The sequence below is a fragment of the Odontesthes bonariensis genome, chromosome 18 (assembly GCF_027942865.1).
Source record: "Odontesthes bonariensis isolate fOdoBon6 chromosome 18, fOdoBon6.hap1, whole genome shotgun sequence".
Lineage (NCBI taxonomy): Eukaryota > Metazoa > Chordata > Actinopteri > Atheriniformes > Atherinopsidae > Odontesthes > Odontesthes bonariensis.
In genome coordinates, this window is record NC_134523.1 from 20593260 (window position 1) to 20734897 (window position 141638).

At 39.6% G+C, this 141638-nt stretch overlaps 10 protein-coding genes across 12 annotated transcripts; 4 read left to right on the forward strand and 6 right to left on the reverse strand.

Moving 5' to 3' along the window:
- The first annotated feature begins 35947 nt into the window (after nucleotides 1-35947).
- LOC142367859 (E3 ubiquitin-protein ligase RING2-A-like) lies at nucleotides 35948-44871 on the forward strand. 2 transcript variants are annotated; one of them, XM_075449875.1, is made up of 7 exons: nucleotides 35948-36242; nucleotides 38110-38211; nucleotides 40072-40232; nucleotides 40309-40533; nucleotides 41571-41888; nucleotides 42407-42662; nucleotides 43246-44871. In XM_075449875.1, exons 2-7 carry the CDS (start codon nucleotides 38134-38136, stop codon nucleotides 43411-43413), a joined length of 1206 nt encoding a protein of 401 aa, XP_075305990.1. In that variant the 5' UTR covers nucleotides 35948-36242; nucleotides 38110-38133; the 3' UTR covers nucleotides 43414-44871. The 2 variants fall into 2 exon arrangements, with proteins under 2 accessions (XP_075305990.1, XP_075305991.1); XM_075449876.1 differs by having other exon boundaries at nucleotides 40309-40524.
- Nucleotides 44872-46479: 1608 nt separating this feature from the next.
- Nucleotides 46480-50573, reverse strand: rps18 (ribosomal protein S18). The gene is made up of 6 exons (XM_075449861.1): nucleotides 50496-50573; nucleotides 49612-49710; nucleotides 48842-48928; nucleotides 47901-48002; nucleotides 47569-47660; nucleotides 46480-46603 (listed from the first exon to the last, which is right to left on the reverse strand). The coding sequence occupies exons 1-6, from the start codon at nucleotides 50496-50498 to the stop codon at nucleotides 46528-46530; spliced, it is 459 nt and encodes a 152-aa protein (XP_075305976.1). The 5' UTR covers nucleotides 50499-50573; the 3' UTR covers nucleotides 46480-46527.
- A 38-nt stretch (nucleotides 50574-50611) lies between these two features.
- Nucleotides 50612-64424, forward strand: vps52 (VPS52 subunit of GARP complex). The gene is made up of 20 exons (XM_075450464.1): nucleotides 50612-50919; nucleotides 51375-51456; nucleotides 52703-52755; nucleotides 53472-53547; nucleotides 53763-53830; nucleotides 54360-54535; nucleotides 55036-55186; nucleotides 55623-55723; nucleotides 55928-56060; nucleotides 56265-56320; nucleotides 56966-57101; nucleotides 57569-57724; nucleotides 58059-58177; nucleotides 58423-58546; nucleotides 58659-58754; nucleotides 59082-59189; nucleotides 59432-59497; nucleotides 59981-60092; nucleotides 61463-61581; nucleotides 62985-64424. Exons 1-20 carry the CDS (start codon nucleotides 50824-50826, stop codon nucleotides 63129-63131), a joined length of 2175 nt encoding a protein of 724 aa, XP_075306579.1. The 5' UTR covers nucleotides 50612-50823; the 3' UTR covers nucleotides 63132-64424.
- A 5-nt stretch (nucleotides 64425-64429) lies between these two features.
- On the reverse strand, nucleotides 64430-71387 carry igldcp (Ig-like domain-containing protein). The gene is made up of 7 exons (XM_075450465.1): nucleotides 71285-71387; nucleotides 70612-70655; nucleotides 69242-69607; nucleotides 68808-68898; nucleotides 66882-67060; nucleotides 66337-66387; nucleotides 64430-66136 (listed from the first exon to the last, which is right to left on the reverse strand). The coding sequence occupies exons 1-7, from the start codon at nucleotides 71344-71346 to the stop codon at nucleotides 66054-66056; spliced, it is 876 nt and encodes a 291-aa protein (XP_075306580.1). The 5' UTR covers nucleotides 71347-71387; the 3' UTR covers nucleotides 64430-66053.
- Nucleotides 71388-72267: 880 nt separating this feature from the next.
- Nucleotides 72268-82559, forward strand: LOC142368010 (uncharacterized). Its single transcript, XM_075450048.1, has 5 exons — nucleotides 72268-72501; nucleotides 73813-74175; nucleotides 75623-75745; nucleotides 80156-80217; nucleotides 80542-82559. Exons 1-5 carry the CDS (start codon nucleotides 72468-72470, stop codon nucleotides 80674-80676), a joined length of 717 nt encoding a protein of 238 aa, XP_075306163.1. The 5' UTR covers nucleotides 72268-72467; the 3' UTR covers nucleotides 80677-82559.
- LOC142367423 (uncharacterized) lies at nucleotides 76681-79007 on the reverse strand. The gene is made up of 2 exons (XM_075449394.1): nucleotides 78495-79007; nucleotides 76681-77946 (listed from the first exon to the last, which is right to left on the reverse strand). Exons 1-2 carry the CDS (start codon nucleotides 78828-78830, stop codon nucleotides 77437-77439), a joined length of 846 nt encoding a protein of 281 aa, XP_075305509.1. The 5' UTR covers nucleotides 78831-79007; the 3' UTR covers nucleotides 76681-77436.
- Nucleotides 81422-94981, reverse strand: LOC142368009 (uncharacterized). Its single transcript, XM_075450047.1, has 8 exons — nucleotides 94900-94981; nucleotides 93347-93652; nucleotides 84661-84930; nucleotides 84207-84275; nucleotides 83892-83936; nucleotides 83673-83786; nucleotides 83503-83562; nucleotides 81422-83419 (listed from the first exon to the last, which is right to left on the reverse strand). Exons 1-8 carry the CDS (start codon nucleotides 94973-94975, stop codon nucleotides 83247-83249), a joined length of 1113 nt encoding a protein of 370 aa, XP_075306162.1. The 5' UTR covers nucleotides 94976-94981; the 3' UTR covers nucleotides 81422-83246.
- Nucleotides 86608-88017, reverse strand: LOC142367861 (RNA-binding protein 3-like). The gene has a single exon (XM_075449877.1). The coding sequence runs from the start codon at nucleotides 87908-87910 to the stop codon at nucleotides 87431-87433; it is 480 nt and encodes a 159-aa protein (XP_075305992.1). The 5' UTR covers nucleotides 87911-88017; the 3' UTR covers nucleotides 86608-87430.
- A 1995-nt stretch (nucleotides 94982-96976) lies between the features above and the next one.
- atf6b (activating transcription factor 6 beta) lies at nucleotides 96977-119729 on the forward strand. Of its 2 annotated transcripts, none has more exons than XM_075449193.1 (17): nucleotides 96977-97287; nucleotides 102115-102194; nucleotides 105547-105628; nucleotides 106783-106842; nucleotides 106941-107020; nucleotides 107267-107477; nucleotides 108797-108961; nucleotides 109454-109623; nucleotides 110137-110316; nucleotides 111109-111191; nucleotides 112171-112377; nucleotides 113515-113622; nucleotides 114750-114849; nucleotides 115063-115133; nucleotides 115725-115824; nucleotides 115929-116013; nucleotides 116187-119729. In XM_075449193.1, the coding sequence occupies exons 1-17, from the start codon at nucleotides 97215-97217 to the stop codon at nucleotides 116483-116485; spliced, it is 2154 nt and encodes a 717-aa protein (XP_075305308.1). In that variant the 5' UTR covers nucleotides 96977-97214; the 3' UTR covers nucleotides 116486-119729. The 2 variants fall into 2 exon arrangements, with proteins under 2 accessions (XP_075305308.1, XP_075305309.1); XM_075449194.1 differs by having other exon boundaries at nucleotides 115066-115133.
- A 7442-nt stretch (nucleotides 119730-127171) lies between these two features.
- Nucleotides 127172-130633, reverse strand: LOC142367426 (uncharacterized). Its single transcript, XM_075449396.1, has 4 exons — nucleotides 130067-130633; nucleotides 128797-129015; nucleotides 128413-128675; nucleotides 127172-128313 (listed from the first exon to the last, which is right to left on the reverse strand). The coding sequence occupies exons 1-4, from the start codon at nucleotides 130425-130427 to the stop codon at nucleotides 127255-127257; spliced, it is 1902 nt and encodes a 633-aa protein (XP_075305511.1). The 5' UTR covers nucleotides 130428-130633; the 3' UTR covers nucleotides 127172-127254.
- Between the last annotated feature and the right edge of the window lie 11005 nt (nucleotides 130634-141638).

Sequence of the window (141638 nt, forward strand, 5' to 3'; positions counted from 1 at the left end):
CTTTGTATCCCCTGTAAGATCTGTGTGAAGCGACAAGCAAGTCTGCATGATGACTGCAGAGGAATGCACTGCAGAGAATCTGACGCACAGCACTGAACTGTGACATCAAGAGAGACATGTTTCACATTTATATATACACAGTCATACATGTCATATGGATCTGTTCTTTTCCATAATATTTCATTCTGTGACGCAGTAAGGTTGAACTATAAATGAGAGAGAGTTATATTGTAGCGGCATAAGATACTGGGGGTAAAAAAAGAAAATAAATCAAAAGACAAATCAGTTAACAGTCGGATGGAAAGTTAGAAGTGTAACAGAGAAGGAGACGTGGCATCATCAGTGGCAAAGATCAATATCAAATTTATTTATATAGCACATTTCAAGTACAAACAATTCAAAGTGCTTTACATAAAATAAAAGATTTGCAGCAGGGAGTGTAAGAAGCATTAAAAATACATAAAAGAATATAAAGAGAAACAAATAAAATAATTTAAATGAATTTAAAAACAAGAAACAGTCTAGATAAGTTAAAAAGATATTTCATGCATAGACACATGAGAACAGAAATGTTTTTAACCTGGATTTAAAAATGTCTACATTTGGTGAAAGTTTAATCTCCACTGGCAGTTTGTTCCACTTGTTTGCAGCATAACAGCTAAATGCTGCTTCTCCATGTTTAGTCTGGACTCTGGACTGGACCAGCTGACTCCTTTAAGTAACATGCCACAGATCACATCATATGTTGTTATCAAGCACTCCTTTAATCTTGCCACCCTTTTTGCATGCAATCTTAAAACCAGATGCAGAGTCTTTTAAGTCTCCAAGTCACAAAGAAACACATTATACATCATTATTGATATTTATATGTCCTGGTAATACTGATCTTACAAAATGCCCTCATGGGTGGTTTGTTTATGCATGCAGCAATAATTTATGATTACGTCTAAAGACTACCCACCAACCCTTGCCATAACCCTCACCTACCTCAATGAGGGCAACCCAATGGGAAGTGTAAGCAAATTATCTATTTATAAAACAATAATGTAGTATAAAAAATATATTTAAGTCTTAACCAGGATTATTTTTTCTTTTTTTTTTCTAATGGATTTATGCATGTATTTTATACATCAACAATACACAAGCAAAAACATATTTCAGAATTAATGTATTTTTAGCCCTAAACTTGATTGTTTTCTATCCCTAACCAAAGTAATCTTATAGTCTTAACACAACCAGGATGTTGCAAAAGTTTTTAGTAAAGTGTAAAGTAAATGTAGAAGTAGTAAAGTAAATTTATTTCTGGTGTGGTTGACGTTCGGCCTCTTGGTTGGAGAAACAAATATTGTGAATGTGTTTCCTTATGAAACTAAACTCATGAACAATCTAGAACATGATCAGCCAAATAATCAGGATATTACTATTTTCCTAAAATAGTCATTCTACTCCACTACAGCTTTTAATGTTTTCTTTACTTTTTTGTGAATCAAATTTCACAGATTAAAAAGTACAACCAATAGTACAAAAGAAACTTTTGATTTCTAGTCATCACAACCTTTCAGGACAAACTATGGACAAATATTACAGTCCATTTATTTGATGTCCTAAGCCCTGTTAACTCTTAAAAGTTATAGTAGTAAACCTAAAATATCATTTTCTTAACCTTTTCTTCTATTGCGTCTTCATTTGATCATTTTTTGGAGGCAGCAGTTACACCTTAAAGGAAAGAGAGAAATATCTTGACTCCTGTTTTATGTCTTACTCATAAAGTGTTTGACAGCCCATGCTAAAAATACTAAAATAAACAAATACCCCCAAATATTGCAGATATCACTATATTGATATTCTCTTTCTTTGCTCCTGGCAGCACATCAGATTTAGAATGAAACAATGATGTTAAGAGTTGCCTTTTCAAACTTGAGGCTAATCAAGGGTTCACAAAGGAGGTGAGTATTTTAAGGTCATGTAAGGCATAGCGCAGAAAAAATATCAAGTTGTATGTGGGGTACGGGGGCACTTTCAAAAGAGTGCTATTCAATTCCAATTCAAAGAAGAAACGCTGCTTCAACATGTTAAGCATGTGTAAATTATACTTTTAATTTCAAAATATTAATAAATGTTCATGTGCTTTAGTGATACCAGTATTCAAAAATAAAAATATTTAATTTGTATTTTGTCCATGGCTGCCTAAATTAATTAATGTCACACTTAGAGAACGGAGGACGCAGATGCAGGAGATGTAATTCCAAAGCTTTATTAGGAGGGCAGCAGAATCAACAAGTTCCTCTTCAGAGAAGCTAAACAGGCTATGAAATATTATTCTAATAATATACTTTTCCAAAATGGAAAAGTATATCTATATAAATTATCAAACTCAAAATCACTCCTCTAACGGAAGAAAAAACAAAGGACTATGAAACTTTAAGATTAACTAAGGATCACTCCTGCTGCGGAGGAAAAAACAAAAAGCCTCTCCTAAAAATCGGAGGAAATACACTATGATAAATTTACAAACAAAAACCACTCCAACTAGGAGGGAAAACAAGAAGGCTATAAACAAAACTAACACTGTAACTCTTACAGCATCTAATTTATTAAAATTCACTAGGAGAAACAAAAAACGCTCTTTCGAGGATAAATACCACTTGGTAAACTTGGAAACAGGGCTTGGATATCAGGCTTGGGAAAAAGAGGAGGATGATGCACTTCATTCGGACAGATACCACACACTGGCACAAGACAGGGGGAGACGCAGACTCTTAAGCACACCGGGGTAATGGGGTAATCTAGTCATCACAACCTTTCAGGACAAACTATGGACAAATATTACAGTACATTTATTTGATGTCCTAAGTCCTGTTAACTCTTAAAAGTTATACAAGTAAACCTAAAATATCATTTCCTTAACCTTTTCTTCTATTGCGTCTTCATTTGATCATTTTTTTGCCTTTCATACTTTTCGATGCCTGCATCTTCTGCATCTTTCTATATCCTGTCTTTTGACCTTTCGAATTACACCTCCTGTATTTGACTCTTGCCAATTCCTGTATGCATATATATCCTTTAACTGTAATTGTCAGAAGTGACCAGGAAATACCACAATTGTTTGTGTTATTAAAGATGCCCCTTAATACAACAACTTTGCTTATTGTTCCTTTCCCATAGCATGCCTCTGTAAATGTCAGGTCAAATTGTTACTGGGATCCTTCCAAAACCAACAGGTGTGTCTTCTCTTCTATTGTTTCCTGAGGTTCTATTAATGTCATTAACTGTGCTGTGAGAGTTAGTTGATTATCTGTAATCAGTCAGTTGGTTTGAGAACATCATGACACACTCACTCTGTAAAGATATGCTGTTTGGGAAGTTAAACTAATTTAAACTGTGGGGTTTATTATTTTTATTATTTTCCTTTTTTTTTAAATAAATGAGTTGTGTAGGTGAGGTTGTTTTGGTACGTTTTCTGACAAACAGGTTGGCCTGAAGAGCTGGGTGTGGTTGTGGAGGCAGCAGTTACACCTTAATGGAAAGACAGAGAAATATCTTGAGTCCTGTGTTTTATGTCTTACTCATAAAGTGTTTCTGACAGCCCATGCTAAAAGTACTAAAATAAACAAATACCCCCAAATATTGCAGATATCACTATATTGATATTCTCTTTCTTTGCTCCTGGCAGCACATCAGATTTAGAACGAAACAATGATGTTAAGAGTTGCCTTTTCAAACTTGAGGCTAATCAAAGGTTCACAAAGGAGGTGAGTATTTAAAGGTCATGTAAGGCATAGCGCAGAAAAAATATCAAGTTGTATGTGGGGTACGGGGGCACTTTCAAAAGAGTGCTATTCAATTCCAATTCAAAGAAGAAAGGCTGCTTCAACATGTTAAGCATGTGTTAATTATACATTTAATTTCAAAATATATATCTTTTAACTGTAATTGTCAGAAGTGACCAGGAAATAAATGTTCATGTGCTTTAGTGATACTAGTATTCAAAAATAAAAATATTTAATTTGTATTTTGTCCATGGCTGCTTAAATTAATGAACAACTCAGACAACTGAGTGTGTTTCATGATGCACTGATATTCATTTTCTTTTCTCTTTTTTTGTGTTTTTTCAGTCTTGATATTCATGTTATTGAGCATATCATTTTCCTTCATCATCCACTGTAATTTTTCATTATTCTTTTTTATAGGGCTGTCCCAACAATTCTGAAAAGCTGCCAGCTGATCCAAAATGTCTCTGTGAGACTGTGAGAGGAAGTGGAAAATCCTCATAAAAGGTGGTCAAGTAGATTTTTTACAGTTACATTCAGTCTTGTAAGGTTGCATAACTGACTGCAAGTATCTACTTGCCAGATAACCTAACTGAAATAAAACGTACATGTCACATTAAAATACATTACCTAGAAGTTTGTTTTTTTTCAATTTATTTGTTTTCTTTTAATTTTCTTTTACCATTATTAAGCCACTTAGATTCCATTGAGATATGTGATTCCTTCTTCAAGGACATGTGAGGGTACAAGAATTACAAAAAAGCAGGGCAAATAAAAACAAAAAGAGGCATGAAGTCCATACCAGCAATATTCAGAATACAGCTGAATTAAAGTCATGAATCATTAATAATTTACTTTGTGTGATTTAATAAGTTTAAGACCAGTAAGATGGTAGGTTTGAGACTATGTAAGATGATACCAAAGTTAACATAATGTGATACTGTAATAACATATACTCTAGTTGTGACAAAAATAATATTTTTTATCTTTTTGTTTTTCTATTTGTGTTGTTTTAAATGTTTGCTATTTGTAAATTGCTTGCTACACTTTGAAAATAGTTTAATGTGTCCTTGACATCCCCCATCCAATATGTTTCTACCTTATATTAACAGATGATGCATGTTGTTTCATCATATTAAAACAAACTCAGACTTAGTCAGGTTAGCTTCCTTTTATACTTTAATGCAATGAAAACTTCAAAAGGTTTTCAACATTTACATCCAAGTAAAGGTTGTAGAACAATCACCACTGTGAAATGCACAGTCAATTGCTTGCCTAATTTACCAACTTTTAAAAATATATATTCATTATATATGTCCTGATGCATTGGTTAGATAGCAGAGCTGATTATGTTTTGTGTATTATCACTGTATGTGGCTCATTTGATTCTGTGTGAATGTTTTAAGCATTTCAACAAGCATTTCCTGAATAATTCATTAAATTCAATGAATTACTAACTTTCTCAGTTACATTTCATATAAGTGCCAAAAAATATATAACACAATTGCACAGTATAAGTCATAATAAATAGGAATTCCTTCATTAAATCCAAGAGTCATTTTGTGTTAACAAAAGCTTGAAAAACAGGCTAGTCCAGTTCTTAATTCCAAAAAGCAATTGTAATAACTGCTGTGAGCAATACGAAGCTTGTTTCCTGAATGACTGCTGAGGAGGAGGCTGTGGTTGTTTGCTGGGATCCTGCTGTTGATGTTGCTCCTTGAGCTGTTGTGGTTGTTGTTGAGGCAGCTGTGGTAGTTGTTGGGGCAACTGTTTTTGTCGGTGAAGTTGTAGTTGCTGTTTGCAAAGTTGTTGTTGCTCCAGTTGTGGTAGTTGTTTTGGCAGCTGCAGTTGTTGTTGAGGAAATTGTAATTGGAGAAGAAGTAGTTGATGCAACTGTACTCGTTATTGCTCCAGCTGTGGTAGTTGTTTGAACCGTTGTTGTTGCTGTTGTTCCAGCTGTTGATGTTGCTGTAGAAACTATGGTTGATGTTGCTCCAGCTGTAATAGTTGTTGGGGCAACGGTGGTTGATGTTCCTACTGTGGTTGTTGATGAAGGAGAGGTTGCTGTTAGGGAATATGTTGTTTGGGGAGCTGTGGTTGATGTTACTCCAGCTGTGGTAGTTTCTGAAGTAGGGGCTGTTGTTGAAGAAGATGTAGTTGTTGATTGGGGAACTGTGTTTGATGTTGCTCCAGCTGTGGTAGTTGCTGAAGTAGGGGCTGTTGTTGAAGAAGATGTAGTTGTTGATTGGGGAACTGTGGTTGATATTGCTCCAGCTGTGGTAGTTGCTGAAGTAGGGGCTGTTGTTGAAGAAGATGTAGTTGTTGATTGGGGAACTGTGTTTGATGTTGCTCCAGCTGTGGTAGTTGCTGAAGTAGGGGCTGTTGATGAAGAAGATGTAGTTGTTGATTGGGGAACTGTGGTTGATGTTGCTCCAGCTGTGGTAGTTGCTGAAGTAGGGGCTGTTGTTGAAGAAGAAGTAGTTGTTGATTGGGGAACTGTGGTTGGTGTTGCTCCAGCTGCGGTAGTTAATGAATTAGGGGCTGTTGTTGAAGAAGATGTAGTTGTTGATTGGGGAACTGTGGTTGATGTTGCTTGTGCTGTGGTAGTTGTTGGGATAGCTGTGGTTGATGTTGCTCCAGCTGTGGTAGTTTCTGAAGTAGGGGCTGTTGTTGAAGAAGATATAGTTGTTGATTGGGGAACTGTGGTTGATGTTGCTCCAGCTGTGGTAGTTGCTGAAGTAGGGGCTGTTGTTGAAGAAGAAGTAGTTGTTGATTGGGGAACTGTGGTTGGTGTTCCTCCAGCTGTGGTAGTTGCTGAATTAGGGGCTGTTGTTGAAGAAGATGTAGTTGTTGATTGGGGAACTGTGTTTGATGTTGCTCCAGCTGTGGTAGTTGCTGAATAAGGAGTTATTGTTGAAGAAGATGTAGTTGTTGAATGGGGAACTGTTGTTGATGTTGCTCCAGCTGTGGTAGTTGCTGAAGTAGTGGCTGTTGTTGAAGAAGAGGAAGTTGTTGATTGAAGAACTGTGGTTGATGTTGCTCCAGCTGTGGTAGTTGCCGAAGTAGGGGCTGTTGTTGACGAAGATGTAGTTGTTGATTGGGGAGCTGTGGTTGATGTTGCTCCAGCTGTGGTAGTTGCTGAAGTAGAGGCTGTTGATGAAGAAGATGTAGTTGTTGATTGAGGAACTGTGGTTGATGTTGCTCCAGCTGTGGTAGTTGTTGGGATAGCTGTGGTTGATGTTGCTCCAGCTGTGGTAGTTTCTGAAGTAGGGGCTGTTGTTGAAGTAGATGTAGTTGTTGATTGAGGAACTGTGGTTGATGTTGCTCCAGCTGTGGTAGTTGTTGGGATAGCTGTGGTTAATGTTGCTCCAGCTGTGGTAGTTTTTGAAGTAGGGGCTGTTGTTGAAGAAGATATAGTTGTTGATTGGGGAACTGTGGTTGATGTTGCTCCAGCTGTGGTAGTTGCTGAAGTAGGGGCTGTTGATGAAGAAGATATAGTGGTTGATTGAGGAACTGTGGTTGATGTTGCTCCAGCTGTGGTAGTTGTTGGGATAGCTGTGGTCGATGTTGCTCCAACTTTGGTAGTTTCTGAAGTAGGGGCTGTTGTTGAAGAAGATATAGTTGTTGATTGGGGAACTGTGGTTGATGTTGCTCCAGCTGTGGTAGTTGCTGAAGTAGGGGCTGTTGTTGAAGAAGATGTAGTTGTTGATTGGGGAACTGTGGTTGATGTTGCTCCAGCTGTGGTAGTTGCCGATGTAGGGGCTGTTGTTGACGAAGATGTAGTTGTTGATTGGGGAGCTGTGGTTGATGTTGCTCCAGCTGTGGTAGTTGTTGGGATTGCTGTGGTTGATGTTGCTCCAGCTGTGCTAGTTGCTGAAGTAGGGGCTGTTGATGAAGAAGATGTAGTTGTTGATTGAGGAACTGTGGTTGATGTTGCTCCAGCTGTGGTAGTTGTTGGGATAGCTGTGGTTAATGTTGCTCCAGCTGTGGTCGTTTCTGAAGTAGGGGCTGTTGTTGAAGAAGATATAGTTGTTGATTGGGGAACTGTGGTTGATGTTGCTCCAGCTGTGGTAGTTGCTGAAGTAGGGGCTGTTGATGAAGAAGATGTAGTGGTTGATTGAGGAACTGTGGTTGATGTTGCTCCAGCTGCGGTAGTTGTTGGGATAGCTGTGGTTGATGTTGCTCCAGCTGTGGTAGTTTCTGAAGTTGGGGCTTTTGTTGAAGAAGAAGTAGTTGTTGATTGGGGAACTGTGGTTGGTATTGCTCCAGCTGTGGTAGTTGCTGAATTAGGGGCTGTTTTTGAAGAAGATGTAGTTGTTGATTGGGGAACTGTGTTTGATGTTGCTCCAGCTGTGGTAGTTGCTGAAGTAGGAGTTGTTGTTGAAGAAGATGTAGTTGTTGAATGGGGAACTGTTGTTGATGTTGCTCCAGCTGTGGTGGTTGTTGGGACAGCTGTAGTTGATGTTGCTCCAGCTGTGGTTGTTGCTGAAGTAGTGGCTGTTGTTGAAGAAGAGGAAGTTGTTGATTGAAGAACTGTGGTTGATGTTGCTCCAGATGTGGTAGTTGTTGGGATAGCTGTGGTTGATGTTGCTCCAGCTGTGGTAGTTGTTGGGATAGCTGTGGTTAATGTTGCTCCAGCTGTGGTAGTTTCTGAAGTAGGGGCTGTTGATGAAGAAGATGTAGTGGTTGATTGAGGAACTGTGGTTGATGTTGCTCCAGCTGTGGTAGTTGTTGGGATAGCTGTGGTTGATGTTGCTCCAACTTTGGTAGTTTCTGACGTAGGGGCTGTTGTTGAAGAAGATATAGTTGTTGATTGGGGAACTGTGGTTGATGTTGCTCCAGCTGTGGTAGTTGTTGGGATAGCTGTGGTTGATGTTGCTCCAGCTGTGGTAGTTTCTGAAGTTGGGGCTGTTGTTGAAGAAGATGTAGTTGTTGATTGAGTAACTTTGGTTGATGTTGCTCCAGCTGTGGTAGTTGTTGGGATAGCTGTGTTTGATGTTGCTCCAACGTTGGTAGTTTCTGAAGTAGGGGCTGTTGTTGAAGAATATATAGTTGTTGATTGGGGAACTGTGGTTGATGTTGCTCCAGCTGTGGTAGTTGCTGAAGTAGGGGCTGTTGTTGAAGAAGATGTAGTTGTTGATTGGGGAACTGTGGTTGATGTTGCTCCAGCTGTGGTAGTTGCCGAAGTAGGGGCTGTTGTTGACGAAGATGTAGTTGTTGATTGGGGAGCTGTGGTTGATGTTGCTCCAGCTGTGGTAGTTGTTGGGATTGCTGTGGTTGATGTTGCTCCAGCTGTGGTAGTTGCTGAAGTAGGGGCTGTTGTTGAAGAAGATGTAGTTGTTGATTGGGGAACTGTGGTTGATGTTGCTCCAGCTGTGGTAGTTGCCGATGTAGGGGCTGTTGTTGACGAAGATGTAGTTGTTGATTGGGGAGCTGTGGTTGATGTTGCTCCAGCTGTGGTAGTTGTTGGGATTGCTGTGGTTGATGTTGCTCCAGCTGTGCTAGTTGCTGAAGTAGGGGCTGTTGATGAAGAAGATGTAGTTGTTGATTGAGGAACTGTGGTTGATGTTGCTCCAGCTGTGGTAGTTGTTGGGATAGCTGTGGTTAATGTTGCTCCAGCTGTGGTCGTTTCTGAAGTAGGGGCTGTTGTTGAAGAAGATATAGTTGTTGATTGGGGAACTGTGGTTGATGTTGCTCCAGCTGTGGTAGTTGCTGAAGTAGGGGCTGTTGATGAAGAAGATGTAGTGGTTGATTGAGGAACTGTGGTTGATGTTGCTCCAGCTGTGGTAGTTGTTGGGATAGCTGTGGTTGATGTTGCTCCAGCTGTGGTAGTTTCTGAAGTTGGGGCTGTTGTTGAAGAAGAAGTAGTTGTTGATTGGGGAACTGTGGTTGGTATTGCTCCAGCTGTGGTAGTTGCTGAATTAGGGGCTGTTTTTGAAGAAGATGTAGTTGTTGATTGGGGAACTGTGTTTGATGTTGCTCCAGCTGTGGTAGTTGCTGAAGTAGGAGTTGTTGTTGAAGAAGATGTAGTTGTTGAATGGGGAACTGTTGTTGATGTTGCTCCAGCTGTGGTGGTTGTTGGGACAGCTGTAGTTGATGTTGCTCCAGCTGTGGTTGTTGCTGAAGTAGTGGCTGTTGTTGAAGAAGAGGAAGTTGTTGATTGAAGAACTGTGGTTGATGTTGCTCCAGATGTGGTAGTTGTTGGGATAGCTGTGGTTGATGTTGCTCCAGCTGTGGTAGTTGTTGGGATAGCTGTGGTTAATGTTGCTCCAGCTGTGGTAGTTTCTGAAGTAGGGGCTGTTGATGAAGAAGATGTAGTGGTTGATTGAGGAACTGTGGTTGATGTTGCTCCAGCTGTGGTAGTTGTTGGGATAGCTGTGGTTGATGTTGCTCCAACTTTGGTAGTTTCTGACGTAGGGGCTGTTGTTGAAGAAGATATAGTTGTTGATTGGGGAACTGTGGTTGATGTTGCTCCAGCTGTGGTAGTTGTTGGGATAGCTGTGGTTGATGTTGCTCCAGCTGTGGTAGTTTCTGAAGTTGGGGCTGTTGTTGAAGAAGATGTAGTTGTTGATTGAGTGACTTTGGTTGATGTTGCTCCAGCTGTGGTAGTTGTTGGGATAGCTGTGTTTGATGTTGCTCCAACGTTGGTAGTTTCTGAAGTAGGGGCTGTTGTTGAAGAATATATAGTTGTTGATTGGGGAACTGTGGTTGATGTTGCTCCAGCTGTGGTAGTTGCTGAAGTAGGGGCTGTTGTTGAAGAAGATGTAGTTGTTGATTGGGGAACTGTGGTTGATGTTGCTCCAGCTGTGGTAGTTGCCGAAGTAGGGGCTGTTGTTGACGAAGATGTAGTTGTTGATTGGGGAGCTGTGGTTGATGTTGCTCCAGCTGTGGTAGTTGTTGGGATTGCTGTGGTTGATGTTGCTCCAGCTGTGGTAGTTTCTGAAGTTGGAGGTGTTGTTGAAGAAGAATTAGTATTTGATTGGGGAACTGTGGTAGATGTTGCTTCAGCTGTGGTAGTTGTTGGGCCAGCTGTAGTTGATGTTACTCCAGCTGTGGTAGTTTCTGAAGTAGGGGCTGTTGTTGAAGAAGATGAAGTTGTTGATTGGAGAACTGTGGTTGATTGTGCTCCAGCTGTGGTAGTTGTTGGGATAGCTGTGGTTAATGTTGCTCCAGCTGTGGTAGTTTCTGAAGTAGGGGCTGTTGTTGAAGAAGATATAGTTGTTGATTGGGGAACTGTGGTTGATGTTGCTCCAGCTGTGGTAGTTGCTGAGGTAGGGGCTGTTGATGAAGAAGATGTAGTGGTTGATTGAGGAACTGTGGTTGATGTTAATCCAGCTGTGGTAGTTTCTGAAGTTGGGGCTGTTGTTGAAGAAGATGTAGTTGTTGATTGAGGAACTGTTGTTGATGTTGCTCCAGCTGTGGTAGTTGTTGGGATAGCTGTGGTTGATGTTGCTCCAGCTGTGGTAGTTGCTGAAGTTGGAGGTGTTGTTGAAGAAGATGTAGTATTTGATTGGGGAACTGTTGTAGATGTTGCTTCAGCTGTGGTAGTTGTTGGGCCAGCTGTAGTTGATGTTACTCCAGCTGTGGTAGTTGCTGAAGTAGGGGCTGTTGTTGAAGAAGATGAAGTTGTTGATTGGAGAACTGTGGTTGATGTTGCTCCAGCTGTGGTAGTTGTTGGGATAGCTGTGGTTAATGTTGCTCCAGCTGTGGTAGTTTCTGAAGTAGGGGCTGTTGTTGAAGAAGATATAGTTGTTGATTGGGGAACTGTGGTTGATGTTGCTCCAGCTGTGGTAGTTGCTGAAGTAGGGGCTGTTGATGAAGAAGATGTAGTGGTTGATTGAGGAAATGTGGTTGATGTTAATCCAGCTGTGGTAGTTTCTGAAGTAGGGGCTGTTGTTGAAGAAGATGTAGTTGTTGATTGAGGAACTGTTGTTGATGTTGCTCCAGCTGTGGTAGTTGTTGGGATAGCTGTGGTTGATGTTGCTCCAACTTTGGTAGTTTCTGAAGTAGGGGCTGTTGTTGAAGAAGATATAGTTGTTGATTGGGGAACTGTGGTTGATGTTGCTCCAGCTGTGGTAGTTGCTGAAGTAGGGGCTGTTGTTGAAGAAGATGTAGTTGTTAATTGGGGAACTGTGGTTGATGTTGCTCCAGCTGTGGTAGTTGCTGAAGTAGGGGCTGTTGATGAAGAAGATGTAGTTGTTGATTGAGAAACTGTGGTTGATGTTGCTCCAGCTGTGGTAGTTGTTGGTATAGCTGTGGTTGATGTTGCTCCAGCTGTGGTAGTTTCTGAAGTTAGGGCTGTTGTTGAAGAAGATGTAGTTGTTGATTGGGGAACTGTGGTTGATGTTGCTCCAGCTGTGGTAGTTGCTGAAGTAGGGGCTGTTGATGAAGAAGATGTAGTGGTTGATTGAGGAACTGTGGTTGATGTTGCTCCAGCTGTGGTAGTTGTTAGGATAGCTGTGGTTGATGTTGCTCCAGCTGTGGTAGTTTCTGAAGTTGGGGCTGTTGTTGAAGAAGATGTAGTTGTTGATTGAGGAACTGTGGTTGATGTTGCTCCAGCTGTGGTAGTTGTTGGGATAGCTGTGGTTGATGTTGCTCCAACTTTGGTAGTTTCTGAAGTAGGGGCTGTTGTTGAAGAAGATATAGTTATTGATTGGGGAACTGTGGTTGATGTTGCTCCAGCTGTGGTAGTTGCTGAATTAGGGGCTGTTGTTGAAGAAGACGTAGTTGTTAATTGGGGAACTGTGGTTGATGTTGCTCCAGCTGTGGTAGTTGCTGAAGTAGGGGCTGTTGATGAAGAAGATGTAGTTGTTGATTGAGGAACTGTGGTTGATGTTGCTCCAGCTGTGGTAGTTGTTGTGATAGCTGTGGTTGATGTTGCTCCAGCTGTGGTAGTTTCTGAAGTTAGGGGTGTTGTTGAAGAAGATGTAGTTGTTGATTGAGGAACTGTGGTTGATGTTGCTCCAGCTGTGGTAGTTGCTGAAGTAGGGGCTGCTGATGAAGAAGATGTAGTGGTTGATTGAGGAACTGTGGTTGATGTTGCTCCAGCTGTGGTAGTTTCTGAAGTAGGGGCTGTTGTTGAAGAAGATATAGTTGTTAATTGGGGAACTGTGGTTGATGTTGCTCCAGCTGTGGTAGTTGCTGAAGTAGGGGCTGTTGATGAAGAAGATGTAGTTGTTGATTGAGGAACTGTGGTTGATGTTGCTCCAGCTGTGGTAGTTTCTGAAGTTAGGGCTGTTGTTGAAGAAGATGTAGTTGTTGATTGGGGAACTGTGGTTGATGTTGCTCCAGCTGTGGTAGTTGCTGAAGTAGGGGCTGTTGATGAAGAAGATGTAGTGGTTGATTGAGGAACTGTGGTTGATGTTGCTCCAGCTGTGGTAGTTGTTAGGATAGCTGTGGTTGATGTTGCTCCAGCTGTGGTAGTTTCTGAAGTTGGGGCTGTTGTTGAAGAAGATGTAGTTGTTGATTGAGGAACTGTGTTTGATGTTGCTCCAGCTGTTGTAGTTGTTGGGATAGCTGTGGTTGATGTTGCTCCAACTTTGGTAGTTTCTGAAGTAGGGGCTGTTGTTGAAGAAGATATAGTTGTTGATTGGGGAACTGTGGTTAATGTTGCTCCAGCTGTGGTAGTTGCTGAAGTAGGGGCTGTTGTTGACGAAGATGTAGTTGTTAATTGGGAAACTGTGGTTGATGTTGCTCCAGCTGTGTTAGTTGCTGAAGTAGGGGCTGTTGATGAAGAAGATGTAGTTGTTGATTGAGGAACTGTGGTTGATGTTGCTTCAGCTGTGGTAGTTGTTGTGATAGCTGTGGTTGATGTTGCTCCAGCTGTGGTAGTGTCTGAAGTTAGGGCTGTTGTTGAAGAAGATGTAGTTGTTGATTGAGGAACTGTGGTTGATGTTGCTCCAGCTGTGGTAGTTGTTGGGCCAGCTGTAGTTGATGTTGCTCCAGCTGTGGTAGTTTCTGAAGTAGGGGCTGTTGTTGAAGAAGATATAGTTGTTGATTGGGGAACTGTGGTTGATGTTGCTCCAGCTATGGTAGTTGCTGAAGTAGGGGCTGTTGATGAAGAAGATGTAGTTGTTGATTGAGGAACTGTGGTTGATGTTGCTCCAGCTGTGGTAGTTGTTGGGATAGCTGTGGTTGATGTTGCTCCAGCTGTGGTAGTTTCTGAAGTTAGGGCTGTTGTTGAAGAAGATGTAGTTGTTGATTGGGGAACTGTGGTTGATGTTGCTCCAGCTGTGGTATTTGCTGAAGTAGGGGCTGTTGATGAAGAAGATGTAGTGGTTGATTGAGGAACTGTGGTTGATGTTGCTCCAGCTGTGGTAGTTGTTAGGATAGCTGTGGTTGATGTTGCTCCAGCTGTGGTAGTTTCTGAAGTTGGGGCTGTTGTTGAAGAAGATGTAGTTGTTGATTGAGGAACTGTGGTTGATGTTGCTCCAGCTGTTGTAGTTGTTGGGATAGCTGTGGTTGATGTTGCTCCAACTTTGGTAGTTTCTGAAGTAGGGGCTGTTGTTGAAGAAGATATAGTTGTTGATTGGGGAACTGTGGTTAATGTTGCTCCAGCTGTGGTAGTTGCTGAAGTAGGGGCTGTTGTTGACGAAGATGTAGTTGTTAATTTGGAAACTGTGGTTGATGTTGCTCCAGCTGTGTTAGTTGCTGAAGTAGGGGCTGTTGATGAAGAAGATGTAGTTGTTGATTGAGGAACTGTGGTTGATGTTGCTCCAGCTGTGGTAGTTGTTGTGATAGCTGTGGTTGATGTTGCTCCAGCTGTGGTAGTTTCTGAAGTTAGGGCTGTTGTTGAAGAAGATGTAGTTGTTGATTGAGGAACTGTGGTTGATGTTGCTCCAGCTGTGGTAGTTGTTGGGCCAGCTGTAGTTGATGTTGCTCCAGCTGTGGTAGTTTCTGAAGTAGGGGTTGTTGTTGAAGAATATATAGTTGTTGATTGGGGAACTGTGGTTGATGTTGCTCCAGCTGTGGTAGTTGCTGAAGTAGGGGCTGTTGATGAAGAAGATGTAGTGGTTGATTGAGGAACTGTGGTTGATGTTGCTCCAGCTGTGGTAGTTGTTGTGATAGCTGTGGTTGATGTTGCTCCAGCTGTGGTAGTTTCAGAAGTTGGGGCTGTTGTTGAAGAAGATGTAGTTGTTGATTGAGGAACTGTGGTTGATGTTGCTCCAGCTGTTGTAGTTGTTGGGATAGCTGTGGTTAATGTTGCTCCAACTTTGGTAGTTTCTGAAGTAGGGGCTGTTGTTGAAGAAGATATAGTTGTTGATTGGGGAACTGTGGTTAATGTTGCTCCAGCTGTGGTAGTTGCTGAAGTAGGGGCTGTTGATGAAGAAGATGTAGTTGTTGATTGAGGAACTGTGGTTGATGTTGTTCCAGCTGTGGTAGTTGTTGTGATAGCTGTGGTTGATGTTGCTCCAGCTGTGGTAGTTTCTGAAGTTAGGGCTGTTGTTGAAGAAGATGTAGTTGTTGATTGAGGAACTGTGGTTGATGTTGCTCCAGCTGTGGTAGTTGTTGGGATAGTTGTGGTTAATGTTGCTCCAGCTGTGGTAATTTCTGAAGTAGGGGCTGTTGTTGAAGAAGATATAGTTGTTGATTGGGGAACTGTGGTTGATGTTGCTCCAGCTGTGGTAGTTGCTGAAGTAGGGGCTGTTGATGAAGAAGATGTAGTGGTTGATTGAGGAACTGTGGTTGATGTTGCTCCAGCTGTGGTAGTTGTTAGGATAGCTGTGGTTGATGTTGCTCCAGCTGTGGTAGTTTCTGAAGTTGGGGCTGTTGTTGAAGAAGATGTAGTTGTTGATTGAGGAACTGTGGTTGATGTTGCTCCAGCTGTGGTAGTTGTTGGGATAGCTGTGGTTGATGTTGCTCCAACTTTGGTAGTTTCTGAAGTAGGGGCTGTTGTTGAAGAAGATATAGTTGTTGATTGGGGAACTGTGGTTAATGTTGCTCCAGCTGTGGTAGTTGCTGAAGTAGGGGCTGTTGTTGACGAAGATGTAGTTGTTAATTGGGAAACTGTGGTTGATGTTGGTCCAGCTGTATTAGTTGCTGAAGTAGGGGCTGTTGTTGAAGAAGATATAGTTGTTGATTGGGGAACTTTGGTTGATGTTTCTCCAGCTGTGGTGGTTTCTGAAGTTAGGGCTGTTGTTGAAGAAGATATAGTTGTTGATTGGGGAACTGTGGTTAATGTTGCTCCAGCTGTGGTAGTTGCTGAAGTAGGGGCTGTTGATGAAGAAGATGTAGTTGTTGATTGAGGAACTGTGGTTGATGTTGTTCCAGCTGTGGTAGTTGTTGTGATAGCTGTGGTTGATGTTGCTCCAGCTGTGGTAGTTTCTGAAGTTAGGGCTGTTGTTGAAGAAGATGTAGTTGTTGATTGAGGAACTGTGGTTGATGTTGCTCCAGCTGTGGTAGTTGTTGGGATAGTTGTGGTTAATGTTGCTCCAGCTGTGGTAGTTTCTGAAGTAGGGGCTGTTGTTGAAGAAGATATAGTTGTTGATTGGGGAACTGTGGTTGATGTGTCTCCAGCTGTGGTAGTTGCTGATGTAGGAGCTGTTGATGAAGAAGATGTAGTGGTTGATTGAGGAACTGTGGTTGATGTTGCTCCAGCTGTGGTAGTTGTTGGTATAGCTGTGGTTGATGTTGCTCCAGCTGTGGTAGTTTCTGAAGTTGGGGCTGTTGTTGAAGAAGATGTAGTTGTTGATTGAGGAACTGTGGTTGATGTTGCTCCAGCTGTGGTAGTTGTTGGGATAGCTGTGGTTGATGTTGCTCCAACTTTGGTAGTTTCTGAAGTAGGGGCTGTTGTTGAAGAAGATGAAGTTGTTGATTGGAGAACTGTGGTTGATGTTGCTCCAGCTGTGGTAGTTGCCGAAGTAGGGGCTGTTGTTGACGAAGATGTAGATGTTGATTGGGGAACTGTGGTTGATGTTGCTCCAGCTATGGTAGTTTCTGAAGTAGGGGCTGTTGTTGAAGAAGATATAGTTGTTGGTTGGGGAACTGTGGTTGATGTTGCTCCAGCTGTGGTAGTTGCTGAAGTAGGGGCTGTTGTTGAAGAAGCTGTATTTGTTGATTGAGGAACTGTGGTTGATATTGCTCCAGCTGTGGTAGTTGTTGGGATAGCTGTGGTTGATGTTTCTCCAGCTGTGGTAGTTGCTGAAGTAGGGGCTGTTGTTGACGAAGATATAGTTGTTGATTGGGGAACTGTGGTTGATGTTGCTCCAGCTGTGGTAGTTGCAGAAGTAGGAGTTGTTGTTGACGAATATGTAGTTGTTGATTGGGGAACTGTGTTTGATGTTGCTCCAGTTGTTGTAGTTGTTGGGACAGCTGTAGTTGATGTTGTTCCAGCTGTGGTAGTTGCTAAAGTTTGAGTTGTTGATTGGGGAACTGTGGTTGATGTTGCCCCAGCTGTGGTAGTCGTTGTGGAAGCTGCAGTTGATGTTGTTCCAGCTGTGGTAGTTGCTGAAGTCAGGGCTGTTGTTGAAGAAGATGTAGTCGTTGACTGGGAAACTGTGGTTAACATTGTCCCAGGTGTGGTAGTTGTTTGGGCAGCTGTAGTTGATGTTGTGCCAGTTATGGTATTTGCTGAAGCAGTGGTTGATGACTCTGCTATGCCTAAAGTTGTTTTGCAAATATTATAAAGAGTTATTGTAAATTTAAACTTTGATTCCATTTAACATATCATTTTCAAGTAAAGCTTGTTTTCATAATACATGTTTAAACTTACCAGCATGCAGAAGTAATACGGCAAAAATCTTGATCATCGTCGTGGGATATCTCTTCCTGTTTTAAAAATACAATCATTCATTTGAATTAATCCATTGTCCATGTTGATAACCAAATAGTCACATATTTACCAGTCTTCAAATTAACGGTTTAATTAATTTTAATTACCAAACTATATAACTTTTGCAGCATATTTTTAAATTGAGTACTTTTTTCTAACTTAAATTACTGCATCATTAAGACAAAAAATTGCTGCTTATCTCTGAATATTTTCACCATGTACTTAGGTTATATTTCATTCTTAGATTGTTTGCCATTCCGAATGTAACACAGGTGTATTTTTTTAATTAATAAACATTTTATGATGAAACAAATCTCGATATTCTTTGACCTCTGTTTTTTAGATTTAAAAACAGAAGAATACTTATCTAAACCTATATAATCATTTACGTTTTGGAATATTGGGTGAGGATAACAAAAACAAGTTATATTGTCTAATCACTGACAGAGAAACAAAGAAAAAAAACACAAACAACAACAAGTTCCAATGACTGATACCAGTCAGTTAAGCAGTACTTACAGATTTTGTCTGGCCATCATATGTCTTCGATGCAGTTACTGAAATTCTTATGAAGACTGATGCTCTGTTCGCTGTTTGATTGGAACTGTTGTCCAGTGTCTGAAAGAAGCTTTTATAGCCACACAGTGCCGGTGTGATGACGTCAGGTTTGAACAAGCATGTTATTTTTAATGAATGACTAATATTGTCAGTACATATTCATTTTAGGTGTGGTCACCTCTTTCAAAGTTTTTTCATTTCATCCTTTTTAAATTGGTGCGTGCTTTGTGAGTCAAACAGGTTTTGATGCATTTCTTATATTGTTTCAAATAAATACATGACGTTTGATTTGTGATGTTTTTGCAATTGCATGGGACCAAGTTTTGGTTGAGCTTTTTTATGTATTTATCTTAATCTTTCAGTTCATTAAGATTCTAAGTATTATACTTATTATCATAAAAGGTTAGGGTTAGAGTTAACCCTAACTGAAGACTGCTCAAGAAAGCAAGAACTTGAAAAAAAATCTTAATGCTTATCTGGAGATTTAACCTGTTACATTATTTGACAGTTTATCTTTTATACAATTCTTATTCATTCCTGAACCAAAACACATTCTAAGTCTGCTACTGGGTTATGTTTTCACAGGAAGCGTTCATACTGTATGCCTCTGAGACTTTAAACCCTGCACATGACAGTACCAAGTCACGGTTTGCATCCAAGTTTCCTGGGAAGACTTCACAAAGTCTTTGACAGATGACAGTCATCGTGTGATGCTCACATTATGAGTTGCATATGTGGAGGTAGCTGTGAGGATTTTTATCAGCTGCATGTTCAGGCATCATCACAATTTCTCTCTTTCTAACCATATCCCTTTGTTTTCCAGAGATAAAATGCCTATTTTCGCTTCAGGGTGAATGACTAGTAGATATCATTTTAAAATTGAGGTGTTGGTGGCGATTTTGACGGTTAAGTGATCTCTGCATGTTGATCCTGAAAAACTTAATCTCTGTCCAAGTGGGGGTGGGACCTAATGAAGAAATGAGATTTTCACTTTTTTCACAACTTTTTTCACTGGTTTACATCAAAATTTTAAAGGTGTGTAAATATTCTAATCATGTGTGAGATGTAAGAGTTGCACTGAATGTGAACTTAGTTGAACAGTAATTTGTTAAAGGGGATAGAGAATCAAAATCATCTTTTTCACGTTTTTGGTGTTAGTTCTGAATGTCCCCGCTGTGGGGAGTACACACGAAGTGCCAGCAAGTGTCAGAACCTCTGTTTCAAGTACTCCCCTTTTTTGAATATCCCCCAGAAAAAGTGCCAATCCGTTTTTGTGAAAAAGTGATGTCACTTTTTCAGCAATTGCCCCCCCCACACCCAAATCCACAGCCACCCCGTTTCAGACACGCCCCTTCGGCAAGAAACAGGAACTGGTGTGCCTTCCAAGGCTGTGAAAGTGGACTACGATCATTACATATTCTTCCCCCGGAAAGCAATGTTCGCGATCAATGGCTTTTATTTATTTTAAACAGCATCCCCAGTACATACAACCGCCGACTTTTCCTTTGCTCTGCGCATTTCACGAAGTACAGTTTCACAAACCTTGCACGATTCCGAGCAGGCTTCAGTCGGAATTTTGCTCAGTACAGGGTCAGTGCCGACAGGGACAGACACAGACTGCAGCGAGCTGTGCGCTCCGCTGAGAAGGTGATCGGCTGCACGTCTCCAGGACTATGGGGCGAGCAGGTCGGATCACAGCTGACCCTTCTCTATTTGCACCACTCCCCTCGGGCAGGAGGCTTCGGTCCATTCGGACCCTAACCTCCTGTCACAACAACAGTTTTTTCCCCCTTGCAGTTAGCCTGGCTGACGCGTCCACATCTCGATGAGATGGTGGTCTGGGAACTAGGTGTGCATTTTCTCGTATTTGAGGCGTGGTTTACGAATGCCTAGAGCCGTTTATTGGGCGCTACGAATGTCTACCAAATGGTGTCTGGTTCTTCCCATGCTGCTTTGCGCGCGATTCATAGCTAATTGTATCACTTATACCAGATGACGACAGAAATTTGACGAGGAAGAAGAAGAAAAAAAAGTAAAATAAAAGTAAACTTGCGCTCTAAGCTACTTAAAGTGATGGTTCGGAGTAGATTCACCCTAGGGTCATTTGAACCGTGACATCCAGCCAAGTTTTTCCGATATTGGCTGAACATCAACCGAGTTACTGAGTTATTCCGAATAGCTTAGTACAAGCGCTAATGGAACCTGGCAGTATCTCCAAAATTACCACACTAAAATCACATGCCATGACACCAAACTTCTACAGTAGTACAAATATGGTCTGTACTCACAAAACGATGCATTTGGAAGTTTGTACATAGTCCAGGAGTTTATTATTATCAACACAAGCCTAATAGCTTCTCTGCTGCTAAAGCTGCGTCAACGTCACTTCCTCGATCTGGGAGCTTCATTCAGCAATGTAAGATGTTGAGCAGCCTTGCTTTGTTGTCTACAGTCTGGATGTCACGGTTCAAATGACCCTAGGGTGAATCTACTCCGAAACGCTGCCATGTTGGATTAACACTCTACAAGCTTCGGTGTAGCGCATAGACGTCATCATCGTCTTGCTGCCCCCCCCCTTTATATTCATATATTTTTATTCTTTATTTTTTATTATTATATCTAAAGGGAATGAGCTTTCTTTTCAGTCAGTGTATTACTCTATAATTCTGATTTCAGTGAGAGCAAGGGGCAGCCAATCAAGCAACGGCAACCGAATAGCGCCAACACCTACCTGCATTTCATAATGAGGTTGCCAGATAAGCTCTGAAACGACGCCAATAAGGGCAAACGACGCATTCTAAACCCAGCATAGTAACAGCTGTTTCAGAGAGCCTTTTAGGGAGGTTCTGAGCCATTACAGACCCAACCGATTTTTTTTGGGCTACATATCACATCACAGAACAAGGATTAATGCCCCATTCAACCATTCTCTATCACCTTTAATCTCCAAAGGGAGAGTTATATTGTAGCAGCATAAGATACTGGGGGGAAAAATCAGATAACAGTCGGATGGAAAGTTAAAAGTGTAGCAGAGAAGGAGACGTGGCTGAAATCTCCAGAGATTACCTTAAATCATCCAGGTGTTGTGTTTGTAGCCTGGCAACAACTGTGATAGCACATACAGCATCATCAGTAGCAAAGAGCAATATAAACAAACAGCTTCCAAAATAACACAAAAGAGCTAACACTGAAGATAATATGGGTGGAAACTCTCAGTCACCAATTACGTATCTGTGGCAGAGAGGCACTCCTTTAAGTAACATGCCACAGATCACATCATATGTTGTTATCAAGCATTCCTTTAATCTTGCCACCCTTTTTGCATGCAATCTGAAAACCAGATGCAGAGTCTTTTAAGTCTCCAAGTCACAAAGAAACACATTATACAGCATTATTGATATTTATATGTCCTGGTAATACTGATCTTACAAAATGCCCTCATGGGTGGTTTGTTTATGCATGCAGCAATGATTTATGATTACGTTTAAAGACTACCCACCAACCCTTGCCGTAACCCTCACCTACCTCAATGAGGGAAACCCAATGGGAAGTGTAAGAAAAGTATCTATTTATAAAACAATAATGTAGTATAAAAAATATATGTAAGTCTTAACCAGGATTATTTTTTCTTTTTTTTTTCTAATGGATTTATGCATGTATTTTATACATCAACAATACACGAGCAAAAACACATTTTAGAATTAATGTATTTTTAGCCCTAAACTTGATTGTTTTCTATCCCTAACCAAAGTAATCTTATAGTCTAAACCCAACCAGGATGTTGCAAAAGTTTTTAGTAAAGTGTAAAGTAAATGTAGAAGTAGTAAAGTAAATTTATTTCTGGTGTGGTTGACGTTCGGCCTCTTGGTTGGAGAAACAAATATTGTGAATGTGTTTCCTTATGAAACTAAACTCATGAACAATCTAGAACATGATCAGCCAAATGATCAGGATGTTACTATTTTCCTAAAATAGTCATTCTACTCCACTACAGTTTTTAATGTTTTCTTTACTTTTTTGTGAATCAAATTTCACAGATTAAAAGTACAACCAATAGTACAAAAGAAAATTTTGATTTCTAGTCATCACAACCTTTCAGGACAAACTGTGGACAAATATTACAGTACATTTATTTGATGATCTAAGTCCTCTTAACTCTTAAGTTATAGATGTAAACCTAAAATATCATTTTCATAATCTTTTCTTCTATTGCGTCTTTCCTCCTTATGTCTTCATTTGATCATTTTTTTTATTTCTTGAACTTTGATTAATGCTTATTGTTCCTTTCCCATAGCATGCCTCTGTAAATGTCAGGTCAAAGTGTTACTGGGATCCTTCCAAAACCAACAGGTGTGTCTTCTCTTCTATTGTTTCCTGAGGTTCTATTAATGTCATTAACTGTGCTGTGAGAGTTAGTTGATTATCTGTAATCAGTCAGTTGGTTTGAGAACATCATGACACACTCACTCTGTAAAGATATGCTGTTTGGGAAGTTAAACTAATTTAAATTGTGGGGTTTATTATTTATATTATTATTATTATTTTTAAATGAGTTGTGTAGGTGAGGTTGTTTTGGTACGTTTTCTGACAAACAGGTTGGCCTGAAGAGCTGGGTGTGGTTGTGGAGGCAGCAGTTACACCTTAAAGGAAAGAGAGAAATATCTTGACTCCTGTTTTATGTCTTACTCATAAAGTGTTTGACAGCCCATGCTAAAAATACTAAAATAAACAAATACCCCCAAATATTGCAGATATTACTATATTGATATTCTCTTTCTTTGCTCCTGGCAGCACATCAGATTTAGAATGAAACATTGATGTTAAGAGTTGCCTTTTCAAACTTGAGGCTAATCAAGGGTTCACAAAGGAGGTGAGTATTTAAAGGTCATGTAAGGCATAGCGCAGAAAAAATATCAAGTTGTATGTGGGGTACGGGGGCACTTTCAAAAGAGTGCTATTCAATTCCAATTCAAAGAAGAAAGGCTGCTTCAACATGTTAAGCATGTGTTAATTATACATTTAATTTCAAAATATTTAAAAAAAATTTCATGTGCTTTAGTCATACCAGTATTCAAAAATAAAAATCTTTAATTTGTATTTTGTCCATTAATTAACTGAGACAACTGAGTGTGTTTCACGATGCACTGCTATTAGTTTTCTTTCTCTTTTTTTGTGTTTTTTCAGTCTTGATATTCATGTTATTGAGCATATCATTTTCCTTCATCATCCACTGTAATTTTTCATTATTCTTTTTTATAGGGCTGTCCCAACAATTCTGAAAAGCTGCCAGCTGATCCAAAATGTCTCTGTGAGACTTATAGTGAAAATTAGCACAAGGGTTCATATTTCTCTAGTTTTATATTCTCTTCATTGGATCCCTGTTAAATCCAGAGTAGAATTTAAAATTCTTCTCCTGACATCAAATCTTAAAGATCTGATAGTTCAGTATTTTCCCAAAAGAGCACTTTGGTCTCACACTGCATTCTTACTTGAGGTGGTTCCTAGAGTTTCTAAAAGTAGATTTGGAAGCAGAGCAAATCAGAGGCAGTAGAAAATCCTCATAAAAGCTGGTCAAATAGATTTTTTACAGTTACATTCAGTCTTGTAAGGTTGCATAACTGACTGCAAGTATCTACTTGCCAGATAACCTAACTGAAATCAAACGTACACTTGTCACATTAAAATACATTACCTAGCAGTTTGTTTTTTTCTATTTATTTATTTTGTTTTCATTTTCTTTTACCGTTATTAAGCCACTTAGATTGAGATATGTGATTCCTTCTTGAAGGGAGTCCAGTTAAGCTTGCACCACAAGCAGTTTCAGATAAAACGAAATTTAAAAAACTTTTTACATGTGAGGGTACAAGAACTACAAAAAAGCAGGGCAAATAAAAACAAAAAGAGGCATGAAGTCCATACCAGCAATATTCAGAACACAGCTGAATTAAAGTCATGAATCATTAATAATTTACTTTGTGTGATTTAATAAGTGCATACTGAAAGCTGTAAGTTTAAGACCAGTAAGATGGTAAGTTTGAGACTATGTAAGATGATACTAAAGTTTACATAATGTGATACTGTAATAACATATACTCTAGTTGTGACAAAATAACATTATTTATCTTTTTATTTTTCTATTTGTGTTGTTTTAAATGTTTGCTATTTGTAAATTTCTTGCTATACTTTGAAAATAGTTTAATGTGTCCTTGACATCCCCCATCCAATATGTTTTATTAACAGATGATGCATGTTGTTTCATCATATTAAAACAAACTCAGACTTAGTCAGGTTAGCTTCCTTTTATTCTTTAATGCAATGAAAACTTAAAAAAGGTTTTCAACATACACATCCAAGTAAAGGTTGTAGAACAATCACCACTGTGAAATGCACAGTCAATTGCTTGCCTAATTTACCAAATTTTTAAAATATATATTCATTATATATGTCCTGATGCATTGGTTAGATAGCAGAGCTGATTATGTTTTGTGTATTATCACTGTATGTGGCTCATTTGATTCTGTGTGAATGTTTTAAGCATTTCAACAAGCATTTCCTAAATAATTCATTAAATTCAATAAATTACTAACTTTCTCAGTCACATTTCATATAAGTACCAAAAAATATATAACACAATTGCACAGTATGAGTCATAATAAATAGGAATTTCTTCATTAAATCCAAGAGTCATTTTGTGTTAACAAAAGCTTGAAAAACACGCTAGTCCAGTTCTTAATTCCAAAAAGCAATTGTAATAACTGCTGTGAGCAATACGAAGCTTGTTTCCTGAATGACTGCTGAGGAGGAGGCTGTGGTTGTTGCTGTTGCTCCAGCTGTTGATGTTGCTGTGGAAACTGTGGTTTATATTGCTCCAGCTGTAATAGTTGTTGGGGCAACGGTGGGTGATGTTCCTACTGTTGTTGTTGATGAAGGAGAGGTTGCTGTTAGGGAATATGTAGTTGTTGTTTGGGGAGCTGTAGTTGATGTTTCTGCATCACTGGTAGTTGTCTGAGAAGCTGTGGTTGATGTTCCGGCAATGGTTGTTGATTCAGGAGAGGTTATTGGGGAATATGTAGTTGTTGTTTGGGGAACTGACGTTGATGTTCCAGGAGTGGTTGTTGCTGAAGGGGACGTTGTTGTTGGAGAAGATGTAATTGTTGTTAAGGTAACTGTACTTGATATTGCTCCAGCTGTGGCAATTGTTTGGGCTGTTGTGCTTGCTGTTGCTCCAGCTATGGTAGTTGTTGGGGCAGCTGTAGTTGATGTTCCTGCTGCAGTTGTTGCTGTAGGAGAACTTGCTGGAAAATATGTAGTACTTGTTGAGGGAAATATACTTGATATTTCTCCAGCTGTGGTAGTTGTTTTGGGTGCTGCGGTTGCTGTTGGTCCAGTTGTGGTAGTTGCAGTGGAAACTGTGGTTGTTGTTGTTCCTGCTGTAGTTGTTACTGTAGGATATGTTGTTGTTGGAGAAGATGTAGTTGTTGTTTGGGCAGCTGTAGTTGCTGTTTCTCCGGGTGTGGTGGATGTTGGGAAAACTGTGGTTGATGTTAGTGTTGTAGTTATTGCTGAAGGAGAGGTTGTTGTTGATGAAGATAAAGTTGATGTTTCTGCTTCACTGGTAGTTGTCTGGGATGCTGTGGTTGATGTTCCAGCAGTGGTTGTTGATGAAGAAGAGGTGGTTGTTGGGGAAGATGTAGTTGTTGTTGTTGAGGGAACTGTACTTGATATTGCTCCAGCGGTGGTAGTTGTTTGGGCTAATGCGGTTGCTCCAGCTGTGGTAGTTGCTGTGGAAACTGTAGTTGATGTTCCTGCTGCAGTTGTTGCTGTCGGAGAAGTTGTTGTTGTAGAAGATGTAGTTGTTGTTTTGGCAGTTGTAGTTGCTGTTGCTCCAGGTGTGGTGAATGTCGGGGCAACTGTGGTTGATGTTAGTGTTGTAGTTGTTGCTGAAGGAGAAGTTGTTGAAGATAAAGTTGATGTTTCTGAATCACTGATAGTTGTTTGGGAAGCTGTGGTTGATGTTTTTTTAGTGGTTGTTGCTGAAGGAGAGGTTGTTGTTGGTGAAGATGTAGTTGATGTTTGGGTAACTGTAGTTGATGTTTCTGCATCACTGGTAGTTGTCTGGGAAGATGTGGTTGATGTTCCGGTTGTAGTTATTGCTGAAGAGGAGGTTGTTGTTGGAGAAGATGTAGTTGTTGTTGAGGGAACTGTACTTGATATTGCTCCAGCTGTGGTAGTTGTTTGGGCTGCTGCGGTCGCTGTTGCTCCATCTGTGGTAGTTGCTGTGGAAACTGTGGTGGATGTTCCTGCTGTGGTTGTTGCTGTAGGAGAAGTTGTAGTTGTTGTTTGGGCAGCTATAGTTGATGTTTCTGCATTACCGGTAGTTGTCTGAGAAGCTGTGGTTGATTTTCCTGCAGTGGTTGTTGATTCGTGAGAGGTTATTGGGGAAGATGTGGTTGTTGTTTGGAGAGCTGTAGTTGATGTTTCTGCATCACTGGTAATTGTCTGGGAAAGTGTGATTGATGTTCCGACAGTGGTTGTTGCTGAAGCGGACGTTGTTGTTGGAGATGATGTAATTGTTGTTGAGGTAACTGTACTCGATATTTCTCCAACTGTGTTAGTTGTTTGGGCTGCTGTAGTTGTTGTTGCTCCAGGTGTGGTGGATGTTGGGTCAACTGTGGTTGATGTTAGTATTGTAGTTGTTGCTGAAGGAAAGGTTGTTGTTGATGAAGATAAAGTTGATGTTTCTGCATCACTGATAGTTGTCTGGGATGCTGTGGTTGTTGATGAAGGAGAGGTTGTTGGAGAAAATGTAGTTGTTGTTTGGGCAACTGAAGTTGTTGTTGTTCCAGGTGTGGTGGTTGTTGGAGAAACTGTTGTTGTTAGTATTGTAGTTTTTGCTGAAGGAGAGGTTGTTGTTGGTGAAGATGTAGTTGATGTTTGGGTAACTGTAGTTGATGTTTCTGCATCACTGGTAGTTGTCTGGAAAACTGTGGTTGATGTTCCGGCAGTAGTTATTGCTGAAGAGGAGGTTGTTGTTGGAGAAGATGTAGTTGTTGTTGAGGGAACTGTACTTGATATTGCTCCAGCTGTGGTAGTTGTTTGGGCTGCTGCGGTCGCTGTTGCTCCATCTGTGGTAGTTGCTGTGGAAACTGTGGTGGATGTTCCTGCTGTGGTTGTTGCTGTAGGAGAAGTTGTTGTTGGAGAAGTTGTAGTTGTTGTTTGGGCAGCTGTAGTTGATGTTTCTGCATTACCGGTAGTTGTCTGAGAAGCTGTGGTTGATTTTCCTGCAGTGGTTGTTGATTCGTGATAGGTTACTGGGGAAGATGTGGTTGTTGTTTGGAGAGCTGTAGTTGATGTTTCTGCATCACTGGTAATTGTCTGGGAAAGTGTGATTGATGTTCCGGCAGTGGTTGTTGCTGAAGGGGACGTTGTTGTTGGAGAAGATATAATTGTTGTTGAGGTAACTGTACTCGATATTGCTCCAGCTGTGGTAGCTGTTTGGGCTGTTGTGGTTGCTGTTGCTCCAGCTGTGGCAGTTGTTGGGGCAGCTGTAGTTGATGTTCCTGCTGTAGTTGTCGCTGTAGGAGAAGTAGTTGTTGGAAAAAATGTAGTTGTTGTTGTGGGAAATGTACTTGATATTTCTCCAACTGTGGTAGTTGTTTGGGCTGCTGTAGTTGTTGTTGCTCCAGATGTGGTGGATGTTGGGGCAACTGTGGTTGATGTTAGTATTATAGTTGTTGCTGAAGGAAAGGTTGTTGTTGATGTAGATAAAGTTGATGTTTCTGCATCACTGATAGTTGTCCGGGATGCTGTGGTTGATGTTCCAGCTGTGGTTGTTGATGAAGGAGAGGTTGTTGGAGAAAATGTAGTATTTGTTTGGGCAGCTGAAATTGTTGTTGTTCCAGGTGTGGTGGTTGTTGGAGAAACTGTTGTTGTTAGTGTTGTAGTTGTTGCTGAAGGAGAGGTTGTTTTTGATGAAGATGTAGTTGATGTGTCTGGATCACTGGTAGTTGTCTGGGAAGCTGTGGTTGATGTTCTGGCAGTAGTTATTGCTGAAGAGGAGCTTGTTGTTGGAGAAGATGTAGTTGTTGTTGAAGAAACTGTACTTGATATTGCTCCAGCGGTGGTAGTTACTGTCGTTCCAGATGTGGTCGATGCTGTGGAAACTGTGGTTGTTAAGGCAGCTGTGATTGATGTTCCTGCTGCGGTTGTTGCTGTAGGAGAAGTTGTTATTGGAGAAGATTTAGTTGTGTTTGAGGGAACTGTACTTAATATTGCTCCAGTCGTGGTAGTTGTTTGGGCTGCTGCGGTTGATGTTGCTTCAGCTGTGGTTGTTGTTGAGGCAGCTGTGGTTGATGTTCCTGCTGTAGTTGATGTTGATGTTAGTGATGTGGTTGCTGCTGAAGTAGGGGTTGTTGTTTGGGAAGCAGTAGTTGTTGACAGGGGAACTGTTGTTGATGTTGCATCACTGGTAGTTGTCTCAGAAGGTGTGGTTAATATTCCAGCAGTTGTATTTACTGAAGCAGTCGTTGATGCTAAAATTGTTTCACCAATATTTCTTAGAGTTAGTGTCATACTTCAAGTTCAGTTCCATTATACTATCTTATTTTAGTAAAGCAAATTTTAAACTTACCTGCAAATAGAAGGAATATGGCATAAATCTTCACCATCTTTGTAGGATTTATGTCCCTGTTTTAAAGATAAAATCATTCATTTTAATCATATTTTACTTTGATAACAAAATGATAACTTCAAAATTACCTGCTAATCCTTATACGATCTTACACCCAATGACAAAAATTCAACAATTACTTTTTATCTTGCATATGTTTTCATTAAATAATTTTTCTAACTTTGTTTCCATTAAGAACTCCATCACTAACACACAAGTACTGTACTTTTTTAACATAATTATAAGTGTATTTTGGTATGATTTTACATTAAGCCACTGAATTGTTTTACACCTATATATCATACGCTAACTTTATACTTATCTAAACCTATAAAATCGGCACCTTGTTTGTATTCTATTTAAGGAACAAAATACATAAACATCAAATAGCTTAAAAAATAAGACTAAAAAGTTGTAAGAATGAACAAAAAACTATTTAGTTTTCTCAGCAAAATTCTAAAAGCAAAAACAAGAACGAGACTCTCTTGCGAATCTGAAATTAGTCATTCAAATCGTACTTACAGATTTCCTCCTGCCAGTTGCTGTTTGTTTGCTGTTTAACTGTACCAGTTTCAGGCAGAAGCTTTTATATCCACACAATCCGCGCCTGTTGATATCAGGTCTGAGCAAATACATTAAATATCTGAATGGGTAATATCGTAAGCAGTGCTTCAGGTGTGGTCGTCTCTTTCCATCCTTTTATTACATGTACAGGCTTTGTGTGTGAAACAGGTTTAGATGTATTTTGTTATATTTATTATGTTGTTGGAACTGCAATGTATTCATGAATAGATGAAAGCAAGTTTTTATTTATTTAGTAATTCATTTATTCATCCATCCATTTATTTAATGATTTATTCTATCATGTTTGCAAGTTTGATTTCAGTTTAGAATAAAAAACTGCAAGTACAATACTTGGAGGAAAATGTCACACAGATGTTATGCAAGCATTTCCTTTCTTTGGTCTAAGCTAGACCAGAACTAAATCAATTTTACTCTTCACCAAGTTAGTTTTGGGGTTTTGCAGCTATTAAAAGGCAGAGCTGTCGTCAGACAGGCAGATGTGGATTGCATACTAATTTTTAGAAAGTTTACTTAATTTAGTCACTCATATTGACAATCAAAACCTTGATTTTGCTTACTGAGGCAGAATTTTCAACTGAAAAATGTCCATGCATTTCTACTGTTTTGTCTCTGTAATTTATATATATATATATATATGTATTTCTTATTTAGAACAAGGTGTGTTTCTTCATCACTGAGTTAGTGGTAGCTGCGTGTTAACTGCAACAAAAGCGAAATTTTAGACATCACTCACATAACATCATTGCTTTTGATCATTTGAGTGATTGTCACCCTTTTCTACACTATTAATTTCAGCAATTTGTTCCATCAACTTTGACAGACATCCTTTTACACTGTGTAGTGTGGTGTCAAAAACTGCTCAAGATATTTGCTGCGACCAGTAGATTCAAAGATAAAACTACCTTCACTTGAAAAGAGAAAGGGAAGTAATTTTTTTTCAAATATTCTAAAGGCTGACGGAAAAGTACTTTCATTCTTTTTTTCTTTGTTTTTTTAATCATCCTGTTACTTAACTGAGGGTAAATTATTTTGAAAGCAAAAGAAAAACAGCCACTGAAGAACGATGAGCAGTATTTCAAGCACATAGAAATGAGCATGAACAGGAGTGTCTTTTTTTATATATATATTGAGAACAATAGTCTCATCTTGTTTTGGCTTTGTTTTAATAGCACAGTCTGTACTTTGACTGAAGTCAGTTCACTTCTTCCTTTTACAATTCCAAAAACACTGCTGCTTTGTCCAGCTGTTAAGAGCTCAGTGTTGACTGATCTGCTCCTGTGTTCTCACCAGCAGTATACCCAGAACTATATTTGATTTACACCTGTCTTTCCTTTTGTTTACACAAAGTTACGTAATTAACATTTGCTGTCCTCCTCTTGGGTGTCATAATGACGCACATATTTTCTTACATAAAAATAAAAACTGTTATGATTGAAATCATCTTCCCACCTACACACAGGTGGCTATGGTGTTTCAGGTATGGGGTGTGTCCGGAATGCGTAATACAACACAATGCAACAGTTTAGTCTTTTGACCCAAAAATAAAACTACAGAAAGGAGATAGCGAGGAATTCATTTCTGACTGCGCTGACCTGTTAGGAGGTTCATAGGACCAAGCTGGCATTTTTTCTAACTTAAGCTGCCTAATATTCTGCTCTATGCCGACTGCTTTTGCGGCCTGTCGTTCAATGTGGGCTGTTTTTTTAATCTGTCCTTTCTCTAAGTTCCAAATAGTCTGACCTCTCAAACCAACAAGATGTTCCCATCTGCAGTACTGCTTTGAGTTGGTTTGTTTGTGTTGATCAGTAGTATGAAAGAGCACAAGAGACGGTTTATAAAACCAGAGGAAACACCCAAACAAACCCAAACTAGCCTGTCAAACTGAAACCATCATTCTGCTGTTTGATATGAACAATACTTCAAGCTCCTGAGTTGTAAATGCATTGCAGTGCTTCTGTATTATAAGCTGCTTGCGTTAATGAGCACTAAAATTCAGGCATTTTCAATAAGTGCTTATTGAGCGTTCAGAAGCTAAGGAAATGCTAATTAGTGATATAAATATGTTTACTGAAGAAAAATTGCTTTATTTCTAAGAGATGTATTTAAATATTCAGCCAAAATTAAAAGTTTACTTCATTTTTATTTCCAAAACTGTGTGGAATCACAACCAAACAACAAAAACAACAACAAGACAATGAAAAATGATCTTGGGACTCTTTGGGAGGGACGTTGTTTTCCAAGCAACAGGTTTAAATTATACATACTGTAATTAGAAGGGCTGTCTGTTGGAAAGCTAAACTAAAATACTAAAACTATAGCTATAACTATACAATATCTATCACTAAAAAACTGTATTTACTGACCTCAGCTCTAACAGTCTAATATTGTCATAAAGTACCTTTTCTTTCGTTCAGTTTGCAAATATCCCTAATTTGGCATTAATATGTTTACTGAAGCAGAGGAGAAAAGCGTTTCTTCCACCACTATCTGATGTAACTTTTGGCAATTCTTCTGCTCCTCTTGTCAATACATGTTTCTTATTAAACTTTTTAGTTTTAGGATGGTCATTTTTGTGAAATATCAGACCATCTGTAGAGAAAATATTTTGTATTTCGACTTTTGTTGGATATGACCTGTGAATGTAAGAGGACTGGGCAGCAATCACCTGAAATAACCCACACAGCAACTGATCAAACATTGGTTTTAAAAACCTCCCATCTACGTTTGAGGAGGCAGGTGACGCCCATGACGTCTGATGACAACTCATATGACAACCCCTGATGATTCATGACCAAAGAACTCATTTACATACCAGCAGAGTTAATTAATGATTGGAACATATGAATCATATATGTTTTCTTAATATCTTATATTGCATTATTTATATTATCTATCATTATTTATGTAGCATATATTGCATTTAGTTGTGTATTTTCTACATTTTTTCTATATAACATATTTAATCTTATTGTTTCTCAACTTCATGAAAGTTTTATCCTCCCTATTTTTTAATTCAGTTAATGTCTTTTTATTTTATTTGGCATGCTGCCACTGTAGGCACATGCCATGTGTCGATGTTTTCTTTCAGCAATCAAACTTTCATGAATACAAACTATCAAGATGCTTGATTAACTCATCCAAATACAACTGTGACTGCTTGAAGTGTGCAAACAGAGGCCACAATAAAATCTTTATCTGATTTCTTTCTTTTTTTCTTTCATTTTTTTCTCATTTTTTTTATTTTCAGTTTCACGATCAGTGGTGCATTTTCTGCAGTCATTAGTCCATGAGATATACTGTTGTTTGTGTCATTTATATTTAAAGGTACATTACTTATCGGTCCTGTCTGTGATTTGTAAAACAAAGACAACTGAAATATTTTGATTTCAGTTTATCAGATGAGAGGACTTGCTACTTTTCGTGTATCAGTTCAAATTTTACATTAACATTTCAAGGATTTTTACTTCTCGTTGGACAAAATGAGGTATTTAAAACACCACTTTAGCTCAGCAAAGTTGTCAAGAGTAATGACAGGAGATGGACTTGTCCTTCAGCAAGATAATCAGGCCAAACATATCTAAGACACTTAAGGAAGTATGAGTTTTGGGCAGCTGTGGCTCAGTGGTTAGAGTCAGTCATCCAATAACCAGAAGGTTGGCGATTCAATTCCCACTCTCGCCACTCAAAAAAGATTGGTGGAACTGATAGCTGGAGGGATATCAGTCCACCTCCTTGTCACAGCTGAGCTGCCCTTGAGCAAGGCACCGTACCCCCATGCTCCCCAGGCACTGAATGGCTGCCCACCGCTCCAGGTTGGCATCTGTCTCTGAGTGTGTGTGCATGTGTGTGTCAACAGGTGCCAACCTGGATGGGTTAAAAGCAGAGGACAAATTTTGTGTGTATGCATGACCAATAAATCAGATCTTAATCTTGACCAAAAACAAGCAGCACAAGTTACTTATTTTTCTACAGACAAATGTGATGAATTTCTTCTATTACTGACTGCATGGATTTTCCCAGGTGGAAGTCCTGAGGGGAATCTGTGGGATTATCAAAATTAATACAATTCACAGGGGAAAAAAATTAAACAATAATGATAACAAAGTAATAATAATAAAAACAATCAAGTTGCTGTGTTGATGTTACTCACACTCTGGTTGTTCATGAGAGACCTTTAAGGGTCTGTCTCAGACTAACCATTCTAATCTCACAACAAATAAAAAGTAGACTCAAAGCCAATCCTTATGAAAACCAGTTCAATACTGTATTTTGAGAGGCTTTCTCTGCAAACAGGACAGCCTGAACATCAAGCTCTCTCCATATTTCAGTACAAGAAACAGAACAACAGAATAAGAGTTGGAGCTCTATTTGACAAAAAAAAAAAAATGACTGTAAAAACAAAAGTCCGCCTGATTACTAACACTCTCCATGAAATATTTGGCCCGTATATTCTGGCTTTTTGACGCAGTTTGTTGAAGTTGTATTTGTTGCTGATTCGTATGTCTGAGTTTATTAAACGGCTACAGTTTTCACACAGTATCACGATCAGCTCACACATCTGAATGGCAAAATAATTTCAAGCAGTCACACACAGAGGGCACACCAGGTCATTGCAATTATTCCAGTCATGGAAAACAGGATCATCAAGTTGCAAATGACATTGTGTAGCCTATGTTTGTTTTTTCAGCCAGTGGAGCTGTCACACCGGGAGCCACAATTACACAATCGCACTGTGAAATAAGTTTCCTTCATAGCAGTCTCAAACCACGACGGATCACTACTTTCGAGATTAGTAGTAAACGTCAGCCTTTTTTTTTTAATCATGTCTTTTTTTAATCATTATTATCATTGAGATTTTTTCCATCTCACAGTCAGACAGCAGATATTCACAGTAGTGATATCAATATGCAGATACTTGTGTTCTCATAACTAGAAAAAGACTCTGACCTCTCTAGTCATCACCCAAATATGGCAACTGTCAGCTCAGTAACAATCAGACCATATTTTATTGCAGTCATTTAGAAGCATTTGCTAAAAGAAGTAATTTGCTATAAGGGAGCATGTCAAGAATGCTATGTTGACAGACGCATATGAAATTTTCAAACAAAGGAGAATCTGTACAGGTTACATAGCTGTTAAACCTGAATGCCTGCATTTGTTTTCTAAGCCATGCTCTTGTGATTTTCACCCACACCCTGCAGACTGAATGAGGAGCAGCTGACGTAGATGGACTGAAGGGTTTTGTTAGTTTTTTTTTGTTGTTGTTTTAGCATTGTATTTGATCTTATGCTCCATTAACCAACCCATCCATTTTCTATACCCGTTTAATCCGTCGGTCGTGTCGTGGTGGGGCTGGAGCCCCTGGACAGGTCGCCAGTCCATCACAAAGCCACACAGAGACAAACGAGACAAAGGATCATTTTAGAGACACCAATTAACCTAACAAGCATGTTTTTGGACAGTGGGAGGAAGCCGGAGTACCCAGAGAGAACCCACGCATAGACAGGGAGAAAATGCAAACTCCACACAGAAAGGCTTAGAGTTGAACCTGGAACCCTCTCGCTGTGAAGCGACGGTGCTAACCACCACACCACCGTGCAGCCTGCTCCATCAACCCATTTTCTTAATTTATTTTAAACTTAAAATAATAACTTCCTCTGAGCTCTGTTGTGTCTCATATATTTAAAAAAATTAATGTTAAGCACTTTGTTGTTTGAAGTTGCTGGACAAATAAACTTGTGTTTTATTGCATTAATTAATCACTTTCAATTTTGCCCCTGGTCTTACAGATGATCTTGTTTACAGCCAAAGGGGAAAGAAAAACTTTTTTTAATGACTATGCGGCTCTTTCAAATTTAACAGCAACTGCAATTAGCATTTTGTGACTATACTATATGTTCTTTTGTAAAATTCTGTCTGGCATTCCCTGCAGTCTGTCTTCTAAAAGTGGAAATAGAAGATAGAAGTAAATAGAACAATATTTCCCTGTGAAACATTAAGTACCATATACCATACTCTCATTAGTGCTTCTTACAACAGCATGAGAACAAGTTTCCCTTTCCTTTTCCAAATTCTGGTTGAAATAATCCCAACTGATAATAATCTGCGGAGTCATGCAGATAAAAGTAATTTTTGAAGGAAAACACTGGACTGTATGTATTAATTGTATTCATACATTTTTATGTGAATATCTTCAACAACATGTCAATAAACAAAAGGTTTAACAGGTAGGGATTGGATTTGTTTCTATGACTTACAAAGTTTGGTGACTTACAGACAAACTGCTGTCTGTAATTAAAGGAGTAACCCTCTGCATCTGGATAGCTAAAAGCATCACAGGCACTAGCAACCAGATATTTTATATCCAGTTCTCCACCAATTGTTGCACTGTTGTTATGCTAAATATATAAATGTATCAAGCATAATGCACAAGTAATTTAAGGCATTACTAACAGAAGGAAATTAACTTTTAAAAGGGCCCGTTTTAAAACATTTAAGTCATGTATGATCTATTGCAATACATCAGTTGTCCGCCGGGGGTCAGTGGTGCTTAGAGGGGTTACGCAGCAGCCGGGGTGGCGGAGAGTTGTTCCGGGGAGAAGAAGAACAGAACGAAGTAAGATGGCTACAGCTAGTGCTAGCTAACCGTTGATGATCGGAAAATGTTACGCTCTTGATCAGTTTGGTGTGCATAGTCTCCAAATAGAACTTAGACAGAGATAAAGAAAAAAAATCCGCTACCGACTCTTTTTAGTACCGGGCTAGAAATAAGCACTGGAGTGTGCTGTTGGAGTAATTTAGTGAGTAGTTTTTCAGAAGCCTGTGTGTGTTTGTGGAGCGGGAGGGGTTCGTGTCTCCTCCGGTCAGCTGTCCGTCAGATAAACGTCAGGTGAGTCTTTACCTAGATCCACTGCTCAAACTCCTCCCTAGGTTTATGTTTACATGGATGAATGAATTATTGTTTACACTTAATTTGCAAAATCTACGGTGGAGAAAAGTTTGCAAACTTATTAAATGGTGTAAATCGTGATGAAGTCTCAGCTTTGTCTTTGCTGGAAGTTGAATCCTCCCCCGTCCGTAAGTCTCCTATTATAATATGACTTGAATAGTTTATTGGGTTGCTGTAATGGTGAGTAAGTTCTCCTCTAAGCTGTATTCAAGCTGTGAGTAAGTGCTTGCATTAAATATAATAAGTTTACATACCCCACAGAGCACATTTAAAATCAACAAAAGCTATGCAGTGAGCTGAAAGGCTTGGATTGTTATCAAGGCCAAATAGTTTAAATAGAAGTATTAGGGAGATCTAAATGGGACAGGCGGGTATTTCCACAGTTTTAAGAAAATGACTTGTTATTTTAGAGTGTGAAATAAGGAACAAGATCAGAAGAGGAGAACCTTACTGATAATGGACATCTGGGTGATTGTACATTGATGGTTTAGCCTACAGAGACTTTGAATTTCTGACATTGCCATTCAGACTAATCCACGTACAAGTAATATATATATATATATGTGTATGCGTGTGTGTGTATATATTCTTTGAGAGTCAAACTGTTTGCTGACCATGTCATTGAGTTGATATGTCTCTCCTGAAGACACATTTGAAAACCCTTTGCTTTGTGATAAGACGCTTTATCACCCTGAAAAATGTCACCAAACCCCCTTTTGATTGATGGAATTAGAAAAGGGTCCAAGTTTTAAATGTACACCATTGCATTTACTACAGAGTTAATGGCTGCCACCTTCCCTGGTCCTTTACCTAACATCAGCCTCATATCATCAATGATTATGAAAGTTTGCTTGTTGACTTCAGGCTGTCATCTTTATCTGTTTCATTGGACCTGCTCCAAACAAATGTTCCAGCATCATCTCCTTGTCTGATACAGATTGGTGATCCAGCTCTGAATATCACTTTCATCCAATCATCCACAGTCCATGACTGCTTCTCTTTAGCCCACCGTAACCTTGATTTCTTCCATTTCTGGATGGAAGTCTTATTTTCTGTGGTCGGTTTCTTTTTGGTTTGATGACCAACATTAGATCCTGTTTGGAGGTGTAACCTAGTAGTGATAGTTTATGCAATATTCTAAGTTTTTTTTAATCAGCAGTCAGAGTAGCTTTTATCTCACTGAAACTTATTAACAAATGGGGCGTGTCCATCATCACTTTAAAACACTTAACTTCTTGGATTTGAGTGTGATTTTAAAACATTTCTAGTAAGACAACATTAAGACGCGTCCACATAAAAAGTGCATCTCAAACTACCCTGTCGAGATGTATTTATTCAGTCTGGTTTCTTACTCAGATTCTAGAAGTAATAACTTCTTGTACAACATTTTGATTTCGATAAAGCATAATAAAAAGTGTGATTTTCAGCTTTTATTGTGTTTGGTAAAGATCCTATGACAGGGCAAAAAAAAACAAAAAACGTGTCCAAATATAGTTTCTACTGATGCAGTCGCTGTCAAAATTTTCAGAGGTTGAATAAGTTTGCTTGCTACTACATGGCTTTATGATTTTAATAAGATACAGCTTATAGATACAGCCACTGATTTAGGAGGCAATTATGAAATTGTAACAGAGGATATGAATGGGAAGAAAATTGACTTGTACATAGATAGAGAAGCATATATGTATGCTGTATGTTTTTTTTTTTTTTTTAAAGTGAAAAATACATTCAATTGGTCTAAATGTGTATATTTTTATTACTAAGAAATCTGAATAGTTTGTCTGTGTTTTTATCTCTCTTGGTCCAGTGAGGATTGTGGGAAACGGCAGCCATGGCAGCTCCTGTAAACGTCCAGACTCCCAGTAAAACCTGGGAGCTGAGTCTCTATGAGCTACACAGGAGCCCTCAGGTAAATCTGTGTGCATACCTGTCTTTAAAATGTCTGGAGCATTGTTTGACAGTCGTAAGACCTGGGGTTTTCCAGCTAAATTTAACAGAATTGTAACAAGGCACGAAAATCTCTGAAAAACAAGAAACGTGGGTGGAAGAAAGCAGTCATTGGAAGGGGTAAACCTTTATATTGTTCTCTTTTTGAATTATAGAAGTCTGAAAAGGGAGATGCGGGTATGAGAGGCAGATTCGTGCATATGTTATCTCCAGTTAAAGGGTTCATATGTGGTTTTTGAGTTCCAGTTACAGAACTGGGGAAGACATGTCAGGTCCTCACAAATATTCTGTTAGGAGGGCAAACATTTGTGTGTGGCCACAGGACTTAACTGCAGATTATTTACATATTGACAGCAATTTTAAAATGGACAACAGGGATGTAACTATTGGTAATGGAAGATTGAGATATTTCAAAACTGTGAATATGTGTGTGTATATATTTTGTGATGTGGTATTTAGCTGTTAATCCAGTTTTTCTAAACAAGTTCCACATAGTTTGGTGCTAATTCTAAGGAATGGTCAAGATTTAGAGAAAAATAAAAGGAAATTAAGTATTGGATAACTTAAAACTTGTTTAAGTAATAACCTAAGTTATTACTTTGAAATCATGAAACGGGAAAAAAAATCATTCAAATTGTTACATTTTGCCCAGTGTTCAGTCGTTGCTGGAGAATAGTGGTGCAACGGATCATAATTGATCCGTGATCCAAACGGATTTCTCTCTACGGTTCAGTACATACGTGGTCCGCGGATTGGTTGACGAAATAAATAAATAAATAAGGACGCGTGTTTATGTATCATAAAGTTGCATGTATGGGCACATTTTGGCTTCCCTGTCACATACAATGATGATGGACGAAGGGTGGTGGATAAAACAATTACGGTATGTCGGCATTGTGGCACGAGAAAGCCATATGAGAGTGGAAATACATCCAGCATGGCAGCGCATTTGAAGCGCCATCATCCTGGCATGTTAGCTCCTGCGTCAGGCTCCAAGACGAGTGCTGCGCATCAACCACTAATCGCAGCAACATTTAAACACCCTTTAGCAGCAGAATCTGACAGGGCCAAAGCTATAACAAATGCTATCGGAGTGTTTATAGCTGCAGACATGAGGCCATACTCTGTTGCGCAAAACAAGGTGTTTAAACATCTGCTCAATGTGCTTGAGCCACGTTATGAAATTCCCTCGCGCACCCACTTCAGTGAAAAGATCGTGCCAAGTCTGTATGAGCAGGAAAAGTTACAAATTGTTATGGAATTGTCCCAGGCTACTTCTGTTGTGCTAACCACAGACGGGTGGACCTCCAGAACAACAGAAAGCTATGTAACTGTGACCGCTCACTATATCACAGCGAACTGGGAGATGCGAAGCCCTGTGCTACAGACACTATGAGAGTCACACAAGCTCCAATCTAGCGCAGGGACTGGTGAAAGTGTCATGTCTTGTATTGTACTTTAATTTGTATTCATATTATTAATTTCATTTAAGCATTGAATCGACATCTTGGGTTACATGTTTTATTTAGTGAACAAAAAAGGTTGCAGTTCTACTAAATAAATGTAAAGCAAAGTTATATTTTTGTCTAGTTTTTCTGCTGATCCGAAAAATGATCCGATCCGTGACTCAAAACCGTGATACGATCCGAACCGTCAGTTTTTTGATCCGTTGCACCACTACTGGAGAACCTCTGAATGTTGACTTACTCCAGGTTTTGTCTAATGACCAAAAATAAAATATGTTATTGAACCTGTGCTAAATGTTTTCAGTTGTCATTTGTAGTCGCAGTTTCATATTGTGGATGATTTTGTGTGTGTCCAGGAGGCCATTGTGGATGGGACGGAGGTGGCGGTGTCCCCTCGCTCGCTGCACAGTGAGCTGATGTGCCCCATCTGTCTGGACATGCTGAAGAACACGATGACCACCAAAGAGTGTCTGCACCGCTTCTGCTCTGAATGCATCGTCACTGCGCTGCGATCTGGGTGAGCATCGTTTCTTAAAAGTACGATGCAGCACACTGAAAAAGATGCAAGTTGGGAATGATTTCTCCCTCCTCAGGAACAAGGAGTGTCCGACTTGCAGGAAGAAACTGGTCTCCAGACGTTCACTTCGCAGAGATTCGAACTTTGACGCCTTGATCTCAAAGATTTACCCGAGTCGCGACGAGTACGAGGCCCATCAGCGCAGCGTCCTCGAGCGGCTCAACAGGCTGCACAACAAGGAAGCCCTGAGCTCCAGCATTGAGGAGGGGCTCCGCCAGCAGGCTCGCTACAGGTCCGAGAGGTTGGATGGGGAGGGCATGCTGCTGGGGCTTTTATCACAGATCTGTTTTTAATCTCACACGTCTAACTATTGAGACTAATATGTCAACACTTTTTATTCTGACTTCATCTACGTTTAATATCTATTATTGAATAATTTCAGGCAGTGTAGCAAATTCGTGACTAATTCCTGGCAGAGTTGTTTTATTATTCTTATTATTAATGATACCCTGGTCAGTAATGTCAATAAAGTCCTGAATTAATGTGAATAATTCCTCGTTCCCAATTCTAATAAGTACAGGCTTGATTATCTCATGTTATTAAGATAACTAACTACTTCCGATGTACTTTAAATCAAATCCAGATCCATGGTCATGTTCTTTTTTTAGGTAATTAGACAAATGAAAGAGGGTAACTGATATGATGACAGAAAAGTAAAGCCATCCAGAGGGCAATTTGGCCTGAGATAGCCAACGCAGGAATAGCCAATCAAAGTGAGCTCTTGTCATTTCAGCCCAAAACAGGTTCAGCTTTTTTTGTTATGCGTTTGTCAAACTGTCACCATTAAAGGCAGCAGAATGATCTAATATAAGCCCCTGTCAGTATCACACTTATGGGGGCACAGACTCTCAATCTCTTGATTACTTTGACAGTCAAGAAAACATAGAAATCTGGACATTCTCTGGCAGGTTCTACATCTTCTCTCTGGTACTTCCATGTGGGTTTAAAGAGGTTTTATTATTGATCCATGTATCTTTTGTCTCCTCAACAGCTCTCCGACACGTCCTTTTTGGGTTTTTTTGTCCTGCTGTCGGTTTCTGTTTCAGACAGTCTCCCGTAATTTCACCATAATTATGGGTGCAGACTAAATTCTTCTGTTTCCCCCTCAAATGTCCGAGGTTGTTGTATAGTAAAACCTGAAGTACAGAACAGTTTGAGACAAAACGTGCTTTTCGTCAGTCACAGAAGCATCAGACACACACAGCAAGTGAATAATGAATATAGTGATAGAAAAAAAAGTAAGACTCTGGTACGTGTGTGTTTACCACCTCTTTGTAGGAACCACCGGGTGAAGAAGCCCACTCAGGAAAGTGACAACACCACCTTCAGTGGCGGGGAGGATAATGGCGACTCCCGCTCACACCTGTCTCATGACTCGGGACAGGTGACCCCCCATCCCCGCGATCAAACTCCCCCAGAGGCCGGACCGAGCCGCAAGCGGCGGCGTGTCTCTGATGACGGCTCTGGGCCCGAGGCGGACAGTGAGAGCCCGACTCCTCCTCTGAGGCGCCATAAGGAGGGGCCGGCCTCAGAAATCGAGCTGGTTTTCAGACCACACCCACAGCTCGTCCAGGCCCAGGACTACAACCAGACCAGGTGATTTGACCTCCTCTTACTTTGAACAGGGGCCCTTTTCATGTGCATGTTTCAAAACATCTTTAGTACTTTGGCAGGTAAAATGCTCCTTTGACCCCATCTGAGACTGAATTATAATGGTCACCTCTATGATCCAGGCTTGGTAGTAATACAGCTTTAAATTTTACAGCCAAAGAGACAAATATTTCAGTGGAGACCAAAAGCAGAGGTAAAACAAACTTATTATTGGACTCAGATTCTGCAGATGAAGGATTATGTGTCAGTACTACATCTGCAAGTTTATGCATAATTTCCCATATATTCCTTGCACATTACCATGAGTTACAAAAAACAAAGATGGCTGCCAAATTACAAACTCAAGGCTTCAAAACAGGCAGTGACATCAGCAGTGGCAGTGTATATCTTTTTATAAATAACTCATCTTTATGTCTCTGCTGCCCCCAAGTGACCAAAAGGAGAAAAAACAATCATAAATATCATCGATCTTCATGTTTCATAAATTTTCTTTCTTCTTTTAGATATGTGAAGACGACGGCCAATGCCACAGTGGACCATCTCTCAAAATACCTTGCTCTGCGCATTGCCCTTGAGGACAGACGGACTGACGGAGAGGTGGAGGACAGAGGGAGAGAGGAGGCAGGAAAAGAAGAGAGAGGAGCTGAGGGAGGAGGTGATAGTGGAGGAACATCAAGGGGCGGAGAGGGGACAACCCTGACCAACATCAGTGAGAAGCAGTACACCATTTACATCACAACAAGGGGAGGACAGTTCTCTGTGAGTAATAAAACCCCGTTACGATGTGCCTCATATCCTGGATTTACTGTCGAATAGGACAAAACTATTCAAGTTAATCTGCTTGTTTTTCTTGAACCTGAAGAAGTTAGTGTTTTGTAGTTTTGAGCATTTATGCCATTCAACTGTATTTATTGGTGGTTCATTTTTGGTTTAACAGTTTACTGTTAATTCATTTAACAATCCTACCACTTACCCAGTAATTCAGTACATTTTTTCTCTTGGTTTTTATTTAAATTTGAACTATTTATCCATTACCTGTATCCAACTGGTTACACACATGTGTGACGTCACACATTGGTTTATTTGCTCACATTTTGTTTTGGCTGTTGCAGTGTTGGGTCTTTTGAAAGCTGAGATTATGTGAGAGTAGTGGATCTGTAAATTGAGAGCCTTGACAGTTAACGTGTGGCACCACCCTCTGGCATACTCCTTAATTCTTTCATTCACTTTTCTTTAAGAAGGGCCGTGTTTGATCTGAAACCCCATCAAGCCTGTGTGTTGCTGGCATTTTTAGCACCTCCTGTTGTTAATCCACCCACAACTGTTTTGCCCCATCTCTCAGACGCTCAATGGCTCTTTGACGCTGGAGTTGGTCAACGAGAAATACTGGAAGGTCAGGAAGCCCTTAGAGCTTTACTATGCTCCAACCAAGGAGCAGCAGCAACCACAACCACCACAGCAACAGCAGCAGCCCCAGCAGAAGTCCCCACCCTCACAGAAGGAGGCATGAGGAAGAGCAGTGGGCTGCTTTTTTTCCCCTCCACCTCACCTCACCCCACCTGTTTATAACCACATCCTCTATCAGCCACAACAAGATTATTATCAGCATCTTTTTTTCTTTTCTTAAAAAACTAGCATTAAGCTGAAATGATCAAACTTCATTTATAGACTGAACTTCTAATTATGTTTTTTTTGTGGAACAAATTTGACCTGAATTGATGGACGATTTATCAACAAAGAAAAAAGTAAAACCAACAAATCACAGACTAACAGCTCGTGACCCCCCTCTGATGGTTAGTTGGTTATACATTCGGATCACCCATTTTACTCCTATGGCTGCTGGACAAAAAGATGGAAAAGTGGAGTTCTTTTGTTTTCCATCAGCTGCATTCTTTTCGTGGTGAAAACAACACTGCAAAGCATCTGCATGTACTAACAACTTTCTTTAAACTGCTGGCGATAAAATAGCAAGTTTTCTCTCTCAATTGGTCACTCTTTCCAAACACATTGATTTCATTTCTTTTTGCATTTTATCATTAACAAGTTACCAGTAAATGTGGAAATGAGTGGAAAGTTTTGACAGATGTCACACTTTCTACAAAAGGTCGATTTTAAAAAATCTGGAGTTTGTAAGATTTGTTATAACTTGCTTTCATCATGGTCGCGATTAGTCAGAAGCATCTTTTGAGCTGTCCTTATTTTTAGAAACTGCCGTGTCAAATAGCTTTTTTTAAACCTCTCCTTTGTTTCCTTTTTTTTTTTTTTCTCAGATTCACTAGTGACTTGAGAGTCCTTCTGTTTTTGGTTCCGAGCATATTTATTTTGTGGAAATGCATTCGTTGTGACTTTTGATTTAGATTCACTTTCATAATGACAGAATTTAAGCATAAGCTTTCCTATTTCATCATTTCTTGGCACAAATAAGTTTGGATAAGTGACTGCAGGTATCTGACCAGCTACACTTACATGAAAATCACTGGTATTTTTTTTTTTTTTTGCTTCCATCATTTTAAGTTTGACTTTAAACCCTTTCTTGCAATATCTTACAAATACTGATCAAACTAATCAGAGCAAGACATGTCCGTCTGAGATCTATTCATGAAATCATTTTTAATTCTTCTTAACGTGCGACTTTCAGGATTACTGTGAGATAGCTTCTCACTACATGCACTCAGCTTGTGGTCTTACTTAAGGAGAACTATTTAACTAATACTATTTAACAGAAACCGATGTGACTGTTACGGTTCAAATAAGTGAACAAGAGCTGATCATTGTCTGACAGCGTTTCAGAACACAGGTGACTGCACGTATGAGGAGCAATATTTTATTTTTCTCCTAAAGATCATGTGGTTTTGTTTTCTGTTCCACTTTACATGCATATGATATCCATTGCCAATTTTGCTTGTACATTCTTTGTAATTCAATTAGACATAAGCAGGAAATTAAAACTTACCGGTGAAATGTTTATTTCCAGTCTTTGAATATGTGAGTCCCATTTTCCACCTTAACGTGGAGCAGATTTGGTGTTTTCCAGCTTTGTTCTCACTAATTCCGAAGTTTTTATTTGCATGAAAAACTTTTCCTCCAACAAAGTGTAGCCTTCAAGGTATTTAATCTTAGTAGAGTCAACCATTCTCTCCTCCTGCAGCCATAATTCTTCCTACTTCAGTTTATACGACATTTGTATAAGCAACATTTATTTTCCTCTTGGATATGAAATTGGACCTTTTGTCAGCAATGCAAAATAAATCGTAAAATTGAAATTGTACTAAAATTGAAGTGTTTTAAAAGATGCTTTTAATGTCAATACTTTATGCCAAATCTCCCTCTCTACTTAATTCTTCCAACACATTAGGGCACTTTCCCCCTGGCGCCGTTTGGTTCGGACCAGGTCTGCTTTGGGCAGGTGTGGAAGCTCATCCGTATTCTGGTCGGACCAAAAAAAAAAAAAACCTGGGTCTTGGTTCACTTGCAAATTAAGCCTACAGACTATCTGTCAAACCAAAGAGATGAAGTGACATGGAGTAAAGTCCATTCTGGATAGAGAAAAACAAAGATAACAGCACGAAGCAGAAGTAACCAAAGAGAGTGGAGTAGTTGGTGAAAGGACTATACATATATATATACACATATATATATATATATATATATATACACACACACCTGTTGCATGTGACTAGGGTTATTGTTTGTTGTGAACAATTCGGCTGAAGGGGATGGATTTCCGCTTTTGGTCCTGGTCAACTCTAGCCTGGCGGACGTGTCCGCATCTCGATGAGATGGTGGTCTGGGAACTAGGTGTGCATTTTCTCGTATGAGGCGTGGTTTACGAATGCCTAGAGCCGTTTATTGGGCGCTACAAATGTCTATCAAATGGCGTCTGGTTCTTCCCATGCTGCTTTGCACGAGATTCATAGCCAATTGTATCACTTATACCAGATGACGTATGTAGAGTGACAGAAATTCGACGAAAAAGACGCTTTGCTCTTTTTTTAAAAGTAAACTTGCGTTCTAAGCTACTTAAAACACTTTCTAAGGCTGCATCGAACGGTAACGTTGTGTCCGCTGCCATGTTGGATTAACACTCTACAAGCTTCGGTGTCGCGCATAGATGTCGTCATCGTCTCCCCCCCCCCCCCGGTTCTGTGATTGGTTCCCTAACTCAGGCAAAAATAAGGGCGGTGGTTTCCAGGCTGCCTTTGCAGTGCGAATGAAATTGCGCGCAAAGCAGCATGGGAATTCCCAGGCTACGTCAACCCATAAGCTGGGTTCTTCTTCCTCGTGCTTTTATTCAGCTTACCTTTCGGCGCCACAAACAAGCCGCTGTTGTAACTGCGTCACGTTGTCCAGGCGGTTTGGGCCCCTTTCAAAATTGTGAAAGTAAACCAAACGAAATAAAGGTGTGAAATTTTGGGGCATTCCTCGGACTGTCCGGGTGTGAAAACAACCATTGTTTGTGCAAAATTCGCCATTATTCGAAGCCTCCATAAAATACCGTAACAAACTGAACGTAGCAACTCCGCACCTAAGATATACCCCATTGTTTTACAGGAAGAATGAAAGCCAGACAAGTGGATTTCTGTGAACTGTGGTGTTTTATTGAAACAAAGGAAAGCAGAGGGGTTTACTTCTTCTTGGACACACCGACAGTGCGACCACGACGACCGGTGGTCTTGGTGTGCTGACCACGCACACGCAGACTGCAGGGGCAAAAGCGGAATAAAGCAAATGTTAAGACAAATTTGATACAAACTAGTATGATTACTTAAGCTAGAAGAAAGACAAATGATCTCCTGTACCAAATGCAGAAGCCACTTTCACTTTTAACACATTCTGATTTGTGCATGTTCTTGTGAGAAAAAAAAAAGAAAAAAAAACTTCAGCTCAGCTCTGCTAAAGGCTCCACACACATGAAAGAGACTCAGGATGTTACAGAACAGGACAAACAAGAATGACGGTATACATTTCATAACTAAATAAAATCTTAAACTAAGTTATGTCAAATAAATGCTTTAACAGTGAAATTAGCGTAATCATATTCTTACAACAATCTTTCTATCAAACAGATATAACTATTAAAAACAAATAGTTTTTTCTGAAATTTGACTGAAAGCAATTTTCCATGCTGGGTGAATCAGAGATGAACTAGTTTCAGTGCACGTTCACACTCATGCACTTCCATAAATTCCAGAGAAGCCCAGTTTTCAAGTGAGAAAAATGTTTGTGTGTGAATATAAAGGTTTAACAAAACATTTATAATCAGCCGGCTCAGTGTGGACCGAGCACTCACAGTCCAAACAGTCTGTAAGCAAACATTCACAGATAAACAATTCAAGTTTTTCCAGGACAGGCTGTCTCTGCACCACATTTCCTCTGTTTATCCTGAAGTGTGACTGTCATCTTAGTCCTATGAAGCAGGAAGAACTGTTCTTCAAGGCCTCAAACCCCCACAGAAACACCACAGCCAGCAGAGGTATTTGAATACCAATAGTTGCAACAGCATCCCAAAACTTTTGCTTTGTCATTCAATACCAACTCTAACATGCCCGATATGTGGCTTTCAAATAGTTCAAGTTCCGGTAAACAAGAGGATCTTTTGGTGCAGAGCTGATGGTTCATTTCACTGAACAAACTCATTCAAACTGAGAATTTGATCAGATCTTACCCCCAGAAGTGCCTGAGACCACGGTGAGCCCTGATCTTCTTCAGCCTCTCCAGATCTTCTCTCAGCTTGTTGTCCAGACCGTTGGCAAGGACCTGAATCAAGACAAAGTGACAGAATTTTATGAGATTTGCCTCAGACAAGCTTATTCCCTCAAATACTTTGGCATTAATACAGAGCTGAACCATCTACTCGGCGTGGAAGCTCAGTTTCATATCCATGAGACATTACAACAGTTTGTTTTGTACTGTGTGACATTCATGATTATGGATTCACCTACAGTCAAACTGAATAAACAGAAGGCAAACACATGCACATCACATGTGGTCACCTACCTGGCTGTATTTGCCATCCTTGACATCTTTCTGCCTGTTGAGGAACCAGTCTGGAATTTTGTACTGCCGAGGGTTCTGCATGATGGTTATAACACGCTCAACCTGAAAAACAAAAATAATAGTTTAATACATGAAAAAGAAATGTACCAAAATAAAAATGTGTAAATACAATTGATCTAAAGAGAAGGGAAACACTGAATGGAAAGAAGCCGGTCAGGAAAACATACATGTCGAAATATCAGTAAACATTTGCTGCCTGTTATAGTCAAAGTTAGGATGAGGTAATTATATCTTTATAGGACGAACAATATGGACTTGTGATAGACTTGCAAAAATGACAAAGTTTTACAGGAAAACTGTTTTGATGGTACAATTAGTAAAATACATTAACTTTCTTGAGTCAGGAGTCAGCAAATACTTAAAATTGCTCTCTGTTCAGGTCTTTTATATAATTTATCTTTGGAATCAATACCCCCCTGCATTTTTTTTTAAATAAGATACTTAGTATCATACAACATGGGTTATAAATGTAGCCAATAACTTGAGTTGGATTTTGAATCTAAATGCTACTGAACACCATCCTGCTGCTCAGGCAGAAGCACTGTTGTTGAAACAGTTTTTGTCAAAGACCACAGTGCAAAAAGAAAGTTTGTCTTCTTCGTATTCAAAAATTGTTTTGATTACTCTGCAGTCCAATGTCTATACCAACAGTAATAATTTCAAACTGCAGTTGGTTGCTCTATGCAGCTCACAGGGCTGCATTCACAGGTGCAAACTGAAATACCCTTTAGAGACGGTCTTTGTTTACAACGTTTGCAGCCATTTTTATATGCAGTTTTTTTGCAACAACATTTGGACTGATGATCGCATTCATTTTAAAATTTCTAACTTATTCCAAGCATCGACCAATAAAACACACCGTTAGATCCAAGCTCGCTTACCTCTTCCTCAGTCAGCTCTCCAGCCCTCTTGCTGAGGTCAATGTCAGCCTTTCTCAAGACGACATGGGCGTAACGTCTGCCAACACCCTTTGACCAGAAAGTGACATTCATGTTAATATTGGACACAGAATCAAGAATGTCAAAACAGATCTCCGGGGAAGAAATTTCTTCTAAAAAGGGTCCTGGTATGAAGGCAACGGCCCTTTTAAGTTGTACCACAGGTATAGTTGTTAACCATTACACACTGACACTATAGACTCCAACCAGCTGTGGGCATGTGAGCTTCAGGACACTGCTCACAAGAAATCAAAGCAATAAAGTATTAATCTCTGACCTTTTCACAGCACTTAACTACTACAACAAAAATAAAAAAAAATAAACACTCAAACCCTACAGAAATGTGTGACATGGAGAGATTTAGTGTTAATATACCTGAAGCAGTTTCCTGGTTTGACTGTAAACTCAGCATGACAATGCCAAGGGTTCGGCAGGCACTGACTGAATGGAGCGACCCTCTTCAGTAGATTTAATTAACCTAATCTGCCCTGAACCTTAGAGCTCAGTGGGAACGTAGCAGACCTGGGTCTGAAATAATATTTTAGCTTGTGGAAAAACAGCTTCAGGTCATAAAGTTCTGGGTGGTCAAAAGGCACCTTCAAGTAACCAACAAACCCATATTAAGATTCAATACAAGAATGTGATACATTCGGTTGCCCTTTAATGTTAAACAGTCAAAAATAAATGCATAACTACCGTGACAACAAGATTACCTTGATGGCAGTGATGGCGAAGGCGATCTTCCGCCTTCCATCAATGTTCGTGTTGAGAACACGAAGGATGTGCTGGAACTTCTCAGGGATAACCAGAGACTAAAAGCATCAAACAAAACACATCAACGGATATGCAATGGTCTCCTACCAGAGTTGAAAGACAATTACAAAAAGTATTTAGTTGAATACTTTACTAGCCACTCTCAAAACAGAAAGCTCAGAGTACAAAGTTAAAGTGGTGCATACAGGTTGCACTAAATTCGCCAAGCACGGACTGTGTGGTGCTCATGTCTGTTCAGACTACAGACTCTATTGACAATTGTAAAACAACAAACATTCAGTATATTCAACATTTACACTGTTTACTGTACAAGTAACACGAAATAGGATCGGTATATGTTTAAAAGTTAACGTTGGAAAGTTGGCATAGCCAAATGAACGTTATATCTTTAGACAAGCCGCCAACCCGGTGACACCAATATGTAGCCTCAACACTGGGGGATGTCTGAGCTAGGTTAGCGTTCACAATCCACCGCGTTTTTCATGAACACCTAATTGAAATGTAGACACTGCCAATACAAAAGCCCCTGCATGGTTAAACCTATACTTTTATCGTTCTTATTAAACACGTGCACATAAGAAGAAAATAACCAGAGCATTCACGGTGATTAGCTTTAGCAGTCACCATCGTTTAGTTCAGCGGTAACATCCAAGTTGCATTAATATTTCAATTATTATCCCCATTATATCAACAATTCCACATAATTCTGCTTACACATAAAGTATAAAGTTTAGTCTATGTCTAAGAACTACATACAAACGAGATTAAACCTGGATGATTATAGATTTTAAAACTACTCCAGGATGGCAAAAAAGACACTCACCATCTTGGAAGCGAGTTCCTTGCGAAGAGGAAGTCACAACGTTCTCGCGAGAGTTTCCGCTGTTTCTGAACGGAAGTAGGTCCTTCATTTTTAATCTGTCCGACAAAAAAAGACCAAATCCGTTTTTAATACAAAAAATTACATGACCAAATTAACGTAAAACACTATATCAATTCTACAAAGAATTGTATCACATACTTATCACATACCACTGGTATCGGTATCAGCCCCTTGATCGATTTAAAAACAATTAATTTTTCGTTTGCACCGGAGGACAAGGTGGAACTTTAGTTTCCCTTTTTCCTGACTGAAGAGTATATTCGCCGCAATGGCGGAGGGAGCAGCAGGTACAGTTGGAGCTGGTTCCGATGTAAACACTGCTGGAAACCCAACAGAAATCGCCATGGCATATCTACAAGACGAGGTGACGTTTTATTACTTGAGTTTATTGTCTTTGTGGGGGGAAAAGTCTAATGTTTCTGTGCTCTATAATTCCAGCATCCTGTTAGCATTCAGAAATATGAAAAGACTTATCAACAGTCTGTCAGTTATCAAGTCACGTCAGATTATCTTACTGAAATATATTTAGTTTCATGGTAAAGAACAAGTCATCTGATGAAGTCATGCCGAACTTTCCTTTTTGACAAGGTGTGTTAATGTAGTTTTAGACGAATGTTTCTTTTAGCATTCTGGGAAAATGTCTATTTCCTCAATGGGACACAGGACGCATTTATAAGGTCTGTCACATTAGCAACCCGAGCACTTGTTAGAAAACAGTTTCCTTACCAGATAAATTAGTTTTGTAAAGTATAAACAATCAACTGATTTAGATTACCCGTTAAAGTTTTTAGAAATTGTCATTTGTGTGTTTTTCTCCAGAAGCCAGATGGTGACATTGCCAACCTTAACCTAGGGGAGCTGGACCTCACCACTGATGAGTTTATCTTAGATAAAGTTGACAGTAAGCCAACATTTAACTATTATAATGTATCTTACATTTTCTTAAAGCTCTACCCGGGAGTTATGCCACCTTTTGGATGGCAACAATACGGTTACTCTGTCAAAGATTTTGCAGAGTTAAAGCCAGACATCCCAAGTTCCAAAAACTCATTTCAGGGAGATGCTAATCGAACCCCCCCGCGCCCCATACAGACACACTTAAGGCCAGCAACTTTTCACCAACTGTTTATTCACTAACGGTAATTAATATAATATAATAATTAGGCCTATCATTTCTACATATTTTCTTTAATTAATTTACGCTTTATTTATTTTGCCTATTTATCAACATATTAAATTGGGGATTTTTTAAAAGGCTTAGACAGGCTGGATATAGATAGTTAGATACTGTAGCTGGCTATTTAGATATAGGCCTACACAATTTAGTAACTAAATGTGTAATGATACTTTAAATAAGTCTTTGATACGTTTTGCTTTATTTTATAACAGCATTTAACCTACAGAAATAAAATGCAGATGATGGTGCGTTCAACTTAGCCTACCTCCACATGTTTTTACAGTCATTAAGTCCGCTGTGGGCAATACTGAAGTCACTGCTGCATACAGTGCACCTCGTCACGGTGTCATCATTCTTCACCTTCACTAGACATGGATATACTTTAGTATATTCTGCTGTAAAATGAGTCTTATATTTTCGTTTCTTACTCGAGGATTCACCCTCTGCCATTTGGCAGGATGCACAGTTTTGAGTGGTAACTTAGGTGACTGTCAGAGAGTAAATGGAAGCCCTCCCACACCGAACGTTATTGGCTTATTTTGCTGACTAAACCAATCAGCGCTCCTTCTGACAAGCAGTTGACTTGAACGTTTGTTGAACAGAGCATCGCTTTGGACAAATACGCACAGGTTTCACAAGCAACCCCTCCCTACACCCCTCTCTCTCTCTCGTGCCCGCGCAGTCGAAACGCGCATGGTGCACGAGTTATTGTGTCGCCTGCACGCTCTCACTCGCATTGAAAAAAAAAACAAAAAAAACACTCCCTCGCATAGTCTAAAATCCGGGATATTTTATCCGACTCGCGGGCATCCGTGATTAACTATCAATATCAGGGAGACTCCCGGAACTTCCGGGAGACTTGGGATGTCTGGTTAAAGCTAAGCTCCAGCCTGTTCAAGGCCATCTGGGTTTGAGAGCTTCTTCAAGAATTATTTTGCCATTAACTTCCTTTTTTTTTTTACCTCCGCAGTTCATATACAGGCCAATCTTGAAGATGATCTAGTGAAGGAGGCACTCAAAACGGTAAAGACATAACACAAACCTGCTGTTATACTAAACTATTATATAGTTTTTCTATATAATGTGAAAATACCAGTAAAAAGTTTAGACACACCTCCATATTTTTTGCTATAGCCTACATTAGACCAAGGTTTCATCAGATATTTACAGGTCTAATATCCAGTCCATGTGCTTCTTTATCCAAAGAGCTCTGCTATTCCTTTTGGTCTTTCTCAGTGATGGTTTATTTATAAGACTTTATTCATTCTTCATATTTAATGGGTTTCTCCTCCACAGAAATGGGAACTTTTGGTCTACCTTCTCATGAGAGCTAGTTTCATCACAGTCTTTGATGGATTAGGCTGTTAAAATTGCGTGAAGCTTTCTTGACTGTCTTGTTTTCCAAGAAATGGAAGACGGTGTTAAAGTTGGTCAACAAGCAAACGATGGCTACATGAAGGATACTGTTACTTTTTGCCTCATTATATCATTTTGATTGCGTCATTTTTATTCCACACTGTTGTAAAAAAGCAAAAAAATTGGAAAACCTCTTAAAGAAGGTGTGTTTAAACTTTACCTTAAAAAACTAGCAGCTGTAACTGAAATGATGAAATTAAATTTTTCGATACATGTGAAACTTTGCTGGATGAAGCCAACACGAAGCATGTTTTCCACTGATTTCCACCGAGTATTATTACCTCTGTTAGGATGACCGTGGTCTCATCCTGTCTTTTTTTCAGGGAGTAGATCTCCGTCAGTACTCCAAACAGGTGGAGGCAGAGCTACAGAGGATTGAACAGGCCTCTATCAAAGACTGTATCTTTAATGGCCCACAGTTTAAATTCCATAGTTTGCTAGTTGTTCATCTTTTTAGGTTCCTATAACAGTGCTTAATTTTCAGCGCAAACTGATGCCGGTAAATCTGTTCTTTTGCTTGTTGTCTTCAACTTTTATTTTTGTCACTTGAGGGGCAAAAGCTTGTCCACACGAATCTGCAATACATGTAGTTTTCCTTAACACTCATCTGCCAGACATTAAGGAGAGTCAGAACATCGCTCTTCTGCACAATCAGATCACCGCCTGTGACTCCATACTGGAGGTAAGACATCTTCGCCCTCAGTTCACTACAGGACATTTTACAATTATCTAACCACTTATAACCAGGTAATTCTTGTTAAAAGGTAAACCTCTGGTTTGAGTCAGAGGAGAGGTCTGGCCAAGGAAACCGCACGAGTTATTGTTCCGAAACAAATAAAGGGATTACGAGCACCGACATCATAAAAATGTCAAACATCATATCTCATTAAGATGGATTTCTCTGATTTACATGATAAGTGTTGTTCTGCTAAAAGGAGTTACAGACAGAGTGACTAGCATATGTAAATCCTTATTTTTTTCAAACTCAGTTCTCTCTTGAGAAACAATATGCTGGATAAAATGGCTCAGTTGCAAGCCACACGTGTTCTGCAGAGAAGATCGATTTTTACATGTGAGAGATTTATGTGTGAAAACTGAGAAGTCTTCACTCAAATCCTCATTTATTTGAAAACAAGAAATGATGACGATATAAGTTACATTAAGGAAGGGAATTTTTTTGTGAGTATTTCAAAACTATTACTGTATCTCAGCGTATGGAGGGCATGCTGAGCGGTTTCCAGAGCGATCTGTCCTCCATCAGCAGCGAAATCCAGACCCTGCAGCAGCAGTCGGTCAGCATGAACATCCGGCTGAAGAACAGGCAGGCCGTTCGCAGCCACCTGAGCCAGCTGGTGGATGAGCTGGTGGTCCCCGAAGCCATGATCTCGTAAGTTTAGGAGCTGCAGATGGAGTAACTGAAACTGTGCTGAATAACTTAGAAAACTTAACCAGTGATATGTGTAAAAATGCATTTCTTTTGGGGGGTGGTTCTAAAATTCTGAGATACTTGTTTATCTGGATCAAGGAACATTTCAATGCTACATGCCAAAATTTCTTTAACCAACCTTTTGTATCTGTTTACAAGTAAAACGTTATTATTCAAATCTATTTCGACTGATATATGATCCATTGTTGATATGTGGTTAATATTTGCTATTTTTTAAAATATAATCTGTTAAATAAATCCACAAAGTAACTACTAAATGGCCGTTTCAAAAACCTGACAGTAGCGTTTTATGATGTTTGTCCTCAGTGAGTAAAAAATATGTAGACCCCACAAAATACGCACCAGCAGAGACAGAATGTGATCAGACAGAAGCTCTTGATAAACCTCTGTGCAGGAAAGAGTTAACGTTTTGTGCTTGATATTTTCTTGTCTAATTCCAGCACCATCCTAGACAGTCCGGTGACGGAGCAGGACTTTTTGGAGCAGCTCCACGAGCTCAGCAACAAGATCAATTTCGCCAAAGAGCTGTGCTTCAGAGAGACGCTGGCCTGCTCCGACATCCAGGACATCGTCGACCGCCTCAAACTCAAGGTGACTCACTGAGAAATGGACGGGAGCTTGTTCTTACCTGGTTTTCTTAGTTTCAGAACATATTTAGAATTAAGTGACGTGTTTAGATCGGTTGAAAACTGTAGATTAACTGCTATGGCGGTCGCATATTATTGATTCAATTCTTTTCCTCTTGTTTGACTTTCTTTTCCACGTAGAGAAATCAGTAGAATTATATTGATTTTCTTTTTACTTTCATGAAATCTTTCTCGGCTTTTAACAATAAAACCAGGACATTGTGGTAGACCTCACTCAGCTGTTTATCATGTTGCCCATCCCATTCTATAAACGGGAATTAAAACAACAACACAAGAATCATATGTTTGATGAGTTTCTCTGTCTTTAGATTGCCAGGCTGTGCAGATTTGGGTTTACCTTCATCAAATCTAAAATGATTTTGTTATGATTTCCACCTCAGGCAGTTTCAAAGATCAGAGAGTTCATTCTTCAGAAGATCTACTCCTTTAGGAAACCCATGACAAACTACCAGATCCCACAGAACACTTTGCTGAAATACAGGTGAGCACAGCCGTGTTTTTACTGATGATTTGAATAATAAATGCATATATTAAATGTCAGTCCGAGTTTAATCATTTCGGACTTCTGGTATTCAATTTTTTTTGTAATCGCACTCTGTTTGAAAATATAATCGAGGTTTGGGTGTCTTTCTTTTTCCGGAAATAAAAACATCCCAGGTGACTGTTTCTGTTTGTCTTGCTGTAGATTTTTCTATCAGTTCCTTTTGGCCAACGAGAGAACGGTTGCCAAGGAGATCAGAGACGAGTATGTGGACACTATGAGCAAGATTTACTACAGTTACTTTAAGTCCTACAGCGGCAGGCTGCTGAAAGTGCAGGTCAGTGGATCGACATTAAAGATGGCCGGATCCTGAGCTCCGTGAGCTCCTTACCGTTTCATCATATTTTACGTTGCTCACACCACGTGGTCGGTCTGAGGCTGTAGGAACCTCCGTGGGAGAGTTTTTATGAGCTTCTTTTTTTTAATTAAGATGATTTCATCACTGTTGCGTGTGAACTGATGTTTCTCTGCCCCGCTGCAGTATGAAGAGGTGGCAGACAAAGATGACCTGATGGGAGTAGAAGATACAGCCAAGAAAGATATCCTTTAAATACTGTTTGTGACATCATACAGGGAAAATTAATATTTGAAATCATATATCAAGACAGAACAACAAAAAAAAGGAACAAAAATTACACAAGTATTCAGCCTTTGCTTAAAAAAAGCTACAGCATGCAGTATATAGTTGATATTTTTTTCGATAGTTCACGTCACAGTTTGAGTTGAGGAGAGTTTCATTTTATGAATGATATGCTGTTGAAGTGTGACTGATTTTCACACAATTGTTTAGGCCTTTGTGCTATATCCATGTTTGTATAAAAGGACAATTGAAGATATCTGAAGGCAAACTAAGAAATCTGCAGTACCCTTTTACACATGTGTTGGGTGTGTGGCAGACTTTATTCTTTGTCCTGTGATGTTTACATGTTATCAAGAGTAAAACTGAGGAGTGAAATATGTTCCAAACAGACGCTGCAGAAAGAGGTGAAAGAGGACACATTTAAGTAGCTGCTGCTTAAACTCCAAAGACGAGCTGACTATGAGTGTTTGAGAGGACCCGCTTTTAAAATACGGTGTTCTGTATCATCCTGTTGCTTTTCATCTCATTTATGTGAAAACATTTTTCTACCTGAGTGACCGAACGAGAAACTCGAAGTTTGAGGCTCCTTGACGCGCCGCTGCAGGTTTCTTCTCCAAACCGTCTTTGAAGAGCAGAAACACGATCTTCACTCTGGGCCAGAGGGGGACCATTCTGAGCCCCGCTGAGCTGGAGGGGCCCATCCTGGTTCCTCACACGGCTCAGAGAGGAGACAGCAGGGTGAGAGGAACAGCAAAGAGTTTTACCCAGTGACTGGGGCTGGTAGTGGCTCGGTGGACTGATTTATGGAAGAGAATAAGAAACGAGGATCCGTCATACTAGCAGCAGTATAAGCAGCAGTAGTACTTCATGCACATGCATTTCTTTCCTTACCTACAGATTATTTAGTATCCTCTATTGGTTTTATATAAGCTGTTGCCTTACACGTACTGGAACATAAAGATCTCTAATAACTGCGTTATTTAACTCATGCCTTTAAGGCGAAGAAGTAATAGTGTCTCGCCACCTTAAAGGAGCGAAGAGATTTACTCCGGAAGTTAAACTTAAATGCAAATTTCGAATGATTTTTTTCATTATTAGATAGTTTAAATGTCTACTCCTTGAGCAGTTGAAACTTTGGGAATAATCAGTGTCAGAAAAGGACCTAATTGTTACTCTGAGCGCTCGTAATTGTCTGTGTCCTCCAGTATCCCTACGAGATGCTGTTTCGCAGTCAGCACTACGCTCTGCTGGACAACGGCTGCAGAGAATACCTCTTCCTGTCTGACTTCTTCATGGTGACAGGAAACTCTGCCCTCGACCTCTTCAACAGCATCATGGGAAAAACTCTCAGCATGTTCCTGGTATAAACGCATTCTCCTCTAAATGCTGTAGTTTCTCTTCCGTTTATCTATGTAGCACAATGTCATGTTTATCTAGAAAATAAATTAGAACTTCATCAATCAAGACTGACAGATTTAACTGGCACTGCGAAAAACAGTCAACAAACTGAAGTTAAAAATAACTATTTTACGAAGTTGATGTGACATTTTCTGTTGAATGAATACTCACAGGTGCTCTCAATATAATGTAATTACTAAACTTATATTTGGACTGTTTCAGCAGTAATTAAGTAAGCTTACTGCGAAACATTAGCAGGATGAATGAACAGTTGTGAATTATTTCTGATTCCTGCAGAAGAGCATGTCCACCTACGTGTCAGACTGCTACGACAGCATCGCCGTCTTCCTGTGTATCCACATCATCCTCAGGTTCAGAGCCATCACAGCAAAGAGGACCATCCCCGCCCTCGACAAGTCAGTTTCTCACTGGAAAAAAAAGTTGGATACTGTTCATGAAACATTACGTTTTTTTTCTAATATCCCGTGAAGTCACTGCTGCGTGAACAGCTTGGCAAAGTTCTCTTATCAATAGTTTGTTTCTCACATTCCTGCAGCGCAGGCCCAGTTTCGCTCTTCACAGCTGTCAGTATTTAGTTAATATTGGCAGTAATTTATGTTAGGAATTCCCCAAATGGAAGATATAAATGTGTGCTTCTCAGGTACTGGGAGGCTGTGTTGGAGCTGCTGTGGCCCAGATTTGAACTGATCCTGGAGATGAACACCCACAGCATCAGAAACACAGACCCTCAGAAACTGGGAGTGCTGGACACCAGACCACACTATGTACGTGCACACACACACAGACAACATCATTCACGCTGTCGGTTTGTCACGCATGCTTCATCTTATCACATGCAGTGTCCATCAGAGAGATGAGTGTGTTTGCTGGTTTCAGATCACTCGCCGTTACGCTGAGTTTTCGTCAGCCATGGTCAGCATCAACCAGACGTTCACCAACGAGCGGACAAACGCTCTGCTGGGTCAGCTGCAGGTAACACAATATTTACCCACTTCTCCTTATGGTTTGCTGCCAAAAAGATAGTTTCAGTTTTATGTTCTCAAGTCTTTATATAACTGACCTTAGCAGTGAAATCTGTAATCTAAATTCTGTAAGAAACTCGTGGTGTCTTCATCTTTAAGCCCCGACACGACAGCGGATCAAATTACATTTTTTTTTTTATATATATCTTTGAATGCTGGACATTTCACACGTCTTTCCACAAGGAATTAAATCAAAATGCCCCCTTTTTTTTTTTTTAACCGTTATAATAATCTCTCATTAACTGAGTTTGATGCAGAATGTCATATTTGTTTCCAGATTGAGGTCGAAAACTTTGTACTGAAGATGGCTGCAGAGTTCCCCTCCAGAAGAGACCAGCTCATCTTCCTCATTAACAACTACGACATGCTGCTTAGCGTCCTCATGGTGAGCGGCACACATCTGTCTGAGCGTGTGTGAATGTGATGTTTACTGTGTTGCGTTATTTTCAAGTTAAACAGGACTAGAAAGGTACTGTACAGACACAGCCCACACTGTGATTATTTGTTCTTATCTGGAAAAATGCCACAAACCTCAGGAAAATGATTTAAATTTGTGTTTGGTTTTTATATGTTGGTTCCTTTTCTTGCTGATCTTGTGAGCTGGTTGTTCATCTCTTGTTTGTCCAGGAGAGGGCAGCAGATGACAGTAAAGAGGTGGAAGGTTTCCAACATCTGCTCCTGGCCAGAACACAGGTAAATAAGATCATGATAATTATCTTTTTTATATAGTTTTCAATTTTAAATCAATATTTTTCTTACATTTAAAAAAAACTGTTTTAAAGCATATTTATGTATTTATTCAAATATTTTCAAACCGGGAAGCATTTCACATTTTTGGACATTTAGGCATAATAGTAATATTAGCTGTTCTTTTATGTGCCTTTACAGATTTTTTTTTTAAATATTAGATTTCTGTTTACTTTGGATAAACACATTTATTTTCAGACATATCAAGACTTCTTTGACATTTTATAATGGATGCAACACATTACAACACATTACTTTCATATTAACACAAAAACATTTATAGTATCCTAAGAAATATGTCATTGGAAAATGTTTAATAACAGAATATAAAAAGTACCAAAGAGGTTAAAGTAGTTTGACATGTAAGTTCTGAACAGATGAGTTTAAACAACTGAGGTTTCAAGGTTTTCTTTGATCTCGTCCCTCTAGGAGTTTATCGAGGAGATTCTGTCTCCCCCTTTTGGAGGGATGATTGCCTTCGTGAAGGAGGCCGAGGCATTGACGGAGAAAGGGCAGCTTGATCGACTGAAGAACGAGGAAGGTGAGAAAAATGGTTTGCATCAGATGACTTAAAGGGATACGCCACCCCCAGGCCAAATTAAGTGTATCCCCGCATTCCCGAGACATAAATAAGTGTGTGGGAGCGTTTTCCTGGCGACCCAGGCATTGTCCGAATCTCACGGCACTGACCACTGCTTGGTTGCGCGTAATACATACATGCTAGCGTCGCCAATCGAAATATTTCGCCCAACGTGAATTAATTTACTTGATTTACCTTCTAATTACTGTGTGAGTGGTGTACTTTCACATCGAGTGCAAATGACTGTGTAAATCTACACAGAAGGCTTGCTTTGCTCATGTCGGTTTGGGAACTAGTTTCCAGTGCGGAAAACACAGCCGAAGCACACTCCCCGCTACGTCATTGGGAATCCCCACCCCCGACTTCCTCAAACAAACCAGCGTGAAGCAGCCGGGGGGGGGGGGGGGTGCACACACTTATTTAAGTCTCGGGAATGCGGGGATACACTTAATTTGGCCTGGGGGTGGCGTATCCCTTTAAGAGCCAATGACAGAAGACTTGAATAGTCAACGATGCAAAGAGCTGTAAGTCACACCTCACAAGTTTCTGTGCTGTCAGAGAGGTCACTTCCCTACGTGTTGCCTTTCTGCATGTTGCATCAGGAGAAAGATTTTTCTTTAAATCCGAATTAGCAGACTTCAGAACAGAGATCTTATTTTCTGTCTTTATGAACACTAAAAGTATCCGATTCAGTGAAAAAATCCTTCAAGATATTTTCGAAAGCTTACTCATTGTACATAAAGTGGATGGCCAGAAACCTTTCCTTTAATAATCAGGTGTGCTTTACATCATTGAGTCTCCTGGAAATAGCCATAATATCTCAGGTCCATCACTCTGTGGAAACACACTGCAGCAGTTTGCTCAAATTATCAAAATTTTTTCATATCAGAATTTCTGTTTCGATATGTATACCGTCTCCAGGCTATATATTTTGTGTTACTGATGCTACTAAAAAATTGGCAGATTCTTATTTATCTTCTCTGCAAATATCCTCATATGAAACTAGAAGGTGAGGATACCTTGTAGTTTCACCCTATTCAACAGAAATTTCACATGTAGATTTCTTTCTCTTCATGGTTTAGTTTTGTTTTACAAAGCAATGAGCAGCTTCTTTTCATAAGCTTCCATCCACTCCTTCAGTTTCATTTCTCCACTGTCTGTCCAGTGCTGCAGAATCAACGCCTCGGCTTCACACATCCTTTTTCTTTTGTCTTGTCGCCCTGATTGTTTCCTCTCACATTTACCACAATTTTTTTTTTGTTTGTTTCACTCTCGCAAAAGGAAATGGCCAAAAGTTTGAGATGAACTCTGAGTTGTGTTTGTGTGTGCAGCTCGCATCACTCAGTTGGTTCGGGGGTTTTCCAGCACGTGGAAACAGTCTGTTGAGTCGATGAGTCAAGATGTCATGAGGTCTTTCACAAACTTCAAAAATGGAACCAGCATCATACAGGTGAGCCAGCCAGCAGGTGTGCCACACAAACGTACACTACAGCCTGCCACCTCTGGTGCTCCTTTAACTTAGCTGTGTATTACTGCTGCACCAGCAGTGTGGAAGGATCCATAGACTGATTGAGAGCTTCTGTGTTAAAGCTTCTCCATAAAGTGAGTCATAATAGTTCTTGCAGGAAAGGGAAATAACTGAAACGCATAGATGCTGATGAAGGTATAAAATTCCCACAAAAAAAGAAAAAAAAAACATTTACAGAGACACAAACACAGATAGTTTCACAGAAAAAGGTGCAAAGTGACCAAAAGGAGATCCAAAATAACTACAAATGACCACAAAATGACTGAATTCGACATTAAAGTGATGCTGACAACCAACCGAGCAAAGGCAACGAGGCACAACATGCTTGGAAATGGGCACAAAGGGTCAAAGGGACACAAAATAACTACAAAGGAAAGTAAGACGACCACGAAGAGGCAATTGATAAGGAGGTGACAAAAAAATATTACAAAGCAACAACAAAAAAAACTACAAAGAATGTGAAATGGCCAAAAAGAGCCAAAAATCAAGCTTATAGACAAAATTGTGGTTCATCTACTGAAAATCTCTTTTTCAAGTTGAGTAAAAAGCAGTCCAAACAATTAGTTCCATCTGTGATGAACCACATTACCTGTTTCATATGTCATACCAACTGAATTTGTGACCATATACCAGTTGATGATATTTTTTTTTTATCACACAAAAGCTACAGTATCGTCAGTGGAAGGAATAGGTAACTTACTAAGTTTCCTGTAGTAAACGGCATCCTAAAGTTCTGTTTTGAGGAGTGATCTCTGAGAAAGCCCGATTACACAAAGACTTGACTTTTTAGAGGAAATCTCTTATTGTTTAGTGCAGTTTAGATTTAGTTTATCCCCTGATAATCATTAATTAACTGTGAATCTGACATCATTTATCTACGATTTGTTTAGTCATTATCAGATAATCCTCCAGTCAAAGAGAAGTAATCTGTTGTTTCGGAGCATCAAGAACATTTTGGTTAAATATGACTAGATGTCAAACATAATTTCCACTTTTTTTTAGTCTCCTGACAACCTGTAATATTTTATGTTCATATGTTAATATTATTTATTAAATTCGTGTTTTTGCATCTGATCTAAAAACACGGTTTAATTAATCTGTTTCCACCTATCTAGAATTGATCATAGATAGGTTTTTTCAATAAATGTGCACCCGCCACCTTGTTTTGACATCCTGTCATCTGTGCGGCTTTGATGCAAGCGATGGGGAGAAATGGAAACCTTAAAAATCAGCCAAATCTGAACCACCCACCGTCCTCATGTAGGAGGAAGTGACTGATACACGGAGTCATGTTGCAACTCTTGCTCTTATTCCCCGTCCTGCAGGGCGCCCTGACCCAGCTCATCCAGTACTATCATGGTTTCCACAAGGTCCTCAACCAGCCGACATTCCGCAGCCTGGCCGTCCGCTCCGAGCTCATCAACATACACCATCTCATGGTCGAGGTCAAGAAGCACAAACCCAACTTCTAACGGGGCGGCTTGTTCGGCGGGGAGATCAGCGAGACGCTTAACTGAAACCTGGAGGGGATGATTCCCCTCACCTCGCTCCTCATCACACTTTCCGAGTCATTTATATTTGGAAGGCATTAACGAGACGGACATCTTTTACCCTCAGCTCCTGAATAAGCCCCATGATAGATTAGTGAGGAGGTGATTTCCTCTTAAAATAAACCGCAATACGCACCTCATTATTGGTGACATTTAGCCTCTCTGACCCTAATCGGGTATGAATCACAAAAATATATGACCAAACTATCACTAAAGAAGAGGGTACAAGTGTGTGCTGGAAACTTCGATATCTGTACAGGATACAGGAGTGTACACGGGGTTCTGGTGCATGAAGATAACCTGTTAATGACCTGATAATTCTGCCATTTCGTGGTCTTAAATTATTGATTAGATTTAGACAGTGAGAAAAATATATAATCTAAACAGTTATTAAAAGCAACAAAAACGGCGCAATCATGAAACACTGAACTGAAAGGACTTGTCTCCCGTCTTTGTTGTGCATTTAAACTGTTTTTTTTTTGTTGTTGAACAGCAACTGTGGAATTTCTGCTTTTCATTTGTACGTGGGCGAAAGTCTGTCTTCTTTATAAAACAAAAAGTGCGTAGTTTTGCTGTTTTTGTTCAGCTAAAGGAAACAGTTGTATTCATTCATGTAATTTATAACACTGCACTTTGCTCTTGCAATGCTGTTACTTTAATAACTGAGCACTCAGCTCAGCAGCAGAGGTGACACTGACCATTAAAGATGTTTTTTTCCCATGTCAACAAATCCCATATTTAATGTCAAACCAACAATAAGTAAGACTCTTGCCACATCCGATTGGCCTGCTTTTTTTTGTCTGGGGGTCTCCACTCTGAACTTATTTCCTGCTTAAAGCATTAATCTCTAAAAAATGCTGCTCACTGTAGTTTTTGTTAAACTGGAGGGAAGTGTGGACCCTCCATTTTTAGCGCTATAATGAAAATCGGGGTCAGCGGGAGTGAGTTTTAACCATATCTGAACAGCAGAGCTTTTTTAGCACAGATAACAGATGATACAAATGTTTTTGAATTGGGATTTGTTGACAAGAGAAGATGAACCCCCAGAAGATGCACTCCTCCAGTGTGAAAGAAGGAATTGTTGTGTGACTTTGCTCTTTTGTCCAGCTGTACAGAGCACATTGTGTTGCACTTATTTGTGTGAATCTGTATCCGAACTCATTCCCATATGAACTAACACTCTGTGGAGTTTAACAATGAATAATGGAAATACCACATGGTTGCTTGCTTTTTTTTTTTATTATTTTCCTGTTTTTATTACATTTAGTAGATCATTAAATAATAAATGTCAGTATCACTTCACATTGTCACACTTAACAAATCACAGCATTCGGTACATAAAGTGACCAGAAATTTTCCCACACATTCAGTGTTTAGCCACTTTTTATTTCTTTGATATGAAAAATAATATGTTTTAACTATTTATTCATGTGTCTTAAGACGAATTACATAAATGTCAATTGTAGTCATAAGTAAGTCATATATATATATATATATATGCTTGTTTTTGTTTTTCTCAACTATTTTTAACAACTGTCTCCAACAGAGCAGCGGTGATGAATGCAGTTCAGGTTGAATAATTTTAAATCAGTTTATATCAAACCTAAAATAAACACTTTTCAGCCAGATGATATTATAAAGAGGCTCAAATGAATTTCAAAATGTCCAATTTCAGGCCATCTTTAAACACACCTTGTAGTTGCTACGTGACTGAATGTAACCTTGATCAATTATCTTAACCACTTTTTAATAGATACTGATTTGCATTTAACAGGTTAGGAAGAAACAAAAACACCACGTTAATTGCTATATGTAGGGTAGAGTAAGATTAGATATACAGCCACAAAGTGCTCCTTCTGTTTCCCACTACCATCCAAACTAACTAGCTAACAGATAACCAACCAGTTGCACTCGTGTGTTAAAACTTTTTCAATCTCTGAACTTTTAAAATGGAGACTGAAAGAATTTAAGAACTCAGTATTTCAGGGATCACCTATCTTTTAAGCTGCATAGAATTTATTAATGGTCAATAAAACATTTACTAATGCTTCAGATATCAGTTAGAAGCCATCAACAAGAACAACTTTTGGATTGCTAGATTGTGAAAAAACCTCCTTCATAGTGACGCTTGGTCTTTCAGTCATTGTAGAAGCACCTCGGAGGACTTCCATCATTGATCCTTTGGAAAAATAGATGTGCTTATGAACCTTTACAGCTGCAAACTTACTGTGTTATAGGCCTATAGTTTGGACCAAACATGTCTAATTCGATGCAGTGACTAGAAGTGACTGTTTTTATGGTTTTAATGGCCTTTTTCTTTTTTTAAATGAAAAATATGCCCATTCTACCAGTGAGGACTCCTACTGACCAAGTCCTCATCTGTGTACACTGTTTGGCAAACAGTAAGTGTTAATCAGCAGCTCCCACAAGTATTTCTGCCTTGCTGCTTTTTAATGTGGTCAAACAGATCGTTGGAGGGCTTTCTATAATGAATTAAAGAGCGACAAAGACTATGTCGCTATGAAGGAGTATTTTCCACATTATTTGAATGACTTATACCGGATCTATAAAGGATTAGTAAACAATATATTTAACATACATGGAATAAGTTGTTGCAGCTGATAAATGCTCTAGCAGAAATATAAAACCACTGTCAAACCATTAACTTTAGAAGTGACAGATAAAGCTTCCAGGACTTCCCCACTAACACAAACGTCAACAAAATTACAATCTTTCCCCCTCTGCTAAAACAGCACATGCACATCAAATCCCCATCGGTTGCTGGTCTTAGTGTGCGAGGTTCATGTCTGCTTTATGTACAGTTACTTTGCAGTGGAAACTGTCTCAGAGAAGATGAAGAATTTGGAATCTCGAGACAAGAACAGACAAGAGGAGAAGAGCCGAGTGGCTGCTTTTGGCAGCAGCACCTGAAAAGACACCAGCATGGAGACGGAAGGTTATTCCAGTTCAAGTGTTCCAAACAGCTTTTTTCCTTCACCTGAATCCTCTTTAGTTCAGTTTCGATGACAAGCAAATACAGAACCCTCCAAAAAGGAGTTCAACCAATGTTCTATAAAACAGGCTGAGAAGCATAACCGCCACTTTCACTCAGGTAAATAATTCTCACCTGTTGGAACATATTCCAGCCTCTGATGGAATCTGAAAGCCAAGGAATTTTCTGTGGAGTAGATGAATTACATGCTGTGACGATGCAAATCAAAGACAATAATCAAAACAGCTTTTTAACACATTATGTACAAAAATACGCTTGTCACAATGAAGTAAAATGTGATTAATAATTTCCTGTTTATTCTCTTGGCTCCTTTAACAAAATGTACAACCTTCTAGAAATATAAAGCTTTACTAAATTAAATTGAAAACTAAAAATAAAACAGGAAATTTAATAAACAGGCAAGTTACCTGGAGGTCTAAGATTAATTGGTGAATTGGCATTTATCAGAACTACAGACTAATATAGACAAATGCAAGATCTGTTCATGTACGTGGATCAACACTCCGAGGATCTATAGATACTCAATTAGCATTTAGACAAAATCCAAAGAATTCTGCAATTTATTTATTTTTTCTTATTTTCATGTAAAGGCTCAACTGGAGCTAAATAAATAGATGAACTATTTGCCTGAGAATCAGCGGGTGAGGCTGGTCTCTCACCTTCTACATAGAGCTGCACGGTGCTGACAGCGAGGCCTTGTTCATCTAAAACTTTGTAGGTTCCCTCATCTGAGCTTTTTAGCTTCTTTATTGTTAACTTTTCCTGCAGTGGATGCTTCTCCAGACGCTGACTGTTTTTGTCCCCCCTCATCCACAGGAGCGACCACTCAGAGCTGTTTCTGTGGAGCATAAATAAGTAAGTGTTAGACAGAAGCCGACTCTGTAAAAGGATAAGATTCCATTGACCAAAATGAGCAATGTTTACTACAGTCCCAATACAGAAAGTGCGAGGAACCGAAGCATCTGTGTGTACCAAAGGAAGGATGGAAATTAATGTTTCCCACTCCTTGCTTAAACATCCTTTTCAGAAATAAGCTGCATCCTCATGAGCACAATCCTCCAGCCTGAAATAAGTGCTGCAAACAATCACACTTTTCATTACTCTTCATTTCTTCACAAAACGAAGATGGACACAAAGTCAGCGCTATTTGTTTTCCTCTTAGTTAGTGTGTGCGCTGCATGAAAACAATACGTCCTAACAATGATGAATTGTGCTGCCTAAACTGACTAATTAAAGCCACAGCTGATCAGACTCACTGTTGTCCAATGTGCTGTGGCAGAGATACCAAGCTTTGAAGTGTGTTTTATCCAGGTTCATGCTGATATAACTTACCATGTCAGTAATCCCTCAGGAGCAGATTTACAGATTAAGAAAAACGTATTTTCCTTCATTCCTCTGAACACTACAGCTGTTAGTGCCAAAGTCTTCTGCTCTGCATATATGGCACCCGCTACTAAACATTACATTTATCTTATAATAGAAACGGTGAGTGTAAAATAATAACCACAATGCTCAGATCAACAGTTTTTACAGACATACTTTATACCATTTCAGAATTAACCACTAATTTACTGAAAAACAAACAAAGAAAAAAGATGAAACTCATGAACGAGTGCATTGTAATCAATGCACCGAATGTTCAGAGCTAGAGTTGAACTGACATGCATCACCATGGCAACTTCAACTGCCACTTAGAACTCACAACTGATGGACATTTGATCATCAACAGCTTCTCTCATCTCTGCTCTTTTAACAAACACTTACAAGTCGGCTTACACTTTTTTATCAATATAAAGAAGACTAGATTGGAAAGATTCAGCAATCCTACAGCTATTTTTTTTTTTTAGATATTTCATTGGCAATTTAATATATGTATTTGGTATGATTCTGCGCCTGTGACTGATTTGTGGTAGATTACATTAAAGCTGAGCAAGAACAATGTGTGGACTTGCTACAAAAGAGCTTCCTGTGGGGCAAGTATGGACAAGCAATCAAAGTACCAGGTAAATAAAGACAAGACATCTCCGATCAGTGTGAAGAAAGCTGTTTGAGCTGCAAATAATGCAGTCGCATCACCGTGTCTACTGCGCAGCTTAAAACCAAAGGAAACTAACAAATTCCAACAAAAGTAATTACAGGATATGTTGCAACAACAGACTGATTGTTCTCCCTTATGATTATGAACTCTGATATCAGTTTAACTCTAAAATAAGTTCTACCTACTATTGGAAAGTTCTGTTGTCTTTCAGTAGTTTTCCCCCCAAAAGCCCACATTCTGCCTTTTTAATGTGAACTTTTACTGGGCTGAGTCATAACTTCACCAGCAGCCTGTGATATGCTTTGTTTCGCTGCAAGAATGAATTTTATAGACAAGAAAAGAAGGCATGCTTTAATTAAATTTTGTCTTTTGGCAGGAGAAATCGGTGCAGATAAGTGGGCGTGAGGGTTGGAGCAGAGACGATGCTAGCAAAGCAATCATGACGAGAACGTACAAATCCCACACGTCTGCATTTGGAATCAGTTTGTGTAGGCACTGGCATGTTTTTTTAGCATTGTGTGGGATTGTTTGTAGATAAGCTGCTCACCTGCCCTGGAAGACCACTCGAAGTGCGTGCGGGCTGTGGAGCTCCAAAACCAAGTCTTCACCTGTCTGACGAGAAAACTCGGATTTGTGATCTGAGAAGGAAAATAAAACCAATGTCATGAATACAAACGGAGGAGATCACATTGTATGTCAAAGAAATAAAATGAAAGAGTGAATGAGTTGTCAAACAGAAGCAGAAGTGAAATTTGAGATGAGACAGAATTTAAAATCGAGAGCAAAACGATGAGAGGAAGGTGTTAAGGACCGAAATATCAGAAAGATGCTGACATTTAAAAGCGAGAGTGATGTAGCAAACAGGAAAAAAGTCAAATTAAGAAGGGGGGGTGTAAGACGGAGGTCTAGAAATCTTAAATATTGCATTAAATATTCAAAAAGGTGGAATGAGAAAATTAAAGGTTTTTATAAGTTACTTACCAATCACAAAAAGCTTGACACTCTGAATGAAGACCCGTTCTTTTCTGGACATTGCTCCATCCACAACTATGAAGCTCTCGTATCTCCCCGTGTCTCCAATTTGGACATCTTTCATGATCAAAGAACAGTCCCCCGACTCAAGTTTCTCCTCAGGCACTTCCAGCCGCCCCATGAACTCCCCGGCCACTGCCAATTCTTTGCCACGCTGTTCGAATATGGTTTTGGGCGGAGCCACCCACTGGATATGGCAGGCAGAAGGGGCCACCTCTCCCGAGCCTGACTTCCAGCTGCAGGGAAGGACCACCTGTTTTCCAACTGTGGACATGATGGACTTCGGGCGGGTGGCGGAGGACAGAGAAGAGGAGTCTGAAAGAAGGAAGGAATTGCAGGAGATGTTGCCGTATATAGCCGTCATTCTATCTACAATCATTTTTGTAAAGCAGAAAAATACTGTTTGTCAAGCTGGAACCACTGAATAGTTTCTGTTTTGCCTAAAAAAGATTTAATGAAGAATGGTTCAGTTTTACTTGTGTTTAAAGTTGGTGTTTTTTCCTTTTTAAAAAAAATCCGATTTTTTTTGGGGTTAATTTTTTTTTATAAACTCTGACTTCTTTTTACAGACTGTCCAAGCTGAAAAAAGACTATGATGACTAACATGCTCGCTGACATCGTAACTGCTTATGTTTCAACTATTGTACCTATGCATGAGAAAATCAGCTGCACACTATCTGCTCCCACAGCCTTGGTGGCATCAGCGGCACTATCTGCTCCCACAGCCTTGGTGGGAGTAACAACCACTCCTCTTTCAATATTGATGAAGTCCATTTCCAAAGGGCCTTTGATAATGGCTAAAGGAGTGTAATTTAATCAAATGAAATTATATATGTCTGGTTAACCACTCCATTTTCAAGTGGGTTTGTATCTAAACAATGTAGACAATATTAGTTTAAACCTTTAAATACTAACAAAAAAAACCAGAATCTTCCATTCAGGAACAGTTCTGAGCTATTGGCGCTGAGAAATCTCCTAATTTTCTTCCTAAACTGTAGCCAAACCAAAAGAGAAGTTTCAAGTATGGTCTTGTTTTTAAGTGAAGAGAGTTCACCTGTGGAGTGGAGCATGCCAGGAGAGCAGGGGGTGAGGACACTTTACTAAAAGAGGTTTCTAAAGTCTAACCCCAAGGGTTTGTGGCGGTCAGGCTTGGAACATTTTAAGGTTTACTTTGATGTTTCAGTTGACCATCTTTACATGCAGTCTAATAACACCCAACACAGACCAGCTTCAGATAATTGACAGTGCTGCCTGATGTTTTTGTACAGACTTAAAAATGAATCATTTAGTCCAGCTGCATGTCACAAGCATATACTCACCAACTGTATTGCCAGTAAGGAAACACTGTAGTAGTATGAAAAACCTGAAAGAACGAAGAAAAAACACCACATTAGATAATAACTGATGCTAAAGCACAATATGTGCTTATTGCCAAGGTATCATTCGTGGGACGAAACCGTGACCTCAAAGGTTATCTTTGTCAAAGATACAAAATAGGCAGATTATATATTATATTATATATATATATATATATAATATATATTATATATATATATATCTGCCTATTTTGATTCCCAAGATTTCCTTACTTTCAATTCCACCTAACTTTAAATAAATGATCAGTGTTTTAATTTACAGGTTTTTTTTATATTGTCATTGCAATTAGATTCCAATCAGGAGAAGTGAAACTTAACGGCATATGGTGCGTATCATTTCTGGTGCGAGGGTTTCCGCTAAAATGAAACTGCTTTGTCTGAGAATGCAGATCTGCAGCAGAAACACAAACTGAGAGCTTTCTGTTTAAACTGCAAATATCTTTCTCCCTGCAGCTCGCATGTTAATTCCTGCCATATTTACTGAAAAAAAACAAAAGATGTATGATTATTATGTTTTGTCACGTGAAAGATGCCTAAATCACACAAACAGACGTAAACATTAACAACACCTGGTGGATGCAGCTGTTAGCTTTGGAAATGAAGTGTCGTTTCTTACCAAAATCGCATTTTAGCCTTTTTCATTGTGGTAACTTCTTGGAAACTCAGTTCAGTCTTCATCCCTGTCCAGGGCTGTGGTGTAACGCGTGTGTTTACTATCAGCCGATACCACAGTTTAAAAGGTAAATCCAGTGAGTTTCGATTTCCTGTCTGCACTTTCCTGCACTTCAAAACAAAAGCACGAAAGAATGACTCAAGCCTATTCTTCATTTCAAGCTGTTAAAAAAAAACACTGTTGTAAAACACTTCGTTTGTTTGTTTTTAAGTGTTTTTCAAATACACATCAGTACGCACTTACAAAACAATGACTTTTTAATTATTGTTTTGTTTTTGTTTTTATTTTTCTGAAGATGCTTGTTCATTTTGAAAAACGAAATAGCTCCAAATCTTACTTTAAGTTGAAAAAGTTTTAAAGACCAATATCAGAAGAACTGTTAGTTACACCCTGTCCTATCAACTGGACTGCACGTTTCAAAAGCAGAATATGACACAATTAGCCACTAGTGGGATTGTTTCTCCCAGGTGCAGAGCATGTCTTTTTTTCAGCTGCATTTGAATATAGAGCTCAAAACTTAATTACATTTTAACTACTGATTTGATCTATTGTTCTTATTTCTTTCTTTTTTGTTTAAAATTTAAATCGTGCTTTTTATTACTGTTTTAATGTATCTGTAAAGCACTTTGAATCGCCCTGTTGTTGAATTGTGCTATACAAATAAACTTGCCTTGCCTTGCGTATGTATATGTATATAAACAGTATATAAATGCATTAAATTAAACGGAACTATGGTTGTAAACTTTTACAAACAAGAAAATTAAATGGCAGCAGTTTTATTTTGAAAATTCTTCTGGTATTATGCGCGTGGTTGACGTAATGTCAGATCCCAGCAGAAACGAAACTTAGCCTTTGCGGTTGTCGGCTTCTCCTGAAGCAGACTCAGCAGAGGTTCTTCAGTGGGACCCGACATGAGTGGAAAATGTTCCCCCTTCAGCTACAGCAGACGTACTGGTGGTCTCTGCTGTTCAGTCACAACATAACCCTCCCTGTTCAGCTCACTTCCTCCCTCTGAAATCTTTGCGGTCAAGTTTTACATTTGTGCTGTTAATAAACTGTTGACTCAGTCCGCGCGCTGCAGTCAGCTCGTGCATCTCATGTGGAGACGGACAGTGTTTGTGAGATTATGGCAGGTCTCGCTTGGATCCTCTCGTTCCTTTGTAAGTTACTCACTTCTTATTATTTGGTGGGTTTAAATGCAGAGAGGACTCCAGGCAGTCACTGTGAGCCTGTATGGAGTCAGTCGAGGATTTTGGGGATATGAGGTCACTGCAAGTCTCAGATACGGTCTGAAATCTTTGGTTTGTTTTGTCTCATTGTGATCTTGTGGTTGCGGTGGAGTCGCGCTCTAAACGGAGGAGAACCTGGTGTCAGGTCAGGAGAGAGGAGGGCATACTACAAAGTTTGAATTTAGAACTGGATGCAAAACTCAAACTTTTATTTCGGAATGAGCGCATCTGCACGCAGCTTAGTCTGAATAAGTATCGGTCCTAATTCTTTTGACGAGTTAGTAACCTTGTTTACATACTTCTTTTTTTTTTTATATAAGAAAGCTCCAGACTGCAATTCAAATTGAGCTCATTTTAAACCGAAAGGTTCATTTCAGTTCCATTTCTTCTTTTCTAAAGCTTCTTACAAAACCTTAAAAGGGGTTTAACAGAAAGATTCTTTGTTTTGTTTTGTTTTGTTTTGTTTGGGTTAAATGAAGGAAGAAAAAAAAGCCAACCAAATCCACTTGCCAACAGATCAGTTGTACAACTCTGGGATGTTTCCATTGTTGATGATTATTTATTTCCACAGAATTACTTTTTTACCTCCTCCCACATGAATGTTTCTTGTTGGTAATTATGCATGATCTTGATATGTAAAACTGAAGGCACTGCACTATTTAAATTTGTTATTTACTTTGGCATGGAAGATTTATCTTTAAACACTGTTATTCATGCTGAATGAGCATTTGAGGGGGAATGTGCTAAGGTTAATACCAGCTATTAATACCAGCAATCATTCAGCTGGATGATTGATTTCTGTCAACACCTTACCAAAGTAAGGTATTGACAGAAATAAACTACTCAGGATAAGTTTCTTTGATTGTGTTTTTTTTCCATTTTATTATCTACAAAATTGAATAAATAACACTAAATCTTCTTTGCTGGATATCTTGTTTAAGTCTGTATGGAGACTGGAGTCTGCTTTGCAGCCATCTGTTGGGCAGCAGCATCAGAGAAACTGAACAACCTGATAAGGAAGTGTCTCTGTGCTGGGGACCGCTCTGATATATATTTTATATGTTGGGCATCAGAATCCCCATTATTATGAAAAAGGTCAGCGGAGAGTGTGTCTGCATGCTTTTGATTTTGTCCTATTTATTGCTTTTGTATATCTGAATGGATGCACTACAATATCAGGTATCCTGATAGTTGATATGCACCTGAAGGGAAGTGTGATCGTCCCATATCTATACTCCTTAGGTGCTGCAGGATGTCACCTTTCAGCACCCTCACCTGTTCTCCATTCTGCCATGGTGGTCCAGACGGGTCAGAACGTCTCTCTGACCTGCAACATGACGTCCAGCATAGAGATCACCTGGTACCTGCTGCGCTCAGACCAGCTGCTGCCTCTGATTACAGTTAGAGAGAGTACATTTATAGGAGGAGTCGCAGCCTCCTTTCACACTGCAAACAGTCACATCAGCTGGACGAGCGACCCGAAGAGTGGGCTGGTTAGTCTGGAGATCTTGGCGGTGGAAGAGGAGGACGCCGGGCTGTACTTCTGTGTCGGGCAGTTTGCATCTAGTGTGCGTGTGAACAGAGGGATTCACCTGAGAGTGAATGGTAAGAGTTTGCTAATTACGCCCCCTTCAACCTAGATGGTTCCATTCTTGCTCTTTGTTTATTTTTTTCTATTGAAAATTAGACCATGAGGATTTTCAAAGGTGAACTCTGATACCATGGAAAGATTCTATGAAAAGCACTGTTTAAAGAATCTTATGTGGAGCGTTCAGTCCATAGACGTGTTTTTATTTAGGTAACTAATGTTTGAAAAATCCAACAGATCATTTAAACTCACTCAGAGGGTGTCTTTAAAATCTTCTTTTTAAAAAGTGTCTGGATGTTCACATCATGATATAAGCAGTTAAACTGAACTATGATGATGAAAGTTTCTACTTTTTTCAAAATACCGAACAGAGTTCGAGCTTCAGGAATGAGTCATTGGGACACTGAAGTGGAAAGCAGTGGTTTCAGTGGTGATGTCTCGTCTTATCTTGGACATTTATTGTTTCGTCAACTGTTTCCTGTTTCAGCTTTAACAAAAGACGGGAAAAAGAAAAACCTGCACATTTAGAAAAAGGCTAACTTGTAAATAAATATTAGCTTAAAATGGCATCTCGTTAGAGAGCAGCAGGTGCCAAAGTTACTGTGTTATCTTCAGGGCAACTATATCTACCCCGTGTTCAAAGTATTTACCACTTGCCATCGGAGCACAGAGCAAAAGCTAAGGTTGGAAAGATACCATTTATCTGGTAAAGGAAATGGAAAGGAACCATTTATTTAAGCTTCTGCAAGTGATGATGAGGATGGTAGTGAAGAGGCAGAGGCATCACAGAGAAATGAGTGGTTATTGTAAACTGTCCAAATTCACCTTGTTTTAAAACATGAAGATCAACAGACTGTAAATTGATAAAAACCAAATAAAAATAAACGTAATTATTGTAATGTAGATTTCTCCGTTATTTTCAATAACACAAGTCATATATTTTGTAGCCAGCCAGCAATCTGTTAAATGAACTGAAATAACTTGAATTACTTATTAAAAATGTACATTTATTAGTTCAACTTTCAGTTTTTCTTTCTTCCTTTCGGTCTTTCTTTGAATTGGGGCATTATTTGCCACATGTTGTATCATCTTGGACACATACAGTATGTATTCAGCACATTTCTGAGTCTGCCCCTGCCATTTCAGTCAAATCATTGACTACTTTGTGCTCATAAGATGATTGTTTTTCACAGTTGTTTTGTTTATGTGCAAATGTCTGTTTTTTTTCTTAGAAAGGAATTTCCATTTGCATCGTCTCTGTGGTTCACCAGGAAATGAAAATGGAGATAGAAACTATTAGTAAAATAGCTGTTTTCACATCTGCAGCTGTTTTTCTTTACATTCATGACGGAGTTTTATAACTTGGCAATTATACCTATAAAGATTTCTACAGCGTGATTAAAGGTTGGAACACTAATCAATCAATCTTCTAATTGCTTTTATTCTGCATGTTTTGGTTTCCAGGAGTTGACGGGCAGTGTACTGGAAACAGAATGGGGCAGCCGTGTCTGAATCTGGGCATCTGTGTTCTTCCAGCTGTACTCGCCCTCTGTTTGGCCATCACGGTTGGACTTTACCAGTGCTCAGGTATTTTTCTGTACCAGCACTACACCTTGGTGCTGCCTAATATAACTGCCCACCCATTAATTGGATAAGCTTCTAATATTTATATGTTTGTTATATAAAGGTCATTAGCTAAAGGAGGTATTGGAAAGCTTTTTAATTATTTTACTCATCATAGGTTGGATTAGGCTGCATAAGTTTTAACTTTAAATGAGTATTATGAAACTGTGGTCAAAGGCCCTTACTTAATAAATGATGGGAATACCTTTTAACCACAAGTAGCTAATACAGTACCATAAGAATTTCCACTTTCTACATTCTTTCATTGCCATCTGTTGGCACCTACAGGAATTTCAACACTTATCCAAAAGTACTCTACAGTATTCCAGTAAGTTCCACTAATCATTTATGTACTTTTCAAAAAGACAATTTTGTTGTGGATCTAAAGGAGTATTTCTATTTGATATTTTTAAATCAATCAATCTCACCCAGTGATGAAAGGTGTGTGTGAACTGGAATTTATCTGATGGGATTCTGTATTTTTTACCCCATCACATTACCTGAGTTCTTTTTTATTTCTTTATTTTAAGAAGTTACAGATATTGCCGGCTACAGTTACTGCTTATTGAGCTAAAGTTTGAATGCATGAATCTTGAGTGTTTTTGCACCATTTTACCTCCATTTAGACATAAGTACAAGACAACAATGATTTTTGTGGTCTGTTTAAAAATACGCATCTACTGAAAATACAGGAAATGAACAAAATTAAGATTAAGAATATTCATGTTTTTCAAGACTATTGATTTCCCGTGTTTACTGAAACAACTCTGATCTGCAAAAGAAAGATTTCAGATAATTGGTCTCTAATTGCCCAAACTTGATATTTGGGATAATTAGAAAAACAAAAAGACGATGAGATGTGTCACACAGTCAAACACAAGAAAAACATAATGCAGAGCTTCCTATGCACTCAGTTTTATTACAGTCACACTTCATTACAGACCTTCAGGCATCCAAGAAAAACTGTGAGAACTGATTGTAATCATTAGTTCAAAGGAAAACATGTGCTTACTGAAGAAATATATTACTTTGAAGTACAGATCCTAAATAGTAAACTATAACAGACAATTCTGTGGGATTATTAAAAATTGAGAACAAAAAAAGAATGATGCTCTGAAAAACATCAGACCAAAGTCATCATTACTCATAGCAGCATTTTCAGTTCCTTGAAACAATTAAACAAACTCAAATCCTGTCCTGTTAAAGTAAAACAAAAGAAATCTGTTTGAAATACATATGTTTCAATTCTTGCTTTTTGTTATGTGCATTAAAGAAAAAGATGTGTAGAATATTGTAAAATCACCACTTGGATAAAACTCCACATAATGGAAGATCTGCTCCCTGAAGATTAGAGTGATAAATCACTTAATATCACAAGATGGCCGAATATATCAACCTGTCAGTGTTCAGCTTTGTCTTTCCACTGCAGAGCATCCATCCATAGTTCAGGGAATCAGACAGATTTGCAGTTCAGTGAAGGGCAGTTAAAGGTAATGCAGATCAGCAGAGAGCATTCTAAAAATTCAAAGCTTGGGCTTCAAGGTAATGAACTCTGAAGACCTCTCGAGAAGCATTTACTTATACCAGGACAAAAGTGGAAAATAATTCTTATGAGTTTTTATGTTGATCTCCCCGGAGTTGTCGTTTAGTCGGACTTATTCCTGCTTCAGCAGCAGCCCGTACGGACGAATGGACTCTTGCACGATGGCCCTTGTCTGGATGTTGTTGGTACCCTCGGGGATGTACACCACCCAAACATTTTCTCTCTGACACTTTTCCCTTCTCTCTGGGTTGATGCGGTTCTGAAGAAGCACTTTGTACATCTTCCCGTCCACTTTGGACTTGAACGTCTTGCAGTACTTCTCTGCCATCTTGATTTCGGGTGTGGAGTACACCCCGTTGCCCCTTGTTTTCTCGTTGACCAGAGCGGCAGCGCTGGCTTCCAGAAAATTTGGCTCGTCATCTGGGTTCCCATCACGGGCGAGGATGATGCCGGGGGAGCCGTCCATGTTGTATCCTTGGTAGGAGACGGGCCAGGCGTCGTTCCCCGTCCCGAGCCAGTGGTCCCCGTCCCCGTACTTATTCGTGACACGAAGGGCAACCCGGTTCCATCCACAGGGACGGACATACTGCTCATTACCACGCAGAAACTTCTTATCACCATCCTGGGTATCAGCAAAGAGTTAACAGTCAAAACTGGACCCACTTAAGAAAAATGATAACTGCTGTATGTGAATCACAATCCCACTCGCTTCACTAAAAGCCACACCTATCAAAGCTCAGTCCATTACCTCTGATGGTGAGCATGATAGTAGTCATATTCATATTCATAATTTAATTAATCAATTATCTATTTAAACTCATAAAGTCATGCAGCTATCATAACTTTCTCAGTTTACCTTATTACTAAGGATTTATATTCACTGTCACTTATGTATCATTTTCATGTATCAAGTTTTTTTCACTCTTATATATTTGTTGCTGTATTTGCTCCCTTTATTTTTATTTTACTTTAAATCAGTTTGTTCTAATAACAGAATAGAATGACCCCCAAACCATTTGTTACTATATAGATACTGCTTTGTCTTTACACACACATTTATTTTAGGTCTCAGTTTCAGACAGACGGTAAACATGCCTGAACTGTTACGTCAGACCTGTGTCACATGACGTGAGCTTTAACCTAAATAAACAGGGCGTCATCTCTGCTCACCTTTATTTTGGTGAAGTCATAGTTGTACTGAGAATGGAAAAACTCGTCAGGATTGATCTTCACTGTGGTCTTAGGGCTCGCCTCAGCTCCCCCAGTCAGCGCCGGTGGGGAACTGTACATGTCTGTCTCATCCAAATCCTGCAGGGACAAAGTTCCCAGACTCGGGTTGTCTGGCTGGTAGTCGAGCTGTTTCAACCCCTCTTGCTTGTAAAACTCCCTGAGGGCGACAATGTTGACCAAGTCCTGTGGTGTGAGCTGGAATGATCCAGTTGTCGACTCGACATTGCAGCCAGTGAGAGCAGACAAGGCCTCCAAACACAGCTTATGGTCAGGCATGGTGCTGAGAGGTAGAAGGCTGCACAGAATAAAATGATCTTCTCCCTCGGAGAAAGGTGGAACAACAGTCTTGGATTTTACTTGAGTAGAAATAGAAAAGGAAGAGCTAACTTGCTGTCTGTCCTGCCCTGTCCTGTACTAACACTCGTCTTAGTTTCACTCTTTCTCTTTCACTTTCACATAGCATTTCCTGTAAGCCTGGGCTGCAGTAAGGGAGGGGTGTGCTCTGGCTCATATAACTTTCATTCGACACTTTGTAACCATTTGTTTCAAACTGACTTTAAATTGTCTCAATGTGTTGTTAAATCCTAATAAACTGGCACTGATATTTAATACAGGCTGTATTAACATACTCTGCTGAAAACTCTGACCATTGATGATTAATGCTGAGAATCTTATTTTTGATACAAACTTACAACAACCAGATTTATGAACAATAACACATTGTTTTTACAGTGTCATGGAATATCTAAAGAATATAAAAAAAAATTTATTATGACAGTTTAAGTATTGAAATCATGACCCACATGATTAACAAATGAATAAATAAGCGTCCATTTCTAAAAATCTATGTCCCTTTGCACTGTCTTAACATTTGGAGTGTCTCTCCGAACACTTCTCAAAGAAACTAAATTGTTTGTCAGCTGAGTGCCCCCCAGCTGTAAAGAAAATACAACTATAGCTCAGTAGTTTATAGCTAAGTCAGGGGAACCAACAGTGCTATTATGTGGGTAGCTACAGTCATGTTTATGGATGGACGTCACATATTTGCTCCACAGGGGTAAATGTTATGTAAGTTTATTATTTGTCTGCAAGATTACAGCAATTCATTCTTCATAAACCTTTGTAGAGAGGTAAAGCATGCCAGATTAAGCCATAATATTTAGCTTTGGATGGAAATTAGGGTTTTGTCTATTAGAGATATATGTTTTGGGGGTGTTTGCACAAAAAAACCCTCCAGAAAAATGTACAAAAAAGAAAAAAGGAAAAGAAAATCAAGTCTTCATGCTTTTAGATAACATTTCTTCCAGTCTTTAACAAACTTTGTATTTTCTTATAGGTTGTTAAGTTAATTATAAGATATGCGAAAAGTTATATTCCAATAATTGCAGAGGGATAGGCATGTTTTACCCCTTGTGAGGCTCATTGTTCTCATCCATTGGGTTGTTTTTTCCTTAGAGTGAATTAACAGCGCTTCTTACTTCACTTTTTTAAAACTCCTTATACAGTTCACTCAGTTTCTCAGGTTGTTTTCAAGTTAAATGTTAACCACAGACCCAGTTAAGGTCGTCCTTTATCTCACACGCTCTCTGTTTTATCTTTAGACAAACCGGTTCTCTGTTGCCATAATCCAGTGGGACGGGATGCCAGGCTGAAAATCGCGGAGGTGAGTAGATATTATCATAGATCCTAATTATAGTCTTCCAAAAGCTCTGAATCATTTCCAAAAAACACAAATTGGCTCATTTCACATATTTCAAAGTGAATTCTTTTTTTGAAAAGTTTTTGTCATGACGAGAGGTTTTTTTTATATGGTGGATTATATTAAGATGCTACTTCGATGTGATTCTATTGTATTGGATAAGAATCCATTCTATGATGTACCTCATGTGCAATAATACATTTTAAACGGAATGAAACAAATTTTTTTTTTCATGATAGTTTTGCAAGAATCTAAACGTGGCATATAATCCGATTGCTGTTTTTGCAGGAAGAGTCTTTGCATTATTCCAGTTTGAGGCATCCAAGCAAGCCCCGCCGCTCTGGCAGGGTAGGAACCGGATTGGAGGAAGAGTCTGTCACATACTCAACTGTCATCAGTCGTCAGAACTTAAATGGATGTTAAATGTTTCGCATTCAAAACTAAAATGTAAGAATCTTGAATGTTTAGTAGATGGAAAAACGTTTTAAATTCAACTATCAACAAACTGCTGAAATAATTCCATATTAGATTTTGTGAGTTTTTCACAATGATTAGAATTATAACCAGCTGCTTTTGTAAGAAATTGCACCCAATACTAAAAAAAAAACCTCTTCATTTTAATGCCAAAAATTGTTTGATAAGTAGTTTAATTTGAAGACAATTTTTTTCTATTGAATGTAGTTAGACCTACCTACCCACCCCTACGCCTACTTTCCCTACGAGTATTTCTGATTTACTACAATAATGGATAGATAAGGAATATAATAATAAATATATAATAAATACATTAATGATAAGAAATAAATTCATGTTAATAAATAATAGTGACTTATAATCGCTTGGCTGCTTAAGCGATGACATGTTAGAGCCATATGAACCAACTCGGGCTCTGAGAACCTCAGGGAGGGGTCTCCTGCTGGTGCCTAGAGTCAGGACTAAACTAGGTGAAGCTGCGTTTCAGTTTTATGCCCCTAAAATCTGGAACAGTCTTCCAGAAGATGTGAGACAGGCCTCCACTCTGACAATGTTTAAATCCAGGCTGAAAACAGTTCTATTTAGTTGTGCATATGACACCTGAAAGTATTTTATCTGCACTCTTCACTTTTCAATTACTTAATGATTATTTTAATGGGTTTTAAATATTCTTTCTTTTTTTAATTTCTTTTTTTATTTTTTTTATTCCTTTTTAATGGTTTTATTGCCTTCTTGTGATTTTATGTAGCTGTAAAGCACTTTGAATTGCCCTGTGTATGAATTGTGCTCTATAAATAAAATTGCCTTGCCTTGCCTTGCCTAAAAATAAAGTGAGTTTAATATACAATTATTTTCAAAAATACATTTGGTAAATAAATAAATACTTTTAAGTGGCTTCTTTTTAAACCATAAAGTTTTTTATTATATTTTTATTAGTTTCAAAGCAATAGGATGATTTAAAAACTTCTAATTTCACATGTTTGTAACTTATAAGCTGAAAATAAGAAAAAAAAACCTAAAGCTAAAGTTGTTAATTATGGTGGAACGGCTCTTTCAGAAATAAACCAAGTGTGGATGTTGCCATTTACACAGCATCCATAAGAATGAGTCACTTTTATGTATGGAAAGCTTAATATGCTAAAGAACAAAAAACTTGAACACATGAAGTGTAGACGGGCAGGTATTTTTAATATATTCCTCTCTATACAGCAAGTATTGTTAGAGTATCTGCAGTTTAATTAAAATACTTTCCTATAACCACACAACAAGAAAGTTTGCAGAGGAGATTACATGCAGTTATTCAACTTTATTTGGCATTTGTGTGTGTTTCCTCGCTGTGGTAGGAATTCCTGTGAGTATCAGATTTTTGACCCGCAGCAACCTGTCAACCAGCTCTTGTATTTTCTTTGTGATTTTTCAAAAAGAAATGGCAAACATTTGCTGGTTTAAATGTATATATAATGTAGAAAATGATTTATTTTGATCAGAAACTTGTATCTGTAACTAGATCAATACCTTCTTTATTCCAGTAAAATAAACTCAAAGATCTTTGTAGACTTTTCAGAACCTGCTGATATTCTTTTACTGCGAAGAAATAAAATGCTGACGTTTTGCTGGAAAGGCGTTAGCAATACTTAAGCTGTCTCACTGATCCTTATGCTGTAGAAATATTCCTTTTATTTAGTCCCTTGTTATCCTTTGTACTCAAAAGCTCTTCAAAAGAATGTAAAATGTATACAATGTTGTCTGAATTCACACATTGGTTGAAAGATTATTTGCACTGTACATCATATTAAGATGTATCATCTACTGTTTTCAAACTTTTTCCTTTTTGTCCAATAAAGTGATTCTGAAATCACATTTGAGTTTTTATTTTTGTATATGAACAAAGCATTTGAAAGTCTGTTTTGCACTGGGAAATTCCTCCAGTGTGATTGGCTGCTTTATCCTGCTCATTCCAAACAGTAAAAGGTTCATTTTTACTAGGCCTCACCCAGGTGAATCTTTATTGCTCAAAAAGAAAATGAAGACAGACTGTCCATCACTTGACAGAAGCCTTAGGCTTAAAAAGTCAACCAAACATCTATGCTCTCAGAAGGCTGTAGATTTGATGCTGTCATTGCATCTGATATTTATTGTTATCTCTGTAGATTCTCTTGTTAGCTTTGTATATCTGAAAAAAGGAGAATGAATAACTAACTCATTGTCATGGTTTGAGTTTCTTAAAAAGGAGGAAAATATTACTTTTTGGTCTGTTAACATATTTTTGGAGGGAACTCTGTGTTTGATGGTTAGCCTCACAGTAAGGTTTCTGGTTCAAACCCTGCATTTTGCCTTTCCGTGTGGACTTTGAAATGACACAAAAGCACAAAACATATTTGGGATAAATTAGACTTATTGAGAGCAGACAGCTGAGTTTATACCTGAGACAGACGTAAATATAGGCACTTGAATTGAAAGGCACTTTAACGCTGCTTAAAAAAGACAAAAGCGAGAAAGTCAGCAGGACTGAACTGGATTCAGTAGACGATATTTTGGGCAGCGGGTCTGGTCACGACTGAGGAATAGATAACATTGTGGTGGCTCTGATCCGACGGAGACCAGCTGGGTCTCTCCCTCCAGTTTGGTCGGCCCAGACAGGCATAATGGATCGTCTCCTCTGGCAGAGAGGGTATCTCAAACATCTCGTACTCTGTGGACAGGCAAACATATTGACATATTTCTCTTTAGAAAATATCTAAGGATTGAAAGAACTTTCTTGATGAGTTGAGTTACCAGTTTGTGCACCGCATGTCTTCCACATCTGCAGCTCTGTGTCTTCATGTTGCCGCGTTGCTGCATGGAAAACAGCAGAGAATTGATGGTGAAAGCAACACAGTTTCAATCCATCAGCTAAAGTTAACCCCAAGTTAAAAACTAAAGTAGACATTTGCTTTCCATATCACCTGCATATTTGTGTTTCCTTCTCCTCCTGCACTTCATACTGGTCAGCAAAATACAAACAACGGCCATGAAGATGATCATTAACCCCAAACCAATAACGGCGACCAGCAGCAAAGCTGAGACCGACCACAGACAGAACATCTGGTCAACAACCATATCTGACAGAAAATTACAGAAGTCATTTTTCAGGGTGTTTATGGTGCACACAGTGGCTGGCGAACCGTTTTCAGGTCTCTTCTTGGTCTTGTTGTCGATTTCAACCAAATCTGATAAGCAGAACAGGAACAATATGAATAACACATATTCAAACTGTGGTCATGTTGAATACATTAACTTTTTTTCTGCTCATCCTATTTATAAAATGTGACCAGTGAAATAAGGCTGAATGTTTTTAAATGTGGTAAGAATCATCAGATATCTTTGAAAGTCATAACTTATTTAACTTTTGCTTTAACTGTGACGTTGTTTTTGAATGCAGCTGCACAGTAAATGTAAATGTACAAAAAAAAGCTCTGTTGCTGAAGACTGAATCCTACCTGTCTTCATATCAGCAGATGCTGGAGTTGTACTGGTGGATGATAGGATGCTGGTGGGCTCAGGTTGCACTAATATGCAAAACATTTGTTTAAATTGTCATTAATCAGGTACAACATGGCACTGCCCGAGACTACACTATCCGCCCAATTTACTGTTTTACTGGAAAGAGAACATTATCTGAAAATGTCAAAATCTAAATTTGGACAAAACGTTGACATGGATAGAATTACTACAACAATGTTGAGAACTTTTAACTGTGATTGTTTATGTGATTGTTAAAACAACCTTAAAAATGTATAACCTTTGAGATTTGGGCAATCCTACTTAATGATTTTAGGTAGGAACAAATACAAATAGGGCAACAAATATACCAAAAAAAGTCAATTCCAATGTTGAAAAATATTTAAGTCCATGAGTCATGAGGTCTGTAGTATTTAAAGTGCAGTAAATGACCTGTAATGATAGTAACTTTGGCCTCCAGCACTCTGTTGCACAGATACTCTCCAGTGTCCTCTGGCTTCAGGTCCTGGATCTGCAGTGCATTGTTGGTGTAGCTGAGTCGACTCCCCTCCATCTCTGGTTTCTCCGTACCATTTCTGAAGCGAGTGAAGATGGCCTCCCGCCTCTCCCCTTCTCTTTGTCGGAACCACTTCTGTTTGGGTTTGGAGGAGCCGCTGCAGGGGAGCTGCAGCGTCCGGCCTGCAGACACGATGAAGTCATGGCCTGAGAGCAAAGAGACAGTGGGTATGTTAGTGGAGTTTTTTCCTATTTCAGTATTTTTAGTTTTAATGTAAATAAAAAAAATGGAGTCTCTCATAAGCATTGAAAACTCAGGTTTACTTACAGTTGCTCCTTTACAGTAGATGGCAATACCTTCTTTTGTTTTATCTTGCTCTTGACAGCACTTCAAATTAGTTTTTGCATTTGATTTATTTATTTTTTGTTCTTAGAATAAGTGAGAAAAAAAACAAAACACTTTTCTATTGTGTGTGTTTACAACTTAAACATGTATTAACATGAGTCCTGGGTGATCTTATTGCTCTGTAAGCTCTAGCTCTCAATGCACCTGCAAATGCAGAGGAAGCATCGTTCACTGAAACACCTTCCCATAGAACTTATTCAGTTTACCTCAACTGTAACTTGAGTGTTTTCATTTCATATCACTTTGAAGTTTGACCCAACTACAAGGTAAGTAACTGCGCCTTTTAATGCACTACATGCATTACCAGGACCCAAAAGGAATGACTTCATATGTGAACAAACCAAACTCACAACAATATATTCTTATATTCAAACATAACATTTTATAACGAAACGTTATCAAAAAAATTGGTTGGGGTTGCAAAAAAAATATTTTTTTCATACAACTCTCGCCTTCATTGATGCCATTCTTATGGTGCGTTCAGACGGGAATTTTTCGCGCGACGTGATTACATACGGAGTCAATGCAAAGACGCAAATTCGAGCTGGCAGCGCGAATGACGGTTTTGAGGCGCGAATACCGCCACGCGAATGACGAGACGCGAATTTGCGCGAGTTCAGAAAATCCAACTTTGACGAAATATTCGCGTCACAACAGCCTATCAGCGTTGAAATTCTGGACGACGGTGACGTCACGCGTCCCGGGATCTTTTTAATTGATTTATCTGCCACTCACCGGAGACAGATGGACAGGCGCTCCGCAGCTGAAATGGAGTCGTGTCTGGGTCAGTGACATCATCCAGAGGTGCACTCAGCTCGGAGAATTTCACCGCCTTCTCCAGGAGTTGCGTCTGGATGACGGCCGCTTCGAGCGGTATTTCAGGCTCACCAGGACCCAGTTTGATGACCTGCTCGGGAGGATAAGTGCCGTGATCTCTCGACGAATCTCGGACTGCCACAGCAGGTACAAGGACACAATGGTACTTATATCAGCCATGGTTGATGAGAGAATGAAATGGATAGCTCCTTGAGCGAAAATTCGCTCGTTGTTTACTCGCGCGAGTAAATTCAACTATAACGCAAATTTTTCGCGCGAATGTGATTACATACAAAGTCAATGCAAAGACGCGAATAGACGAATACTAGCCTAGAAAGCCAGACCCGTACAGCAAAAACCCGTACAGGGGTCTAGTGACGCTGGATAGCAGTGTGGGCGGGATAAACGGTTGTCTTTTAAGTTGCCTCTACACTCAACGCCACGCAATAGGATGGCGCAACAACCAACGGAGCAAGCTGGTAAATTAAACTTTTACCGTACCCGGTGAGCAAAACTCCTAAAACGTCCTCTTTTTTTTTTCCAAGAAAAACTTAAGTGCAGTTATCTGTTCGTCTCGCAAAGAAAAATGTATATTTAAATCTTCGGAGTCGCAGCCAAAGCCAACTCGAAAAACTGTTCGCTGGGCGCAGCCATTTTTTTTTAAGTTTCAAGTTTTATTTTCCATTTCCCACAATTTGTTTAACAGGCACCATGAAGCCAAACTGACAAAGAAAAAAAAAAGAAGAAAGAAATTGAATCATACAAAAATAAAGTACAAAACTGTTCCCGGTTTAAATTCACTCTGGGTAAACGACGTTGCATTTTCCATCACTTTCAACAAGATTAGTCCATTTTTATAGCACATTTGAAATGCAGGATGTTGAGCAGAGCACAGAAGACATCTTGGACAGACTGTAGCATGCTGCAGTTGTGTGGTTCACCAGCCTGAAAGGAATTCACTCTTTTTGGGAAATTGAACACAAAGGAACTTTGGCTAAACTAAGGTTTTCTTTTAATAGCTAAAGTTTCTTTAGCATTAAATCTCCCAAAGTTTAATTGTATAGCTCTTTCCTCACTCTTAACACTTGGCAGGAGGTAGGGTCAAAGATAAAACAAAAAAAGCCCCAGATACTTCAGTATATAAAAAGCTATAGAATTCAATGAGGAAACAAAGTGCTGGACAAAATAGTCTACAGAGATGAAAAGCCATGTGAAAATCTGTTTGATCCCAGAATGGGAGTTAAAGTGGTCACAATACACAGAAATCTTAAGATGACTTAAATAAAGATGCCCAATTGTGCAATGTAAGATTCTTTAGCTGTATTTTAACATGGTAACGTGGTTTGTTGAGGACCAAAACTTAAGGCTACATCGTTTTGAAGATGCTAACATGCAACAGGTTAGCAAAGAAACACGTGGCCATTTTTCTTGAGGGAGCAGCCAGCCAAGTGATGGTCGTGAATCAGGGAGATTTTAGTGGTCATATCAGTCACGATATGATCCAGAACGGTCACCATATCCGCCCTGACCCCGGTTGTCTCTGTAGCCTCCGCCTGAGGAATATCCTCCGCTCCTGTCGCCGCCACCACCGTAGCTTCTGTCGCCTCCGCCGTTGTAGCCACCGTCACCTCGGTAGAAGCCTCGCCCGCCTCTGCCCCGACCTCCACTGAATCGGCTGCCTCGTTGACCTGAAAATCCTCCCGCGGAGCCACCGCCTTTTCCAGCCTCATCCACTCTGATAGCCCGGCCATCGAGGGTCTTTCCATTCATGGCTTCCAACGCGGCTCTAGCGTCCTCCTCGTTGTCGTATTTTACGAAGCCAAATCCACGAGATCTGCCAGTTTCTCTGTCTCGGATAACGTCAACTTTTTCGATGGCTCCGTACTCACCGAAGGCGGCAGCCAAAGAGTCTTCGTTGGTGTCGAAGCTCAGACCTCCAACGAACAATTTGCCCTCGTCCGACATTTTAAATGTTGCTTTTTTTTTCTTTTGTTGGAGAGAGTTCAGGAGAGTGTTGCACCGTGTCGCAACGCAGGTCGAATCCCTCTCTCTGGAACTACACACTGAACGTCGCACCTCTGTCGTCACTAGGTAGCCCGGCCTCCCAGAGTGGTGCGGCCTCCGACTCCGCTCCTCACGATTTGATTGGCCCGATTAAGTTTCGATTTGCAGCCAGAGAGTCTCTATTATGAGGAGAGGGAAAACTGGCGGCTATTTCCGGGTGGTACTGCACTCTAGGGGCGCCAACGAAGCAGTGCAGAGCACGCCGAACTCTATGGTGGTACAATGAAATCCACCTTAGATCCAGCCATTGCTTTGGATATAATTTTTTATATTTTTTCATTTTAATTTTCCTAAAGGCAGGATAAATTATCCTTTCAAACGGCACTTGGTTTGATTTTTTAGACGCACTAGATTTGTTTAAAATACACATTTATTGTCAGTATTGCATCCCGAGTGACGTCACGCATGTGGCATCACTTTACGGCATGGTCAGTCCTAGCGCTGAGCTAGTAGAGAGGGGTTAGCTCAAATAGTTACAGATTTCAGCACAGCCCTTTTACATACTCTCTGACTAGCCTCTGGTTTAGCTTTGGTTGTTGTTAGCGGCACCAGGTTAGCACTCTGGCACAGTGGACGAGTGCCGTAAAGCAGCCGGTCGTAATCAGCCGTGCGTTCTTCAGATTCCGTTAGCTAGATGCTAGCGGATACTGACTCGCAAATGCCAGACCTGTAAGAAAACAGAAAGCTATAACTCCCAGGTTATTGTACTTTCGATATAAATCCACATCCCTCTGTCAGAAATCACAGTATTATTTTCAGGTTTCAGCCGCTAGCGGGGACATTTTTTGAGTTATTAGCGCCAGCCCTATGGAAAATGATCATTCTGCACTCGCTCGCCAGCGCCCCCAGAGAAAATCAACTGAACTGCAGCCAATTTTTTTATAATGGGGCGAATAGGAAGTGGAACGGCTGTCTGTAAAAGGGCTGTGTTGCAGCCTCGCAAAACGACCAGAGAGAAAGCTGGCGGCTTTTTCCGGATGGTACTGCACTCTAGGGGCGCCAACGAAGCAGTGCAGAACAGGCAGAACTCTCTGGTGATACTATGAAATCCACCTTAGATGCAGCCATTGCTTTGAATATCATTTTTTATATTTTTTCATTTTAATTTTCCTAAAGGCAGGATAAATTATCCTTTCAAACGGCACTTGGTTTGATTTTTTAGACTCACTAGATTTGTTTAAAATACACATTTATTGTCAGTATTGCATCCCGAGTGACGTCACGCATGTGGCATCACTTTACGGCATGGTCAGTTCTAGCGCTGATCTAAGCAGATGGTCATTCTGCACTCGCTCGCCAGCGCCCCCAGACAAGATCAACTGAACTGCAGCCAAATTTTTTATAATGGGGCGAATAGGAAGTGGAACGGCTGTCTGTAAAAGGGCTGTGAAACGACCGAGTAGCCCCACAGCCCTTTTACAGACAGCCGTTCCACTTCCTATTCGCCCCATTATAAAAAAATTGGCTGCAGTTCAGTTGATTTTCTCTGGGGGCGCTGGCGAGCGAGTGCAGAATGATCATTTTCCATAGGGCTGGCGCTAATAACTCAAAAAATGTCCCCGCTAGCGGCTGAAACCTGAAAATAATACTGTGATTTCTGACAGAGGGATGTGGATTTATATCGAAAGTACAATAACCTGGGAGTTATAGCTTTCTGTTTTCTTACAGGTCTGGCATTTGCGAGTCAGTATCCGCTAGCATCTAGCTAACGGAATCTGAAGAACGCACGGCTGATTACGACCGGCTGCTTTACGGCACTCGTCCACTGTGCCAGAGTGCTAACCTGGTGCCGCTAACAACAACCAAAGCTAAACCAGAGGCTAGTCAGAGAGTATGTAAAAGGGCTGTGCTGAAATCTGTAACTATTTGAGCTAACCCCTCTCTACTAGCTCAGCGCTAGGACTGACCATGCCGTAAAGTGATGCCACATGCGTGACGTCACTCGGGATGCAATACTGACAATAAATGTGTATTTTAAACAAATCTAGTGCGTCTAAAAAATCAAACCAAGTGCCGTTTGAAAGGATAATTTATCCTGCCTTTAGGAAAATTAAAATGAAAAAATATAAAAAATTATATCCAAAGCAATGGCTGGATCTAAGGTGGATTTCATTGTACCACCATAGAGTTCGGCGTGCTCTGCACTGCTTCGTTGGCGCCCCTAGAGTGCAGTACCACCCGGAAATAGCCGCCAGTTTTCCCTCTCCTCATAATAGAGACTCTCTGGTAGCCCCTGACTGCAGACCGCAGATCGGGGCGGAGATCAACGTTGAGGGGGCGGTGTTCAACGTTGATGCTCAACATAGAACAACACATTGAACCGCAGAAGAAGAATGTGTGGAGGAGAAGAAGTAGATTAGTTTTTTAATGCGCTATTTTGCAATATTTGTGACAGACAAGGAAGAAAGTAATTTTTTTTTCATTTTAAAATATGCTATGCTCTCTGTGACGATACACTGTGTTCTTAGTTATTAGCTTAGTCATTATCTTACACCACGGAGACGACTGAGAAACTCAGCGCTAACTTTCAGCAGCATGTGGTGACTTCCGGTTTTCAAAAATAAACGAGAACTGTCAATTTTTTATTTAAAAAATGAAAGAGAGATGTGTGTCTCATAAAACAAGTTATAGTACTATGCCCCTACACTCGTTTTTTTTTTTTAAATAAATAACACCGAAGCTTCGAAGCATGCTTCAAACTCGCTGGAGAAATTGTCTACAAAAAAAAGAAACCGTTTGAGCCCTTCTACTGTGCAAAAACTACTTTTCTTGAATAAAAACACGTGAAGTAACACAAGCACCCTCTTTATTACACCAAGCACACTCCCAAAGAAAATATGAATGACAAACCAAAAATTTTCACATTGTTTTTAAATTATTGTGTTATTATATACAGAAGAGGTATCATATTTGCTTTATTTGGTGCAACAATCGCTACTGCCAGTAGATGTAACCCAAGGGAATTGAATGAAGCTTCGGGTAGTGAACCACTTTATGACACAATGGTTCAAAATGATTCAATTTCCATCACCAGCTGCAGGTTTTCGTCCCAAACAGGCAACAGTATGACAGTCTTGACTCAGATAATCAGCTGATCTCAGTCTGCAGATAGTTGATTTGTCAAACTCTGTGCTTATATATACATATATATATATATATATCTAATATATATTATAATTGTTTTATATATATAGTTATAATTGATTCCTTATTTTAGGCAACTCGGTGCTGCTTGCTGTTTGTGAATGTGCTGCATGGTCTCCGCCACCAGATGGCACCCGCAAAGGAGTCATTGAGCTCCGCCCCCTCAACGTTGATCTCCGCCCCGATCTGCGGTCTGCAGTCAGGGGTACTTGGAACGACCACAAGTGACTAGACTAGCCGACTAGCCCGGGAGCAAATTCAATTTGCGGTCGCTAGGGGCGTCTAGATTTCTAGGCTAGACGAATACCGCCGTGCGAATGACAAGGCGCGAATTTGCGCGAGTTCAGAAAATCCAACTTTGGCAAAATATTCGCGTCACGACAGCCTATCAGCGTTGAGATTCTGGACGACAGTGATGTCATGCGTCCCGGGATCCCGCCTATTCCAGGGAAAATGGAAGAAAAATTGATTGTCGCTGTCTGTGGGCTCCCGCACCACCTCACCCTCCTACCGGAATAGGAGGGTGAGATACCTGTAGTTGTGTTTTCTATTTTGCCGTTGTGTTTTTTGATTTGCCGTTGTGTTTTTTGATTTGCCGTTGTGTTTTCTCTTTTGCTGTTGTGTTTTCTCTTTTGCGGTTGTGTTTTCTCTTTTGTGGTTGTGTTTTCTCTTTTGCCGTTGTGTTTTCTCTTTTGCCTTTGTGTTTTTTGATTTGCCGTTGTGTTTTCTCTTTTGCTGTTGTGTTTTCTCTTTTGCTGTTGTGTTTTCTCTTTTGCCGTTGTGTTTTTTGATTTGCCGTTGTGTTTTCTCTTTTGCTGTTGTGTTTTCTCTTTTGCTGTTGTGTTTTTTGATTTGCCGTTGTGTTTTTTGATTTGCCGTTGTGTTTTCTCTTTTGCCGTTGTGTTTTTTGATTTGCCGTTGTGTTTTCTCTTTTGCTGTTGTGTTTTCTCTTTTGCGGTTGTGTTTTCTCTTTTGCCGTTGTGTTTTCTCTTTTGCCGTTGTATTTTTTGATTTACCGTTGTGTTTTCTCTTTTGCTGTTGTGTTTTCTCTTTTGCTGTTGTGTTTTTTGATTTGCCGTTGTGTTTTTTGATTTGCCGTTGTGTTTTCTCTTTTGCCGTTGTGTTTTCTCTTTTGCCGTTGTGTTTTTTTATTTGCCGTTGTGTTTTCTCTTTTGCTGTTGTGTTTTCTCTTTTGCTGTTGTGTTTTTTTATTTGCCGTTGTGTTTTTTGATTTGCCGTTGTGCTTTCTCTTTTGCCGTTGTGTTTTTTGATTTGCCGCTGTGTTTTTTGATTTGCCGTTGTGTTTTCTCTTTTGCTATTGTGTTTTTTGATTTGCGGTTGTGTTTTCTCTTTTGCGGTTGTGTTTTCTCTTTTGCTGTTGTGTTTTGCACTTCAGGGCCACCGTAGTTATGCAGTTATGTTTTCACTACAACAACTACTTTATTTGTTGCCTTTTCATGTTTGATCCATAACTTTGTGTCTTTGCCTGATTTCATAATTTTCAGTCAGAAATAATGGCATGTCAAACTGTCATTATTAAAAAAATAAAAAATCTGATCTAATTGAATCACCCTATATTTCAATTTTCATACAGCACCAAAGAGGGCCAGGAGGAGGATAAATGACAGGCAGGGTGAAATTGAGGCGCTTCTGCTGGAGGCCCTCAGAAGACCAGCATTACCACCCACACCACCCCCATCGGAGGATGAACTCTTCCTCAAGAGCCTGGTTCCTTCACTGCAGAGATTGTCGCCCCAGCAGAAGGAATATGTCAAATTTCAAATTCATAATTTAATTTTTGAATCCAGCTCTGTTTTTATTTTTATTTTACACGTTTCATGCAGTTGTTCTCACCCCCCTTATACTGTAGGTTATACATTTCCAACCATAACTACTTGCCTGCATTATCCTAAGTCCATGGGGTGTGTTTGGGGTGTCATCACCAAAACAGATGCCAAAGGGTCTTGATACAATATCAGAATTTGAAGCCTCCCACTAATAGCCCACTCTGGGCAGATGTTCAACCTAACTGACCGTGAGACACCCACAGACTTTGCTGTTTTTCAGGTGATTCATCCATCATCCGGAGTTACCGCCCACCATGACATATAAAATGGTTCCAAGATACCTGTAGCTATTCTGGTCATAATGTTTTGGTAAATAAGTTAAATAAGTAACTGCACTCCAGCATACCTGTCAGCACCTGCAGCTCGGCCACCAGCTGCTGGTTACAGCGGTACTCTCCACTGTCAGAATCATCGAGCTGCAGTAGGCAGAGGCTGCCATCGCTCAGCAGAAGATAGCGCTGGTTGTCCTGGTTGGTCTGGTAGCTGCCCTGTTGGCTCACAAGGACTTTTCTGTCCTGAAAAGTCCAGACCATGTTCGAACTGACAGAGGCATCACAGGGCAGACAGACATGGTGATCCTCTGGGACTGAAAACCGGATCACTGCCGGAGGAGAGGGATCGTCCACATATGTGAAGCTTTGACCCTGAAGACCTGAGTTAGAAACAGTTCATCCATTTATTGATATTTTTATTTTACCAATTGAACTTTCAATTTGAACATCTTGTTGTTTGCTGTGTTATATAATAATAATATGAAACATATTCCAGATATTTTATAAGAAAGAGGGTTCCTGGTTTGAATCCCGGCTGGGGCCTTTCTGTGTAGAGTTTGCATGTTCTCCCCGTGTACGGGTGAGTTCTATGGGTACTCCGGCTTCCTCCCACCGCCCAATAACAGCTGGGATAGGGTGCAGCCCCTGCCCGTGGCCCTGAGTTGGATTAAGCGTGTATAGAAAATGGATGGATGGATGGATATCTTATATGATGGTGTATTTGCATAATATTCGGTTACATAAACCATGAAAAGCTTTTAAATTTGCTTCAGTTTGCTTAGATTTTAAGTTAAACTTTACAAGAAAGAAAACACATTCTTACAGTCAATGTCTTCAGTATTTGAATAATGAATATTTGAATCTTTTTTTTTTTTCAATCAAATGAAAACATTTGAAAATGTATTATTTTAAACACGTTTTCTGGAATATATTTAGTATCTGTCTTCTTGGATACTATATTTACATGATCCCAATATTAGCTGTGAAGCTGTGTCACTCATATCATGTTGGTGGTCAGTTTTTAGCCCTGTTTCCTGTTTTATCTGTAATTCCGCTTTTATCTTATGGAAACATGCTGACTGCCGTCCAATCAGACAAAAATAACAGGCGCTTTGGAAAATACTGTCAGACAAAATTACAGCTGCTGTTTACATGTCAGTTACATGAATTAATAGAGTTAAAACATTTAGTTTATTCTTACATTTTTACATTTGTGTACTGTCAGATGAAAGAAAACACAATATAATCTAACTTCCATGGTTTTAGATTAGGAATACCACTCTTTATGATTCGATAAATTAATCCTATTCTAAATAAGGTGAATTTGATTTCAAATGGATACATTGTACTCTAACTAAAAGGTCAATATTTCTTAATGTAACCATTATAATTGTGAGTCATCATATTGATATGGAAAAGTTGGTCAAATATTACTGAATAATGTTGACAATACATATTCATTTATGCTCCATATGAAGTAAAAATTAACCAAAAAGCAGCAAACGATAATAATGGTTGTTATACATAGAAAGGACTGTTGTATATTTACAAGATTGAATTAGTCTAAAGTCAGTTCAAGTTCATACCAAATTAAAACTGTATAAGGATGTAAGATATTGGTTTGTACCTGTGGAGTTTTCTATGCAGTGGATCAGACCTGTGAGCAGGAACCAAACATGAGAGAAGACCATAAAATGAAGCATCTTCTGGAAAAGAAAACATGGAACTGAAGAGCTGCCGCTGATCTGGCAGAAATATGAACCTTCAGTCCGTCACACATTTTTCCACACATCCTTTCTGCTCCTCTTCCTCTTCCTCAAATAGTTATTTGGCGTAGAGCGTCAGTGTCAAGGTTAAACAGGGATTTGTATTCACACTTCAACCATGGCTTTGCACCAATCAAGTGAGTCTTAAAGGAAAGAAACAAGACTAAGTTTTTTGCAAGACAAAACTCATATGCATCCCATGAAAACATATTCAGTCATACTCTTAATCTGAGCTTTTAAATGCAAGATATATGATTTTTTGTTCAATATTTTGTGGTAATTAAAATGCTTTGATATGACTTTGTTTTTATAGGTTTATTCAACAAAGGATCAAGTCGTAAAATTTTCCATCTGAATTTATTTGCAAGTAAATCCACCTGCTACGTAAATGTTTTTTTTCTCGTCCAAGGTCACTTGCTGAGATAATTAAACTGTTTCATTATTGAAGCTTATAAAGTAACAATGTCAAAAAACATTTTTTTTTTAAAGTTTTCACGCGGAAGTGAAATAAGCATATATTTTATATAGTTTATGATATGATCATATTCACATTGTACTAAAACCAACTTAAAAGATGCACACTGACACACAGATTTTAAAATTTGACTCGTGAATAAAGGGGATCTTGGTACCTCTAACAGCACTTCTAACCACTATATGTGTATCTTCAGAATGAACATAGCTCTGAACCAATTCTGTCTTTTCTTGCTGGACGATTACAAATTTTGGGGCGAGTATGATTATCTTGGTTTGATCTCCCTGTCGAGGTTTTTGCTTTTTGTTTCAGTTTCTTATGTAAGCTGCCTTGAAATCCAACTAATTGTAACATTTTCTGTGACTTTTCTTTGTCAGAGATCAGAATCAGATGCAGCTAATGGCAAAGAAGTTTTCTGGAAGTCGGACAGGCTGCAATCACTCACAAAACAAAGTTGTAAAGCAGAGGAAATTAAACACAATTTACATGATGTTCCTTAAATTCTATATTCTAAAACACAAATATTTACACCCCCCCTTCTCAAAACTGAGAAGTTATTGCAACAGTGGATTTTCTGCTGACTGTGTGCTTGACACCACTGGCTGCTGTTTACACAATATTTGCCCAAAGGATGGTTCCTCCAAAACATCTGGAATACTGCAAAATAAAATGAGGTGTGTTCAGTTTTTTAATCTTTTCTCCTTGAATAATAACGATAACGATAATGGTTTCAGCACCAAGAAAAAGAAAAAATTTTGGGGGACTCTTTCAATCTTGGGTCCACTACCAAAGCTCCAGGGAGCTTCAGGGCTCAGTATCTTAGCCGTACTTAGAACTTCACTCTTCTGAAGAGAGATCTCTGATGTTGTTCCTGGGATCTGTTGCAGCCTCTCTACCAGTTTGGGGGGTCAAGGCCCTTAGTGCTCCAATTACCACTGGCACCAATATACACCTATGAAATCATATGAAAAAATACTAAAGGAAATTATGTCATAAATTTTTTATATATAATATAATCAATTATATACTTATACATATATGTGTGTGTATGTATATTCATACATGCCAGTCTCCTAATTGAAAATGACACTAATCGACGCAGACCAGAGATATTGATTTTGTTATTAAAATGCTTGAATGCACGTGATTTTCTCAAAAATATTTTTTTTGTTTAAATAATCTGTCAATGGATAGATTGTTTGTCAATCTGAAAAATGATTTTGTTCATTGGTTAAACAAACCTGTCAATCAAAAAGCGACCATTTAATTGGACCGAATCACCTTTAAACGCTGTTTAGTTTGCGTGTCTTTAACAATAGGCTACCTGACTGCCCAATCGCAATTGTTGAGCCATCTTATTGGTCACACTCGTGGTCAATCACACTCATCTTTACCTTTATTGGCTGGTTTCTAAGAAGAGGGTGGGAAGCTTCTGGAAAAAGCGTTTCCTTGTTTGTCATATGCGAAGCGAAAGAAAGGACTCGTAGATCAACTGGAGAACGCATGAATATCACATTCCCCTACATGAACTCGACCCATTTGTTTGCATATGTTTGTAAATGATACCCATACCTAATACCACCGTGCTACCTTGATGCTAAAGCTAGAGGCGGTATCTTGCCAGTGTTTGTTTAGGTATCTGTTATCACGTCACTATCTGACTGCAGACTGCTTCTCTCCAAACACACCGCCTTTGCGGCGATGACTACGGATTTACTCTCTGATTTGGAAAGCCGATTCTTCGCTGATAACCTCCTGACGAGCGAAGACTGGGGTAAGTTTACGTTTAATCCTTCTCCAAGTGAAAATAAACTCAATTTAACGCCACAAAGGGTGTGATGACGGGTGTGTGGATCATCACACACCCGTGATCACATCGCGAGGTTAGCAGGGGCGTTCCAGCGACTTCACGGGATACTTTTCTTTCTCCTTTTTCCGTATTTCAAACATAGAAAAACGTTAATTTGGTCATTTTGTGTTGGATTTATCGTGGGACGCCAGTTGCACGCGGTTGCACTTGTGCGCGTGCTTCCTCATTCTGCAGACCCGGACATGCCAGTTTATCATCACGATGAGAGGAAACGTGAGTGCACGTTTTATATAACGTGCTGCCTAGTTAATTTCCATCATAACACCCGCTTTTTATTTGATGTTATTGACATGTTTTAGGTTTGAACTCGAGTTGATTAGCGGGTTAGGAAGGTATTTTCTAGCTTGTTTGTCTCTGGACTGCTAAACTCGAGTTAAGATGAAGGTACATTATTTCCTTTCTGACGTTTCAGTCAGAAACGTTATGGGCCAACAATATCTTATTGCAAGTGTATTATTATTATTAATTTTAAATAATAGTAACTATAATTATGATGTTTCCCAAAGCTACAGAAAAACTATGAAAAATACATTTTTAGAACAGATTTAGCCTCAACTATAGACAGGCATTAGTAAAATGTCTCTGGTAGAGTTGACTGTATAAAGATGTACTTGCCAACAATTTCATCAGTGTTTACTCAACGTACCTTTAGTCCCCAGAGAGGTAATTTCATGTTTTCTGCCACATACATTTGGAATATTTGTAAAGAGATATTTAAGAAGTTAACTTACAAACTCAATTATAGTTACTTGTCCATAAAATTATGCTAATTTGGAGCAAGAAAAAAAAAAAAGGTGAGAGAATATTATTTAGACCCCAGACATTAAGCAAAAAAGACAACAACCAACTTCACAACACAAAGGACAAAGCACCAAAAGCCATAAGTGGCAAAGAATCACAAGTGGAAAACGATGGTAACGGCTGCGCTGGAAGATCTTCATTATTTAACACTGAAGCTACATTTACACTGCAGATCTAAATGCTCAGTTCCATGGTGGTACACGTTATGATTTAAATGCGGCCGCCATCAGACTCCAGTGTGAACAGTCTATGGCCCTGAAGTGACCCGCATGCGCAGAAGAAGACATGACATCACATGCAGTGCGTTTACAGAAGTAAATATGGATGCTACATGTGTCAGTGGGTGTGTGTCAGTTCTTAAGCTGTTGTGCAATCGGAGCTGACAAAATTATGAGGATTTTAATTAAGTCCAAAACCTCACTTTCTTTTCACTGACTAACTCTATCAAGGCTTGTTTGGTCCATTGTTTATATTTGATCTTGCCACGTGCAGAAATGTGACATCTCTGTCACTTAAATGACATAAAAGTTGGATGAAATGCGACCACTAGAAACTGAAGTCGCTTTGAAAAACATCAGATATGGATCCAATTTAGGTCCATGTATGAAAGTGGCCTGAGTCTGATTAGGAAAAAAAAAAAATGGATTTGTACTGTTCAGACTATTGTAAAAGGGAAAAAAAAAGAAAAGACACGAGTCACGATTGGGGGGAAAAAAAAGTCGGTTTCGGGCCACAGAGCTAAGCTAAAGAAGCAACAATGGCACCACCTCAACTAAGAGCAGCCTACAGCTCCTATTATTTCACATATTCACAAATGTTATAATGTGTAAACGTGCGCGGCTCTCTATCTGACAATGTGTTAACATCAGCCACTTCCATCCACTTCTGTTTAAAGACACTGCTCCTTGTTTGTTAGCTTATTATGAATTCTCATGGCGAAACAACATGCTGCTATGAACTAACTAACGATCAAAGAAATGAGTTTTATGTGGCGTAGCTTCTACTCTTTCAAAAAGCACAGATGATGTGAAAAAAACATCACATTTTCCTTGAGCTGATAACTGCTACGATGTTACTATAGAACATGTTGAGCTTGTTGAACTGTCAGTGTTGAACTCAGGAGGGAGCAACTTTGCTCTTTCCTTCAGTTTAATTGGCATGTTTCAGTGAAGGCTGAGGAATGTCAGCAGAAAAGTTAGCTATGTTTGAACAACTGAAAGCCATCACTTCCATAGATTGGGCTTTTTTGGGGCAAAGGGCTTAAGTATGACTTTTGAGTAAAAAAGTCTATTACTTTATACCGGACTGCAGGCACCAGCTCTACACGCCCGGATTAAACTGCCCTGCAGACTGGTTATTGCCGCGTCTCAGTGTCTGAGCCTCCATTTGAGGTTTTAGTCAAAAAACGTGTTATCTTTGAGACTTATTGCAAGCTTATTGCAGGCTTATTGCACGCTCTTAACGCTTCACTAGATACATTTCCTCTTTTGTTCACTGTTGACCCACTCTGAGTGTTTTACCTAAAAACTCAAGCAGCGGATGTTAAACAGTGAGATTAGTGAGCTCTGCCACCTTTTGTGAATGTGTCCACACGAGACAACCGTGTCAGAGCAGCAGCAAAAGCTTTTCCAGAGGACACATTTACAATATATAAAGACAGAAAAAGAGGTTAATATTTATATATATTTATATGCATCTAAATTTATTGCTAATAATTATATAAGAATATGTATAATTTTTTTTTAACATATTTCAATGAAATCGAATGCATTTTAACTGCGTGTTCACAGCTTTGTAGAGTTGTTTCCTCCATTAAACAGCAGTGTTTCCTAATATTGTTTAAAATAAAATGTTTATGTACACTTGATATTTCTATTTTCCATATTTAAAATCTTTTGTATAGTAGTGAAATTATAAAAAACAAAGTCTCAATGCTCCAATGCTGAATATTTTGGCCAGCTGACTTTTCAAAACTTAGATTTTTATGAAAATGGCCGATTCTCAAGTTTGAGTTTTTTTGGCTTGATATTTGATTTATTTTTTATTTTTCAAGTAATTGCAGTTTAATCTGCTTTAAATTGAATATTCAACTGTTGCTGAACTGTTTGAATTTTAGTGTATGTTAGTGTATTTTTTTAAATGACATTGTAATCTGTAGGATCTTAAGAAATAAGCACGTGTAGAGCAAATCTTAGCTGCTCCAAAATGTGCTTCTGTAAAACACCTGATCTCTTGGATGAGAACTCATAAAAAGCTTCATCGTCCTCTTGTTTGATTCAGTTTCATAGTCTGGAGGGCAGCTCATCAGAACATGCAAGGCATGATGGGAGAAAGAAGGGCTCAAACCACTTAGATTTCCTAGAACGGAGGCATTGAAAAGAGTTGAAACTATAAAACAGACCGAGTGCGTCACAGCGTGATATAATTATTTAATATGTGCTCAACAGACATTATGAAGGCTTATCCAATCTGAGATGTTACACAAATCTATGTGCTGTTTTAAGTTGCTTTTTGTGTTTTGTTTTGTCCCGTCAAGGAAGAAAATGCAGATGCCCCAAAAACTCAAACACACACTCGTAACTTTGGGAATATTTGTGTCACCTCGCAGATCCCTAAGTGTTGGAGTCTGGTTTAAATGCTTTGAATAATATGGGAATCCTCACTTTTCCCTTTTTTTTTTATACGTTGTTCTTTGAATAAAGTATGATGTCATTATTTGGTCAAGTCGGCAAACGTCGCCTCTGTTTATTCCATGGATTTTATTATTCATGTGATCAGCCATGTGAGTAAATGATTCGCTGCAAAATAACTGATTCTCATCAGGTGTTTCCATCTGTCTTGATGTGCATCAATTATTTATTTATTTTTTTAAAACGGCAAAAAACCATATCAAGAAAATGTAAGAACTCTGAAAGAAACATGGCTTCTGATACTTGAAGAATTTGCAGTCATAAACAATCGAAGCTGAATGAGGACATTTTTCGAGGTTAAGGTGTTGCAGATCTCCCAACTCTTGTTGTGTCAGTGCTCTTTAACATTCATTAACACGTTCCCCTAACTAGACATAAAAGCTGCTGCCTTGGAGCGTTATACTTTAACAGACTGATGTGTAATGACAGCAGCTACTTTCCAAGCAACAACCAGCTCTTACTAAACGTAGCCTTAGCCGTAACTAGCTCATCGTAGCCTCTGTGTGTGGGACAGCAGACTTGCAACAGCTGTTGCATTCAGAGGGTAAAGTTGGGGTTTCAGATTGTGAATATTGGGACGACATATTGTTGATGCAACGCAGCTGAATATTATTCAGCTTGAACTATGTGAACAGATCCAGATGTTTGTGTTTGCGGTACTTAAGTTAGTTTATTTCCTCCTTATGTTCTAAATGTTGCACAGCTGCACATCACTAAAAATGACTTTAGAAGATTGCCTGTAGTTCTTGTTGAGCAATGGAAGAATATTCTAAAAATAGACTCGAATTCCTCATGGAAATATCATATTTTGCATTTATTTGTCTACTGAGTCAATCAATTTATTTTTGGAGGTTTTGAACAAAGAAAGATCAAAGTTTATGTTTAGAAGTTAGGTTTAACTGTTGAGTATAATTAAGTGACAGTTAATCAAGAACCTTAATAGACGGTGTTAGAAACTGTTATGACTTGCAGTCCTACATTTGTGTTTATGACTTGTATGTTTCTTCTTGTTGGTACTTATCAGTTGCAATGCCTGTGAGCAGGGGAATTACTCCCTAACCTCAAACTTGAACATGACTATTTTGCATATTTTGAGTCACGCTTCTGATCTGCTTCCGATGTGTCCCAAAGCTGACAGTGTACAATACTGCTCTGTTCCCCGATGAGTTACAATATTTGCTCATCAGTTTCTTTCTCTGCTTGTAGCTCATATGTTGGAATCCTGTTTTCTCCTCTGCAGATGCCTGCCTGTACCAGTGCGAGAGCATGGAGGAGGGAGAGGACGGAGACTTCGGCCGAGGGTTGAAATACGACGCATCGGTATGAACTCGAACCAAAGTGTCTCTGCTCACTGCTCTGGTTTCTCTGCAGGGCTCGGAGTGTGACTGACACCGAGCATTCAGCATTCAGACAAATTTTCACACGCATTCGAGTTAAAATACACTGTCATTTTGATACTTTTAAAACTTTAGTGGTTATCTGATAAGTTAATCTTTTGATTTCCTTAAAAAATATTCCTGGGGGATAAAAGCTCACAAATGCAGCATCATGTGACTTCCCTTAACTATTAAAACTTTAGATTTTTTTTTTTTTTTTTTTTTTTTCTAAGCCCCATTTGCATTTGAACAAATCAAAGCTATTTAAAGTTGGCATTGCCAGGATTTTTCTCGATATGAACCATTCTCACAAAAACAAGACTGAAGCGTTTTTAACTTATTGCTGGGAAAACGGCACTGATGGTTGATCTATCCAGATGACCTTTTCAGAAGCTGCTGTCTTAAACCCGCCACACGTAGAGCGTGGATAATAAGTGTAAGGCTATTTTCAAAAAGATTTTCTTCCGAGCGTGAAGACCTTTTGTCAGCATAGACGACGGTGCAGGAATAGCAGAGGCATGTTGGGTCATTGTCCTGGTCAGCATGTTGCAGAGCTGCTTCCTGGTTGAAGCTGCAGGCTAACAGGATGTGCTTACTGATGGACCCAGAGAGGAGCTAAGAAGTCAAACAAGCTGAGGAAGTTTATCAACTTTTGAAGAACCAGTTTGGCGCTCAATTGTTTGACTGAAGCCTTTTTCAGATGAACTGTTTAACGTCTGCACGGCGAACATTATAAGGGCTGTCGTTTAGGTTCACTGAGTACAAACAGCTTCATAAAGGCCCTGTCACACTGTTGCGTATGAGAGAAGCGTATGAGTTGCGTATGAAAATTAATCATACGCACGAAAAGTCCTTGAAAATAAAGAATGACTAGCGTATGAGTAGCATATGAACTGCGCATGCCCAGCGTACGTTTCAACTCGCCTATTGAGAATGAGGAGTCACGTGACTCCGGTCGGTCGGTCGGCCATGTTGGCAGAAGACGCTATTGGTTGCCAGGGGCAACGCCATTAACTCAGCAGCCTTTCCACATTGCTCCATTATTGCAGTAGACGACGCGCTATCAACATCTCTTGAGACATTCATCTCGATCATGCCTCCCAAGAAGCAATCGTCGTTTGCCCGGGCCCTGGGCCGAGGAAAAGGCAAAAAAACACAAGAATCATTCTCACCCAAACCTGCTGAAATGCCTGATGCACCTGCGGCTGAGTTACATGCTTCTGAGCGATCAAGATCCCCAACTCCTCCTCCTGACCGCTCCCGTGAATCGTCGGTTGCCTGCCGCAGGCTATGAATACGCTAGCTGTACGGTACACCTTCATGCCAACATATGGCAATTTATGTCCAGCGTTCTCGACCTATCAGTAACGTACCTATATCGTACCTCTAGCGTATTCAGCGTATGCCTAGCGTATGCTTAGCGTATTAACCATACGCACAAAAGTTTTGAGCATGTTCAAAAATGTATTTCTGCCTCAGCGTATGCCAACGTATGCCAACGTGCTTGAAACGTATACAATCTATGCCTAACGTTCCCCTGGCGAATGTCAGCGTATACCAGCGTATGAGTGATAATTTTCATACGCTAGTGCCATACGCAACAGTGTGACAGGGCCATAAGAGCCATGTTGTAAAATGCTCCAGAGTTCTAGTTACTGCTGCTTCATAACAGCCTTGTGTTTTCTTTCCTTAAGTTTGCTCCATTTGATTTAGTTGTAGCTTATCACTTCTCCCAATTTAAACACTGCTTCACTGAGGCTCCCCTCACTCTGCTGTTATGGTTTTGTATTTTGCCATCAAACGCTGTTGATTACAGTGCAATTTAATTTCAGTACATGGCATCAGCATCATTAGTTCCACTTTTTTCTGTTTTAGTCTCCCTTTTTGGATCTTTTTTTTTTTTTAAATCTTTTTATATCTCAGTGATATCAGCAGTTTTTTATTTGCTGCACTCTTTTTAAATGTTAAACTTGATTTTGTTCCACATGAAACGCCAACCTATTTCTCTTATTTGGCAGCCACTTTTTCCAGATTTGTCTCACCCAGTAGTTGTTGGCTGGCCAAGCTTATTGGCAAAACCAGGCATCCATCTATTCTATATATATATATATATATATATATATATATATAAGACCCGCTTTATCCCGCTGAGGGCCACGCGCAGCTGAAGATAAAACCGTTCACCAACATCACCAGAACACAGTTTGGGATTAACCAAGTAGCTTCACTCGTTTCCTGCTGATTTATAGTAAGAAATAACAAGATGAAAAGAGAGATGTTAGATGAAGAACTAAAGATGGCATATATGGCTAAGCAGCATAGCAGCGCAGTTGGTCAGGGTTTTTTGATTGATGCAGCTGGAGAAGCTAATGAGGATGTTCTTGTCCCTTGTCCTTGCCAAACGACCTCAGTCTTTCCGAGAAAGTGCAGCTGTGCTTTGCGTTACCACCTGCTGGGTGGTGCTGGGTGTCCAGGTCAGATTATCACCTGCTTGGACACCCAGGAATTTAAACCTGTTTGTCCTCTCCACCTCAGCCCCTCTGTTGTGTCCTCCTTTCCCTCGTGTCCAAGATCATCTTCTTGATTTTACCCACAGTGAGAAAGAGGTTTTTGTTGTTGTTGCACTACATTGGATGACTTGCCTCGTCACTCCTGTATGCCGTCTCATCACCATCAGTAATCCAACCAGAGACTGTGGTGTCATCCGCATGATAACGGATGGCGCTGTCCCCCAGTGAGGCACCTCGGTCATAGGTGAAGAGTGTGTAAAGGATCTGAATGAAGGCAATCTTGAGGGGCAGCAGTGTGGGTCTGCACTCTAATTGAGATCATCTTTCTGATTCTGACACTCAGGAAGTCCAGCAGCCACTCACAGTGTGGAGGCCTCAGGCCGAGTTAGCAGCGTTCATTTGTGAGTTGGTTTTAAAGGCTCAACTGTAATTAATGAACAGGCAATTATGGGAATTGGCTCTGCTCTTTGATTTAGATTTTAAAGCGTTTGGCAACATCTTGTTTTTTTCCCCCTAAATGTTAACCTGTTTATCAGGCTTAACGTGTTTTTCATGTTGCTGCCAAAAAAATGACAGCAACATGAAAAACACGTTTTCCAACCAGCAGCAAACACGGATGATGGGTCAGCAGTTAATCGGGCTAATTGTGTTACAGTTGGTTAAGTGAAGCAGGTGTGCGCGACACACGCACACACACGCACACACACTTACACATGATTGCTAATCCTGAAGTTGTTTGGACTTGTTTTCCTTCTGACTTCCTCTCTCTGTCCCACCCCCTCACAGTTCGACAATGACCTCGTGCTCACCCTCGATCCTGACAACCGCACATCGCCATGGAGACATCTTGATGAAAACCTTCTCACAGGTACGGACCGGGCAGCCAACCACGGCGCTCACCTCGAAGCGCCTCGGTCAGCGGTTTTTGGTTTCTCCTCAAACGTTTCTGTAACACGAGACTCTTCATCGTCCATGCTGCATCAGCGGCTGGTCGAGCCTGAAACTCCAGCCATGAGTAGTTTCTGAGCGCAGAAATGGTGTCGGATCCCACACCAATAAGTATTTTTGTTGTTGGGATGAACATGTGTTGTAGATTAGAGACGATTAGGAAATAATGAGGAGAAAATCTCGCCAATTGACTCATGTCAGCGTGTTAGTTTATTTCTTGATGTTTTATGACAGACCAATTCCAACTGACAACATACATTTTTCAAACTAGACTGGGTCAAGTCCAGCTCAACTCCGAAATGAGCTCCATGCTGTAGTGACACAAATCATTTGGCTTCAATTCACACATATTTGAAGCTGGTTTGTTTTCTTGTTGTGGCATGAAGACAGATGCTACATCTGAGCAGGCTTTCTTTAACCCAGTCGGTGCATTTGTCTCATGGTTGTTTTTTCAGCAATGTCTGGGTTTAATTCTGGATACTTTATTTTTGTTTTGTTGAGCTTGTCTTCAAGGAGCCTCGCAGCCAACATATCTTACAAGTTACTAAGTATGTTGTGTTGTCATTTGTCTATCTGTGTGAAGAACATGCCTGCGGACACGATCTCCTGGAATGTAGCTGTTATTTAACAGTGTTTGCTGTGCACCTGTTTGAGGAAAACCTGTTTTGTTCCAAATTATTACTCACCCCTACTCTGCAGCATCTATTCATCATGGTGCAGCCAACATGTTGTCAAACTTTTTGATCAATATATTTTTTTTATAATTCACTTATTAGTTTTGTATTGATTTAAGAAGAGGAAGATTCTTTGTCCAAATGAACATTACAAAGAACGCTGTTTTCTTCAGGTTATTCCCTGTTCTGGGATTTGTCTTTTCCACCTTCAGGCTAAATTGTTCTGTATTTTTTTGAGTTCTTTAACATTTGGTGAGTGTAAATAGTTGAATTTAAAGATGAATTTGTGTTGAATTTCTTTAAATCTAGTCATGGTTAACTCCAGGGAACTTGTTGAGATTGCCCGTCTGATCGTAACATCTGCTTTCGTCTTCATTCTTGTGTTTGCTTTTTTCATTAGGAGACACATCTGTGATCAAGAATGAAATGACGATAACGGAGCCGTTACCCGTGGAGATGTGTAAGTTCACATTGTGCTTTGGTTTTTTTTCTTTTCTTTTTTTTAAATTGGATTTTTGCACTTTTAACCAGCTTTTTCCTGGATCGTTATTTGTCCAGTGTTCCAGGTAAAAGCGGAGCCTCCTTCTCCTGCGTCCTCGCTGGAATCCGACTTTTCGGCATCGTCCCCTGACCCACAGGTGCGTTTGTTGTCATCGAGGAGCACTTGTGAGCAGTTTAAGGCACATGAATGAAAGCCTTTTATATTTCTCTCCAGTAACAGAACTGTCCTATTGTTTGTGCATGTTACTTCACAACCAGGAAAAAGAAGAAATGATTTAAGAATTAATTGAAAATTATAATTTAATCGCAAGATTAAGATAACAAGAGGCAGACAAACACAACTGTCCAACATGCCACCGTCTCACTGTCCTCTCTACGCTTAGATCACAGTTAAAGGTGAAAACCCTCCGACTCCTCCGTACATGTATGGAGACGTGCTGTCGCCTCCGCTGGGAACAATGGAGGTAACCGTGGCAACGACGGGAGTCCCCCCACCACAGAACCAGATTCCTACAGTTACGCAGACGCAGCTACAAACCCCGCTAACGACATCTGTCCCGGCTGTCATCAGTGGAATTCAGACACCGGCTGCAGGTACGCTGGTTCAGCCACTTTGTCAAGTGGAACAGATTCAGCTTTTTTCTGTTAATGTTGCAATGATGCCAGTGCAAATGGTTCAGTCTTTTCTTGTTGTTGAACAGATGTTGCTTTTCAGCTGATTTTCAGCTCAGTTTAATTCTGTGTGGAAATTCTAGATGTGAGGCATTTTTTTTCTCACCACACTAATGTGTTGTGAGCCGCAGGGAGAGAGAGCGCTCAGTTTACCAGTCGATCTGCGTTCCAACCCTCAGCTATTGTGGCTTTCTGTCCCTGGAGACAGTCACCAGACCCAGTAGATGGATTAAAAAGTGTGGGAACTCCTCTGGAGATGAAGGGTGTCTGTTAACTTAGAACAGAGAGGGAGCCAGATAGATGCATTCATGCAGCTCCTGAGTGTTTATTTTAGTGCCAAATTAAGTTTTTAAAGATGTAGTTTTAATATTCCCGATCATTTAGCATTAGCCTGGCTCACTGAAACCTATTCAGTTAAAGCTCAACTGATATTTCTTTGGCTAACATCACGCCCGGTACACTTGGGTAATCCTGGAATTTACTCATTAACTAACTTGGCGGGTTGACTAAATGTGGCGGGTTAACTTACGTTTACTATCAAGCAGTTTGTACATTTTTCTCAGCTGTTTTCTGGTTATTTCTTGTGTATACCTGTGTTGGTTGTGGATGAATTTAGTCCACAGTTTGTTTCCCATAAAACCAACAATTTCAGCAAACATCACTGAATGTCGGGACATTGATGAAGGCAATCTGCTGTTTTCAAGGAAACTGTGAAACTTTACATGAAAACACCAACTCTAAAGAATCAATTTATTGATATGTCTTTCTTGTTTTCTTTTTCTTTCAAAGAAACTTAAATATCATCACTGTTCAGTCACAATTACTCCTGCACAGACCCGACAGCTCCAACAAAACTCCATGTCTGTTTGTTCAGCATATGCAAATGTTACAAGGAGGAAAATCTCTTTTGGTTTATTTAAATATCTTTGCATGTATGCAATGTAGTGCTTCCAATTGTTTTCATAACATGAAGTGGTTCTATTGCTTGAGTTTTAGAGTGAGGGAGAGTATTGTCAGTATAAAGCTGTTAAAAAGGCTCAATATGTGGTCTAAAATATTCAGTAAATGTTCAATATACGGCATAAAATATTCAGTAAACGCACTACAGCATGCACAATAACTGTGATTAAAGTGCTGTCTGGTTAACAATCAGAAGACTCGCCATGAGTACATGAGTAATTTTGTGTATTTACATGTATCTACATGACAACAAAGCATCTTAATCTTAATCTTTCTTTTAGTCCTGCCGAGCTCAGCAACATTAAAGGCCAGCACCATTCTGAGCACCAAACCTCCCATCCAGCCCCGACCTGTGTGTGTCACCACCCTCCCCGTCCCCCAGAACACCGCACCAGCCAAGACCCTCATACTGCAGGGCCTGCCATCCATGGAGCAGCCCAGACCTGGTAGGGGAAGAGTGTCTCGATGGAGTGTTTTTCTCAAGTTGATAAGTGGCTGAAAATCAGCATTAATGATTAAGATCAAAATCGCTTATGAGGCAGATTCTGTACTGAAGTACAAGTAAAAATGCATCTACCATCATTAAAAAAAATCAGTTGGAGGATTTTCTTTCTTTCTGTTTTCAAGGCATCAAGCCTCGTTTCCTATTCTTGGTTAATGATCTGGTGCTTACTTTCTCATGTAATGGTTTTGTTTGTGAATTTTTATTAGGAAACAAAATCTAGTAAAACTGTAAATAAATAATTTACCCATCTGAACTGAAGTGGAATAAAAGTAGGAAGTGATACAACTCGAGGTGTACTCCACCACTTTAGCCAAGCTTGAAAAATCTTTACTGGGATGAAATGAGGTTGGGAAGTTGGTGTTTAAGCATACAGATTATCCAGCGTATGGAAACTGTATCTCAGGTCATCTTCTTGTAATCTTTTCTCCTTTAGTCGTCCTTTCTCCGCCCGTCTGCCTCGGTTCAGCTCCAGCCATCGTCAAAATGGAGCCCGTTTCTCCCAGCATCCCCCAGCACTGCTCCAGCCCCCCTGCCTCCACCACCAGCAAACCCATCGTCCCGGCGACCACGACGTTACCAGGCAACAACTCCAGCGACATCGACGTGAGTAGGCTGGATCCAATGACTCACACCGTTTACTGAAACACTAACGCTGCTGTCTTTAAGAGTCCCTTTACCCACGTCCTTTTTTTCTGTCAGTCTCATGAAACCATAACATTAATACCCACAGTCCAAGTAACTCAGTTCCTTATCATTTTTATATTTTTCTTATTGTTTTTATCCAAAAAAATTCCACAGCGGCAAGTTTGGCAACAATGATATAAGCTGTTGAGTTATATCATCCACTTGTTTACATTTTATGTCGTCCATGACTAGCTGTCCTTTACTCCGTTTGTTCTTCATCTACCTCGCCTTTTTTTGTACATCCTGCTCCTCCACTTTCTTCCCTCCTTCTTCCTTATCTGATGTCTTCCCCCGTTTGTATTGTTTTTCTTTTCCAAACATATTGCCTCTTTGCCCTGTAAATCCCCTCCTTCTACCTCATTTATTCTTTTTTTTTTTTTTTTTTTTTTTTTTTTTTTTTAATTCTCTTCCCCCTCTCCCTCCTTTATGAAGATGAAGGTGCTGAAGCGGCAGCAAAGGATGATAAAGAATCGGGAGTCTGCCTGCCAGTCGAGGAAAAAGAAGAAGGAGTATCTGCAGAACCTGGAGGCTCAGCTGAGGGAGGCCCAGCAGGAGAACGAACGACTTCGGAGGGAAAACCAGGCGTTAAGGGAGAGGCTGGCCGGGAAGGAGGTAAGGAACAGGAAGAGGGACTTAAAGTTTAATGACAAAGTTGTTCTTATGCTAACTGTCTTTATGTAGAACTTTTTGAAGGATGTGTAACACAATAATGAAAGAGTTTAGTGATCAATGATGGTAGAAGTGCTGATAAAATGCAAGTTAATTGAATGGTTTTATTTTTTAGCTGAAGTGTAAAAGAAAACATAGAGCTGATTATACTTGATGAAAACGTCAGTGTTGGATATTTCATAGTTATGGCTGGTTCATGCGACGTGAAAAATCAAGAGATTCTGGCTCCAGAAAGCAAATTATAGCACCTGAGAAACATTCATAACGTTACAAATATACAAGTTCACCCATATTCTAGATGTGTTTTGATCTTGTTTATTTGAAGGAGTAATGGAGGAGAATATCTTGGGTTGGGTGATGCTTGGACAATCTGATTAAACTAGATTTGCTGTTTAGTGAGCTGAAAAAAAACGAGTTAATTTAATATTATACCTCCTCAGACTTTGTAACCAATGCTGATTTATGTGTTGAAACTGATTGCACTGACCTCAGCACAGCTGCTGCTTATGAATATAAAACAACAAGAAGTACCTCGTCCTGTATAGTGATGATGGGAGAGAGAAGATCCAGACTGAGAGCACAAGGAGACAGATATGTTTCAACTAGTTGTTGAAAATCTGATCTGTGAATCTGTGATTTTTTTAAATCTGAGCAGATGAAGCACTTATAAGAAAAAAAGGTTTTTTTTAATTTTAATTTTTTAAAAAAAAGTCTGTTTTTCTTGTGTTGTTTCAGGGCAGCGACTCTGCCAATAACAAGAGAGCCGTGTGTGTCATGGCTGTCCTGCTGTTCATGACCTTCAGCTTTGGCCCTGTCAGGTATCCATTCACGGCTCCTCTTCTTTGACATGCTGCTTTCAATTCAAGTTTGTCCCCATAGATTTCTGCTTTCTCTTTTATCATCTAAATTTCCATTATGTTTTTGTGCACATAACCTTTTTCATTCATTTTTTTGTGAAAATGTTATATTTGAGTATTTCTGATCATACCAGTATCTATGGAAACATCCTGCCTGTCGATAAATCGTTAGTGTTTGAAAACGGGGTCTAAGCAGTTGTGGAAAAGCTTGGAATTCAGACCTATAGCAATGTATGGCATTGTTTTGAGGATGTTAAAGGGCTACATTTGGACAGAGAGCCGTATCAGTGGAACAGTGTGTTACTTACCCTGAAAACGTGCAGAAGCAGGTGGTGAAGGTCAGCAGAAGAAGGATTAAGAAAACACTCCTGGGCAGGGCACCAAAGTCTGCTTTAGATCTTAATCTGCTTATCCACATCCAAGTTGATTTGAGAGAACTGTCAGTAGCTCTAACAGCTATTCCTAATATCACAGTTATTGCATATCTTTTCACGACTGATAGATTAACAAGAATTCATGATTTAGAATGAAAGCTGATGAAATCAGGTTTGATCTGTTTAATCAGTCCAAATATGGAACCATCCAATGCTTGTTTGATCCAACAGACCAACCAGCTCCAATAGTTTGAATAGTTATACAATATAATGCGGGGAAGAACTGACATATGGTTGCCAATAAAGTCTTGTTCTTGGAAAGTAGGGCTCATTGACTCCATCTTTCTTCTGTTAAAAGCTTTGATTACGAAACGAGTGTTGAATTGTCATTAAAAGGTCTTGGTTAGAAAAAATTTGTTCCTTTGATAATGACTCTGCTGAACAGTGTTCTGATGCAAGAACTGTTTGATCAAAAGTAAATCACCACTCTGGAAAACCTACAAAACAACATTTGTATTGGTGAACAACTCTGGAGTTCTAACAGATTTTGGTCTTCATCTGTGCAGCATCACAGACCGGAAGTTGTCGACAGGCCTACAGGAAGACGTGGTCTCGTACACAGGAAGACGGCTGCTGGAGATCGAACAGCAAGAGGCGGCAGCTCAGCCACACGGAAAAGTAGAAGACAAGACGGAGACTGAGGAGGACGGAGGAGACGAGCGATGGAAGAGAGGAGAGACGGAGAAGTACTCTCCAGAATCGTATCAGTTCAGGTGAGAGGAGTCCGATGTCAGACCAGCACACCCAGACAATTTGAAGCCGAGAGGGGTTTTAAAACAGGATTTAAGCTGAACATTTCTCACAAAGTTCTTCCTGAACTGTATCCTCATTATTTACAGTGATAAGTCCTTTTTTCTGTGCAATATTAAAAAGCGACACCCACCAAGAAAAACCAAGCTAATTTCCTCATGTTTTGTAAGTCATGGGTTCTATCGGTTTGGTTTTCTTTGGGCAGTTGGAATGTACTTTGGTTGATTTGGAGTCAAGATCTGGGGTTCATTTTTGTATTTGAGCTTGTTTAAATTATTTTGGTGACTTTTAGACCCGCCCATTAATCAGACAGATTAAGAACACATCAGGGGCTCTTTTTTGTTTGTCAAATGTCCGGTGTGAGGACAGGAGGTGGTCGTTGAATGATTTCTTTTTGACCACTTTTAGATCTTGTTAAATCAAAAATAAGTTAACTTTAGTTTTCATCCAAATTGTAAGATTTTTTTTTTGTTATTGTTTTGTTCATATTTTTTTTTGTCGTCAAAAATAAACTACATATATTTTTTTAACAATCAACTGAAGTGCGTGCAAGAACAAAACCACCTGCTGCCACCCACGGCCTTTGTTGGAAAATATAATTTGGAAACTTAAAAAGGCCGCGACACCTCAGATGTTGAGATATATTCACTTTCTCATCGTCCGCTGCTGAGTGGGAAGCGAGTTGAAGGAACCAGTCGGCACCTCTGCAGCCTGTCATCACACATTGAGCCACCGAGACAAAGCAGCAGCTAAACCTTGCCGTCAGCTTAACCACGTGATGAACCAAACAGTCAACATGCTCTGAGGAAATTAACTATTTAAGGTACTCAAACTGTTTCTTAGTGTCTGTCTCGAATGTGTTCTCCCGCTCTTCTCGTAGGGGGAAGTTGATACATTTACTTGACGCTTCAGCCCCTCGCCTGAAATGCATGTTAACAGAGACCTTTAGCCGAACTGGTTCTTCAGCACATCACTCAGTTCCTGACACCTTGAACAATGAGTTTCTCTGCAAAAGATTCCCTAACTGCATTTTTACTTCTGTACGTTGCTGTATGCCCTTGCTGTCCAATACTTGAATTTGAATCCCTGTTGTTGTGCAGAAACCTGAGTGACATGTTCAGTGACATGAAGGACCTGGTCCTGCAGGACATTGACCGTTACTTCACCTCCTCAGACTGCCGGCAGTTCAACCGCTCTGAGTCTCTCAGGTCAGTCAGGCTCAGTTAAATACCCTCACTTTAACAAAGGTTTGAGTAATGCTTTCTGATCCCTGCTCATCTCATCTTCCTCCAGCTCCTTTTAATTATTATATTTAATTATATCATTTTCCATTACGTAATGTTTTCATCATAATTCAGTTTGTACAACATTGGGGGGGGGGGATACATACCATAACTTAGAAGCCAGAGAAAATGTCTTAGCCTAAATCGTTTTATTCAAAGGAAGCAACCGATTAAGCAGCCTAATTGAAAAAGGTATGTTGCCACCACACAGATGACCACGGGGGAGTTTCAGGCTGTTGCACATCAGTTTAGTCTCCCGCAGCTTGTTTGTTTCTGTTCAGACCGCTGAACAATAAATGACTCACCGCAGGCTAACTAGCAGTAATTCAGAAGCAGCTGCAGATTAAAGTCTTTTACAGTCATGTCATTTGACAAAATCAAAATGAAGCCTGGTCACTACAGGATGTTTGGCTGTACAGGCGCTGTACATGTCTGGGTTTGTATTGGCTATTTCGGCCTTTAAGATTAGTTACACTTCCTGATTATCTTGAAGGTCAAATGTTTTTATTTTATTTTAATCAGCAGTTGGTAGTACTTTCAGCTTGTACAATACTCAAAACAAATGCAGTGTAGATCATGGCCTCAGGCTACAAACAGGATCTGTCCTCTAGAGGACCACTATTGCTAAACACCAGTGTTTGATGGGTAAACAGTTGGCTGGTGTGGGATAGCATGGGGTGACTGCATTATAGGCATGCCGCCTTTTCCGACATGGGTTTAGGTTTTTATTAATGTCTAATCAACTTCTGAATTAAAGTAGAAGGAACTTCTAACTTCTGTAGCAGAGTTTAGACTAACTCGTTGAAGAATAGCTTTGTTATTAAACCAAGAAGATGGAGATGGGGAGAAAAAAGGCTGCGTGCAGAGAACACAGTAGATATGAATAAATATATATATTTATTCCCTTTAAACCTTAGTGACAATAAAAACCATGCAAACAAAACAGGGCTTTGTTTTCTGTGTGTGTGTGTGTGTGTGTGTGTGTGTGTGTGTGTGTGTGTGTGTGTGTGTGTGTTAAAGCTGAATAAACCGAAGCATGTCTGTGTTCACAGGCTGGCAGATGAATTGAGAGGTTGGGTCCATCGACATCAGATCGACCGGAAGAAGTCTGGAGGAAAACCAAAGGTCGCCAAGAAAGCAAAGATCACCCAGGTGACAAATTTTAATCTTTGTCAGATGATGACTTTTTTTTTTTTATTAAACTTGTCAATTAGAAATCCTTCTGGATAGAGGTCTGACTTTTAGTTTTAGTGAGACACAGCAATCAGCGTTTATGCATGCATTAAATACTGATGTCTGCAGTGATGTTGGTTATAAGATTTGATGTATTTGTATTTACTTTACCTATCTTCCTGCCTTCTAAAGCAGAAAGCTCAGCTGAGGAAGACGAACTTCTCCAGATATCTGCCGATCCAGGCTCACCGCTCCATAGAAAGGTGCAGACTGCACGCTATAAAAAGTCTCCTGATGGTTCGTCGTCACAGAAAATGGTGTTAGACAAGTTTAAGTGGTCATGGATTATGGACCAGCACGGACTAATTAAGCAGAAGTAGTAGTACATTTTTATCAGTCGGCACAATGATGCCGGAGTAAGGGGGAGGAGTTAATTAGCAGACATTAAGTACAGGCGCAGGAAGTCAAAAACGCTCAAAAGATGTTTGATATGAAAATCGAAGGTGCTCCATTTGTTGTATTGTGTGCAAAATCTCACATCTAAAGCTTTGACCATGAAATGGTTTTAAAATCAACTCCTATGAATTGAATTTTAATTGGCTTCAATTGGGTTGTATCTTAAAAAACCCTTTAGATGACATCCGTTGGGATGTGGAGCTCTGTGAATAGAACTGAGCTGAATTGAATGTTAACTGCTCATTTTTCTGTGGCATTGCTCCAACAAACCAGTTTCATTCTGAAAGTGTGTATCATGTATGTGATTTATCCGTGAACGGATTCGTTATCCTTCAGTCTGACGTCAGTAACGACCATGACGTTTCTTTTCTCTCACTCACCTCGTCTTTGTTCTGCAGTCAGCTGCAGATGCTCCCTGGTCCTGAGGTCACCTACACCGACTTCATGGACGCCATCGATCGCAGAGAGGACACTTTCTACGTCGTCTCCTTCAGACGGGTATGACATCACCAGCCTCAGAAAGCTTGTTTGTGGTTGTGGACTCGAGCTTTTAGAGAGAAGGTATTAAGAAAGCAAAATGCTTCCTGTGTTTCTTCCTGAAGGACCACCTGTTGCTTCCTGCCATCAGCCACAATAAAACCAGCCGGCCCAAAATGTCTCTGGTGATGCCGGCCATGTCCGTTAATGGTGAGTCTGCCTGGAAATCGAAGCATTCAAAACTATCACAAAATCAAAAAGTTGTCACTTACGAATCTGGAAACACCAACTACTTCTTTTTTTTTTCCCTGTAACATTTTCTTAAAAATGGCCGTTACTGATGAATTTTTGTCTGATTTCCGTCTCCTCCTCTTCCTCCGCAGAGAGTCTGTATAACTCGTCTCATGGCTACGAGATGATGATGCAGGTTGACTGTGAGGTCATGGACACTCGAATCGTTCCCATCAAGTCGTCCGCTGTCCCGCCTTCTCTCCGCGACCCACCCCCTCCTCCCCCGTCCTCCCACCACAACGCCCACCACCACAGCAACAACACCTCACTCCGAGGGCGGCACCAGCACCACCCCTCGTCCTCTTCCTCCTCCTCATCATCTCCGAGGCAGCCTTTACCCGCCCGCAGACGGACACCTGAATATTTTATCAGCCAGTCAGAAGGAGTTTGAAGAAGCGTTGCCATAGTGATTGTAGCAAATAAAGGAGGGAGATGAAGATGACTCTGATGGTTCAAGACTGTTTGACAAAGAATCAAAGAAAAGTTCAAGAATAATCTCAGTGACGGTTTGTCCTCGAGTACACATCTCTGTACTGAAGCTACTACTAAGAAGGTGAAAACTACAAAAAAAAAAAAAAACTCTTGTACTTTTAATTAATAATTTATGCATTGAATGGCAGTGATGTGACTTAGAAAAGAGCTTCTACTAAAAATATTGTCCTAACGTGTACAAATGTATCCTAAAAATGAGAGTCCGATGCAGACAGGGCAGCACATTGCACTTAGAAATCGTGCTTCGTTTTAATGTTTAATAATAGAAATGTACAGTGTGACTGAAGAGTTGAACGAAAGCTGTCAGTGTGTCAAATGTCTGAAACGGTCAGCAAAAGGACTTTCTGGTTTCCATTTTGGCTGCTTAACAAACTCACTTATCGTAGCTCCACAAAAAAAGAAGAAAGGATGCTGACAGTCGAGATTTGTTCTCCTCCAGTTCCCTGAGAGAGCTCAGTCACGCCTCTGATACTAAAATCATCATGAGATTAGTCTCTTTATTGCAGATTGTTCAGCAGCCTTCAGGAAGTACAGTTTGATGGTTCCGCTCTTCGTCAAAGTCTCTGTAGAGTTTGTGTATTTGTGTTATTGTGGCGCTTTTTTTTTTTATCTACAGAAGCACACTGCTGTCACAGAAGAGAGAACAAAAAAAAGAAAAGTATATCATTAAGACCTCTGTATCTCAGGTTTTGGCACTTAAAACTACATTGGCAGAGTTTAGGGGATGATTTGGGAGAGTTTTGTTTAGCAGACTAGAATTTGTCCCGTACAAATAAAACAGACAAGATACGCATCCAACATAAGATCACAAATGTCTAAAAATGTTTAAACCGCCCGTCTATTTTCCCAAAAGAGTAATAAGAATAATTAAATTGGAAAAGAGAAAGGACTCAAATGAACATAAAAGCTCCTGTTTCTGTTAGATTCTGAGATGCAAAAGTCATAACAAAATGAAAGCTTCCACATTTTTTTCCCCCTTTTCTTTCGTAAGTGCAGTGTGTTTCAGTTGAGAGGAAGATGATAACATGTACTCTGATTTTCTGAGATCGTTACTGACAGCTGCTGCATGATGGGGGATCTGTTGGCTTGAAGAAACAGAAACTTTGTTGACTCTGCTGCCTTTTAGAAACTGGGAAAACAAGAAGTTAAAAAATAAGATCACTTTTAATATAATTTTATATATATATATATATATATATATATATATATATAGCTGAAGAGATTTTTTTTTTTTACAGTGTAAATATGAGCCTGATTGTTTGATGTGTTTTGTTTGTTCTTGTTTCGCCAACAGATGTGTGACTGAGTAAATATCAGCTCATGTATTGACTTGGCTGTTGCTGTACTCAGTTTTAGAAGTTTCGCAGGAACAGTTGGTTCAACAGATTACATAATTATGGTGGTAACTGAAAGACTGACTCATTTGACTGACTATTCAGCTAGTTTAGCCAATTTATTTGTTGAATACATCTTTTTTTTTTTTTAGGGCAAAGTTCCAGTATTCGGATCCGGGTTCATTTTGACCAAAGGATAAACTGACTTGACTCGATAACAAGAAACTACAACCAACAAACCAGCAAAGACATTCTGCATTAGACGGACACTCAGTTGATTTTTCTTTCCTACCAAACACAACCTAATTACATATATATTTTTATCTCTTTCAGCACCTAAATCAACTTCAGAAGCTCACAATAATCCTTCTTCGTGTGCCAGCTGTCACATTTAATCTATGTTTTGTTGTTTTTTTACTATTTAATAATTGTAAATATGATTGTAGATATTTTGTTTGTATTTGTCACCTCTTCCATTTTTTTTTTATACATTTCTCCAAAACAAAGTTTTTTTTTTTGCATGTTTGGCTTCATGGACCAAGCAGCTCCACTCGCTCTGTGCTCTTTAGATGATCTCTCCTGATGAAATGACCTGTTCTGTTGTGAAAGACGATTACTGCTCGGATATAAACTCGGTAATTAAGCCACTTTGACCCGGCACATGTGACCCGTCTCTGTACTTTATCTTAAGCTAAGTGGTCGTAGCTTTTCGTGACCATTCAGACAAAATGGGAACTGCAGAGTAAACTGTTGCGTTTCCCAGAATGCCGAACTATTCCTTTGACTAACCTCGTTCTTGTTATTAAACAACCTGTGGAAACCCAAATGACTCAGCCAAAGTCTAATCGTCATCCTTTGTTGGAACATCCCTACACACAGTTGTCATATTTGTTAATATTGTGTCTCCTGGTCTGCACATCCTGTAAACTCTGCTGCATCTTCCTGGGTTATTCTTTTTACAATCTTTTTCAATTTTTTTTATACTGGTTATCGTCATTTTTATGTAAAGGAATGCATTGATGAAAACTGAACATGAAGTGAAATGTGTGGGGTTTTTTTTTTTAAACAAGGGGGGTTCAGGGAACACCACTGTTTGGATTATTAAAGGTTTATATGAAGCTGTGCTGGCGGTGAAGACAATATTTCTGTTGACTGTTGATTAAGAACTATTTTCAGTAAGTATTTTTTCTCAGAGTAGAAATGTCGCACATTATCAGAGTGTCTTTATTACCCCATCACTACTATTATTATTTTGATAAGGTGCTTCGGCTATAAAAAAAACTCATCCATTAACCTTGTTGCTATGCAGGATGAACATATATCATTGCACAAAGAGACAAAGCTCTAAAAATGTCAATAATAGAAGGAGAATAATGCGCACATATCATTTATATGGAGCGGAGGACTCCCCAGTCCTCTTTTAACAGTTTATATTTGATAATGAGATGTGGGTGAGACAAATTATCTGGGATGTTGTTGTAATTAGAACAAATTTTTCTTTTTTTTTTTTCTTTTTTTTTTCTTGTAACGACACACAGCTAAAAGTCAGAAGACTTCATGAATCTGAAATGTCCTCATTTAAATTGATTCAAAGCAGGATTCTAAACACTTTTAAAAAGAGCCAGCAACTTGATTTGACCCAATATTGTATGTTATCCACTTTGTTTTGTTATTCTGTTCAGACTTTTAAAGATAACGTTGAAATATGAACATCGCTGCTTTAGTCTGAAGTGACTTAAAGTAACTGTGTAAATACATGATATGTCTTTTTTTATTTAAATGGAATAAAAATCATAAACATGCAAATAATCTTTGAAATTTACTGCTGGTGACATGTTACCTTTGAGGTGTTGGGTAGGATACAGGCATTGGAGAAATGCTCAGCACTGGAGATTTTTTAACTTTACACAGCAGCTCCAAGAGAAATTACATATTGAAATGTTAAATTTATGACAAGAAACACTAAAATATTACGTTCAGGTACAAATCTGGAAAAAGCTGACAAGACGAGCTGTGGAAAAACATTGAAACAGTGCACTTTCATGCTTTAGGCAGGTGCTAACAGGATGATGTTTAACAGGTGTAAAGTTTCTGATATTTCTATGAAAACCAGATTTAACCAGCAAGACAAAGAAAATCACCAATTAAGCTGAAATGCATGTTTTTGTTTTTTGTTTATGATAAACACTGAACACAAAACCTAGCTGAGTCTGTCAGCTGACTTTATTTTCAAAAGAACACAGCTCTCAATCATGGAAGACTCAGAACCACCTCTATCATCCTGCATGTAGCCAAAAAATGAACCTCTGTGCAACATATTAAAGGACGCCTTAGTTTCTACTGCTAAACTATGGATCATGAAAGCTTCCACACTTCATGCCATACTTATTACTTCATGTTAGTTTCATGCAACAACTCCAAAGATGGGATGTCATTTTGTGGAATTCCTATCACTTTGTCTCCCTTCCTCTTTCTGCTCACATCTCAGGTGGAAGGAGCTACAAAGGTGAGAAAAGGAAGCGAGTACAAGCTGAGACATGAGGAAATATACACTCACCGGCCACCTTATTAGGTGCACCTTGCTAGTAAAAGGTTGGACCCCCTTTTGCCTTCAGAACTGCCTTAATTCTTCGTGGCACACTTTCAACAAGGTTGATTAGCTATTTGTTTTAACAAGCAATTGAACAGGTGTACCTAATAAAGTGGCCGGTGAGCGTATATGCATAAATGTGTCCTCACAGCCTGTCCAGCAGCTTCTTCACCTCATGGTGGTGCTGTAGGTCATTCCAGAGCATCGCCAGTCTGGGGAATATTACCTGTAAAATGTGAAGGTAACAGTTCTGTGTTCAGCTAGAGGTTGATGCTTTTTAAGTCGGAAGCACCTGAGATCTCTAGCTTTAAGGTCTACTGGTATGCAGCTTTAAATGCCAGCAATTGACCTCATCATGGCTTAGAGCTCTGGGAGGTTCTGCAAAGCGTCGGTCAAACTAATAAAAACAGCTTTGGACACCTGTTGCTCTAACTCTGACAATGTTTAAATCCAGACTGAAAACAGTTATATTTAGTTGTGCATATGACACCTGAAAGTATTTTATCTGCACTCTTCACTTTTAAATGAATGAATTAATGATTATTTTTTATGTTTTTTTTTATTTTTTATTTCTTTTTAATGATTTTATTGCCTTATTGTGATTTTACGTAGCTGTAAAGCACTTTGAATTACCTTGTGTACGAATTGTGCTCTATAAATAAAATTGCCTTGCCTTGCCTTGCCTAAGCAAATAACAGCTCAATTTTAGATTTTTCTTGGTTCAATACGTTTTGTCCACTAACTCGAATTGTAGACTGTTTTTTTAGTGTCAGTGTATTTATCATATGTAATGAAGCACCACTAGAGGGTGGTGGGGGGCTGCAGACAACTGATGTCAGACAAGAAGAAAGAGAAACTCAGACAGAAGAGACAGCACATGACTTTGCATCTGCCAGCAACTCAGTTACCCTGAACTGAGCTGTTTCTCCAATTCAAAGTCTATGACTGAGATGTGATGATGAAAAACCTTTACTATTACACTGCTTTAACTGAGAAAATTCTTAAGGAAGAAAGCTTTTTTAGGATGATGAGATTTAATCAAAAGACTGTGCAGTAGAACATGACCAAGGACCACATGGGAGATCACCAGAGGAAGCTCACAAGTAAGGACAGAGATTCTGGTGAGTGTTATGACTTTGACAACAGAACAGTTTCCGAGCTCCCTCTCAACAAATGAGTCACATTCATGAAATCTTTCCTGTCACTGCAGCTCTTCATCTGATTAGATTAAATACTCAAAAGAAACTTCAAGAAAAAGAGTAATAGACGAGTGAATTTTAGTCTGACTTTCCCCAAAGTTGTGAGCTCTGCAAGATGCTGTTTCCATGTTGTGTTTTCAGATTTGGTTCAGTTGGGTTTGACCTCACATGCTAATTATCTAGTGTCAAATCATTGCTTCATTTCTAAATCAGTACAACTGATCGGTGAACATGGCACTTTGTTTTCATTTCCACATAAAGAAGTTGTGGCTCGGTCTTTGACCTCTGATCTTGATGTAAACAGAAAATTTAAAACGGTGGAAAGTGGCTTCACTTTGCTTTATTCATAATGAATGAACTAATTATGGAAGAATCAATTATCTGTCAGGGAAGCTGCTGTCTGATCCTCATGATGTCATATCCTCTGTGTGTCAGGAAGTGATGGATGATGTCATGATGTGTAATTCACTGTCAGTTTTTTTGCTCAGCACAAAAGATGGTTTTCTTCCTCCGAGACTAGACAGCTTTTAAATCTGCAGTTGATGACAGACGCTGGAGAGACACAAACCACTTTCTTAGTTTTTTTTTTAAAAGAAAGACAGACCAGCATTTCATAATCCCCTACTTTTAAATGTGTTGTGACAGTAGACTTTTACCCAGTAGAGAAGACTGGTGTGTTTCCACTTGTTTCATTTTGTACTTTTACAGTTTGTATACACTAAATTGTTTCCAAATCATTCAGGCACTGCATCAAGCATAATGCATTGATTTGCACAGTCAAATCCTGGATGTTTATTTGCTCATTTAGTGAAACTCCCCTCACTGCAAAGTGCTTACAATAGAAATTTTACAATGGAAAATTAGTTTAGATGGACATGCAGTATGTCCACATATACAGCCTCTTATTGATGAGATACAGCTGTCTCTTGTGAGATAATTAGGAAAAACTTGCCATATGGGCTTTTTTACTGAATGGGTGTTCATTAACACATAATGTTCTATAATTACCTGCTTGTTAAAATTATAAACAGTAAATAGCAATTAAAGGAGTTAAAGAAGACTTTATGGTCTTTGGGTAAAAACAGGATCTGGCCAGCTCTTTTTGTTTTGAACATGTAGGTTGTTACTGATGGCACAGCAGTGTTTTAAAGTAGAAAATGCTGACGAAATAATACATAATGTCCATATTATCAAGCTCCATTCATAAAAGCAAATATTTCTCAGAAAGTTGTGTTTAGGTTTAAATGTGTAAGTAGCTTTTGGCTCAGTTTGCAATGGGCAATTCAACAAGTGCAAAGCAGACTTTGTTGTGCTTCCTCTAATGTGCACTAATGTTTCTGGCCCTGGAACAGAAGCTGTAAATCTGATGCATACTGTGGACTTTCAGGCTTTGGGGAGGTTGGAAAATAAAACACTAAGCTGCCACAATCATCGATGCACGTTAAAAATATTAACATAACCACTTTGAAATGTTAACTTGGAAGTTACAAAGGGAATACACTTCTTTGTCAGAAGTCCTGTGGCTACATTTTCAAATGATAAGTTTACATTCTCTTAGATTGGCAAAGGACAGAAGCTGTAGGATGCTCTCTAAAAATAACACGTGGCTACAAAAATTAGTCTTGACTTGCAATTTTGACTTTTGAAGCCAATCTGACTCTTGTAAGAACAATGAGATCACTGGTGTGCTGCAGAGAAGCTCACATTATACTGTAGGAAGTGGTTGTAGTTGTAAATAGCTAATGATCAGACTTTTACAGGTATACAGATGCTGTTTAAAACTACTGAGAACAGTTTTGTATTTCCCTGAATAAAACTCATTTATAGACAGAGCGATGCTGACGTGTTGACAAGGACGGCTATAGTTGAGTTTTGTGCTTCATCTTTTCATCCATCTCTAAGGCCTCAGATGAAAAACTCATCATTGCCGACATAATAAAAAGTAGTGGCCAGAGTTTTCCAGCAAGTGATTATTCAAAGACCAGAGGAATGAAATGAGGAAATTAATGGAAACCTTAGAAGAGTTAGGCTTAGAATATAATTGTGCTTGATTATACATTTGGTTGTTTATGATGGCTACTTAATAAACAGTAATCTGTGTTTGTGTGGAGCATCAGTTGTACCCATCCTCTGAAATGAGTGCTAAATCTATGCAAGATGCAACATGGAGGTGACCAGTAGAGGCAGTGTAAGGGTAAATGTGACCCGGTGTTTCTAGCACTGATCAAATTAATAAGGAAATTAGTATTTGATTGGCTCCATTTTCATTGTTTAAATCCTTCAAACCTGAAAGCTCTGTATAACCTAAGTTTGGTGGTGTGTGTCCTCCTGCTTGGATTCTCTGGTCTCAGCGTAGTACGCAGGCAAGTTTGTGAAGAATTACGCCCACAACGGAGCCTGTATCCTACATGTTTAGAGGTTGTATTTATCCTTTGAAACCATACATGTTTATGTCTATTTTAATGGAAATGTGTCGATACCTTTGATCGCATTGCTTGTCAGGGCTACCTTTTTACCAACTGTTGGAACTAGATAAATAGTGGGCAGTCACTAAAAACACAAGGATTCTTCCCCCTTTCCTTTCCAAGTATATAAATAGCAAATTTCATGGCAATCCGCCAATGTTCCTGTAGGTATCTTGGATCTTCAGACCAGCTGACCTCACCAGGCTCATCTACTTGTGGGGTAAACCTAAAATATATGGATGTTGTCATCTAAAGCTGAATTCCAACCCAATGATGGCAGCCAGAGGCCTTTGGTTCTGCCAGCAGCAACACCGAGATCAGTCAAAACAAACAACAACTTCCATATGTCGGTAGTATAACTTGTTCTCCTTCTTTATGGTTTATCATGGTTCACATGTGTAGACAGATCTGTTTTCAAAAAATGATTGAAACAACATGGGCAGCTGATGTAAGTCAGAGGGGTATTGCACTTCTGAAAAGTCCTGCAGCTCAGCTCATCCGTCTGCTATGTTGTGATAGTATGCCGGCATTCTCTGCTGTGGTGAGCTTTCACAATATGTAGTTTTGGATAGAATGGATATCAGTGAAGATGGTGTGAAGCATTTCAGTCTAAGATGATGATTTCAACTTTCAACTACCTGCAAAGACAAAATGTTATCTATTATCCTGCCAGTATGTGGCCATGCCAGATTTACAATAGCTACATTTACAGTTTACAATAGTTTTCATCACTTTCTAACAAATGGACAAAAACTTACTCCAAATTCTATCTAGCACCCAGGAAGTGTGCAACATACAGTGATTATGATCATTATTGTAAGCATTTTAAGCATATGGCTTGATTGCAGGGCTTAATATTGTATATTGGAATGAGGTAATAATTAATAAATGAATATGTTTTATTACTCTCAGATTTAAGTTAACAAATAGTTGATTTGGAACATCCTAACTGCATCATGTCACCATCTCAATCTGATTTTCAAATAGGAATTATGTACGGTTGTTTTGAGTTTGCTAGCAGCCCCAGACAGCTCATTGTATGATCTTTGCAAATAAGTTGTCACGCTTTGGCTTTTCACAGTAGTACATCAAACATAAATGCAGTTCGAAAAAATCTTGCTTACCCAAGGGTCAAACAAATTAACTGATGTAAAATTTTCACCACAAAGCAGAGTTTTTCCTTTTAGAGTGTATATTAAGTGCTGGGACATTTTTGCAAATGCTTTGTGACTACATTTTGACCAATATTGGCTTCCCTCCTCAGTGATAACTAGTCAGCTATATCTCTTTCCTCTTGAAGTTGGCTTACTTCCTCAATTTTAGCCAGTCAGCTATTTCTCTGGCCAACCCAGTCTCACAGGAAACCATGAAATAGTCATAAAAACTTATTTTATGGATCTGTCTCCAGCCATGATTTTCATTGCATTGAGGTACAGTGTCACCCCATTTCACGAAACAAGTGTTTTATCACATTTAAGAGGTGACAGTGTCCACACTTGGAGGCCAAAGGGGTTGAAAAATGAAGCCACACACACGAATGACAAGCCGAACAATTGAGTTTGGGTCCCGTCCCGACCACTGATGGTTTATAGCAACTTTATCTTGAAAGGTCATGTCAGGATTCGGACACTGTTTAACTAATTGCAAACTACTTAGCCATTACAATATAACTGTTGAAGGTTAGGCATGTTTAAGGGGAAGGAAACATCATGACTCACTATAAAACAGACATGTAATGCATAAAAAATAATTGATCATCAACATAATTGATGGTTTTCAGCACGAGTCTAGAGTTTCCTGTTATGTTACTGTTACACATTTTTCCATGAGAATGGGCTGCTTCTGCACAAAGAGAAGAATCACAAGTCTTCCCAAAACAGCATAAAAAAAGCTCCCAGTGCTGCTTAGATATATTGACAGAATAATTCAGAACTAACAGTATGGACTGATTTGGTTAATCAAATTGGAGCAAAAAACTTTTTAGAATACAAAGGCCAGGAGCTATCAGCATAAAGCCTTTTTAATCTGACATTTAAACTTGGCTGTTGACGTAGCAGTGGACAAAAGAAATGAATGACTGGCTTAGCTGTGAGTGGCTCTGTTCATACTAGATGTCTTTCTCCATTTACTATAATCCATGACTGTAAATTTGTCTCAATGTTCATTCATGGAATTGTAAACCACCCACAAAAGGAGCATTTTTCTCCATAGATCACACAAAGAAGAGGCCAGAGTTCAGTCGGTCTATCGTATTTAGACTCATATGGCGTAAAAAGGCCACCGGCGCGTGGAGTAAATTAATACATGTCCCTGCCAGGGAAATGTATATACTTTGGACTGTGTGTATATATGCTCTTTGCACTTTTGCTGTGTGGTTTGCTGTGTATTTTATATTTTTTTAACTTTCTATTTTCATATTTTATTTTTGCTTCAATAACTTAATAAAATATTTGTGTGATTGTAACACAACTTTTTCTTTTGTCAGCACACATACAGAAAATGGGTAAAAAAAAAAAATCATTATTTAATTAGCATCTAGACTTAGGAATGCATATATATGTATCCATCTATATAGATATAGATATCTCAAGGATCTCTCTTTCTTTGCTGGTGGCATTCTGAACTCTTATGAATGTTTTCATAGCACACTTTTTTATTGGTTGTAGATCACCTGCAGGGCAAGTTGGGGTGGTAGGGAAATTGATTCCAATAGTGTTTGCACATTCAACCTATTGCACTCTCTGATTACCATCCTTAAAGGTATGCATGCAGCCCCCAACCTTCACCTACACACCTTTAAGGATGATAATCAGAGAGTACAATAGGTTGAATGTGCAACCACTATTGGAATCAATTTCCCTACCACCCCAACATCGAACAATAAGCATGTGTGAATTCAGAATGCCACCAGCAAGGAGAGATCCTTGATATAGTGTACAGGATGTGATAGTTATAGTGAACTTCTAATTACATTTAATAAATAAAAGTGGAGACATATTTGCAAAACTGAAAAGGTTTATTGTTGTTCAAAACACACAGATCTGTAGTGCACAACAATACACGTGTCAGAAAATCGATGTTCAGGCACTTGACAAAAAGTGACGCATCAGCCCCTCCCTAACATCGCTGCCCTCCTCCTCCTGTGCCACTGCTGCCACAGGCTCAACTACTGTTGCTGCTGCAGGTGTGCTCCATTCTGGCACATAGGTCTCCCCATGAGTTTCGCACAGATTGTGCAGAGCACAGCAAGTCATCACCATTGATTTCACAAGTTTTATGTCCGAGTCGTTCCTTTTCAGAAGGCAACGCCATCTGCCCTTGAGCCTGCCAAACGCATTTTCAACAGCAACCCGTGCTCGGCTGAATTTCTTGTTGAACAAATGCTGTTCAGGTGTCAGTCGTCCATTGTCCTGAAAAGGTTTGAGGAGCCAGTTCTGCAGGGGGTATGCCGAGTCCCCTAGGAGGTAATAGCCAGCAGTCACTCCACCAATGTTTCGTGTGTGAGCAGAGACGAGGTTTCCCTGGCTGCCAAACTCCCACAGTTCAGACAGTCTCAGTACCTTGGCATCATGCAAACTCCCTGGCAATTCAGCAAACACGTTCCAGAACAGCCCCTTTCCATCCACAACACCCTGGAGAATAATGGAGTGCCACCCTTTACGATTTAGGATAGGGATGTGTGATCCATCGATGGCACCAACACAGTGTGGGAGCCCCCATCTGTTCTCGTTGTAAGCAGCCATCTCTCTGAATTTTTCTTCATTAGGTAAACAGATATGCTCTGGGACCAACACCGTCTCTGCCGCAGCACAAAACTCCTGCACACACCGGCACACCGTTGTGACGCTGACTCCAAAAAGGGTTCCGATGCTTCTGTACTCTGAGCCAGTAGCAAGCTTCCAGAGTGCGATAGCCACTCTCTTCTTCAGGGCCACACATTCGCGGAAGCTTGTGTCTTCCCGCTCCAAAATAGGGCGCAGTTTGTTGCATAGAAAATCCAGTGTTTCTTCGGACATTCTGAAATTCTGCACCCACTGCGCGTCGGTGAAGCCAGGGACAACTATATTCCACCACTCAGAGGATCGGTTTAACGCCCAAACCGACGGCTTGCGGCGGCGGCTTTGCGAGCAGGGACGCATCTGAAACACACACACACACATTTTAATGTTTTATAGCGATAGCATGCAGCCAGTATTGTACAATTTATTAAAAGCTAGCGTTAGCAACCGTTAGCTTACCTGCAAACGTCGTCTTTTTGAAGCTCGTCTTCTCTCGTCTTCCACGCGCTGGTTGCCAATTGCCTGCACCAGCTGACCCAACAGGCCGAGGAACTTCTGCTGGAACGCTGCTGTCTGTGCGTTCTCTTTTCTTCTAAGGCTGGCTTCCACTTCTCTTGCCTCGCGTGAATCTGCGAGCCGCTGAGCCCGGTCTTGTTGCACCACATCGTCTTCGTGGAGCAAAGCTGCAGTGTCCCGCTCGAAGAGGCTCCTTTTCCTCTTTCCTGCACAACAATAATAAAAAGAAAAGTATAAATAACAGGCCAATAGCAACCAAAGCAGGCTTTTAAAATATTCTAGGGACATACAATTTGGGCACAAGATTTGAAACGGGTCTCCTCTTACCTCTGACCACAAGTTGTGTGCTGCTTGTTGCCTCTGCTGGCGTCGAGGCTGCTGCTGGTGCTGCTGCTGGTGCTGGTGCTGGTGCTGCTGCTGGTGCTGCTGCTGGTGCTGCTGCTGGTGATGCTGCTGGTGCTGCTGCTGGTGGTGCTGCTGCTGCTGGTGCAGGGGAACGTGAGGGGTCATCGCTGGGAGAAGAAGTAATTTCCTCGCTTGTGGTTTCTTGAACAAAAAATAAACACAGTAGAAGCACAACGCATAATTCCATTCAATTCAATTCAAAAATACTTTATTTATCCCAGAGGAAAATTAAATGTTGATATGGGCTGTCCGGTCTCTGTATGACCGGTGTCAGAGTTTGGTCCGCATTGCCGGCAGTAAGTCGGACATGTTTCCTGTGAAGGTTGGACTCCATCAGGGCTGCCCTTTGTCACCGATTCTGTTCATAATTTTTATGGACAGAATTTCTAGGCGCAGCCAGGGCGTTGAGGGGGTCCGGTTTGGCGACCTCAGAATCGGGTCTCTGCTTTTTGCGGACGATGTGGTTCTGTTGGCGTCGTCAGGCCGTGACCTCCAGCTCTCACTGGAGCGGTTCGCAGCCGAGTGTGAAGCGGCGGGGATGACCATCAGCGCCTCCAAGTCTGAGACCATGGTCTCCTCCCCAAGTGGAGGAGTTCAAGTATCTCGGGGTCTTGTTCACGAGTGAGGGACGAATGGAACAGGAGATTGACAGACGGATCGGTGCGGCATCTGCAGTGATGCGGGCTCTGCACCGGTCCGTCGTGGTGAAGAAGGAGCTGAGCCAGAAGGCGAAGCTCTCGATTTACCGGTCAATCTATGTTCCTACATACGAAATTTGTCCTTCGCTTTTAACCCATCCAGGTTGGCACCTGTTGACACACACATGCGCATGCACAGGGTCACACACTCAGAGACAGATGCCAACCTGGAGCGGTGGGCAGCCATGAAGCACCCTTGAGCATGGGGGGTACGGTGCCTTGCTCAAGGGCACCTCAAAGTGGTGGACTGACATCCCTCCCGCTATCAGTTCCAATGGCGAGAGTGGGAATCGAACCGCCAACCTTCTGGTTATTGGACGACCGACTCTAACCACTGAGCCACGGCCTTGATGTCAACTTGATGTTAGCATGCTATCGATAGCTCACTAAACAACAATGCAACTGTTACACGAGTAAATAATATCAGTGAATTTTACACCAACGGGATACGTAACCAGTTGTTTTCAAGATTGATATATACACACTTCACTTACCATCTTTGACCATCCTTCGGAGTAACAATGTGGCTGACTCCAATCCACTATTTGCTGGCCTGTGACCGTAAATGGCGTCCATTTGGTCGAACCACCACCAGACCCGGCGATTTGCACCACTTCGACCGTTGTGATCTTTAGTGGCCCGGTATATACTTTTCATTTTCTTAAGTTTTTCCCGGCACTGCTGGAGAGTACGGTGGTAGCCGTGCGTGGCCATTTGTAGGGCGAGTTCTTTGAAAACCTTTTCATTCCGTGCGGCACCGTCGAGTTCCCTCTGAATCCTATCTTCGGCAACCAGAGTCAGGAACGTCTGGATCTCATCGACCGACCAAGGAATGGATTTCCTCTGCAAAGCCATCTCGTAGCCGTAAAATGTGGAGTCTTGTCTTGAGTCTTGTGTTTATTTACATTCTAGTCGGTCGTCGCGTGGTTATGACGCTTCCAGTGACTACACTCATCGGCCAATCAGTGGAAGGCAGTCGGCTGACGTCACGTTTTAGTGACATGAGGCGAGGTGATACCAAAAGTGATGCAGGTTGGGCTAGTGGAAACACACAAATAGCGCACCGAGCCGTGCCAAGCGAGCTAGTGGAAACGCGCCAGAATGTCTCCAGTGTTTTCTCACACTATCCACAGCCTCCTGCTCCACAAAGGCAACAGTGCATGCACAAGCATCTTCTTACAGACTACTTTTAATATAGCAGCAGAGTAGAGGCAGAGAGAGATGATCCTGCAGCAGGGAAGATGTCTCACCCCTGAAGATCACCAAGTAAAAAACACACTGATGGTGTTGGTCACCTCTTTTTACGCCATATGAGTCTAAATACGATAGACCGACTGAACTCTGGCCTCTTCTTTGTGTGATCTATGGAGAAAAATGCTCCTTTTGTGGGTGGTTTACAATTCCATGAATGAACATTGAGACAAATTTACAGTCATGGATTATAGTAAATGGAGAAAGACATCTAGTCTGAACAGAGCCACTCACAGCTAAGCCAGTCATTCATTTCTTTTGTCCACTGCCATGTCAACAGCCAAGTTTAAATGTCAGATTAAAGCAATACTATGTAACATTTCTACCTTAAAATAACAGCTTGAAAAAAATTGTGCGGCTAGAATGAGTTTTAATATTACGACTGGCCTGTCTCCTATGCCCTTCGGGGGTCTGAGTTGGAAAAACTGCGCTATGTAACTTTGCTGGACCGGCCCGGGAGCTGAGCGGAAGTACTTCGACTTGCATTCTGGCACACCTACAAACAAATAGACCCCTCTCACGCTCCCAGGTACATTTGATTACTCTTACCATCTCGGTCGACATAGCTTGCACCTTCTGACTCCTCGCCGGTTCGTCAACAAACGTGAAACGTGAAAGCGAAAGGTTGTTGCATTTACGACAGTGTAACTGTACATTACCTCCAAGCCTGTAGGGGGAGCTCCATAATGGGCTTTTTGAGAAGTTACATTTTATCGCTTTAAAAAGGCTTTATGCTGATAGTTAGCTACATAGACATCATATAGAACACTTTATGTGTTCTATATGATGTCTATGGTTAGCTATGCTGAGTCTCTGGGCTCTTGGCCTTTGTATTATAAAAAGTTTTTTTTTGCTCCTATTTGATTAACCAAATCAGTCCATACTGTTAGTTCTGAATTATTCTGTCAATATATCTAAGCAGCACTGGAGCTTTTTTTATGCTGTTTTGGGAAGACTTGTGATTCTTCTCTTTGTGCAGAAGCAGCCCATTCTCATGGAAAAATGTGTAACAGTAACATAACAGGAAACTCTAGACTCGTGCTGAAAACCATCAATTATGTTGACGATCAATTATTTTTTATGCATTACGTGTCTGTTTTATAGTAAGTCATGATGTTTCCTTCCCCTTAAACATGCCTAACCTTCAACAGTTATATTGTAATGGCTAAGTAGTTTGCAATTAGTTAAACAGTGTCCGAATCCTGACATGACATTTCAAGATAAAGTTGCTATAAAACATCAGTGGTCGGGACGGGACCCAAACTCAATTATTCGGCTTGTCATTCGTGTGTGTGGCTTCATTTTTCACCCCTCTGGCCTCCAAGTGTGGACACTGTCACCTCTTAAATGTGATAAAACACTTGTTTCGTGAAATGGGGTGACACTGTACCTCAATGCAATGAAAATCATGGCTGGAGACAGATCCATAAAATAAGTTTTTATGACTATTTCATGGTTTCCTGTGAGACTGGGTTGGCCAGAGATATAGCTGACTGGCTAAAACTGAGGAAGTAAGCCAACTTCAAGAGGAAAGAGATATAGCTGACTAGTTATCACACTGAGGAGGGAAGCCAATATTGGTCAAAATGTAGTCACAAAGCATTTGCAAAAATGTCCCAGCACTTAATATACACTCTAAAAGGAAAAACTCTGCTTTGTGGTGAAAATTTTACATCAGTTAATTTGTTTGACCCTTGGGTAAGCAAGATTTTTTCGAACTGCATTTATGTTTGATGTACTACTGTGGAAAGCCAAAGCGTGACAACTTATTTGCAAAGATCATACAATGAGCTGTCTGGGGCTGCTAGCAAACTCAAAACAACCGTACATAATTCCTATTTGAAAATCAGATTGAGATGGTGACATGATGCAGTTAGGATGTTCCAAATCAACTATTTGTTAACTTAAATCTGAGAGTAATTAAAAAATATATTCATTTATTAATTATTACCTCATTCCAATATACAATATTAAGCCCTGCAATCAAGCCATATGCTTAAAATGTTTACAATAATGATCACAATCATAGTTTGTTGCACACTTCCTGGGTGCTAGATAGAATTTGGAGTAATTTTTTGTCCATTTTTTAGAAAGTGATGAAAACTATTGTAAACTGTAAATGTAGCTATTGTAAATCTGGCATGGCCACATACTGGCAGGATAATAGATAACATTTTGTCTTTGCAGGTAGTTGAAAGTTGAAATCATCATCTTAGACTGAAATGCTTCGCACCATCTGCACTGATATCCATTCTATCCAAAACTACATATTGTGAAAGCTCACCACAGCAGAGAATGCCGGCATACTATCACAACATAGCAGACGGATGAGCTGAGCTGCAGGACTTTTCAGAAGTGCAATACACCTCTGACTTACATCAGCTGCCCATGTTGTTTCAATCATTTTTTGAAAACAGATCTGTCTACACATGTGAACCATGATAAACCATAAAGAAGGAGAACAAGTTATACTACCGACATATGGAAGTTGTTGTTTGTTTTGACTGATCTCGGTGTTGCTGCTGGCAGAACCAAAGGCCTCTGGCTGCCATCATTGGGTTGGAATTCAGCTTTAGATGACAACATCCATATATTTTAGGTTTACCCCACAAGTAGATGAGCCTGGTGAGGTCAGCTGGTCTGAAGATCCAAGATACCTAGAGGAACATTGGCGGATTGCCATGAAATTTGCTATTTATATGCTTGGAAAGGAAAGGGGGAAGAATCCTTGTGTTTTTAGTGACTGCCCACTATTTATCTAGTACCAACAGTTGGTAAAAAGGTAGCCCTGACAAGCAATGCGATCAAAGGTATCGACACATTTCCATTAAAATAGACATAAACATGTATGGTTTCAAAGGATAAATACAACCTCTAAACATGTAGGATACAGGCTCCGTTGTGGGCGTAATTCTTCACAAACTTGCCTGCGTACTACGCTGAGACCAGAGAATCCAAGCAGGAGGACACACACCACCAAACTTAGGTTATACAGAGCTTTCATGTTTGAAGTATTTAAACAATGAAAATGGAGCCAATCAAATACTAATTTCCTTATTAATTTGATCAGTGCTGGAAACACCGGGTCACATTTACCCTTACACTGCCTCTACTGGTCACCTCCATGTTGCATCTTGCATAGATTTAGCACTCATTTCAGAGGATGGGTACAACTGATGCTCCACACAAACACAGATTACTGTTTATTAAGTAGCCATCATAAACAACCAAATGTATAATCAAGCACAATTATATTCTCAGCCTAACTCTTCTAAGGTTTCCATTAATTTCCTCATTTCATTCCTCTGGTCTTTGAGTAATCACTTGCTGGAAAACTCTGGCCACTACTTTTTATTATGTCGGCAATGATGAGTTTTTCATCTGAGGCCTTAGAGATGGATGAAAAGATGAAGCACAAAACTCAACTATAGCCGTCCTTGTCAACACGTCAGCCTCGCTCTGTCTATAAATGAGTTTTATTCAGGGAAATACAAAACTGTTCTCAGTAGTTTTAAACAGCATCTGTATACCTGTAAAAGTCTGATCATTAGCTATTTACAACTACAACCACTTCCTACAGTATAATGTGAGCTTCTCTGCAGCAGACCAGTGATCTCACCGTTCTTATAAGAGTCAGATTGGCTTCAAAAGTCAAAATTGCAAGTCAAGACTAATTTTTGTAGCCACATGTTATTTTTAGAGAGCATCCTACAGCTTCTGTCCTTTGCCAATCTATGAGAATGTAAACTTATCATTTGAAAATGTAAAGCCACAGGACTTCTGACAAAGAAGTGTATTCCCTTTGTAACTTCCAAGTTAACATTTCAAAGTGGTTATGTTAATATTTTTAACATGCATCGATGATTGTGGCAGCTTAGTGTTTTATTTTCCAACCTCCCCAAAGCCTGAAAGTCCACAGTATGCATCAGATTTACAGCTTCTGTTCCAGGGCCAGAAACATTGGTGCACATTAGAGGAAGCACAACAAAGTCTGCTTTGCACTTGTTGAATTGCCCATTGCAAACTGAGCCAAAAGCTACTTACACATTTAAACCTAAACACAACTTTCTGAGAAATATTTGCTTTTATGAATGGAGCTTGATAATATGGACATTATGTATTATTTCGTCAGCATTTTCTACCTTAAAACACTGCTGTGACATCAGTAACAACCTACATGTTCAAAACAAAAAGAGCTGGCCAGATCCTGTTTTTACCCAAAGACTATAAAGTCTTCTTTAACTCCTTTAATTGCTATTTACTGTTTACAATTTTAACAAGCAGGTAATTATAGAACATTATGTGTTAATGAACACCCACAAGAGACAGCTGTATCTCATCAATAAGAGGCTGTATATGTGGACATACTGCATGTCCATCTAAACTAATTTTCCATTGTAAAATTTCCATTGTAAGCACTTTGCAGTGAGGGGAGTTTCACTAAATGAGCAAATAAACATCCAGGATTTGACTGTGCAAATCAATGCATTATTCTTTATGCAGTGCCTGAATGATTTGGAAACAATTTAGTGTATACAAACTGTAAAAGTACAAAATGAAACAAGTGGAAACACACCAGTCTTCTCTACTGGGTAAAAGTCTACTGTCACAACACATTTAAAAGTAGGGGATTATGAAATGCTGGTCTGTCTTTCTTTTAAAAAAAAAAAAAAAACTTCCATGAAGAATGTCTGAGAGGCAGGAGACACAGGAGACTAAGACTAAGAAAGTGGTTTGTGTCTCTCCAGCGTCTGTCATCAACTGCAGATTTAAAAGCTGTCTAGTCTCGGAGGAAGAAAACCATCATTTATGCTGAGCAAAAAAACTGACAGTGAATTACACACCATGACATCATCCATCACTTCCTTACACACAGAGGATATGACATCGCGAGGATCAGACAGCAGCTCATTGGTCGGTTTCCCTGAAAGATAATTGATTCTTCCATAATTAGTTCATTCATAATGAATAAAGCAAAGTGAAGCCACTTTCCACCGTTTTAAATTTTCTGTTTACATCAAGATCAGAGGTCAAAGACCGAGCCACAACTTCTTAATATGGAAATGAAAACAAAGTGCCATGTTCACCGATCAGTTGTACTGATTTAGAAATGAAGCAATGATTTGACACTAGATAATCAGCATGTGAGGTCAAACCCAACTGAACCAAATCTGAAAACACAACATGGAAACAGCATCTTGCAGAGCTCACAACTTTGGGGAAAGTCAGACTAAAATTCACTCGTCTATTACTCTTTTTCTTGAAGTTTCTTTTGAGTATTTAATCTAATCAGATGAAGAGCTGCAGTGACAGGAAAGATTTTATGAATGTGACTCATTTGTTGAGAGGGAGCTCGGAAACTGTTCTGTTGTCAAAGTCATAACACTCACCAGAATCTCTGTCCTTACTTGTGAGCTTCCCGTGGTGATCTCCCATGTGGTCCTTGGTCATGTTCTACTGCACAGTCTTTTGATTAAATCTCATCATTCTCAGTTAAAGCAGTGTAATAGTAAAGGTTTTTCATCATCACATCTCAGTGATAGACTTTGAATTGGAGAAACAGCTCAGTTCAGGGTAACTGAGTTGCTGGCAGATGCAAAGTCATGTGCTGTCTCTTCTGTCTGAGTTTCTCTTTCTTCTTGTCTGACATCAGTTGTCTGCAGCACCCCACCACCCTCTAGTGGTGGTTCATTTACATATGATAAATACACTGACACTAAAAAAAACAGTCTACAATTCGAGTTAGTGGACAAAACGTATTGAACCAAGAAAAATCTAAAATCTCTTCTTCTTCTGATCATCATATTTGTAGATATTGCAAAAATCGTAAAACGTAGAATCGTTTTCAACATTTTGGATGGGATTTTGTCAGATGACTCTGAGGTTAAAAAGAAACAGGATTTTATCAGAGCATGGTGACAGTTTCAAAGTATTTGAAGTACTTTATAAGCTTACAAGTTGAAGTCCACTTACAAACAGACTTACTGTATGGTGTCTTTTAGTTTTTGTTGTTATTTTGACATAATTGTAATACAATTAAGTAAGTCTTGACAATGTATATTTTAATTCTATATATTTAAATGTAATCTAGGCTGATTATGTTTGTTTGTTTTAAATCTGATTCTACCGAATACATGTAATGCATTACCAACCCATTACTGTTTATTTTTGAGTCATATTTAGTTCAGCAGCTGACCGTTAGAGTTTCCAGCTGCAATGTACCAGTCTTAGTACAAAAACTGTCACTGGGTTACTGGGATATTGGAGAATAAGTGAGTATACTTTGTCAACCATATCCTTTAACTGTTTAGAACAACAAGTGAAATTACCGGGAACTACCAGGAATATTTTATCATCCGCCCTCAACTGTAATTCCACCAGGCTGGGGTTTAACTTCAAGTTTCATTTTACTGCCAGTGTTCAATACACTGGATCAGGATCCACAAACCTGCTGCCAATCTGACATTTCATGCAAACTGGAGATAAATATGAAATCTAACTCTGGCAGCAATGAAAGGATCAGCTTTTTATTCAGCTGCTATTGTGTGGAAACCCCCGGACTTTATCACTTCCTGGCAGGTGTCTATCGGTTGCTATATGAGAAAGACAGTCAAAGAGGACTATGTTCATTTTCTTTGGCTGGAGTGGAATATCACTGTCATGGTTGTAAAATAAGAGTTAATGGAGAGAGAAAAAGAGACAAAGAAAGGAGAAAGTCAGTGGAAAACAAAGCAGTGAATGTCTGGCAGCACGAGCGTGTAAATCTGTGCTAATCTGTTCCTGCAGCTTTTAAAAGAGAAATTAAGTCTGGTTTATTATGTTGTAATTCTAGGTGTTCAGTCTGGAAAACAATCTGCAAAAGTGTTAATATCCACAGTAAAAACACAGAATGGTTTTGCATAAAGTTGAACTAAACAGATACTTAATATATAATCATAGCTGTAAAAGAAAGATAAAGCAAACTTCATGAATTAAACCTTTTTTTGCATGATACAATATCAATAGGAGGTCCAAATTCAATACAGTGATAGTGGAAATTGATTAGTAAAAGATGTAAAAAAAAATAATAATAAAAGGGTCATATAATGAACTGAAATTTGGAAAATTTAAAAAATAAACGGTCTTTTTCAGCCAGCCATTGCACACACGCAGATGCCTTTAGTTTCCGTCAGATAATGTATGTCACGATGGAACAAACATCTTCATTTCATGGCATTGCTCGTGGCTAAATTGAATCCATCCCATTACAAGCTCATTCAGATCCCCTTTTTACCTTTCAACTCCTTTTGTTATTCACTTTAATCACCAGCAGTGCTCTCCCCATCTCATGCATCATTACCAAAATTGGTACAACGTTTCCAAGTGATGAGCGTTTGGCTGTGCCCATCACAGTCGATCAAATGAAAGTCATTCCACCACAGCCACCTCGCTTGTAACCATGCCATTCTGTCTTTCCTCTGCGGCTGCAGCTGCTGCTCCATCATACTTGATTATAATATGAAAATATTGACTGGTAGTATGACCCAAATTTTCCAAAGTGTTTAAAATGCAAGCTTAAGCTACATATATATAGATGGATAGATATAATATAAGATGTTTAATAGAACTTGGGGTATTCCGTTTTATTCTGATTAAAATAACAGACCTCTGTTAAACTTTGAATCCACAATCTGAATATCTGAAGCCTTCAAACATAAAGATTTCATATAGAAACCATCTGTGTAACTTGTGTGTGTGTGTGTGTGTGTGTTTTTCTGTTAAAGTGCAATGACTTATGTCCAAATATATTGATTACACTTCATATTCCTACTATCCTCATAGCTGCCAGATTCATCATAACTAATTATTTGGTCATTGTAATTCTCAGCAGGGGATTGAGTTTTGTGCTGCTCAAAGTCTGTAAAATCATTTGATCAAGAGATTATTTTACTGCATTCTAAGGTCATGCTTAATTTTTTCAAAAATATTGTTTAGTTTCCCCTATTCAAATGACTCAGACATCATCATCTCTTTTCTTTACCTTGAGTAGCCAGACCTGTGTTTGTTTATCTTCATAGAGAATATCGGTTAATTTCACAGATTTCACAAACCTTTTGTTTTAGTTTTAGTTTTATAAATCAGGATTGCACTGTAACAGGCACAGTACAGATGTCCCATCCCACAACCAACAGAACTCAAAGGCTCCTGTGTTCATACGGGAGTAAGAAGGAACCACCAAATATTAGACATTTTAAATGTTGTTGCTAATCTCTGCATTTCAACCTTGTCTCACATGGAACATATTCATGTGTCGCAGCTCCTGCTGTTGTAGCGTAGACTACATGCCACCTGCAAAGCTTTGCACTTTGGTAGTAACACAGCATTACAAATACTGAATGAATTATACGCAATGGATCTTAGTTATGATTTAAGCTGCTATGGTGATGCAAATGGCTTTGACAACCAAGATGAATGTTTGTGGGGATATAACAGAAGCAAACAAGAGGGGAACCTTTCACCTGGGAACCATTACTCTGACAGCTGCGTTTCCGGTGGAGGAGTCAGAGGGGTCTTTATGGGTTGTGCGATGCAGTCATGTGTCCCAAATAAACGTGTTCTCCCTACAGCCAGATGTTCAGGTTTGCACCGATGGTATTAACAGCTGCAAGTAAAATATGCATCACTAATGTAACACAGGAACCTGCTGACTGCTGTGTGGTTCGGCTTTCTCTTAATAAAGTTGTTACACAGCTTTATGTACATTATCTCACCGATTATTTTTATATAGGGGTAGGTTAAGTGTCATGTTAGATGTCAGATTTTTGTCTAGTTGTTAAAATAGAAATCACAAACAAATTAAGATAATAATAATAAATTTATTTGTATAGCACCTTTCACAGAAAATAAAATTCACAAAGTGCTTCACAATACGATGCAAGTCAACATTTCATATACACATCATATACACACATAAGAAAACACAGTAATTGCAGAAAAGCATGAGGCTACAGAGCAGATGGGCACTTTAAAGCGATACAATGTAACTTCTCAAAAAGCCCACTCTGGAGCTCCCCCTACAGGCTTAGAGGTAATGTACGGTTACACTGTCGTAAATACAACACCCTTTCGCTTTCACTTTCCACGTTTGTTGACAAACCGGCGAGGAGTTAGAAGGTGCAAGCTATGTCGACCGAGAAGGTAAGAGTAATCAAATGTACCTGGGAGCGTGAGAGGGGTCTATTTGTTTTTGCGGTAGGTGTGCCAGAAAGCAAGTCAAAGTACTTCCGCTCAGCTCCCGGGCCGCCACCGGGCCGCTCCAGCAAAGTTACATAGCGCAGTTTTTCCAACTCAGACCCCCAAAGGGCATAGGAGACAGGCCAATCGTAATATTAAAACTCATTCTAGCCACACAAATTTTTTCAAGCTGTTATTTTAAGGTACAAATGTTACATAGTATTGCTTTAAGTACAGATAAAAGCTATTTTAAATAGGTGGGTCTTCAGATTTTTTTTGAAAATGTCTAAAGAAGCTGCAGACCGTAGACAGAGAGGAAGAGAGTTCCAAAGAGTTGGAGCCACTACCTCAAAGGCACGATCACCCTTTGTCTTTAGACAAGAGCGGGGGACAGTCAATAAGCTCTGGTCTGAGGACCTAAGAGGCCTGGTTGTGTTATAGGGGTGGATCAGGTCACAGATGTAACCGGGTGCCGAATGATTAAGGGCTCTGTATGTGATGAGAAGACTTTTGAACTGGATCCTGAACCTTATAGGCATCCAGTGTAAGGAAAGTAGAATGGGTGTGATGTGAGTCATCCTGTTGGATCTAGTCAGTAACCTGGCTGCAGTGTTTTGAATAATTTGTAGACGTTTCAGAGATGATATGTTGAGACATGTGAAAAGTGAATTACAATAATCTAACCTGGAAGACACAAATGCATGAATAATCATCTCCAGCTCAGGCCGGGACACAATAGACATGAGTTTTGCTATGTTTCTGAGCTGGAAGGAACAATTACGTGCTAATGATTTTATGTGCTCCTTAAAGTGAATGCTTCGGTCGAAGGTAACCCCAAGGTTTTTTAGCTTTGACTGAGCAGCTGATGAAACAAACCCAATACTCTGGGCAATTTTGGGGGCTGAATTCTCAGGTGCAATAATTAGAACCTCTGTTTTTTCAGTGTTCAGCTGGAGGAAGTTATTTGCCAACCACTCACTAATGGCACACAAACAGTTTTGTAAAACAACAAAGTTGGATTGGTTTTCTGATTTGCGGGAGATATATAACTGAATGTCATCAGCATAGCAATGATAAGATAAACCACTGAATTTATTTATAATGTGCCATAATGGAAGCATGTATAGAGCAAATAACAATGGACCCAAGACAGACCCTTGGGGTACGCCACAGGAAAGAGGAGTATTTTCTGACGTGAATGACCCAACAGATACAGAGAAATTCCTATCAGAGAGATAGGAGGAAAACCACTTTAGGGCAGCCCCAGAGACCCCAACCCACCGTCCAAGCCTATCAATCAGAATTTTATGATCGACTGTGTCGAACGCTGCACTAAGGTCCAACAAAACCAGAACAGAGCATTCACCTACATCAGAGTACATCAGTATATCATTTGTGACTCTGAGAAGCGCTGTTTCTGTAGAATGCATCTGACAGAAACCAGACTGAAATTTATCTAAAATGTTATGGGCAGACAGAACTGCAGTGAGCTGATTGGCAACAACTTTCTCTAAAATTTTTTAAATGAACGGCAGTTTTGATATAGGCCTGTAGTTATTTGGAGCAGATGGATCAAGGTTTGCTTTCTTCAGAAGTGGTTGG

Coding starts and splice junctions, on each gene's coding strand:
- LOC142367859 (XM_075449875.1), top strand. CDS start 38,134: ATGGCAGCTCCTGTAAACGTCCAGACTCCCAGTAAAACCTGGGAGCTG. Junction 40,534..41,570: donor GCTCGCTACAGGTCCGAGAG/GTTGGATGGGGA, acceptor ACCTCTTTGTAG/GAACCACCGGGTGAAGAAGC. Junction 42,663..43,245: donor CAAGGGGAGGACAGTTCTCT/GTGAGTAATAAA, acceptor CCCATCTCTCAG/ACGCTCAATGGCTCTTTGAC.
- rps18 (XM_075449861.1), bottom strand. Junction 47,661..47,900: donor AGGATGGCAAATACAGCCAG/GTAGGTGACCAC, acceptor GTCTTGATTCAG/GTCCTTGCCAACGGTCTGGA. Junction 46,604..47,568: donor GGTCTCAGGCACTTCTGGGG/GTAAGATCTGAT, acceptor TTGCCCCTGCAG/TCTGCGTGTGCGTGGTCAGC.
- vps52 (XM_075450464.1), top strand. CDS start 50,824: ATGGCGGAGGGAGCAGCAGGTACAGTTGGAGCTGGTTCCGATGTAAAC. Junction 57,725..58,058: donor AAACTCTCAGCATGTTCCTG/GTATAAACGCAT, acceptor TGATTCCTGCAG/AAGAGCATGTCCACCTACGT. Junction 58,547..58,658: donor TGGACACCAGACCACACTAT/GTACGTGCACAC, acceptor TGCTGGTTTCAG/ATCACTCGCCGTTACGCTGA.
- igldcp (XM_075450465.1), bottom strand. CDS start 71,346: ATGAAGACTGAACTGAGTTTCCAAGAAGTTACCACAATGAAAAAGGCT. Junction 70,656..71,284: donor AAGGCTAAAATGCGATTTTG/GTAAGAAACGAC, acceptor TCGTTCTTTCAG/GTTTTTCATACTACTACAGT. Junction 68,899..69,241: donor TGTCAAGCTTTTTGTGATTG/GTAAGTAACTTA, acceptor TTTCCTTCTCAG/ATCACAAATCCGAGTTTTCT.
- LOC142368010 (XM_075450048.1), top strand. CDS start 72,468: ATGGCAGGTCTCGCTTGGATCCTCTCGTTCCTTT. Junction 72,502..73,812: donor TTGGATCCTCTCGTTCCTTT/GTAAGTTACTCA, acceptor TATACTCCTTAG/GTGCTGCAGGATGTCACCTT. Junction 74,176..75,622: donor GATTCACCTGAGAGTGAATG/GTAAGAGTTTGC, acceptor TTTGGTTTCCAG/GAGTTGACGGGCAGTGTACT.
- LOC142367423 (XM_075449394.1), bottom strand. CDS start 78,830: ATGCCTGACCATAAGCTGTGTTTGGAGGCCTTGTCTGCTCTCACTGGC. Junction 77,947..78,494: donor ATGACTTCACCAAAATAAAG/GTGAGCAGAGAT, acceptor GCTGATACCCAG/GATGGTGATAAGAAGTTTCT.
- LOC142367861 (XM_075449877.1), bottom strand. CDS start 87,910: ATGTCGGACGAGGGCAAATTGTTCGTTGGAGGTCTGAGCTTCGACACC.
- LOC142368009 (XM_075450047.1), bottom strand. CDS start 94,975: ATGCTTCATTTTATGGTCTTCTCTCATGTTTGGTTCCTGCTCACAGGT. Junction 93,653..94,899: donor CTGCATAGAAAACTCCACAG/GTACAAACCAAT, acceptor TTTCTAACTCAG/GTCTTCAGGGTCAAAGCTTC. Junction 83,937..84,206: donor ATCTGCTGATATGAAGACAG/GTAGGATTCAGT, acceptor TCTGCTTATCAG/ATTTGGTTGAAATCGACAAC.
- atf6b (XM_075449193.1), top strand. CDS start 97,215: ATGACTACGGATTTACTCTCTGATTTGGAAAGCCGATTCTTCGCTGAT. Junction 105,629..106,782: donor TGATGAAAACCTTCTCACAG/GTACGGACCGGG, acceptor TTTTTTCATTAG/GAGACACATCTGTGATCAAG. Junction 115,134..115,724: donor GCTCACCGCTCCATAGAAAG/GTGCAGACTGCA, acceptor TTTGTTCTGCAG/TCAGCTGCAGATGCTCCCTG.
- LOC142367426 (XM_075449396.1), bottom strand. CDS start 130,427: ATGGCTTTGCAGAGGAAATCCATTCCTTGGTCGGTCGATGAGATCCAG. Junction 128,676..128,796: donor CACACAACTTGTGGTCAGAG/GTAAGAGGAGAC, acceptor ATTGTTGTGCAG/GAAAGAGGAAAAGGAGCCTC. Junction 128,314..128,412: donor CAAAAAGACGACGTTTGCAG/GTAAGCTAACGG, acceptor TGTGTGTTTCAG/ATGCGTCCCTGCTCGCAAAG.